General features: G+C 43.4%; 1 protein-coding gene across 5 annotated transcripts; it reads left to right on the top strand.

Moving 5' to 3' along the window:
- Window positions 1-18,875: 18,875 nt before the first annotated feature.
- Window positions 18,876-67,064, top strand: LUZP4 (leucine zipper protein 4). Of its 5 annotated transcripts, none has more exons than XR_008289816.1 (8): window positions 18,876-18,956; window positions 41,360-41,491; window positions 42,545-42,757; window positions 46,906-48,071; window positions 53,325-53,406; window positions 61,673-61,725; window positions 65,152-65,272; window positions 66,393-67,064. XR_008289816.1 is itself a non-coding variant. In XM_027054944.2 (8 exons), the coding sequence occupies exons 1-8, from the start codon at window positions 18,944-18,946 to the stop codon at window positions 66,489-66,491; spliced, it is 1,785 nt and encodes a 594-aa protein (XP_026910745.1). In that variant the 5' UTR covers window positions 18,876-18,943; the 3' UTR covers window positions 66,492-67,060. The 5 variants fall into 5 exon arrangements, 4 of the variants coding, with proteins under 4 accessions (XP_026910745.1, XP_053057557.1, XP_053057556.1 ...); XM_027054944.2 differs by having other exon boundaries at window positions 42,639-42,757; window positions 66,393-67,060; XM_053201582.1 differs by lacking the exon at window positions 65,152-65,272 and having other exon boundaries at window positions 42,639-42,757; window positions 66,393-67,062.
- The last annotated feature ends 77,115 nt before the right edge of the window (window positions 67,065-144,179 follow it).

A 144,179-nucleotide genomic window follows, 5' to 3' on the forward strand; every position in this document is an offset into this window, starting at 1 on the left:
TGTGTTGCAGTTTCCTCCTCGTTGGTCTAATGTGATCCCCTCCACATCCCTGGTCTAGCCACCTCTGGCCGAGAAATTTCCACTGGGAGCAGGCCAAAACCAGTACCTGATTGAATTAAAACTCAACTGGGGACCATTTCCTATGGAAGTTGGCTGTAAAGACTACGTGTGTTAGAATGTCACTTAGATCATGATGAATTTCTATCTTTACTGTTTTCTGTCAATGTCCTCTTCCTACTACTGAAACTACAGAATTGGGGAATACCCTTTATAAAATTTTTCTAGTGTTTTCCATGGGTAAAAATGGCACAGCCTTCAAGGAAACTAAGGCATGACCTTCATGGCATGCTCCTCAAGACAAGCTAAACTAAGGTATGGACTTTTACAGCACTTTTATGGCATGGCTTTCAAGGCATGGTATTTCGGACCACACGCCAGGCACCCATTTGTAGCCCAGGATGCAATGGGGAAGCGGCGGGTCTCTAGCACGCCTTCTCTGGGGCCCTCAGTGGCTGGTCAGTGATCATAGCAATTTTGTTTGGGGGACACCTCCAGTTGCTTTGACACCAGGAAGCTCTGACATATCATGTGCGGGTGCCACCCGGGAGTCAGGGGGATTTTTGATAATGAACCTTCTCTATGTTTCTAGGAACATAGGATCTTCTTCAGTCCCCAACGGCCTTCCCTGGGGATGCCTTTTAACCCACTGGAATCAATTTGGACTGCAAGATCTAAGAAAGAAAAAACTGATACTTTGTAATACTGCCTGGCCTCAATACTCCTTAGGAGATGACGAAAAATGGCCCGTTAAGGGGCCATTAAATCTTAATATAATCTATCAGATCTTTTCTGCAAGAAACAGGGCAAATGGACTGAAGTACCCTATGTCTAGGCTTTCATGGTCCTAAATCAGGGTCCAGAACCAGGGGCCTCTCGCAGAATGTGTTTGGCCACTAACCAGGCTGCTAAACTCCCTCCTGATATATTGGATGATTCTCTAAACAGGCCTCCTCCGAATAAACCCACGTTGCTGGAGCAAACACAGGCCCTGATGAAGGGGACTCCGACGCTCTCTCTCACCCTTCCTCCTTCCTAATAGACTCAGGTTCCTCTAGCTGTATGTGGGGGCTTCTCCCCCATTCATTCCCTGGGTTAATGACTATTAACATTGGAGCCTATTGCCTCTGGTTAGTCTACCTTGGGAAGGAGACTTTATGGAATATTCCCAAGCAGCTATCCCGAAACTCCTTGTGTCTGGGGGAAGTCCCCTGTCTTCTCTGGCCCCACACGGACTGCCCACTTCCGCTTGTGGGTGGGGAAAAAAAAAAACCTGCTCATCTGTCGAAGCTGGTGGGCTTTAGGACGGCGAGATTTCTTTCTCTGTCCTCTGGGCTTTTGTCCACCTCCAGCCTTCCTGGAGTTACCTCACCTCTTCCGTCTCCTCCTGCCCTCCTCCTGCGTCTGCACCGTCTTGGGAGCGGCCTACATCTTCCATGCCTCTGCCACCATCAGTCCCTCCTCCTGCCCCCACTGTCAAGGAGTGAAGAACACCCCCTTGGACTTACACCGCCCACTTCGGACCCCCCCCCCCAACTGGGGCCCCAGGTAAAAATTCGCGATGGTGAACAAAGTGATTGCCTTTTAAAGTGGACCCAAGTGGAACATATTTGGTATTTGAACTAATTTAAGTTTGTTGGTTTAATTAATGTAGACATATATTTAGAGCTATCGGCATTAAATATAAAACCTTGTCTACCTAGGTTTACTGATGATCAAATAAGCTCGTGAATATCTCTACTGCAATTCGGTAACAAAAAGATGACTTAAAATGATGGCTAATTCTGTCTCAAGAGTTTTTATGGGTCATTGTTAAGATAGCTTTCGAAGTCTTTGGTAACCTGAAACATGAACGTTTTGTTTGAATGATAAATTTAAATTAAATTCATTGGACATTTAGGTCTTTTCCAAATAGGATAAGACATTAAATTAATTACTAAAGCATTAATTACTAGACATAAGTTTGTACTTTTGACTTATTGTAGAGAAAGTAAGGATATTTGGGTCGGTTGGAAAACCTGCTTTGTGCTTAGTTGATCCATAAATTTGCCATCTAAAAAATTCTGGTGTCACAGCTCACAATTGGTTACTACTGGGTTTTCACTGGAGACTAAGGTTTCTAAGAGTTGAAATTCTGCTAAATGTAATTAAGACTGATGAAAATAAGGAAAGGAATACTGTATGTAGAAAAGTAAAAAGTAGGAGATATGTAAGAAAGATATAAGGAATGGAAATACATTTTCATTGAAGGTAAAAGAAAGTAATTTTGTCCTAAATGAGACTAGTTGTTTGGAGAGAAATGCCTTGGGATAAAATCTGAATGCAAAGGAAAGTTGTAGAAGGTTTGTGAAGGGAAATCTTTGGAAAGGAATTTTATGCGTGGTTAAGATGGACCAAGGTTGAAATGAGTGGATTTTAAAAATATACTGGTGGGGCCCCTGGGTGGCTCAGTTGGTTAAGCGTCTGACTTCAGCTCAGGTCATGATCTCACAGTTCATGGGTTTGAGCCCCACATTAGACTCTGTGCTGACAGCTTGGCGCCCGGATCCTGCTTCGGATTCTGTGTCTCCGTCTCTTTCTCTGCCCTTCCCCTGCTTCTGCTCTGTATCTCTCTGTCTCTCAAAAATGAATAAACCTTAAAAAAAATTGTTTCTAAATACACTGGTGTAAGATTGAAATTCTGCTTTTCTCTCTGTTCAAAAGACAAAGTTTTCTTGGATTGTTAATCTGCTCTTGATAAAAAAAAAAAAATGTAAACAAAGGTCTTTTCTTTTTTGTCTGTGGGAAAACCAAAGCTTTATGTTTTGTCTTTATCAGGCCTTTGATTGCTTAGTTAAAACTTCTCAATGTTAAAGGAGCTAGGTTTTGCTAACAACTACATAACCCTACATATTTGCCTTTAGAATCTCTTATTGCCACCTAGGTTAAATAAATAATTAAGATTTGTAATGATCTGTAATCCTATTTAGGATGTGCTTTATAACTTTCTAAGGTTTTAACAAACTTCCCGGGATTTAAATTGTAGATGAAATCTTTTTGAACAATTGTGCCTTTTTATTTGGTATGTTACTTGGAAAGCCCTGTCAAACAAATAATGGTAAACCTTAGGTTGTATTGCTTGGGTAAAGGCTATAACTATTCATATATATATATATATATATATATGTATATATATATGTGTATATATATATATATACACATATATATATATGTATATATATGTGTATATATATATATATACACATATATATATACATATATATATATATGGAATTCCTAACGTTTTAGTATAAAGTTAAAGTGTAACATTTTGGTATAAGGTCATTACTTAACCTTCTAATTATCGAAGGGTTATGTGTCACAGAAATAACTGAATTTCCTTGTCAATTGCATCATAAGAACTCTCATATCGGATTGTTAATCGTGTCCATTTTTGAGTCTTTTGTCATTTATAGTTATTGTCCTGATGCTCTTATAAAATGTGTTTCATCTTCAAGGAGATTTATAAAAAGGACTTTTGGGACAAATACAGGAATTTGACAACTTTAAGATCGTAAAACAAATGGGTAAAAAATTTCCTGAACTAAAAAGCTGCATTCAAACTGCACAAGAATTAGTAACATGGGACTAAGTAAATTAAGGAAGAAGATCATAGCTTTTGTGACTCTTGTTGGAAATATTGCTGGTTCTCTAATGTTTGTTGTTCCAGATTAAGGAAACGTTCTCTTCAAATATCCATGATACATAGAAATGTGACAGACAAAGTATTCATTTGTGAACAAACTGAAGCGTTTAACTTTTCTCTCTACCTGAACCCTCTGAAATTCAAACGCTCTCAGTGAGTATTCTTTCTTTCATGGCAATTGAAGTTATTTGCACAAGTTCAGTAAGAGTCCGTTCTTGAAACAGGACATCAATGGAAATACTAGTTATTTTCCCAAGGCTTTGGCTGGAACGTCCTATTTGAGAGAGACACATAGACTCAGATATGACCAGACATTTTTAAGAAACTAAGGTTGACTTTATGAAACCTGGAGCCTATAAGGCCCCTTGGAAATGTTGGCCTGATACCTTGTTTACAGGGTTCCCAGCAGCCTTACCAGGTGAGTAAAAAGTGTCACTTCCTGGCAGGTGCAGGAACCTCAGGATATCTCGTGGAAGGAATTCACCCAAATCTAAAGGTATTGCAGTCCTGTCTGATGGCAAGTACTTGACTTAGCTTCTGGCCTGGAGAAGCTACTAAAAAAGTTCAATCTAGAGATTCCTTCTGAAAAGTTACAGCAAAGCAAATTTTACAAGATCTGTATGACCGATCGCTGTTCTTGCCGAGCTTATGTCAATAATCAAGCTGAGTTTGTTAAAACTGGACTTGTTCTACAAACGAACTAGTCTTAATTTGGCTATCTCTGGAAATAGAGGGTTATTAAAGAGAAAGATTATGTTTCAACAATGCACCTTTATGGATGTTAAATTCTAGATCTGATTGTCATTAAATGTTTGCTGTTTGCCTACACTAGACAACTTGAGATAAACTTCAGAGAAATTGTCATGAATCTCATGTAAAGACAACCTTGGTGCCTGGTGCTCTAGGAGCCATTCCAAAGGATCGCCACAGACATTTGAGTTGCAAGCCAGAAAAACCCATCTGATTCCCGCTACCTGTTCCCACTCCCTCTGAGGATGCTTCAAGCCTGACATCTAGAAATCTTCTCACTTGAGAAGTGCTTGAGACTCAGACACTCAATTTATAATTTTGCTCTAACCGTTAGCCCATATTTTTCTTGTTTCTTTAAAGTGCCTCATATTAAGTACCTGATTGCTTACTAAGCAAAACAGAGTCTATATGATGGTTAACACCTCCTACCATGCAATCAAGGCCTTAAATGACTCTCAAAATAACATTATATTACTAAACACTAAAATAACTCAAATGCATAGAACAGTTCTACAACATAAAATGGCATTAGATGTTTTAGCTGCTGCACAAGGGGGAACTTGAGCTCTCATAAAAACAGAATGCTGGGTATACATTCCAGATCATCATCAAAATATTTCTGGATTTCTGACAAATGCTCAAATTGGCGCTTTAAATGATCCCTCTTTTTCCTTTACTAATTGGTTAAATTCCTGGACCAAAGAAAGCTGTTTGTTGACTATCCAAGGACTCTTATTTGAGCTTCTTTTTGTTATTTTAATCATGTTTTGCTGTTTTCTCCCACATTTCTCTATCTGGTGCCAAGACTCTTTCAGGGCCCTAAATGCAAGTCAACAGATGATCCTTTGTTACTCGTTATCAACTCTAGATACAGCTGCCTCAGCCTTTCCTAACTCCTATTAAATTCTCAACTGACCAACCTTGGCCCATAGGTAGGAACATCCCTACGCCCCTTTTCAGCAAGAACAAGGTACAGAAGATGAGACTTTCCACCTTCAAAAACCTTAAAGACTTGGTCAGCGTTGTTCAGGGGGGGAAATGATGAGGGAAACAAAGGCAAGAGAAATGTAGCTGAAATTAAATCTCCGCACAGCTTGCAGCCCACTGATAGACACCTGAAACACGCAGTGTGTGACCTTCCTCAGGCATCTCATGTCTGCCTTACTGCATTAATGTTTTTGTTTTATTAAAGACTAAAAGTAACCTTAACAGTAGCTAGCCCTTCAAGGTCCTAAAAGCCTTGCTTTCAAATTCCTTAGAGTTTGAAATCCCTAACCCCCATTGAAATCCCTAATCCCTCGGGGCACCTGGGTGGCTCAGTCGGTTAAGCATCCAATCTCGGCTCAGGTCGCGATCCATCCAATTTCGGCCCGGATCGTGATCTCACAGTTCGTGGGTTCGAGCCCCACATTGGGCTCTGTGCTGACAGCTCAGGGCCTGGAGCCTGCTTCCGATTCTGTGTCTCCCTCTCTCACTGCCCCTTCCCCACTCACGCTCTGTCTCTCTCTCAAAAATAAATAAATATTAAAAAAAAATTTTTTTTAAAAGAAATCCCTAATCCCTAACCCCCATTAACTTGAAAGTATATAATCAGTCACGCCTCACAACCCCAGAGCAACTCTTTCTGCCCAGGGGTCCTGTCCCCGTGCTTTAATAAAATCACCTTTTTGTACCAAAGACATCTCAAGAATTCTTTCTTTAGCCGTTTGCTGAAGAACGCCATCAAAAGCAACCCGAGGTGTCCCTGGAACAAAATTGCTATGATTACTGCTTGCCATAAAGGAGGGAGGCCGGCCCTCCCCTGGCTTCCCTATTGCATTCCCGACTACAATGGGTGCCCACACATGGACCGAGTTTGCCTTGCTGAGAAGGCCGTGAAGAACCTGCCATTTTTAACCCATGGAAAATGCTGGAAAAGTTTTACAAGGTGAAATTACCCCATCTTGTAGTTGAAGTAGTTAGTAGAAGACATTAGCGGGAAACAGGAAATATAAAAATGCAGCATGGTCTAAGTGACGTTTCCAACACGTGTCGTCTTCACTTCCTAGGAAACGGTTCCCAGTTAGGTTTTCCTTCAGTCCGGTACTGGTTTCAACCAGCTCTGGACAGAGGTCTGGCAGCCGGAAGCAGCTAGACCAGAGATGTGGAGATCCCAATCGACCAATGAGTGGGATACCTCACAAGGGGGCCTTCGGTTTGGCTGCTCTCCTGGTGACTTAGTTGGCTGTCCCTTGCCCAAGACAGACAACTTTATATAAGGACAGAGATGAAGAGAGGGCCTCAAGTTTCTAGCTCTTATTACCATTCCAGACAGGGTGCTAACTGATGAGGTTTTTGGGGGTGATAGGGGGTTCATGAGGTCCAGAGCCGACGGCCCAGAAAGAATTCTTGAAGACGTCTTTGGTGCAAAAAGGTGATTTTAATGAAGCACCGGGACAGGACCCCGTGGGCAGGAAGAGCTGCCCGGGCACCATGAAGAGACACTGGTTGTATACTATGGAGTTGGGGGGACGTAAGGTCCAGGAGAAGTTTCCAGTGAGATTTTCATATGCTAAAGAAGACTCCCGGGATGGAGGAGGCCTAGCTATTGTCAAGGGAAGGTTGTTTTTCCCTCTAGCAAAGCATCAATTAGCATTAAGACAGTAAGTTCCGGGAGAAACGTTTTACTCGGCCAGCCTCAAGTATTTGCCAACGGGCTGCAGGTTATAAGGAAATTGAGTTCCATCCGCCATTTCCTTCTGCCTTTGTTTCCCACATCGCTGTGGAGGGGTGATGGAGACTTAGGTCCCGCAGGACTTTGATCCTTATCAGTTAACCCTTTGTTTTTTCCCCTTTCCTTTGTTCTTGGGCCACCAGGAGAGGAACATCACCCGGATCCCACCTGGGGCGGGGGCGGGTTGCAGCCTGTCACCTTGCCTTATGCTCCCTCATGACTAACTTCCAGCCAAAAGGCAAGCTTTCTCCTCCCCGTAGAATAGCCACTGGCTAGAGGATTGCAGCCTGAGCAATGGACACGAAAGTGTCCCAATTAAGACTGTACTCCTCGAAAAGCCCCTGAAATGAGAGTAGAGGGAGAGAGGAAGTACTCACCACGTTTGCATGAGGCTCAGGGTCCACACGAAAAGACTCAAAGCCCCACACAAGGACACTAAAAGGTTGTGGTTTGAAGTGTTGGGGTTCGGAGTCCAGATGAGAGAGCTTAACCTCATGTGAAGGTGCCAAACTCATGTGGCAAAATGGGGGGGAGGGGTTGGGAGCCGGTAGCCAAGAAAGAATTCTTGAGACATCTTTGGCACAAAAAGGTGGTTTTATTAAAACCCGGAACAGGACCCGTGGGCAGGAAGAGCTGCCCCAGGATTGTGAGGAGAGACTGGCTATATACTTGAGAGTTGGGGGAGGAAAAGGGGAAATTTCCGAAGGATTTTCATGTGTTAAAGAAGACTCCCAGGATCCCTGAGGCCTAGCTATTGTCAAGCTAAAGTGGTGTTTCCCTCTAGCAGAGCATTAAGACAGTAGGGAGTTCCTGGAGGAATGTTCTAGGCTGCCAGCCTCAAGTATTTGTCAGTGGGCTGCAGGTTACAAAGAAATTGTAACACTTGAGGCAGAATTGCTTTTTCTTTTTTATTATTATTATTTTTTTTAATGTTTATTCATTTTTGAGACAGAGAGAGACAGAGCATGAACGGGGGAGGGTCAGAGAGAGAGGGAGACACAGAATCCGAAGCAGGCTCCAGGCTCCGAGCTGTCAGCACAGAGCCCGACGCGGGGCTCGAACTCACGGACCGCGAGATCATGACCTGAGCCGAAGTCGGACGCCTAACCGACTGAGCCACCCAGGCGCCCCCAGAATTGCTTTTACATGTTCCTAGTGTCACCAGCTAGACCCCAAGACCTGGCCTTTACTGCCCCCCTACTTGTACTCCCCAACCTTGGTCCCACATTGTTTCCTGAAGTTCTGCTTTGACAAATTACCTCTTAACTCAGGCAAATGAAAACCCACCTCAAGCGATAGCAACTGCCCTGACAAGAACTCCAACAGGCCCTGACCAGTATGACTAAAAACCTCCCTCCACTCCCCCACTCCGCCCCCCTCCCCACCGTGACTTGCACCTGCTCAGATGGACCATGGGGTGACCTCTAGAACGAATGACAATTACCTTTACATCCTTACAATACTAAAATCTCCACCCAAGGAGGGGCACAAGCTTCATTTACATAACACACAATGTATGTATAGGCATCATGACCTTATGCCCATCTCTGCATATGATGACGAAGATCTCTCATTTTTTTTTTTTTTTTACGTAAGGGCTTGAACTCGTGACCCCAAGATCCAGAGTGGCATGCTTTACCAACTGAGCCAGCCAGGGACCCCCGAGAATCCCTTTTTTAAAATATCCACCCTGGGGGCCCCTGGGTGGCTCAGTCGGTTAGGCGGCCGACTCTTGATGTCGGGCCAGGTCATGGTCTCACGGTTGGTGAGTTCAAGCCCTATGATGTGCTCACAGAGTGGAACCTGCTTGTTATTCTCTCTCCCTCTGTCTCTCTGCCCCTCCCCTGCTTATGTGCTCCACGCATACACTCTCTCTCGAAATAAATCAGTAAGCATTAAAAAAAAATTTTTTTAATGTTTATTTATTTTTGACAGAGAGAGAGAGAGAGAGAGAGAGTGAGCATGAGCGGGGGAGGGGCAGAGAGAGAGAGAGGGAGACGCAGAATCCGAAGCAGGCTCCAGGCTCCCAGCTGTCAGCACAGAGCCCGACGCGGGGCTCGAACTCACAGACCGTGAGATCATGACCTGAGCCGAAGCTGGACGCTCAACCGACTGAACCACCCAGGCGCCCCAATAAATAAGAATTTTTAAATAAAATGAAAGTAGATGCTCCTTTGCCATTATGAAAACGGATAATGCCAAAAGGAATAAATTGAATAAATTATTTTTTCCAATATAAGATTGAAGTAATAAAACTAATACATCTGATTGAAATAATGGTAACTTAGTTAAATTGCCTGCACGATTTCAATGAATTTTTTTTAATATGAAATTTATTGTCAAATTGGTTTCCATACAACACCCAGTGTTCATCCCAACAGGTGCCCTCCTCAGTACCCATCACCCACCCTCCCCTCCCTCCCACCCCCCATCAACCCTCAGTTTGTTCTCAGTTTTTAAGAGTCTCTTATGCTTTGCCTCCCTCCCTCTCTAACCTCTTTTTTTTTTTCTTTCCCTCCCCCCATGGACTTCTGTTAAGTTTCTCGGGATCCACATAAGAGTGAAAACATATGGTATCTGTCTTTCTCTGTATGGCTTATTTCACTTAGCATCACACTCTCCAGTTCCATCCACGTTGCTACAAAAGGCCATAGTTCATTCTTTCTCTCAATGAATTTTTTAAATAAAGAAAAACAACTTGTAAGTATATCCCTGGGGAGTGTCATTTTCTAAAAATTAAATTTTTTATAAATAAATAAGTAAATATTAGACTTTAAAATTCTTTTTAATTTTTATGAAATATTAAAAAAAATTTTTTTACATTTATTTATTTTTGAGAGACAGAGAGAGACAGTGCGTGAGCAAGGGAGGGGCAGAGAGAGAGAGAGACACAGAATCACGAGCAGGCTCCAGGCTCCCAGCTGTCAGCACAGAGCCCGACGTGGGGCTGGAACCCACGAACCGTGAGATCATGACCTGAGCCGAAGTGGGACGCTTAACCGACCAAGCCACCCAGGCGCCCCGAAATTCTTTTTAATTTTTAATTGAAGTATACTTGACATATTTCATTTCCAGTGTCCAAATAGTGATTTGACAATTATGTACATTATGATATGCTTATCATAAGTATACTTACCATCTATCACCGCACAGTTATTAAAATATTATTGACTATATTCCTTATGCTGTACTTTTCTTTCCTGTGACTTATTTAGTTTATAACTGTAAGTTTGTACCTCTTAATCCCCTTCACCTATTTCACCCATCTCCATACCGCATTCTCCTCTGGCAACTACTAGTTTGTTCTCCATATTTATGAGGTTGTTTCCTCTTGTTGCTGGGTGTTCATTTGTTTTTTGGATTCCACATATAAGTGAAATCGTATTATATTTGCCTTTCTCTGTCTGACTTATCTTACTTAGCATAATACCCTCTAGGTCCACACCCATGTTGTCACAAATGGCAAGATTCCATTCTTTTTTATATGCATTTTTCCAAAGACATATAAATGGTCAACAGACATATGAAAAGATGCTCAACATCACTAATCATCAGAGAAATGCAAATCAGAACCACAATGAGATATCACCTCACACTTGTCAGAACAACTAATATCAAAAAGACAGAAGTGGCTCCTGGGTGGCTCAGTCAATTAAGCATCTGACTTCAGCTCAGGTCATGATTTCGAGATTCGTGAGTTTGTGCCCCACTTCGGGCTCTGTGCTGACAGTGCGGAGCCTGCTTGGGATTTTCTCTCTCTCCCTGCCTCTCTCTCCCTCTCTCTCTCAAAATAAACAAATGGACTTAAAAAAAATAAGACAAGAAACCTGGGTGGCTCAGTTGGTTGAACATCTGACTCTTGGTTTTGACTCGGGTCATGATCTCTCAGTTTGTGGGTTTGGGCCCCACGTCAGGCTCTGCAATGACAGTGCAGAACCTGCTTGGGACTATAGAAAGCAGTACAGAGGCTCCTCACAAAAATTGAAAATTGAAGTACCATGAAATCCAGTAATTCAACTTGTAGGTATCTGCCCAAGACAAATGAAAACACGAATTTGAAAAGATATATTCATTCCTATGTTTATTGCAGCATTATTTACAATTGCCAAGATATGGAAGCAACCTAAGTGTCCATCAGTAGATGAATGGACAAAGGAGATGTGCTGAAAATTAATGTTTAAAATCTGTAGTGTTCTTTTTTTCCGAGATTTTATTTTTCAGTAATCTCTGCACCCAACATGGGGCTTGAACTTACAACCCTGAGATCAAGATTCGCGTGTTCTACGGACCAAGCCACTCAGGAACCCCTAAAATCTGTAGTTTGCAATACAAATTGGATCAAATAAAATGAAATATAACATAACTTATGAAACCTTATTTTTGCTATTCTGCACCCAGGATATTCCATTACGTTAATTATGCAAAAAAAAAAAAATAGCATGAGACATGTTGGCAAAGAAAAGTATATTTTATTTTATTTTATTTTATTTTATTTCAATATATGAAATTTATTGTCAAATTGGTTTCTATACAACACCCAGTGCTCATCCCAAAAGGTGCCCTCCTCAGTACCCATCACCCACCCTCCCCTCCCAGAAAAGTATATTTTAAAAACAGTACTGGCTTAAAACGTGTTATATGTTCTAACTAGTTTACAAAGATGTTATTTTGAAAACTTGTATTGGTAAATGAATATTCCTAACTGATGGGATTCTGAAAAGTTACCCCAAAATGTGGAATCTTGACAAATGGAATATTTTCAGCTGAAGGAGTTTGAAAACAGAAGCAGGAAGCTCACTCTGGACTCACCCTGCCTCCGCCCCAAACAGGGCATAAAACCCTCCCGTGAGATATGCCTTGTCTACACCCAGTGGAAAGGACCATCCTTGTCTTAGAAGACAGGTGGGTCTACCGCTTGCCCCGTGTACCTAAGCAAACCACAATCTAAGCCTTTAACTGCCTCGAGGTTATGAAATCAAAATGCTAAGGGCAACCAATCGCAAACAGCCAAGTAGGCTTTCGGCTAGAGACCATCAAATGATTTCCTTTTTTTTTCCCTTCCGTGATTTCTCTGTATGTATTTCCCCTGGTCTCAGTCAGCAGAACACTCTTTTTTTTTTTTTTTTTTAATTTTTTTAACGTTCATTCATTTTTTTTTTTTAACGTTTATTTATTTTTGAGACAGAGAGAGACAGAGCATGAACGGGGAAGGGGCAGAGAGAGAGGGAGACACAGAATCCAAAGCAGGCTCCAGGCTCTGAGCTGTCAGCACAGAGCCCGACGCGGGGCTCGAACTCACGGACCGCGAGATCATGACCTGAGCTGAAGTTGGCCGCCCAACTGACTGAGCCACCCAGGTGCCCGCAGCAGAACACTCTTAACCACTCCTGGTTTGGTGCTGCCTGATTCAAAAAGACAAATGCTCAAATAAACTTTTCAAATTTTAATATGCCTCAATGTACCTTTTCATACTACCTATTCGTTAACCTAACATATTCTTCCATGACTGTCCACTTCTCATCAAATGTAGCATAAAATAGGGGCATCTGGGTGGCTGGGTGGGTGGAGCATCCAACTTCAGCTCAGTCATGATCTCAGGGTCCGAGGGTTCGAGCCCCGCATCGGGCTCTGTGCTGACAGCTCAGAGCCTGGAGCCTGCTTCCGATTCTGTGTCTCCATCTGTCTCTCTGCCCCTTCCCAGCTCATGTTCTGTCTCTTTCCGCCTCTCAAAAATAAAAAAAATGTAATAAAAAATAATGTAAAATGCTTCCATATTAAAAAAAAATTGTAGCATAAAATACGCGTCTAACTGCTTCTTTGGGTCTTCATTTCCTTACGAAGACTCCTGTATAATGTGAGATTTATGTTAAATAAATTTGTATGCTTTTCTCCTGTTAACCTGCAGTCTAACTTTCAGACCCAGCCGAGGACCCTTTTCCTACTTTATTTTTTATAATTTTCTTATTGTTTACTTTTGAGAAATTTTGGGAATGGCGAAATCGTGACCTAAGCCAAAGTCAGACGCTTAACCGACTGAGCCTTCCAGGTGCCCCTACCTCTGTCATTTAAAAAATGTGTGTGAAGGGCACCTAGATGGCTCAGGTGGTTAAGGGTCCAACTCTGGGTTTTGGCTTAGGTCATGATCTCACAGTTTGTGGGTTGGAGCCCCGGGTTGGGCTCTGCCCTGACAGCAGGGAGCCTGCTTGGGATTTTTCTCTCTCCCTCTCTCTCCCTGCTACCCCCTGCTCCCACTCTCTGTCTCTCTCAATATAAAAAAAATTTTTTTTAGGTGTGTGATAATATTCTTTTAGAAAATCAGAAATGCTGAGTTATTTTTAGATGCTCATTTGCCCTATGAAGTCTTTCCTACCAAAGCCCTTCCACATCTTTATTTTCTTTTTTTTTTAATTTTATTTATTTATTTTTTTAAAATTTTTTTTAATGTTTATTTATTTTTGAGACAGAGAGAGACAGAGCATGAACAGGGGAGGGGCAGAGAGAGAGGGAGACACAGAATCGGAAGCAGGTTCCAGGCTCTGAGCCATCAGCCCAGAGCCCGACGTGGGGCTCGAACTCACGGACCGCGAGATCATGACCTGAGCCGAAGTCGGCCGCTCAACCGACTGAGCCACCCAGGCGCCCCTCCACATCTTTATTTTCTTTAATATTTATTTATTTTGAGAAAGAGAGAGGGAAAGAGAGAGAGCACACACACACGAAAGAGAGAGTGGGGGAAGGGCAGGAAGAGAAGGAGAGAGAATCCCAACCAGGTTCCATGCTGTCAGCACAGAGCCCAACACAGGGCTACGTTCCGTGAACCATGAGATCATTACCTGAGCAGAAAGCAAGAGTCGGACAGTTGGACATTTAACCAATGGAGCCACCCAGGAGCCCTAGCCCTTCCACATCTTAAAAAAAATAGATGTGTTGAGATATGATTCACATGCCATAGAATTCATTCATTTAAATTGTACATTATATCAATTACTGAAAGTGTGGTGTTGAAACCTCCAATTGTTACTGTTGAATTGTCTATTTCTCCCTTGAGTTTCATCAGTTTCTGTTTCAACTATTTGGGGGCTCTGTTGTTAAATGCATATGTGTTTCTTTCTGGTTTTTAATGTTCATTTATTTATTTATTTTGAGACAGAGAGAGACAGAGCATGAGCAGGGGAGGGGCACAGGGAGGGAGAACGAGAATCTCAAGCAGGCTCCATGCTGTCAGCACAGAACCCAACGTGGGGCCTGAACTCACCAACTGTGAGATCATGACCTGAGCCCGAATCAAGAGTCCGACGCTTAACAGACTGAGCCACCCAGGCGCGCAATGCATATGTGTTTCTAATTGTGATGACATAGCACAATGCTCGTTAGTCTATTATATCATTTGTCACAATTCACCATCACTAGTATGATGTGGTACCTGTCTCTCTCCCTGCTATGTTTCAGCTTCCTTTGCACGATATAATCTAATCAAGTACATGGGAGATAATAGTAGTCAGCAAATGTTAAATGAGCGAATGAATAAATCCTTTGTTTTGTATTTAGCCTCAAAGACATTCCTGCCATGCTTAAATTTTGAGTTCAAGATAGTGATACACAACATTCTGAAAGGCAATTTCAAAAAAGTGCAACTGACATTTGAAAATGTCAAGTGGAATTTGGATGAAATCCACCCCCCACCAATTTCCTTTGCAAATTTCAGTATATGTTACATTCAATTCAGTTGTGTGAAAAAAATTAGCACAGCTGCAGAGGTTGAGTTCTCTTCCTTTGCAACTTCTGCTTGTATAAATTTATAACATTTTTACAGAAATTATTTCATTTCTCTTGTATTTTAGAGTTTAAATTCCCCTACCACTAATGCCCTCATGCCCTCAGTGGAATGTCAGAAAAAGTAAGAAACTGGAACGGGGAAAAAAAAAAAACCCTCTAGGTATTAAATGTTTTCCTCATTTATGTCTATTGTATTTGCTATCTACCATTAACCAGGCTCGCAATCTAGAATTGCAACATAACAGGAAATAACAGATTATTTACTCTCCAGGAAAATACTCTCTGTACAATTTTGATAAATATGAACACAAGCTCTGGTAAAATTTCAGAGTGCAGTGTAAAAATTCTATTATTTTCTTTAAAAGTTAAGTGACCCTCTCCTTACATGATTGTATATTCATACTGCTAAATATTTGGGAATATATTTGGCTATACTGCAAAAAAGAGTACTTAGAAGAAAGTGTTTTTTAAAATAATCTAACAGTATAATTAGTAATCGTGTTAGAAATATTAACTTTTAGAGGTCATGGGTGGCTCAGTTGGTTGATTGTCCCACTCTTAATTTCGACTTGGGTCATGATTCCCAGGTTGTGGGATCCAGCCCTACATCAGGCTTGGTGCTGAGTGTGGAGCCTGCTTGGGATTCTCTCTCTCTCTCTCTCTCTCTCTCTCTCTCTCTCTCTCCTTTTGCCCCTCTCCTCCCATTCTAAAAAATAATAATAATAAAATAAAAAGAAATAAGAAAAAGAAAAGAAATATTAACCTCTAATGAAAGTCTCTGCAGGGGGGCGCCTGGCTGACTAAGTAGGTACAGCATGTGACTCTTGAGCTCGGGGTTGTGAGTTCAAGCCCCACCTTAAGTGTAGAGCTTTCTTAAAAGAATGAATAAATGATAATAATTTAAAAGGGGCACCTGGGTGGCTCATTCCATTAGGCATCTGACTCTTGGTTTCAGCCCAGGTCTTGATCTCACAGTTTGTGGGATGGAGCCCTGTGTCGGGCTCTGTGCTGACATCACAGAGACTGCTTGGGATTCCCTCTCTCCCCCTTTTTCTGCCCCTCCCCTGCTCATGCTCTCTCTCTCCATCTCAAAATAAATAAATAAACAATAAAAAATTTAAAAAAAGAAAGTCTTGTTAGAAAACTTACACTGGAAACATATTTACATGACAAAATATGCTAAATGTATAATGCAATAATTTTATATATAACAAACATGAGTGTATAACTATATATATATATAACTATATATAATAATCTTATGTACCTAATAATTATATTATTATGGAAACTGGTCTGGATCAGCCGGCAGAAGAACCAAGAGGCACTTGGAGATCTTGGAAGGCAGGAGGTTTGTTTTACACTGGTGGGCTCAAAAGAGATCATTCTCCAGAGGTCTGAGCCCAGAGCATAAGCAGAGGGGACAATTTATAGTCTGTTACTTCCGCATTCCTCATTAGTCGTAATTTGGAGCCAGTGGCAAGCAAGGAAGAAGAACCCAGAAGGGGAATCTTCAGGCAGGACTGGAATTACCTTATCAATCCTGTCGGCCATCTTATAACAGATTTTTCCCTATCAATATACGTAACTATATAACTATAACTATATATATAAACATGTATATAAACATATATATGCATAAACATATATATGTATATATATATAGTCCTTGTAACTGGACTAAGAATTAAATTGACATGAGACGGATTAACAGGAGAAAATAAAATTTAGTTTTGTATGGGGGCTCCTGGGTGGCGCAGTCGGTTAAGCGTCCGACTTCAGCCAGGTCACGATCTCGCGGTCCGTGAGTTCGAGCCCCGCGTCAGGCTCTGGGCTGATGGCTCAGAGCCTGGAGCCTGTTTCCGATTCTGTGTCTCCCTCTCTCTCTGCCCCTCCCCCGTTCATGCTCTGTCTCTCTCTGTCCCAAAAATAAATAAACGTTGAAAAAAAAAATTAAAAAAAAATTTAGTTTTGTATGTACAGGAAATCCATAGAAACATGAATTGCCAAAGACAAGTCAGGCAACAGGAGACTTATACTATGACATCCTGAGCTAAAGTGAGGCTTAAGGGTCTGGGGATAAACAGGGGAAGAAGACAGGAAGAAGGTGAGTGGAGAGGTTTGGAAAACAAAGGGTGTTCTCTTATGCAAATAAGTTTCTTAGGTAAAGAGGAATCTCTTTTAATAGCTCTCTTTCTGGTGGGCTCTCCTTTTCAATGTAAATTTAGGCAGTTGAGGGGGTGGTAAAGAGCTTTTCCTGAATCTGCTGGGTTTTGATTGCTTCTAACTCAAAATAATCTTCATTTCAAAGTAGCCCTTCTTGGGGCAGCCTGTACTTGGCCCCTATAATATATATATTCATGTATATGTATATGTATATGTATATGTATATGTATACACACACATATATTTTTTTAACCATGTAACTTTTAACTACACAAAAGTTTTTACACAGAAAGTATAGCTAGGGGCGCGTGGATGGCTAAGTCAGTTAAGCCTCTTGATTTTGGCTCATGGTCCTGAGCCTGCTTGAGATTCTCTCTCTTCCTCTCTCTCTCTCTGCCCCTTCCCCACTTGCACACGGGCACACACGAGCTCTCCCTCTCTTTCTCAAAATAAATAGATAAGCATTTAAAAAAAGAAAGTATAGCTAGAAGGAAATATACAAAATGTTTAGAGTAATTTCGAAAATTTGGTTATTCTTCTTCTCTTTTCTTTCCTTTTTCTTTCCTTTTTTTGTGTCTACAAATATGTGAATGAAACTGATAATTTAAGTAAACAATATTTTTAAGATTTTATTTTTTAATTAATCTCTAAATCCAACATGGGGCTCGAACTCACAACCTTGATATCAAGAGTCGCATTGCTCTACCAACTGCGCCAGCCAGGTGCCCCAAATGAATTTTTAAACTTTGTCTTTTTAAGAAGAAGAAACTTAAGCTTGCCTTAAATATTGCTGAAACATATTTTTAGTTACTCAAGGATCAACTAATTACCTACCAAACAATAAATTACACTGTGTTCAAAAAGACATAACCTGGTGGTAAAAAAGGAATTGACAGAGGATTACCTCCATTATGTCCTCAAACTTTCTAATTGATTAAGTTCTTCCTTCCAGCTAGTCTCTAACACAGGCGAAAGACCCTGTGGGCATAGCATCACCTGATGGGAACCAAAACTACCCCCTCCAGCTCTGAAGACTGCCCTAAGTCAGCAAGACCCCACTCATGATTGCCCCCAAGACAATGATTGACCTGACCTTTACTGCCCACCTGCCTGTACCCACCAACCTTTGTCCCACATTTTCTTTATATAAATCTAGAGGTATTTTCAGCCCTTGGGAGACAGTTTTGAGAGGTTAGTCCACCGTCTTCCCAGTGTTGGTCTCACTGAAACAAAATCCTTTCTGGTTTCACCACCGCTCGTTTTTCTGCCTTTGGATTTTGTCAGTGGCGAGTGGCCAACGTCAGTCTGTGTAGGGTCCCCCAAACTAGGTGCTTTTGCATCCCTATACCCTGGCTACAAGATAACCAATCCAAAATGGAGTCACTGATGCTAAGCCTCCTGTCAGCAAACCAAGACTTACTACCCAATCTAATTGCAGTTTCAGCCTCTCCTGGGAATGTAACCTTTAACCAATCAATCTGGAATTCCCTGGTCAGCACTAGTGAATAAATTTGCCTGATACAAACCTCCCATCCCTCTTTGGAAGGCGACCTTGCCTGAAACAATGCACTCTTTGCTAATAAACTGCCATTTATCCCCCCCTTTCTCCCCTTAAAAAACTTTTCTTTTTCTACAGTCCTTCAGACCTCCTTTCTATTTGCTACATGGGATACTGCCTGATTCGTGTATTGTTGAATAAACCAATTTTATCTTTAAATTTACTTAGTTGAGTTTTGTTGTTTAACAGGTTTCGTGGCAGCCAGGGCTGAAGGAGACTTCCAACAACTTCAGAGACAATGAGAGTCAAAGGTATGATACCTGAAAACCCTTTTGAGTTTCCTTTCTTGCTATTTCTGAGGGCCATGGGTAAGTTCTTCTTAGTTCTGAGCTCTGTTCTCTTTGCATGGAGCTCCCGATCTAAGTGACTTTCCACAGTTCCCCCATGTGAATGGAATCCCTGAACGCTCTCCCTACTCTCCCAAACTTCAGGCTGGGAACTGATTGTGGTTACCAGATTGGGTGTTGAGTTGAGCCAAGCCCAACTTGAAATCTGGATTTGGTCCAGGATCAGACTGGGCCCAACTTACAAACCAGACTGGGTTTGGAACCAGACTGAGCTCAATTTACACTGGACAGGGTACAGTGAGAGGCCTTGTTTTAAGTAAGGGCTATTGCTAATGGGAATCTTGGAGGCCAAAAAAAGGAGCTACAAAATTAGACAGCATGGGTCAAGCACTTAGAAGCTGACAGAATGCCTGGCACCTAACTCAAAGACTCCCATGTTAGATAAGTCGGTTACAAAACAGGTTAGATGGGCACTAGGTCACCCGCCAACTTTACGAGAATTTCCGGGCAACAAAGTACATTGTAAAATTCCACATAATTCCCGATCCAGGGGCACATCCCTCTTAGGTATTAGGTTGGCTCCAAGAGACCCAAAAACTTAGCCAAAAAAAAAAAAAAAAAAGATTATTAAAATCAGAAGAATTAAGGACACCACCTTCCAGCATACCTCCCCAAGACTAGGTATATCTAAGAACTACGGTTCCAGAAGCATAGATAGCTACAAAGATGGCAAAATCTTGCTAAGTTTTTGTGTCCTGAGAACTGGGCTTGGTAACTGCGAGGCTGAGGGTTCCAAAATATGGCTAGACAGAAATGTGAGTTGTACCCTATTTGTGGCTAGATATGACTGGACCAAAATGTGGGCTAAATTCTCCTTGTGGCTGGGTTCCTACCTAACCACTTCCAGCCATTAGGGGGAATTACAGCAACCATTTTGAGGAATGTTCAAATTAGGTACGCCCACTATTTTTTTTTTTTTTTTTTAGAAAATATTTATTCATTTTGGGGAGAGTACAAGCAGGGGAGGGGCAAAGACAGGCGGACAGAGGATCTGAAGCGGGCTCTGTGCTGACAGGCTGACAGCAGTAAGCCCGATGTGGGGCTCTAACTGTACCCTCAAAGAAGGGACTTCATATGGGCCCCTTCTAGAGTGGATGAGACTCAGGAATTTGATGGTAAAATGCGACATTATTCTCTTAAACTACGAAAGGAAAACTAAAAATTAATGGGAAACCTTGGTGAATTCTAGTGCTACTGGAGCTATACTCTAAACCCCACTTGGCCTATAGATGGGATCCTGGGGAAGCTAGTGAAAACTGGCTAAGGGTGAGAATGCTTACCAGACTTGGTGGTCCCAGATCTTTATTAGTAGAACCCAGTAGAGAAAGGAAAACAAAATATCTTTTGCATCCTCTCTCTAAATATCTGAGTCCAAGGGATTGTTAAATACTGCCAGAAATATTTACTGTTCGTCCCAGCTGGAAACTGATGAGATATTGAAAGAGATTTTATTTTATTTTATTTTATTTTATTTCATTTTTAGCAGTTGGCTAAATTGGACGCTGATATTCAGAACCTGATGGGAATTTTTTTTATTAGGCCCTCTCCCCTCAACGAAAACAAAACTATGTAACCAGAGGAAAAATAAAGCTTTCTAAAGCCTTTGTGGAAAGATTCCTAGAGCTCTTAAAAATAGGAAAACTAGGGGTGCCTGAGGGGCTCAGTTGGTTAAGCGCCAGCTTCGGCTCAGGTCATGATCTCACAGTTTGTAGGTTTGGGCCCCATGTTGGGCTCTGTGCCGACAGCTCGGAGCCTGGATCCTGCTTCGGATTCTGTGTCTCCCTCTCTCTCTGCCCCTCCCTCACTTGCCCTCTGTCTCTGTCTCTCTCTATCTCTCTGTCTCTCCCTCAAAAATGAGTAAACATTACAAAAAGTTTTTAAAACTAGGAAAACTGGGCCAAAGGTTTTGGGTTTCTTTTCAAGTTCACATGGCCTAAGACAATCTTCAGTGAATAAAAGTTACTTTAAGTTGGTGTTTTAAACAAAATGGACTGTCCATAGAGTTATCAACATTAAGTGAATGTAATACAGACATACAACTTTTATTACACCTGGCTTTCCTAACCTCATAAGTAGATGTTTCCTCTGTTACAAAATTTGTCAGTCAGAAAAACAGCGCGGAATATTGAATGACTTTGTCTAACGTGTAATAACGCTTTCATTAATCTAAACATAATTATCAAGAACAAATGCTTTAAATGGACATAAATGCATAAGAGTTTCTAGGTGAACTTTCCAGCAAATAGTCCCCAAAATCTTTTGGTTACCCAAAAAGTTAAAGTTTGGGCAAGTTAGGTTAAATGATGAGTTAGAACAAATATATTGAATCTCTAGGTCATCTCCAAATAAAATAAAATACTGAAACATTACTAAAAATAGATTTATCCACTTTTGGCTTCCTTTACAGAGGAACTAGTGATACTTGGGTGCATTAGTAAACATGTTTTGTGCCATACTGAAAAATGTACTATGAGAAAGCATGTGTTTCTACAAATTACAAAAAGTATTTCTATATTTGTCAAGCCACAGAATGCTAGTGTAAGAGATAGTCCAGAATTGTTCACATCTTAATTTTCAGTAGAAAATAAGGCTTTTAAGGATTAAAAATTTTAATATATGTAATTTAAAGTATTTCATTTAATTTCAATGCAGGTAAAATATATTTACATATAAATATATGTAAATTAAAGCTACTAGAAATTATAGGGGAAGCATCTCTGTGTTCAAGGAAAGTAGAATCTGTATTTTCAGTAAGAAAAGGAATGAGATGCATTTTGTTGAAGAAAAAGAAATTTAATTTGTCCTAAAGTGAAGCTGGCTATTTCAGAATGGGAAAGAGTAAAAACAGGACAAAATCTGAATGTAAAAAAGAAATTCATAGAGGGGCATCTGGCTGGCTCAGTGGGTAAAACATCTAACTCTTGATCTCAGGGTCATGAGTTTGATTCCCATGTTGGGTGTAGAGATGACTAAAAATATGTGTGTGTGTGTATATATATATATATATAATAAAAATCTTTGCATAGCAACAGAAACCATTAACAAAAAAAAAAAAGGCAACCTACTGAATGGGAGAAGATATTTGCAAATGATATACTCAATAAGCACTTAATATCCAAAATATATAAAGAATTCACACAACTGAACACCAAGAAAACAAATAATCTGTTTAAACAAAACGTGAATCAAAATCACAATGGGATATCACCTCACACCAGTCAAATGGGTAAAATCAAAAACACAAGAAACAAGTGTTGACAAAGACGTGGAGAAAAGGGAACACTCATATACTATTGGTAGGAATGTAAATTGGTGCAACCACTGTGGAAAACACCATTTAAAAAATTAAAGACAGTAATTCCACTTCTGGGTATTTACCCAAAGAAAACAAAAACACACTAATTTGAAAAGATGTATATACCCTTATGTTTCTTGCATCAATATTTATATCGCTAAGATACAGAAGCAGCTCAAGTGTCCATCGATAGATGAATGGATAAGGAAGTGGTGTATATACATACATGCCATGGAATATTACTCAGCCATGAAAAGGAATTAGATCTTGCCATTTGCAACAACATGGGTGGCACTAGAGGGCATCATGTTAAATAAAATAAGTCAGAAACAAAAAGCCAAATACCATATGATTTCACTCATATATGGAATTTAAGAAACAAAAAAAAAAATCAAAGAATAGAAAAGAGATGAACCAAAAACCAGACTCTTAACTACAGAGAACAGATGGTTACCAGAGGGCAGAAGGGTGGGGGGATGGGGGAAATAGGTGATGGGGATTAAGAGTACACTTACCATGATGAGCACTGAGTAATGTGCAGAATTGTTGAATCATTATATTGTACACCTGAAACTAACATAACACTGCATGTTAACTATACTGAAATTAAAACAAATATTTTCTTTATGTTGTATTTGTATAGGTATGTAAGTATTCCAGAAATAAAAGTAGACCTTTGTAAACAATGATGACACATGTCCTTTTTCTCTTACATGATTCCTCCAAAATCCAGAGATTCCTGGGTCTTTTTATGGCAAAAATAGTCATTTACATAAGTTCAATAAGAATCTGTTTTCCTTGTAACAAGACACAATTAGAAACATTGGTTATATTACCGAGGCGTTGACTGAAATGTCATATTTTTTTGAAATGCCATATTGGACAGAGATATGTGCAGACTCAAAAATGACCAGAGAGTTAAAAAAAACTAAGGTTAACTTTATGAAACCAATATGCCCTTTGAAAAAATCGGCTTGGTACCTTGCCTATGAGGTTTCAGCAAAGCCGTCTTAAAAAGAGCTTACGTGGTCGATCACTATTCTTGCCGCACTTGTGTAAATAATCATAGCATATTTAGTGCAAACAAATTATCTTTGGTGAAAAAAAGGGGGGTAATTGTATTAAGAAGAATTATGCTAGCACCTTTTTAATATTAGATTCTAATCCTATTAATTGCCTTAGGGTTTTGTTATAGACCTATAACAGAACTGGGTCCTGAATTCTTCTGGTTTCCTCAAATATCTGGCTATAAATTTTCAGACTAACATTTCCCATTTTCTCCCATCCTGCGAGTTTGGAATCGCTCAGAACAAAGACTGCCCTTTAATCTCCTTGGAAAAGACTAGACCAGGTCTTCCCCACTGACCGGATGGGAGCTGAATTTCAGGGACTTGAACCCCGGATATGTATTTCGCAGCTAAAGGAGTCTTCACCTGATAGCTGGTCCTCCACACAGCCGGAGACTTCGAAATCAAATTGGCTAACAGAAGAAGTAGCTGACCTCAAGGCAGGCTGCTCCCTCCCAAGACCCTAGATCAAGACTGCATACTTTAACTAAACATGAAACTGTTCTTTTTCTCTCATTCTTTCCTTTAGAGTGTCGTTGGCCTGAAAAGATAATGCCATCATCTGTAGCTCCCAGGCAGTTGCTAAAAAGGGTAATCCAACCTCCGAACAACCTTTGTTGGGCTTGCACGATGCCCCTGCTTCAGTTTCTCTAGAACAAACTCCGCCCTTTCACTCTTGTGTCACACTTTCTAACCTGGGGATCCATTCCCCCATCTCTAGTTAACAACTCCAAATGCAGGGAACCTTGGGTCTGGGCTCTATACAGAGAAAAGAACACAAGCAAAGGTAATCAGAAGGAAACCACCTGGAGGTGCCTGGGTGGCTCAGTCCGTTAAGCAGTTAAGTGTCTCTTGACCTCGGCTCAGGTCATGATCTCAGCGTTCATGAGTTTGAAGCCTGAATCAGGCTCTCTGCTGTCAGCACAGAGCTCGTTTTGGATCATCTGTCCTTGTCTCCCTCTGCCACTCCCCAACTCATACTCTTTCTCTCTCTCTCTCAAAAATAAACATTAAAAAAAAAAGAGAGAGAGAATAAAACCACTTGTGTCGTCTATAGACCCTTACATTTTACTTACCCCCACGTCTGTACCAGAGGCAGATTGAAAATTAGCTCCCTTTGGTGGGTCCCAACTTCCCTGTTTAGGAATAAATGTACATAAGGCTGTGATCAGGAACCTCTCCTTAATTCTTGAAAATATTACAGAATCTGTTGCTAACGCAACAGCTGTCTGACAAAAATCCTCAGACCCTCTGGCCAAAATTGTTCTTGTGGGTAGGGATAACCCTTGATTATGTTTTAGCTGCACAAGGAGGTGTCTGTGCTGTGGCCAATACTACCTCTTGTACCTGGATTAACACTTCTGGGGAAGTTGGAACTCAGTTACATAAGCTCACTGAGCAAGCCACTTGGCTTTAAAAGGTGACTCCTTCAATGTGGTCTTTCTTTGACTTATTTGATTTTAATTGGTTTGGGGCTTGGAGACCATGGCTTGAAGGGAACTCCAGACATCGGTAATTATCTCACTTGTAATAATCATAGTAATCTCCTTGGTGTGCTATACTCTCTCAAACATTTAAATGCATGTTTGCAGCCGCTAACTACCCCCAAAAAATGACGTCCCTAAAACTGGAATGCCAGGAAAAGAATAAAGAAAATCACCCACTAAAAAATTGTGAGCCTGATGTTGTGACCTGTGAATATCACAGAGTCAGCAAAATCGTCATGACCTGTGAGTACCGCACAAAGAATCAACAAAAACTGGGAGAACTTGAGAGGCGGCTGGAAGTGGCACTAAAACCTTAAAATTTGGTCACATCTCTCAGCTTAGCTAAGAGTTTGATCAAAGGGGCTGAAGATGGTTAAAAAAGAGACAACCTGCCCAAAATGGAGTCACTGATGCTAAGTCCCACATCACCAAACGGAGACTTAATACTTAATCTAATTGGAGTTTCAGCCTTTTCCAAGAATATAGTCTTTTTAAAAATTTTATTTATTTATTTTGAGAGAGAGCAAGCGAGCAAGGGAGGGACAGAGAAAGAGGGAGAGAGAGAATCCCAAGCAGTCTCTGCTCTGTTAGCACAGAGCCCGGCTCAATCTCATGAGCCATGAGATCGTGACCTGCACTGAGATCAAGAGTTGGACACTTAACTGACTGAGCCACCCAGGTGCCCCATGCCAGGAATGTAACTTGTTTAACACAAGTAATAGGAATCATTGCATTCTCAAAATTATCTGTTAAGAACAATATAACAGGGGTGTCTGGCTGACTCAGTTGGAAGAGCATGCAACTCTCGATCTCAGGGTTGTGAGTTCAAGCCTTACATTGGGTGTAGAGATTACTTGATAATAAAGTCTTAAAAAGAAAACATTATAACAGAACTCTTTCCATAAAGCACTTAACTTTTAAATCAAAATAATTTGTGGGGCGCCGGGGTGGCTTAGTCGGTTTAACATCAGAATCTTGATCTCCACTCAGGTCATGATCTCACGATTTGTGAGTTCAACGCCACTTCGGGATTTGCCCTGACATCTTGGAGCCTGCTTGAGATTCTCTGTCTCCCTCTCTCTCTGCCTGCACCACCACCCCCCCCCCCCCCCGCTCAAATAAATAAATACATTTTAAAAATAAATAAATTAATTGTTATGGTACTCTGCCAGAGAAATTTGCCTAAGAAAGAATAGTTAAGTATATGTAAATTAATACCTAATTTTGTTCTAAAGTATAGTGCTTAATCTCCATTCTAGGTACATAAAACCTATGTTGCTCTCACTTCTCTAGGTGGGAATGATTACCTATTTTTTCTTCTATTATCATCTCTACCTGTTATTTTTTTTTTAACGTTTATTTCTTTTTGAGACAGAGAGAGACAGAGCATGAACGGGGGAGGGTCAGAGAGAGGGAGACACAGAATCGGAAACAGGCTCCAGGCTCCGAGCCGTCAGCACAGAGCCGGACGCGGGGCTTGAACCCATGAACCGTGAGATCATGACCTGAGCCGAAGTCGGACGCTTAACCGACTGAGCCACCCAGGCGCCCCTCTACCTATTATTTAAAAAATCTGAGGGACTGATCAATGGTCTCTAAATCATATGACTGCAATAATTGGCCAGAGGTCACCATGTGTTTGTTTTTCCAATAGCCTCAGACTTAGAAGGAACCTCAGAGATCACTGATTGCAACACATTGAACACATTAATTAATGTAACACATTAGCTTCCGCTTCAATGCTTCCAGTGTCAATACCTCAATTCAAGGCGGTTTATCTTATTGTTGTAGTTTTGTCCCACTGCTGTGGTTTACTTATTGGAGTGTCTCTGTATAGTACGCGGAAATCAATTTTCCTGTAACTTGGGCTAGTACTGCCCTCTAGTGCTGCACAAAGTGATAACTTTCCTCCCTCTTCCTAGGATTATTTGAAAACAGTTATGGTCCCCTGATATTTCTACGGACAAAACGTGTACAATCTCTTCAATCATGCTTCACAGGACATGATTTAAATCTCCCCGCAAATTTAGTTGAGTTCCTTTGTTTCATTCTAGTTTGTCAGTTAATATATGGTGGCCAATACTGAAGCAAAATTCAATGTATTATTTCTCTTATACTGGATGTTCAACTGATGCCAGCAGGAACAGCGTTCTTAGTCGAATGGGACTGACTCTGGTTGTCTTCAGACTGGAAGGAATTTACTGAAAGTCAGTTGGGTAGCTCAAGAAAGCTAAAGACTCTAGAGAACCAGGTTCAAGAAAAAAGACAGGAACCAAGAATAGTTAGAAATTCAGAATTGCTGGGGCGCCTGGGTGGCTCAGTCGGTTAAGCGTCCGACTTCGGCTCCAGTCATGATCTCACGGTCTGTGAGTTCGAGACTCATGTCAGGCTCTGTGCTGAAAGTTCAGAGCCTGCAGCCTGCTTCAGATTCTGTGTCTCCCTCTCACTCTATCCCTTCCCCTCTGCTGCTCATGTTCTGTCTCTCTGTTGCTCTCAAAAATAAACATTAAAAAGAAATTTAATAAAAAAAAGAAACTCAGAGTTGTAAGTAAAATCTTACCTCAGAATTAATCTGATGAGGCCACCAGTGCCACACACTGCTGCTGGAAACACAGCACTGCCACTGATGCCCCTAGAGATTGACTTATTGTGGCCAGAATGAATTCGACACTGTCCCTGCTTCTGTGTTGTACTAATACCAGCTTCCATGCAGGCCAAGTCTAGGTCATATGTTTCCACTCAGTTTCTCGGAAATTTTCTTGGTTTGTAATTGGAGACAGGCTCTGCCTTCCAATAAGATCCTAATGCTGAACGATCCCTATCAAAATAACACCGGCATTCTTCACAGAGCTAGAGCAAACAATCCTAGAATTTGTATGAAACCAGAAAAGACCCCAAATAGCCAAAGCAATCCTGAAAAAGAAAATTTCAAAGCTGGAGGCATCACAATCCCGGACTTCAAGCTGTATTACAAAGCTGTAATCATCAAGGCAGTATGGTACTGGCACAAAAACAGACACTCAGATTAATGGAACGGAACAGAGAACCCAGAAATGGACCCACAAACGTATGGCCAACTAATCTTTGACAAAGCAGCAAAGAATATCCAGTGGGAGGAGAAAAACAGTTTCTTCAGCAAAAGGTGCTGGGAAAACAGGACAGGAACACGCAGAAAAATGAACCTGGACCACTTTCTTACACCGTACACAAAAATAAACTCAAAACGGATGAAAGACCTAAACGTAAGACAGGAAGCCATCAAAATCCTCGAGGAGAAAGCAGGCAAAAACCTCTTTGACCTCTGTGGGGGATAAGCTTAGGAATCCCCTGGGGCTTACACCAATGGGTTCACAAGGCATAAAGACTTACAAAGTCATAAAATACAACCAAGTTTGGATAAACCAGATTGGCACCCCAAGAATATGGGGGTGAAAAGCACCCCAAGAATAGCGAGGTACAAAGGTGCCAGGAATAGGGAGGTGCGACGGCACCCCAAAATAGAGAGGGGGTGCAGAATAGAGAGGAAGAGGCAAAGGCCCAGAAAAGGAACAGGCACAAAGGTGCCCAACACATAGGAATATGAAATAAACAAGATTAGATGTTCAGGGTGGAAGCATCCCCAATTTAGTACTATAGCAGAAAAGCTGCTTGCACAGGAGGATAGGGCCAGGTTAGGTAAACTGGTGAATTGGACTATGGACCACTGAGCTGCAGGCGAAGCAGCCCAAAGAGAAGAGATGGTTAACAAAAGAAAAGGTGCCTTATTAACCCTGAGGTTATTCCCCCTATCTGTCTCATCCCCTAGGCTAGCTAAGATAAACAGAGGTGCTGCCTCATGTCTGCCATTAACAGCTATCTGCCCATTTGCCCGGCTCCAGGATTTTGTTTTATATTGACCCAAACCCCAGACACCGTATATCTTCAAAACCCCCCTTTCCTTCACGTCCACAAGTTAATGTTCACTGTTTCTTTGTCTCTTTGTGCACACCCATCCCATCAAATTTGTAAGCCTTCTGATCTGAATAAATATGGGACAAGGACCCTTATACGGGGCTCTTGTCTTTTCCTGGACATTAGCCATCTCTTGCTTTAATCCTGTGTCCGCTCTTTTGCTGGCCAAAAGAGAACTTTAGACTTAGAGTCTATGACAAACCTCAGCTGCAGCAACTTCTTACTCAAGAGTCAAGGGAAACAAAAGCAAAAATGAATTTTTGGGACCTCATCAAGATAAAAAGCTTCTGCACACCAAAGGAAACAATCAGCAAAACTAAAAGGTAACCAACGGAATGGGAGAAGATATTTGCAAATGACATATCAGATAAAGGGTTAGTATCCAAAATCTATAAAGAACTTATCAAACTCAACACCCAAAAAACAAATAATCCAGTCAAGGAATGGGCAAAAGACATGAATAGACACTTCTCCAGAGAAGACATCCAGATGGCCAACCAACACATGAAAAAATGCTCCACATCACTCATCATCAGGGAAATACAAATCAAAATCACAATGAGATACCACCTCACACCTGTCAGAATGGCTAACATTAACAACTCAGGCAACAACAGATGTTGGCGAGGATGCAGAGAAAGAGGTTCTCTTTCTGGAAAACAGTATGGAGGTTCCTCAAAAAATTAACTATGACCCAGCAATTGCACTATCCAAGGGTTACAGGTGTGCTGTTTCTTTTTTAAAAAAATTTTTTAATGTTGATTTATTTTTGAGACAGAGAAAGACAGAGCATGAATGGGGGGAGGGTCAGAGAGAGAGGGAGACACAGAATCTGAAACAGGCTCTAGACTCTGAGCTGTCAGCACAGAGCCCGATGTGGGGCTCGAACTCACGGACCGCAAGATCATGACCTGAGCCGAAGTTGGACGTTTAACCAACTGAGCCGCCCAGGCGCCCCCAGGTGTGCTGTTTCAAAGGGGCACAAGCACCCCAATGTTTATAGCAGACCTATCGACAATAGCCAAAGTATTGAAAGAGCCCAAATGTCCATCAGTGGATGAATGGATAAAGAAGATGTGGTATCTATATACAATGGAGTATATTACTCAGCAATCAAAAAGAATGAAATCTTGCCATTTGCAACTATGTGGATGGAACTAGAGGGTATTATGCTAAGTGAAATTAGTCATTCATAGAAAGACGAATATCATATGACTTCACTCGTATGAGGAATTTAAGATACAAAACAGATGAACATAAGGGAAGGGAAGCAAAAATAAAATAAAGACAGGGAGGGGGACAGAACATAAGAGACTGTTAAATATAGAGAACAAACAGAGGGTTGCTGGAGGGGTTGTGGGAGGGGAGATGGGCTAAAAGGGTAAGGGGCATTAAGGAATCTACTCCTGAAATCATTGTTGCATTATATACTAACTTGGATATAAATGAAAAAATCAATAAATTATTAAAAAAAGATTCTAATGCTGAGAGTTTCGCAAAAAAAATAGGAAGGGACTTCATTTGCTGAGCAGCTGACTAATGTTTTAAAAGACTCATTTTAGCTTCTGTGTGGGGAATGAACATAAGAACCATGACAGAAGTATGAAGATTAGTTAGGAAGCTATTTCAATAATGGAGGCAAGAAATGATGATGGCTTGAATCAAGATGGTCATGGTCGATGTGGTGAGAGATGATGAGATTCTGGATATATTTTGAAGGTAGAACTCACAGAATTTGCAGATGGATTGGATATAGGGCGTGATAGGAGAAAAGAAGTCAAGAATGACTTCAAATCCTTTGTCCCGAGCAAATAGAAGAATAGAATTGCCATTCAAACCATGAAACAGACTCTTAACTGTAGAGACCAAACAGAGGGTTGCTGGGGGGGGGGGGGGGATGGATGAAATGGGTGATGGGGATTAAGTAGGGCACTTATTGTGATGAGCACCAGGTGTAACATGTAAGTGATGAGTCACTTCATTCTACACCTGAAGCTAATATTACACTGTACGTTAACTAACTGGAATTTAAATAAAAACTTGGAAAAAAGAAAAAGAATGATGGAGTTGCCATTTACCGAAATGAGACAGAACATAGGAAGAGCAGGTTTTGTGAGGGAAGATTTGATTTTGGTCCTGGGGTGCCTGGCTGGCTCAGTCAGTTCAGCGTCTGAGTCGTGATTTCAACTCAGGTCATGATCTCACTGTTCATGAGATCAAGCCTCACACTGGGTTCTGTAAGCTGACAGCACAGAGCCTGCTTGGGAATCTCTCTCTCCCTCTCTCTCTCTCTGCCCCTCCCCTGCTCTAGTACACGTGCCTGTTCTCTCTCTCTCAAAATAAATACACTTTTTTTTTTTTTTAAAGCATCTGGTCTTGAAAACTTAGGATCATGATGACCATTGTATATCTGAGTAGATATGTTGAGTAGGTATATCAGTTACACAAACTTTCAATGGAGAGGTCTGAGCTAGAGATTCGCATTTAGGAGACATCTCTGTACAGCTGCTTTTGAAAGTCGGGAGACTGGATGCGATCATTGAGGCAGTATATACGTAAATACAGAAACTCTCTAAGGACTGGGCTTTGGCTCCTGTGTTTAAAGCATTGCTTCTCAAAGCATGGTCCCTACACCAGCAACATCAGCATCACATGGGAACTTGCTAGAAATACACATTTTTCTTCCCAATTCCTGACCTACTGAAATCAGCATCTCTGGGGGTAGAGCCCAGCAAGCTGTGTTTTAGTAAGGTGATTCAAATGTATGCTAAAGTTTGAGCACCAATGGTTTAGAGGTCAGGATGAGGAGGAGCCAGAAAAGAAAACATAAATGGTGCAGCCGGTAAGGTAGAAGGAAACCCAGGAGGGAATGGTATCTTAGGAGTCAAGTGAACAAAGCATTTCAAGGATGAAAAAGTAGTCAACTACATCAAATCCTGCTGGTGTATCAAATAAATTAACCAGTTCTGCTCTTTTGGGAGGATAAACTAAAGTTCACACTGTTGACCTTCCCTGGATTCTTCTAATAAATCTTCCTTTTTGTTCAACCTAGTTGGAGTAGACTTCTGTTGTTCCCCATCAAAAGATCCTTGACTAAAAGATACCCAAATGTTCTACAATTGATTTAAAGAAACATTTTTTTATGTTTATTTTTGAGAGAGAGAGAGAGAGAGAGAACAGAGTGTGAGTGGCTGAGAGAGAGGCAGAGAGAGAGGGACACACAGAATCCGAAGCAGGCTCCAGGCTCCCAGCTGTCAGCACAGAGCCCCATGCGGGGCTCCAACTCATGAGCCACGAGATCATGACCTGAGCCGAAGTCGGACACTTAACTGAGCCACTCAGGTGCTTCTCTCTCTCTCTCTCTTTTTTTTTTATTCTAAGTTCATTCATTTATTTTTGAGAGAGAACATGCATGTGTGCACATGCAAGCAGGGGAGGGGCAGAGAGAGACGGAGAGATAGAATCCCAAGCAGGCTCAGCACTGTCAGCCCAGAGCCCAATGCAGGGCTCACAAACCATGAGTTCCTGACCTGAGCTGATCCCAAGAGTTAGATGCTTAACTGACTGAGCCACCCAGGTGCCCAGAGGTTTAAACAAATGAATATTTGCAAAGCTCTTAGAACAGTGCCTGGCAGATAGCAAATGTTATAAGTGTTCATTAAATAAAAAATAATTAATTGATCAGTCTTCAACTTGTGGCCTGTTAAAAGTCTGCTGAAGGTTAGGAAAACAACCAACCAGCTCTTAATTACTAAATTTAATGACTTCTCCGGTTCTTAGCTAACTTGATCATTCAGCAATCCTTGACTTGGTGGACCACTAGGTCCCTCTTAGAATTTTCCCTTTATTTCCTGGATGCTTCTTTGCTAGTTCTTCCCATAGCTCTCTGACACTTTCTACTCAATTTCCTTTGTAATTTCCTTGGGAGCCTGTCTTTGGTCCTCCTCCCTTCTTATTCTATAATGCAATAAATCTGATATTAAAAAATGCTCCAGGGGCACCTGGGTGGCTCAGCTGAGCAACCGACTTCGGCTCAGGTCATGGGCTCACAGTTCGTGGGTTCCAGCCCTGCGTCCAGCCCTGCGCTGACAGCTCAGAGCCTGGAGCCTGCTTTGAATTCTGTGTCTCCCTCTCTCTCTGTTCCTCCCCTGCTCGCAATCTCTCTCTCTCTGTCTCTCAAAAATAAGTATTTTTCAGAAAAAATTTAAAAAATGCTCCAAACCGTTTGCATACAAATCTCTCCATAATCTATTTTCTGCTGATCTCTTCAGATTCGTCTTTCAGTACCTCACCACATGAAGTGACTTGACCTTTTCAGAGTGTTGGGAGCACAGTGTCCCCTGTCAGGAAATACCCTTTCCACCCTTAGAATTATTCCCTATCTTTTCAAGTCTTAAATGAATTTTTCTGGATACCTTAGGTGATTTTCTCCTGTAGGTCTCACATATATTTTATAGATACCTGTATCCTCAGAGACTAATATAGTAAGGAACCCAGATATTTATATTGTGATTTCTGTGACAGCTTGAGCACGTTTTCAGCTCTCAAAATGTATTAATTTTATTTTTATTTCCTCTGAAGAACCAGTGACACCCCGGATTCTTCCCACACTTAAAAATAGTGTATACCGAGCAGTATTGAGGTGATAAGAAGAATAGTTACATTTTTTTTTTTTCTTAAGACATGTCACGGCCACATCTTTAGGGAAGTCATCAAAAGGTATGTGGTTGGGGCGCCTGGGTGGCGCAGTCGGTTGAGCGTCCGACTTCAGCCAGGTCGCGCTCTCGCGGTCCGTGAGTTCGAGCCCCGAGTCGGGCTCTGGGCTGATGGCTCGGAGCCTGGAGCCTGTTTCCGATTCTGTGTCTCCCTCTCTCTCTGCCCCTCCCCCGTTCATGCTCTGTCTCTCTCTGTCGCAAAAATAAATAAAAAACGTTGAAAAAAAATTAAAAAAAAAAAGGTATGTGGTACTGAAAGCCTGTGGATGGATCCTAACTGCTAAATTTGTGGTAGCTCTTCAGATTTGAGGGAAGTGGCGAACCTATCACGTCAAGAACATAACGTTTTCTTCACCAAGAATGCCAACAGCAAAGAGGACAAATGGGTTTTTCTGAGTTCTGAAAAGCGAAGGTCAAGGTGTCACAGAAGAAAAAGAGTTGTTCCTGACAGGACCGTGGACGCACAAGACAAGAGACGGTTCTTAGAAAGATCGGTAAAAAAAATGCGAGGGTCTTTGTTGTTGTTGTTATGAGCCAAGATCCCGTCCAGAGATCTGTGGGGGAAGGCGTGGTAATTGCTAAGCTCCACCCCCTGAGCCTTAGCAACAGTGACGGAAAGGACTGTGATTGGGTGACAAGTTTCGCCAGAACCCTACGGAGCAGGGAGGGGGCGCACTCACTACGTAAGCCTAGCTGAGAGCCGTGTGCAGTTACGCCGTGAGGATGGCTTCGATTTTCAGCCCAACGCTTTCTGGAATTGTGCTGGAAGAACCTGACAATGGGGGAAAGATGGCTTTTCTTGATATGTCTTTAGGTATGTAGACCCCAGCCCCCAGCCCCAACTAGTCAGGGCTCACTGGTTTTGGACAGAAGACCTCGAGTGGCGGGCGCCATGAGGCACACGCCGCTGGGCGAGACGAGGCTAGTGCTCTGTGCGCCATTCCGGGCCCCCAAGTGGGTAAAGCCCCATTCCGGGTCCCCAGTTGGGTAAAGCTCTGTTCCAGGCCCCCAAGTAAAGTACGTTGGGTCAAGCCCAGACCTTTCTGCTCCCATTTTATACAGAGCCAATAGGTGGGAAGTTGGCGGAAGCTGACAGAAATTGTGTGTGGCAAGATTGCTGCAGAGATTCAGGCTGAGGGAAATAAAAAAGCCAGCCGTCTCCATATATTTTGTTCTCTTAAGGGTGGATAGCTAGCCACCTGCCCACTTCGTATGTGGGGCCACATGCTCCTGGAAGTCTGAGAGCCTGTCGCAAATTACTGGATTCTAGGGACTAGTTTTCGAAGAGTGATAAAGGGCAGCAAGAAAAGGGGTGGTGTATTCGCTTGCTTGTTTCTTGCTTGTTTTTTGTTTCTTCGCTTGCACCTTTCCTCTCTATTGGCACCCTCGAACCTCCTAACCTCAGAACTCTTCACGATTAATACCTGCTTTGGAAATGGGGAAGGGGAGGGGGAGATGGGCGGACTTCGTAAATGAAGTTGGGAGAGCTGCGAAGGCACCGCTAAACTTAAAAATGGCGGCAGGTCCGGTGCGGTATGGGGAGCGGGGGGGGGGGGGGGGGGAGGGATTAGGAGGGGAAAGGGTGGGGAGGGGAGAGGAGGGGGAGGGGGAGTGGGGGAAGGGGTGAGGTATGGGGGGAGTGGTGGGGTGGGGGAAGGGGGAGGGTAGATGCAGCGCAGGGGTTGCAGCGGGGGGTGGGGGGGCGGGAGAAGCAGGGGAGGAGAGCGTGCCAAAAAAACGAGGTGGGTAAGGATAGGGAGGGCATGCCTTATTAGTAGAGGGGACAGCCATGCGCGTGGAGAAGAGCAGGAGAGGCGAATGTTAGACGTGGGAGGAGCAGAACACGTCGTGGGGGGGATTTAGAGATGAGTGGGGTAGAGGAGGAGAAAAGGGACCCAGGCTTCCAGAAAAAGAGAGGAAAGCGGAGCAAGGAAGGTGGGGGGGACCTTAGTGGGGTGGGAGGAGTAAGAAAAGCCCACGTTAGAAGTGGGGTTGGAGCGAAGCAAAAGACCTTAGAAACGGAAGAAGTAGAGCAGGGATGGAAGATCCTAGAAGTGGGGGGCTGGGGCGCAGTGAGGGTGAAACTTTGAAATGGAAAGGCACGGCGCGGGGGAGAGGTGACCTTATTATAAGTGGGGAGGTAGGGGGGACTTCAGAAATGAGGAAGGAGCAGGGGTTCAGATCTAAAATCTGAGACAGGGAGCAGCTGTGAGGGCAATTGTTAGAAATGCCGAGAACGACAAACGATCAGTCAGGGAGGATCTTGTAAGTGGCAGGGAGCCGGCGGAGTAGACTTCTGAAATGAAAGAGGATTGTTTGCCTTTTTATTGTCGTAATAGTTTTTTTTTTTTTTTTTTTTTTTTTAACATATTGTGGCCACTAGACCCCTCTCAGGTATACAATTCGTAAATATCTTCTGCTGTATTCTGGGTTGGTTTTTTACTTTCTTGACGGTGTCCTTTGAAGCACAAGAATTTTTACTTTGAATGAAGTCCAGTTTGTTTTTTTCTTTTGTGGTTCATGATTTGGTATCATAGATAAGAAATTATGACGATTTACCTTTAGGTTTTCCTCTAAGAGTTTTCCAGGTTGGTCTTTTACATTTACATCTTTGACCCATTTTGAGTTGCTTTTTTGCAAATGGTTGAGCTAAGATCCAACTTCATTCTTTTGCATGTGGGTATCCAGGTCCTCTAACATCATTTGGTAAAAAAAAAAAAAAAAAAAAAAGACTATTGTTTCCTCTATTGGGTGGTCTTGGTAGAATTGCTTTCTTTTTTTTTTTTTTTAAATTTTTTTTAATGTTTATTTATTTTTGAGACTGAGACAGCATGTGAGCAGGGGAGGGGCAGAGAGAGACACAGAACCTGAAACAGGCTCCAGGCTCTGAGTTGTCCAAACAGAACCCGATGCGGGGCTAGAACCAATGAACTGTAAGATCATGACCTGAGCTGTAGTCAGCTTAACTGACTGAGCCACCCAGGAGCCCCTAGAATTGCTTTCTTGATTTCATATTTGGAAAAAAAATTTCATATTTGAATAGTTCATTGCTGGTGTATAGAAATAGGATTTACTTTTGTGTATGGATCTTGTGTTCCACACTTTTGCCAAGCTTGTTTATTGCCTCTAATTTGTGTGTGTGTGTGTGTGTGTGTATCTTTAAGATTTTCTTTATGTAAGATAATGACATCTGAGAATATAGATATTTCCACTTCTTCCCTTCAAATCTGGTTGCCTTTGATTTCTTTTTCTGGACTAATTCTCCTGGCTAGAATTGCCAATGAAATGTTAAATAGATGTCGTAAGAGTGGACATCCTTGACTTGTTTCTGATCTTAGGGGGAAGGTTTTCAGTCTTTCACCGTTAATCATCATTTTAGCTGTGGGTTTTTCCTGGATGCTTTTTATAAGGTTCAGGAAATTTCCTATTCCCTGCCATCCCCCCTTTACCCCTGAGGGGGAATGGCCCAGAATAGTACCTAAGACATTTTCTTGCTTTTTCTCCTTTAAAGTGTTTTTAACAATCTGTTTAATGATGGGTATCAGTAAGCTTTACTCTTCTAAGACGTAATCCGTGTGGATTCCAGACTGCAGATTCTGGCTTCTTGCCCTCTGCCACAGGCTCCACTGTGAGTTCTGAAATATTTTGTGGCGTTAAAGTAACTTATTTATTTTATTTTTTGATGTGAGAGAGAGAGAGAGAGAGAGAGAGAGAGAATCTTTAGCAGGCTCCACACTGAGTGTGGAGTCTGATGTGGGGCTCGATCCCACCATGCTGGGACTGGGGCCTGAGCCGAAATCAAGAGTTGGATGCTCAAGTGACTGAGCCACCCAGACATCCCTAAAATGACTTTTAAAAAAGAATATTGGGTCACTGGGCAGGGCTGGGACTATGGTGAGACAAGTGAGGCCCTTGCCAAAGGTGCAAAATTTAGGGAGGCAATACAGATTTGACGATTGAGATGATATGTTTAATGAAATATTTAAAAAAATCAAATGGACAGACTTCAGCCCTCTGGCTGGTCGTGTATTTCTGTAAGGAGAGGAAATGGAATGAAGTAAGTGGGGCAAGGTTGCACCCACACGGTCTGATCTGGTTTCTGTTGTTGATATTTTATTCATCAGGGATTGTTCTTGTGTTGATTTTTTAAAAAAAACATTTTTAAGATTTTATTTTTAAGTAATCTCTACACCCAGTGTGGGGCTCAAACTCACAACCCCGAGATCGAGAGTCGAATGTTTTACCAACTGAGCTCTCCCACCCCCGCCCGCGTTAATTTTTATTTTTAAAAATATTGTGTTATAAATACTGAAGGTTTTTTTTTTTTTTTGGAGCGTCCTAAAAATTATGCGTGAGGTGAGTGCTTCATTTGCCTTAGTCTAGGCTCTGCCCTGTCACCCGGAGCCTGAATGGGGGGGAAATTCCAGAGCCAAGGAGAATCTATAGCACTGAAATCAAACCTAATGCTTCCTGTGCTTTTTTTCGCTGTTGATTTCACTCTTATACTCTTAAACGTTGGTTCCCCAGATCCATATTTATACCATTTCAGACAGACGGGGAACAGGCAAAACTGGTTAGTCATGAAAGGCCCTTTCAGTTCAAAGCCAAGAAAAATACATCATGAGGGAGCAAATACATGTTGCTTCTATGAGTTGACGAGAAATCCATACTTTTCTAGTACATTTCCCCATGATTTTATTAAGGTGAAAATATTACTCTTAACAATGCATACTTGTCTTTGGATAGCTGCACATGTATATTAGAAAAGCAGTTTGGGGGCACCTGAGTGGCTCACTCGGTTAAGCTGCGGACCCTCGTGTTCAGCTCAGGTCACGGGCTCATGGTTCGTGAGATCGAGCCCCACACAGGGCTCCCAGCTGACAGTGCACAGAAACTGCTACTGATTGTCTCTCTCGTTCACTCTCTGTCCCTCCCCTGCTCGCCCTTACTGTCTCTCAAAATAAATAAATTAAAAAAAGAAAAACTTTGTTATTTATATGATTCACATATTACATATAATTTTATATTATCTGTATCATGTATACTGAATGCAAGATTACTACTTTCATTGTAAGACGATGTGATAAAATAGGAAAAGGCTGTACAAATTTATTTTTGTCCTTGTCCCAGTAAACATTTTCAGAACGTATTATAGTGTTTTCTTAGAAATAAAAGGCAGGGCGCCTGGGTATCTCAGTCGGTTGGGCGTCCATCTTCAGCTCAGGTCATGGTCTCACGGTCTGTGAGTTCGAGCCCCGCATCGGTCCCTGTGCTGACAGCCCGGAGCCCGGAGCCTGCTTCGGATTCTGTGTCCCCCTCTCTCTCTGCCCCTCCCCTGCGTGTGCTGTGTCTCCCTCTGTCTTTCGAAAATGAATAAACATTTAAAAAAAATTAAGAAATAAAAGGCAAAAAATATGGGGCGCCTGGCTGGCTCAGGTCACGCAAAAATATGACCAGAATTGGAACTGGCCACAGCGCTGCTCGGTCTACAGGAGACTAAGGCAAAAGTACTGTAGTGTCAGAGAAAAACGACTACTTTCTGCTTGCTAGATGCATTGGGTCCCAGATCCATAAACGTTTATAAAGCATCCACTCTGTATTGAGCCCTGGACTGGGCACTGGGTACCCTGACAAACAGTGGCCTCCTCTCGAGTGGCCCATGATTCAGTTGCAGCGACAGCTAAGTACAGGTGTGCAGTTCTGTGTTGTGTTCAGTGTTCTGGAAGCATATACAAAGTCCGTCAGAAATGGAGGGGAACCTAAGTCATGCATTTTGAGGTTTCTAGTATTTTAAGTATTTAAAAAATGACAGGACAGTGTCTACAAAAACCAGAGTACATTTTAAATGTTCACAAAGAGTAAAATAGTGATTTCAACACGTTCTAAAATACAAAAGAATATAATTATGCTTTTTAGGGGCACCCGGTTGTAGGACCTGACATACATGAGACACTCAACAAATGCTTGTTCAGTTTTTAAGATATTAAAATTTTTTTTTATTCATTATTTTTGAGAGAGAGAGAGAGAGAGAGAGAGTGTCAAGGCACAGGAGCGGGGAGAGGGAGACACAGAATCTGAAACAGGCTCCAGGCTCCAAGCTGTCAGCACAGAGTCAGACGCAGGGCTCGAACCCACAGACCACGACCCGAGCCGAAGTCAGATGCTCAACTGACTGAGCCACCCAGGTGCCCCAAGACATTTTCTGCCTTGTTTAATCCTTCTGTGACTCTAAGACCGAGCTTGCCATTAGTTTTGGTGACTGGGAGGTCAGGAAAAATTAAGTCACTGAGAATTGTCCAGGAAAAATTAAGTCACTGAGAATTGTCCAGGAGTGCCACTAGGCAGACTGGCCCCGGAGCACTCTCTCGTGTCATTGTGAAACGTACCTCTGACTCAGGAAGGAGCTTGCTCTTCCCTTTCTCCTCTCTGAAGTTTTGCTCTCCTGTTTAGGAAGTCACCCATTGCACTGGGTCCCTGAGAGCTGGGTGGCAGCCATTTTAGGGCTGATGAGGGCGAGAGGTTGGAGATGAAAAACTCTTCCTGCGGTGTCCTCTAAGATGTTTTGATTCGTGCACTCGCTTACTCTGTAATGAGAAAAAAGCTCTGCCCAGAGATCTGTACAGACTTTAAATGTAGAATACAGGGGAAAGAACGGAGGGGAAAAAAAAGAGAAGGTAAGAGAATGCAGAAGGAATACAAGGAACCGAAAATTAAAGGCTATGTCTTTGCGAGACGTTAACAACCATTGGCTCCTGACAGGCAGACAGAACCAGGGCTTAAAACCCGTTTGTCAAGAAATGATACTCGATTGTTGAGGTTTTTTTTTTAATGTTTATTCATTTTTGAAAGACAGACAGAGACAGAGCACAAGCAGGGGTGGGGTGGAGAGAGGGGCAGGGGGGACACAGAATCTAAAGCAGGTTCCAGGCTCTGAGCTGTCAGCACAGAGCCTGACATGGGGCTCGAACCCAGGACCGCGAGATCATGACCTGAGCCGAAGTCAGACGCTCAATCAGCTGAGCCACCCAGGCGCCCCAAGAGTCAGACATTTAACCGACTGAGGCACCCAGGTGCCCCAGCTTGTGCCCATTTCCAAAGATAACTTGACCTAAGTAAGCTTGCATCCATTGATAGAACATCCAACTTTTAAATCTTCCCATCGCAGATATCAGGAGAGAGATTTTAAGGCAGGTTGTATGTGTCTCTCATCCTTCAAATCGTGCCATGTAAGTGCTGTCTATCTGAGAGCGTTAAGAACATGCCTGACTACAAGGTAAAGTCTGACTGCTCCCTGCTATTTATGCTAATCTTGGTTCCTTGCCTCTTTGGTGTTTCCTGTGAACGTCCATCACTATTATTTCCTTTCTTACAATTCACAAAAATGAATGTAACTAATTGTCTAGCACTGACATTTAATCAAGAATGACTCTACTGCTCTGTGTTTCTCTCAAGCTAAAACAACACTTAGTAAAATCATTCATTTAAATGATTTCCTCTTTAGGCTACGTCACTGTGAAGGAATTTTATTTTTGCATAAATGATGTTACTGTAAATCCGTTTAACGGGAATCTTTCTCTTTGTTGTTTCAGGAAACTGACTCTAAAATATCTGCATTGTTTGATCTTTGTTATGGTTTTACAAGTTCCTTATTATACAGGTGTCATGTTTTAGGGCTTCCAGTTTTTACAGTGTTCTAACGTATGATGAGGTAGAATATAGATTATTCACTTGAGACACGTTGTAATTCGGCTTTTTCTATTGTCTTCATTTTTTTTTGTATTTTCTAACACAGATGACACTATAACGCTTAATAAGGTAGAAGATGTAAACAGTGAATCAAGCAAGAAAGGGAAAGAGAGCGATGAGAAAAGGAGCCCAACTTCAAGACAGCCATCAAATGCTCGTAGATGTCCCCAGCAGAAAGGTAAAAGTTTACTAAAAATCAAACATTGTAAAGAGTCTGAAATATTTGTGAATAACTAGGTAAGCAAATTCACAAACTTGGAATGTATTCTAAAATTGCCTTATGCTGCTAGTTTGATTTTTCTTGAAAATATAGGCATGTTGGTTCGGTAAGAATGTATGCCATGACAAATGAAAACAAATTTTTAATTTCTATGTGTTACTTCCTTAAGGGACAGCACGATGAGAATAAGAAATATTTTGCGCCAGTTCACAAGCCTGGCTTGTTGGTCCCATTCTACTTTTGGGAGGTAACACAGGAGGCATAAAGGCATGGTTAGTAACCTGAGCACCATGGCATCCACATTTTGAAAAAAATGAACGCTCGTACAGCAGAGTACAGAAGAGCATGAAAAAAGTCTTCTTTTTGTATTGCCAATCCCATTGGTTAGTGCAGTGTGCATATTTTAATAAGAACGTGCTGCAGATTGCCATTGTAGAGAAGTCTGTTCAACGGTTAAGGATCTCCATGGTTTAGTCAGCAGCCTGGAACCATCCTGACAGTGTGCATGCTCTAAGCCCCCACCAGTTCCTACCCAGCATCATTACAGTCCTTGTCTGAAACTTTCAGTGGCTTAATGGGTTCTGAGAAAAGGAGAGATGGTGGTTATTACAGGAATCAATCTGCTAAGAATGGGGAGGTAGCCCATTCTCCTGTTTCTAACTAAATGTAAAATTGATCTTTGTGAGCCTTTTGGAGATCCATATTCTTTCTGCAACTATCTTTACACCCAAAGCACAGCAGACAACTGAGGCGAATATTTGTATGGTTAATACAAAGCAGATAGTTTTTTTTCCATCTCTCCTTCTTCTAGTAGGGTATTCTTGCAGTTAATTTCAGATACCATGCCCCAACTTTGTTGTCATATGAAAACAAATTTGAGGTATTGCATGCAAAGAAGACTACTATATTAAGATACGCAAATAGGAACAGTAGGGCAAAGACTGTTCGAGAATTCAGTGAGACTCTCAGATGATATCACACTAATGAAATGTCACGTTTTGCGAAACCCAGGGCATAGCCTTGAAACAGTGAGATTGCAGATAATACTTCTGAACAATATGTTGAATTTACTGACTGAAAATACAGAAAATAATCATTTTTCAAGGACTCTCACAATTCACAAACAACGTTGACGAAGGAAATCAAGATGAAAAACCTTGCCAAGAATCTTCTGAGTTCAAGTCTGAACAAAGCACTTCAAACGAGCAGCCTGTAGATAATCAGGTAAATGTAAATGCTGAGAATTAACCAATATAAACCGTCCTAAATTTAATATAATTCTTAATATTAAAGATTATTTTCAGTTCCATTGAGAGCAGAGATTGTTTCATAGTACTCCCTCATGGCGCCTTGAACATAATTGAAACCCAATATTTGTTCATTGATTTTTGTCCTCCGTAACTGTTTTAATAAACACTTAATTTTTGCTATTTTCAATCATTGTGAGAAATTTTGAATTTACAAAATGCCAAAGTAGATGATTGGTTTTGTGACTTGTCTTGCATAATCATTCTCATTTTTGCCCTCATCTAGAGTCTTTGATCTTTGGATATAGTATAAAACAGCTTTAGTAGACTTGTGAATGAATCATAAAAACTAGAAGTCGGGCACCTGGCCTGGGTGGTTCAGTAGGTTAAGCGTCCGACTTCGGCTGAGTTTGTGAGTTTGAGCCCCACATCAAGCTCTCTCTTGCCAGCGCAGAACCCCATTCGGATCCTGTCTCCCTCTGTCTCTTCCCCTCCCCAGCTCATGCATGCTCTCTCTCTCTCTCTTTGTCGAAAATAAATAAAAACCTGAAAAAAAATGAAAAACTCTACTTACAAAAAAAAAAAAAAAAAAAAAAAACCCGAGAAGTCAGATGATACAGGATATGAAATACACTCTGGGTCCAACTGGTGGGGCATACTATAGTTGTACAAATTCGTCACCTCTGAACTTGTGTAAGTGAGCCAGTCACTGGACAAGAGTTTGCGAGATCCTCATATCCAGATTCATAAGCTAACGTTCATGCCACTCTTTCGGCTGGGCCTCTAAGCGGATTCTTCTTAAGGCATTATGTGGCCATTTAGTAAAAAGCATGGTGGTTCTGAGAAATTAAACCATTTTGGGTCAGATTACATAAACGCCAGTCTCTTTCTTTTTTGGAGGGCATCACGTTGCATTTTCAAATAAAGGGTTAATTTAAATTGATATAGCATGGGGCGCCTGGGTGGCGCAGTCGGTTAAGCGTCCGACTTCAGCCAGGTCATGATCTCGCACTCCGTGAGTTTGAGCCCCGCGTCAGGCTCTGGGCTGATGGCTCAGAGCCTGGAGCTTGTTTCCGATTCTGTGTCTCCCTCTCTCTCTGCCCCTCCCCCGTTCATGCTCTGTCTCTCTCTGTCCCAAAAATAAACGTTGAAAAAAAAAAATTTAAATTGATTTAGCAAATACTGATTAAATGTCTACCCTGTGCAGGTGCTATGCAAGATATTAGAGCAATCCTGCTTCAAATATTATATGTGGGGATAGGAGAAAAAGATAAAAGAATTTAGTGCCAGGCAAGTTGCCATATATGTTCTAATGTGTACGTTGTATATTGTGATCATTCTAATTGGGAGGACTTGAGAAAGTTTGGTTTAACAAGTGACCTGTAAATCTGTAGGGTGAGGAGTTTTTTCATAACATTTGGAAAGAAGGATATGAGTTTATATCTGCTAATGTCTGAGGTGCATAAATGAACTGAGAATTATTGTAAAACAGTATTTACTTCTTTTTTTAATGTTTATTTATTTTTGAGAGAGAAAGAGACTGAGTGTGAGCAGGGGCGGGGGAGGGGCAGAGAGAGAGAGGGAGCCAGAACTTGAAGCAGGCTCCAGGCTCCGAGCTGTCAGCACCGAGCCCGACTTGGGGCTCAAATTCATGAACCATGAGATCATGACCTGAGCCGAAGCCGAACGCTTAACCGACTGAGCCACGAAGGCGCCCCCCACCCCGCCTTTTTTTTTTTTTTTAATTTTAATACCAGTATAGTTAACAACGGTGTTATATTAATTTCAGGTGCAGAATATAGTGATCCAAAAATTCTCAGTATTTTCAAATTTAAAGCCTGTTTTTTAATGCTTATTTATTTACTTTTGAAAGAGAGAGAGAGAGACAGAGAGGCAGAGAGAGAGGGAGACAGAGAATCCCAAGCAGGTTCCGCACTGTCAGCACAGAGCCAGATGAGGGGCTCGGACTCACAAACCGTGAAATCATGACTTGAGCTGAAATCAAGAGTCTGACGCCCAACCGAGTCCCCCAAGTGCCCCTAAAGCACCTTTCTATCTCTCATACTTTTGAGACTTTTGAGACCGTCATTATAGCAGAACTCACCAGAAAAAAAAAAAAGTACTCTGAGGTCAAGAAATGTATTAAAAGTTAAGCACGATTATTTCACCGATTAATTGAATAACAATTATAGTTTTCAATCATGTGTTGAAATTCTAATAACCTGGTTTTATACCGCACAAGATTTAGTCTCGATACCAGTGGACTACAATTGTATGTATTCTGCAGAATTTTTTTTGATAGTACCTGTTGTTTATAAGAAAACGAACGTGCGTTTCATTTTTGAAGGGGGGAAATTTGTCATAGCCAAGTGGATGAAAACATTTCTAAAAATCGTGCAGGCTCCTTTGGAGGTATTTGCTGCATGTGGGTCTTTAGGAGATGGGTCTCAATCCTTCCTGCCATCTCTATGCTGCCAACACTAATCGCTTAGAAAAAGGAAGAGGTACCTGTGCATTTTACCCAGTCTCCTTCTGTTTTATGGTAGAAAGGCTGGAGAGTAAGTATGGTTTTGTGCTTCCGCGGAGTAACAAATTTGTCTTTTTTTTTTTTCCTTTTTTAAGTGAGAGTGAGGAGCTGTTTTTTAAAATTGTTATGTTGATTTAGTTTTTAAGGGAGGGAGAGCAAGCCAGGTAGAGGCAGAGAAAGAGAAATTCCAAGCAAGCTCCGCACCGTCAGCGCACAGCCCGATATGGGGCTCGAACTCAAGAACCGTGAGCTCGTGATCTGAGCTGAAACCCAAGAGTCAGACACTTCACCGACTGGAGCCACCTGGGGTCCCCTGTCATATTTTTCATTTTACTTAAGTTTTATGTGAATAATATTCTTTATATCAGTACTTTCCTGTCTTTTAACAGTTGCTCTCAGCTTCCGCTAGTGTTCTGTTAGAAAGTCATAATGGCGCACCTAGGGCATGTTTTGTTTGCCAGGCAATATTTCCTAGTGGAAAGCTTGATTTCTCAGCACTGTCCATATGGTTTCATCCTCTTGCATTTATATAACATCGTAGAGATTTGTGAAAGTTTTCATTATTTCCACGTGGCTGGTTCGTTCTACTGCCCTTTTGTTTTAAAAATGGAAAAGGCAGAAAGGCTGACTTGTTGCCAGGCCGATTTATTTATGGAACGGTATTAAGTCAACCTTCTGCTTTCTTTGTTGCTACCTTTCCCCTCACGTATTTGTCTTTCTCTCTAGAAGTAAGTATTAATTTATGTTGAAGAAATAGTTTCTTTTTAATGAGCCCAAGCAAGTGAGGAATAAATAGTACGATTTTGAATACTTTCCTTTGGTTCGAGGGATTTGTACTACAAAATATTAAATATTCTGTCTCTCTTAAGCTGTAAAGTCACAGAATCTGTTTCTTTACATAAAACACCTTGGAATATATCCAGATTTGCAAAGTAGCAAATTTTCTATATGTAAAACTTTTTTTTTTTTTTTTTTGAGAGAGAGCAAGCGAGCGAGCACGGGAGAGGGGCAGAGGGAGAGGCAGAGAGAGAATCCCAAGCAGGCTCCACGTTCAGTGCAGAGCCTGATGCAGGGCTCGATCTCACGATAGTGAGAGCATGACCTGAGCTGAAATCAAGAGTTGGACACTTAACTGACTGAACCACCCAGGCGCCCCTATATTTAAAACATTTTATTCGACTTTTATATTTTTATTAAAAATATTTATTTATTTTTGAGAGACAGTGAGAGAGACAAAGTGTGAGCGGCAGAGGGGCAGAGAGAGAAGGAGACGCAGAATCCGAAGCAGGCCCCAGGCTCTGAGCTGTCAGCACGGAGCCTCACATGGGGCTCGAACTCCCAAACCATGAGATTGTAACCTGAAGTTAGATGCTTAACCAACTGAGCTACCCAGGTGTCCCTAATTCTATTAAACTTTTATATGCGTGATGTTCTTTGGGCCAGTGACATGGGCTCTGAGTTTTCTCTGCAAATTAGTTCTGAAAACTGTTTATAAAAGTAGGAGCAATGAAATTCTTAAAAAAAAAAAAATTGTCCGTAGAAATGGCTTTGACAAAGCAGTATTATATTTGTCTTGCAAAATTGTGATTTTTTTGCAGGAGAAGTGCAGTGACAATTCCAACTCCCAAACAGAGAGGAGTGGGAGCCTGTCGGAAGAGAGTCCGCAACAATTGGAAACATCTCCAGGCCAATCGTCAGAAAACCAAGATCATTCAGAAAGATCTCAAAGCCGGTCGGAGAGTTCTTGCGATCGGTCAGAGAGTTCTCCTGGCCAGTCGGAGAGATCTCGTGGCCAGTCAGAGAGTTCTAATGGGCAATCTGAGACATCGTGTGACCAGTCAGAGAGATCTTGGGCCCAAACAGAAAGATCTCGTGGCCAATTAGAGAAAGCTCGTGATCAGCCAGAGACATCTCGTGCCCGATTAGAGAGAGCTCATGACCAGCCAGAGAGATCTCATGCCCGATTAGAGAGAGCTCATGACAAGCCAGAAAGATCTCATGCCCAAATAAAAAGATCTCGTGGCTACCCAGAAAGATCTCGTAGCCGATCAAAGAGATCTCGTGGCCACACTGAGAGATATCACGGTCACTCAGAGAGGTCTCGTGATCATTCAAAGAGATCTCCTATCCCATCAGGAAGATCTCATTTCCCATCAGGGAGATCTCCTGTCCCATCCAGGAGATATCCTGTCTCATCAGGGAGATATGTCCCATCAAGGAGATATCCTGTCCCATCAGGGAGATCTCCTGTCCCGTCAGGGAGAGATCATTTCCCATCAGGAAGATCTCCTTTCCCATCAGAGAGATCCTATTTCCCGTCAAGGAGATCTCCTGTCCCGTCAGGGAGATCTCATTTCCCGTCAAGGAGATCTCCTGTCCCGTCAGGGAGATCTCATTTCCCATCAAGGAGATCTCCTTTCCTGTCAGGGAGATCTTATTTCCCATCAGAAAGATCTCCTGTCTCATCAGGGAGATATTTCCCATCAGGGAGATCTCCTGTTTGGTCAGGGAGATCTGTCTCATCAGGGAGATCTCCTTTCCTGTCAGGGAGATCTTATTTCCCGTCAAGGAGATCTCCTGTCCCGTCAGGGAGATTTCATTCCCCATCAGGGAGATCTCCTGTCCCATCAGAGAGATCTTATTTCTCCTCAGAGAGATCTCATCTCCTATCAGGGAGATACCATGGCCAATCAGAGAGATACCGAAGATACTCACCAGTAGAAAGATTCAAAACATCACCCAAATTTGAGTCTGAATTTGACAGGTAAAGACATAATAAATATTTAATCGTTAGTATAATGTGTAGAGTAATATGGAAACGTACTTTATATATCTATATTTTAATGGGGGAATATGTTTTTGTAATAGATGTTGCATTGGGACTAAGGTATTAATAGAATGGAGGTAACATATACATGGCATCAATATTCTTTCAACTTGCTCATCTCTAGTATCATCCAGGTTCCCAATGTGCCCTCATTAACTTGTTTCATCTAGGTGGGCTTTCCCTGGCAGAGCCCCATGTACTCAGCCTTTCCTACTGAGCCTTCCCGACAATCAAAATACATTGACTTGGTGTCCCATTCCCTTTGAAACTGTCCGGTTTCTAGGCTAGCTAATCTAACAGCAGACTATGCTAGATTGATAATATAATCTCTGATAATGAATTTCTATCTTTCCTTCTCTGTCTCCTTCTCGAAAAGTCTTCAGAGAGTCCTCGGCATACAAATGATAGGCGTGTCTTTGGGTAGCTGAAGTTTTCTGCTTTTCTTGAATCAGACCATAGGAGAGGATGCTATTCTATGCATAGATGCAACACTCACCTTCTGAATACATTTAGAATAGATCATGTGCATTGACTTGCCTCATACAACGGATAGGTTAGGTCTGTCTGCCCTAGCAAAAAAAAAAAAAAAAAAAAGAAAGAGAGGGAGAGAGAAATTTAATAGTATTGCAAATTATTTGAGTTTTAAAAACGACAAGACGCTTGTAGTGTGATTAGGTAATTGAGTAAAAGTTTATTTTCAGTTCAAACTTCTCAGTGATTGCCTTCAGCTTTCATTGCCCATAAATGTCTAGTCAGATATTTTAGCACATATTAACAACTGCACAGAATTGCTAGTTTCAGCTACATTTTTCCCCCAAAATGTAGGGGTAGGTTATTGTGTATATAGACAATGACTGATGTAGGCACTATTTTAATGCTAACGGCCTCATCCTACTTACATTAACAGTACACAAATAATTTGCTATAAAAATTAAAATATGCTTAACATTGATGATAGGCAATTAATATTTCCGCATTTCTTCAAGATTTTTATGTTTTACTTTATTTTATATGGTAATTTTTGTCTGTCCAGTGGCATAATACTTCCACCGAGGTGCTGCAATTCCTTTTACGATGACATTATTTCTGTCATTGTCCATTTTAAAATTTAATGCACAATTCTGTTCAGTTGTTTCTCCTTTATTTTCTATTATTACAATTTCTTGTATTCTCAGCACAAATAAGAGTATTTGCTTGGTTAACATTAAAGTTATCAAATGCAGAACTATTACAAAAGAACATATAAAGTACAGAAAATTCGTGTACTCTTATAATTGATCCCTTGGAGATTAATTCTTCAACTCCATCATTTTCCATTCTAATACTATACATGAGTTGACCAGTTAGGTGTAATAATACTCTTCAGACCTGGAGTTGGCTTCTGCACCAAGTATAAAATGAAGACTTTAGTAATTTCATACCCTCACGTGAAATCTTTCCCTCAGGCCAACTTCACCAGAAGATAAAGACAAACCAGAAGTGTTTAGTACACTTCTGCCTTAAATACGTCACCAACGTACAAGCCCAGTGTGGTTTGGATAAAAAGTAGTTGTGCAAATCTCTGGAATAAAGAATGAGAGCCTATCCAGAATATTATTTATTTATGGAGACTCGCAATAACGAGTTTCAATTCTGAAAAAACCAATATGATTCTCAAAAACTCTAAACAGAATTTATCGTAAGCAGGATGTGGGTTTGGATTTGTGACACTCCAAAAATACCAGATTTCAGCTTTCAATACTTTTCTGATACGGTTAATTATATCCATAGACAGATGCCTTCCTTCTTGGCTGAAGTGATACGTAAATAGAGAGGCGTGCAGAACAAAAACTGTCTTTTGTACCCTCCACTAAGTAATTTCCATGAAGCGAATGGCAAAGTGCACCTATCTTTACATGAGCTGGGCTGTCCACCTGATGAAAGCTTTCCTAAATACAGATAACAGCTTCAGAGGAAATGAGCCTTTTAGTTTCAGAGTGCTTGCCATTTAAACTCCAACTACAGAGTGACAACCGACATCTTATTACCACTCCACCATTCCAAGTCATTCTTGAAACAGATTCAAACCTGATGATGATTGACAGATCAGATCTTTGAGTCTAAAATCCCTAATTTACTATGCATCACTCTGAAAAACAGAAGTCTTTTCAGACTAATGACTTGATTTCCCGATTTTTGTTCCCAGATTCTTCACTATTCCCTAGCCTCATTTGTTACTCAATTGTTAGTGTTTTTCTTACTTCTTGGAAGATGATGCCAGTGAGAATCTGGTCCGTGAGTTTTAAGGAAACGGCCCTTCTTGGAGTGAGTAGAGACAACATAAGAATATGAAAACATGGCTTTATGTCCCAATTCTGTCACTAAGGGCATTGGGCAAATTACTTAATATTTCTGGATCTCAGTTCCCTAATCAGTGCAAGGAGAAATTTGGGCTACGTGACTCAAGGTCTAGACCAACTGGAAACATCTTACAAGTTTATGAATTTTGGGTTTTTTATTTAAAAAAATTGTAAAAAGCCACATAAAATGACCATCTTCATCATTTTCAGGTTTACGCTTCAGTGATGTTAAGTATATTCACAGTGTTGTGAAACAGACCTATAGAACTTCTTCGTCTCGCAAAACTGAAACTCTATACCTGTTAATAACTTCCCATTTTCCTTTCACCCCAACCCCTGATAGCTCCCATTTTCCTTTCTGTTTCTGTGAATTTAACTACTCTAGATACTTCCTGTAAGTGGAATCATGTAGTGTTCCTTTTTGTTTTTGTTTTTGTTTTTGTGAGTGGCTTATTTCACTTAGCATAATATTCTCAAGGTTCATCTATGTTTGTAGCCTGTGACAGGATTTCCTTCCTTTCGAAGGCTGAACGATATTCCATTGTGTGTATATACTTTATTTATCTATTGATGGACATTTGGGTTGCTTCCACTTCTTCAAATACCCTCTCTGCTCCTCCGTCCCCTTCGGAGATTCCCATAATGCATGTATTGGCCTGCTTGATAATATACCATAAATCCCTTAGGCTCTCTTCATTTTTCTTTGTTCATTTTTATTCTGGCTTCTCCAACTCAGTGATTCCAAATGACCTTGAAATGATTTCAAATGACCTCTTCAAGTTTGCTGGTTCTTTTTGCTGCCTAATCCAATCTTCTGTCGAACCCCTCTAATGGATTTTTCGTTTCAGCTATTGTATTTTTCAGCTCCAGAATTTGTTTCGTTCTTTTTTATAGTTTCTATCTCCTTGCTGATAATCCTATTTTGTTCACGCATCATCTTCCTGATTTCCTCTGGTTGTGTATCTGTGTTCTCTTTTAGCTCGTTGAGCATCTTTATGATCATTATTTTAAATTCTTTGTCAGGTAGCTCATAGATCTGCATTCCTTTAAGGTTGATTTCTGTAGCTGTATTTTGGTTGATTGGACCAAGTCTCTGATTCTTTGTGCGTCTTATAATTTTTGCCGGGATTTGCGCATTTGAAAAAACAAGCACTTTTCCCAGTCTTTACGTTCTGGCTTCGCGCAGGGGAAATCTACTGTCTGGGGAGTTCTAGCACCTCTCAAACCTTTTATAACCTCTTGTTCCCCTTGGCAGCTGCCTGCAGAACTGCAGCTCTGATATGCTGCTTGCCTCTGTTTTCAGTAGCTTCCAAACTCTGGCCTTGGTCTCATTAATGCTCTGAGTCTGGTGAAACAAAAAAACTAGCCCCTCAGGCAGCCCCCAGAGAAACCAGAACATTGGATACATGGTCTCCTCTTTAGTTTCCATCCCAAGGGTGGAGCCCTAGTCCAGGGGTTTCCTCGCGGTTGCTCTATGCTCATTGCATAGGGGGAGGGACAAAAATAGGTGCACTAAACGCGGGGAACATTCCTCCCCCATTCACTGGAATCCCTTCTTGGTTTTACAATAGCCAGAGTGCTGTAGTTTCTCAGCTGGTCCCTGGAGTTCTTACAGAGGTAGTCTAGTCTATATGTTGGTTTTATTTATTGATTTTTTACTAAAAAAATTTTTTTGTTAATGTTTATTTTTGAGAGGGAGAGAGACAGAGTGTGAGTGGGGGAGGGACAGAGAGAGAGGGAGACACAGAATCCGAAGCAGGCTCCAGGCTCCACTCCGAGCTGTCAGCGTAGAGCCTGACGCAGGGCTTGAACTCATGAATTTTGAGATCATGACCTGAGCTGAAGTCGGATGCTTAACCGACTGCACCACCCAGGCGCCCCTATATGTTATTTTTAATGGAGTGTGTCTCTTAGGCAAAAAAGGGCCTATAGCTTCCTAGTCTGCTGTTGTCTTCCTCAGCTTGGGCTGCCATGTCAAAATACCACAGATTGGGTACTCTAAACAACAGAAATCTATTTCTCACAGTTCTGGAGCCTGGAAGTCTGACATCAGGGGGCCAGCATGGTCGGGTTCTGGTGAGAGCTCTCTTCCTGTCTAGCCACCTTGTCTCTGTGTTCTAACATGGTGGAGGGAGAGCAAACTCTGGGCTCTTCCTCTTTTTTTTTTTTTTTTTAATTTTTTTTTCAACGTTTATTTATTTTTGAGACAGAGAGAGACAGAGCATGAACAGGGGAGGGGCAGAGAGAGAGGGAGACACAGAATCTGAAGCAGGGTGAAGGCTCTGAGCGGTCAGCAGAGAGCCCGACGCGGGGCTCGAACTCACGGGCCGTGAGATCATGACCTGAGCCGAAGTCGGACGTGTAACCGACCAAGCCACCCAGGCGCCCCTGGGCTCTTCCTCTTCTTATAAGGACACAAAATCCCATCATGGGGACCCCATCCTCATGACCTCACCTGAGCCTAATTACTTCCCAAAAGACCCCTCCTCCAGGTACTATCGCATTGGGGGTTAGGTCTTTAGCATATGAATTTCGAGGAAACAAAACACTGAGTCTGTAAATGCTGTCTTGCTGACGTTACTCTGAAATAAAAATTTAAATAGAAATATTCAATTGCCTGGTTAACTTCTGATCTTTGCTATGCATGCGGTGAATAAAAATGCACCGCTAAGCTGAAAATCACTTAGCGAAACACTATTCTGTATTCTGATCGCATCTAGCATTCAGTCTTCAATCAGATGTTTAAATATGTATAATAAAACAATATTGCTTGAAGACATACATTTTACATAATTTCACTCAGTATAAAAGGTTGTTGCTTTAAAATATCACCATTTATGATTTGTGTCAGGTTTTTAACAATGAAAAGAAGGCGTGAACACTTCCAGAAACAGGTGTATCGAAGACATGATCAAATGAACAGGAATCGAAGGGTAAGTATCAGCCTTTGCGATTTTATAGCACAGATTCTATGTAGATTTTTTTATGTCGTTTTCATTTGAACCGGCTTTCTTTTTTGTAGCCATTTTTCTTCTAGTACTACGTTTTGGCATCTGCTTATATTGATGATTACTTTAGTTAGTTAGTATTTATTTATTTTACTCTTTATTAATTTTATTTTTTTAACTTATATCCAAATTAGTTAGCATACAGTGCAACAGTGATTTCAGGAGTAGATTCCTTAATGCCCCTTCCCCATTTAGCCCATCCCCCCTCCCACCACCCCTCCAGGAACCCTCAGTTTGTTCTCCATATTTAGGAGTCTCTTCTGTTTTGTCCCCCTCCCTGTTTTTGTATTGTTTTTGTTTCCCTTCCCTTATGTTCATCTGTTCTCTGTCTTAAAGTCCTCATATGAGTGAAGTCCTACGATATTTTTCTTTCCCTGACTGACTAGATGATTACTGTAATATGTGGTAAAACCTGTCTACCAACATCAGTGTAGGAAGAAACCTTGTATGTCAACCGTGTCTGCATGTTTCCAGCCTTGCAGTATAGGTGCTTGCAAAAGGTTCCCCCTTCCCTTCCGTTACCCGCATTTCTACCTTATATTATTTAATTTAGCTTCGAAGTGGGCATTAGACAAAAATGAGTTGGGTTACAAATAAAACTTACTCGTAGTATTGATTTATTTATTTTGAGATAGGCTCCACACCCAACGTGGGACTTGAATTCATGACCCTGAGATCAAGAGTCACACGCTCCACTGAACTGAGCTACCCAGACACCCCAGTAGCACATGTTACCTTAAACATTCTTTTACAGTCCTTGAATCCCCAGGGCATTGTCTTTATTTTATTACTTACTTACTTATTGGAGTGCTGTGAGTAACAGTTGCAAGAAATGCTGTATATTGACTGAGCCAATTAAACCTATTTTGCTGGAAACGTCCAACTTTATTACAGAGCTCACGTGTTTGACCTAAGTATGTATGTATTTATTTATTTATTTATTTTCAACATTTATTTATTTTTGGGACAGAGAGAGACAGAGCATGCACGGGGGAGGGGCAGAGAGAGAGAGAGGGAGACACAGAATCGGAAACAGGCTCCAGGCTCCGAGCCGTCAGCCCAGAGCCCGACGCGGGGCTCGAACTCCCGGACCGCGAGATCGCGACCTGGCTGAAGTCGGACGCTTAACCGACTGCGCCACCCGGGCGCCCCTGACCTAAGTATTTAGATGAAAAGCTCTATTAAGTAGGTGTAGCTCTTACATGAGACACCTAATACTTGCTTACTCCTACACATGCCACTCTGGTATTTTTCCCGATACCTCTTCACCTGTAGGAAAAGACAGGGTGGCTTAGATGGCAATGTGATACAGGGTAAACCGTTCTGGTTTGGGTCTGAGAGACGTGACTTCCCTTCCTGGCTAATCTCCTTACGAGCTGTGTGTATGACCTTGTACAAGTCACTTTCCCTGCTCTCGGTGTCCGTTTTCTTTCCCTGTAAATAAGGTTAACATGAAAGACATCTATAAGATATCCAAAGAGATCTAAGTGGTGTGGTGTGGTGACTAATGACAGGGGCTTTGGACTCACACTTGGATGGAATCGTATTTCTACCACTTAATACCAGTCTAATCAATTTCAGGATACCCACGCTGTTTTCAGTGTTTATGTCTCTGAAAGCAGGAAGTGCCTTACATTTGCTATGGTATACCATAGTTAAGTTGGAAAGTTTAAACACTTTTTCCGGGGCATCCGGGTGGCTCAGTCAGTTGAGCATGTGACTCTGGATTTCAGCTCAGGTCATGATCCCAGGGTCACGGGGTCGGGCATGCGTCAGGCTCTGCGCTGAGCTCAAGGTTCTCTCTCTCTGTCTGCCCTGCTCTCCCTCTCTTTCTCTCAAATAAATAAATAAATAAATAAATAAAATAAAAGCTCTTTCAGCGATATGTAAAATAACAGTGCATTTTATAATCATTGGTATGTTAGATTCGATGAAACATGGTAGCAGAGGTACCCTGGGCCCGTCCCTTTGAGCCTGCTTCCTCAGCTATAAAATGGCGATAATATTGACCTCATAGGTTGTTGTGATGATTAATTGAAATACGTGTAAACATTTTAGGATAGAGACTTATGGTAAGTGTTCTATAATTGGAGTTCTTAGTATTTTATTATTGCTCTGATGATGATTATATCGAATTATACATTATAATTACCAAATGTTCATGATGGCCATATAGACATGATTACTTTAAAAATCCATGGCTTTTTAAAAGTTCTTACATTCTGGGGCAACTGAGTGGCTCAGTTGGTTAAGAGTCTGACTCTTGATTTCGGCTCAGATCATGACCTCACAGTCATGAGATTGAGCCCTCCATCAGGCTCTGTGCTGGGCATGGAGCCTGCTTGAGATTCTCTCTCTCCCTTTCCCTCTGCCCCTCCCCTGCTCTCTCTCCCTCTCAAAATAAAGTCCTTGCAGGGGGGCCCGGGTGGCTCAGTCGGTTAAGCGTCCAACTTCAACTCAGGTCACAATCTCACGGTCCGTGAGTTCGAGCCCCGCGTTGGGCTCTGGGCTGATGGCTCAGAGCCTGGAGCCTGCTTCGGACTCTGTCTCTCCCTCTCTCTCTCTGCCCCTCCCCCATTCATGCTCTGTCTCTCTCTGTCTCAAAAATAAATAAACATTACAAAAAAAAGAGTCCTTGCATTCTAATTCATTTTATGTAATAGATAGATAGTCGAGATTTTCAATGTGAAGTAAAAATTCCCCTTGAGAACATAGGGCCAAATATGAATATTTTTAAAATAGGAACAAAATCTCTAATAGGCTTCCACATGGATACAGTTACAACCTCGTAAGTGTTTCTGTGTGCCCATTCATTTCTTGAATCTGACCTGAGTTCCTACCTTTCTAACGAATTTTGCTGTCAAAAGATTTTTAGTACTTCTTTGTTGTCAAATTCAATGTCCTTTTCTTGGTCCTTTCTTTCTCTTTGTAGTATTTCATTTCTTTATTTGACACTTTTGAGCTCTCATTACATTTCAGAAATGTGCTATGTACTTGAGAAAGAAAGAAAGAAAACGAAGGAAAGAAAGGGAGAAAAGAGAGAAGGAAGGAGGGAAGAGAGAGAAGGAAAGAGTGAGGGAGGGAGAGAGACAGACAGACACACAGAGACAGAGAGAGAGAAGCATAGCAAAAATACTTAGAGGTGGGCACAAGGTACAAACCAGCTAAGGAAATTATAGGAAGGGAGAGAGTGTTTGAGTTGAATCCTAAAGGCTGAGTAAAAGTAAGCAAAGCAGAAATGATGGGAAAGGCATTCTGATCAGAGGAAACAACATGATTAAAGTTACAGAAGTGGGGCACCTGGGTGGCTCAGTCGGTTGATTGTCTGACTCTTGATTTCGGCTCAGGTCATGATCCCATTGTGGGGCTCAGGTTGTGGGACTGAGCCCCACATCTGGCTCTACGCTGAGCATGGAACCTAGTTGGGATTCTCTCTCTGCCTCTCTCCCCAACCCCCTAGAAAAAAAATTAAAGGTACAGAAGTGAAAGAAAGCATGGCATGTTTGGTAAACTGCAATTAGCTTGGTTTGACCAGACTGCAGTAGTTTTCCAACTCTGTACTTGCAGAGGTCTAGGGGTTTTGAAGAAGTGCCTTAGGGGCCAACGAAGGCACTTTTGCTTTTCAGGATTTTGCATATTGGGATACCAAATTAAGATTTTGTTAGAACTAGGTTTTCTACCACTTTATTTTTTTTGTTTTTAAAGATTATTTTTTAATCGCTATTGACTTTTGAGAGCGAGCGAGAGCGGGGGAGGGGCAGAGAGAGAGAGAGAGAGGGAGACACAGAATCTGAAGCAGGCTCCAGGCTCTGAGCCGTCAGCGCAGAGCCCGACGCGGGGCTCGAACTCACGGACCGTGAGATCATGACCTGAGCCGAAGTCGGCCGCTTAAGTGACACAGCCACCCAGGCGCCCCGGTTTTCTACCACTTTAAAAAATTAGTTTGAAAAATCACTGAGCTGAAGTGGAAAGTGTGTGGGCAGAGCTGTTGAGAGGTGAGCATGAAGAGGTAGGGTGTCAGGAGCCAGATCACCGAGGGCCTGCGTGCCACGCTGGAGTATGGATTTTATATCGAGGGCAGTGTAGAAGTATGTATGGAAAGACCTTAAGGAAGGAACTGGCATTGATCAATTTATTTTCAGAAATAATCACATTTGGCTCAAATCCCTTTTTTACAATAGTTTCAAGTTCTAATTCCTGTTCCTTTCCCCCCATTTCCTCCTATTCTTCTGTCTTCTACTTTGGCTTCTCTATACCTAGTTAAGCTCCGGACTAATCTGCTGTGATTGCGACTGGTTTGCATATAAACCATAGCTTCATTCTCGAGGCATCCTTAGCCTTCTTTAGTTCTTGGCAAAGACCCCATTAACTGGCGTTGCTGATGGAACATGGGTGAGCCTATGTGAGACTCTGTTTAACTCCTGGAGTCATTGCCATTAGACACGCATCCGTATCGAATTCAGGGCTGTCTTCCATGGCATATTTACGTGTAAACACTAATATGTGCTTCCAACCTAAACACGAACTTTCTGATAAGAGGATATTTGATCTGTACCCATTAACTTTGAAGAATAACTACATGTGTGATGGTGCTTTAAAAAAAAAAAAGTTTTTCTTTTTGAGAGAGAAAGAGAGCAAGCAAGGGAAGGGCAGAGAGACAGGGGGACCGAGGATCTGAAGCGGGCTCTGCGCTGACAGCAGAGATCCTGATGTGTGGCTCGAACTCACGAACCATGAGATCACGACCCAAGCCAAAGTCAGATGCTTAACTGACTGAACCATGCAGGAGCCCCTGTTATGGTGCTTTTATAGTCTCCTGGCTCGATGGGCTTTTTGGCTGCTATTATGTTGTTTGTAAGGCTGTTAGTACCAAATCTGCTTGCAAACTGTAATTGTGGTTACAATTTGATATAAAAACAGTTGGATCACGAAACACCGGTTACATATAAGCGGCTGCACTGAAACCAGTTCAGTTATGGAGTGATCTGGACCAATTCATGTTTGAATGGAATGTTTTCATCATGCTTTGGTTTGTTTCATTGACCGCATGTAGGTGTAAACTATGTTGTCACTTACAAAGTAATTACACGGATAAGGGATTTAAGGTAACTATTGGAAAAAATCCTAACTTACACATGAAATGTCTGACCGGGATACAGGTAAGACTTTCTAAAATTATTAGGATGATACAATTCTCCATCTCAGCTGTTTTTTGTTCTTTGGTTTGTTTCAGAAGTAGAACTTCGCGATTCATCACTTACATATAACATCGAGTGCTCATCCCAACAAGTGCCCTCCTTAAATGCCCACCACCCATTTAGCCCATCCCCCCACCCACCTTCCCTCCAGCAACCCTCAGTTCTCTGTATTTAAGAGCCTTTTATGGTTTGCCTCCCTCTGTGTTTCATCTTATTTTTCCTTCCCTTCCTCTATGTTCATCTGTTGTGTTTCTCAAATTCCACATAAGAGTGAAATCATATGATATTTGTCTTTCTTTGACTGACTTATTTCACTTGGAACACTCCTGTTAATTCCACGTTGTTGCAGATGGCAAGATTTCATTCTTTTTCATCGCCAAGTAGTATTCCATTATATGTATGTATGTATGTATATATACGTACACCTATATGTGTGTGTGTATATATGTATATTTTTTTCTTTAGCCATTCATCAGTCGATGGACATTTGGGCTCTTTCCACAATTTGGATATTGTTGATAGTGCTGCTATATACGGGATATATATGCCCCTTCAAATCGGCATTTTTATATCCTTTGGATAGATACCTAGTAGTGCAATTGCTGGGTCATAGGGAAGTTCTATTTTTAATTTTTTAAGGAGCCCCCATATTGTTTTTCAGAGTGGCTGCACCACTTTGCATTCCCACCAGCAGGGCAAAAGAGTTCCTCTTTCTCTGCATCCTTGCCAACATCTGTTGTTTCCTGAGTCGTTAGTTCGCCATTCTGACAGGTGTGAGGTGGTATCTCATTGTGGTTTTGATTTATATTTCCCTGATGATGAGTGATGTTGAGCATCTTTTCCTGTCTGTTAGCCATCTGGATGTCTTCTTTGGAGAAGTGTCTGTCTGTGTCTTTTGCCCATTTCTTCACTGGATTATTTGTTTTTTGGGTGTTGAGTTTGGTAAGTTCTTTATAGATTTTGGATACAAACCCTTTATCTGATATGTCATTTGCAAACGTCTTCTCCTATTCCATTGGTCGCCTTTTAGTTTTGTTGATTGTTTCCTTCATTGTGCAGAAGTTTTTATCTTGATGCGGTCCCAGTAGCTCATTTTTGCTTTCACTTCCCTTGCCTCCAGAGACATGTCAAGTAAGAAGTTGCTGTGGCCAAGGTCAGAGAGGTTGCTGCCTGTTTTCTCCTGTAGGTTTTAGGTCTTACATCTGTATTGAGTTTATTTTTGTGTATGGTTTAAGAAAGTGGTACCTGTTCATTCTTCTGCATCTCACTATCCAGTGTTCCCAGCACCATTTGCTGAAGAGACGGGGTTTTTTTCTGTTGGATACTCTTTCCTGCTTTGTGGAAGATTAGTTGGCCATATATTTGTGGGTCCATTTCTGGGTTCTCTCTTCTACTCCAGTGATCTATGTGTCTGTCTTTGTGCCAGTTCCATACTATCTTGATGATTACAACTTTGTAATACAGCTTGAAGTCCGGAATTGTGATGCCTCCAGCTTTGGTTTTCTTTTTTGGGATTGCTTTGGCTATTCGGGGTCTTTTCTGGTTCCATACAAATTTTAGGACTGTTCTAGCTCTGTGAAGAATGCTGTTGGTATTTTGATTGGGATTGCATTGAATGTGTAGATTGCTTTGGGTAGTATCGACATTTTAACAATATTTATTCTTCCAATCCATGAGCATGGGATGTTTTTCCATGTCTTTGTGTCTCCTTCCATTTCTTTCATAAGCTTTCTATAGTTTTCAGTGTACAGATATTTTACCTCTTTGGTTAGGTTTACTCCTAAGTATCTTTTGGTTTTGGGTGCAATTGTAAATGGAATCGATTCCTTGGTGTCTCTTTCTGCTGCTTCATTATCGGTGTATAGGAATGCAGCTGATCTCTGTACATTGATTTTATATCCTGTGACTTTGCTGAATTCATGGATCAGTTCTACCAGTTTTTTGGTGGAGTCTTTCGGGTTTTCCATGTGAGAGTATCATGTCATCTGTGAAGAGTGAAAGTTCGATTTCTTTCTTCCCGATTTGGATGTCTTTTATTTCTTTTTGTTGTCTGATTGCTGAGGCTAGGACTTCCAACACTATGTTGAATAACAGTGGTGAGAGTGGACATTCCTGTCATGTTCCTGATCTTACAGGGAAAGTTCTCAGTTTTTCCCCATTGGGGATGATGTTAGTTGTGGGCCTTTCATATATGACTTTGGTGATGTTGAGGCATGTTCCTTCTATCCCTACTTCCTTGAGGGTTTTTATCAAGAAAGGATGCCTTATTTTGTCAAATGCTTCTTTCCACACCTATTAAAAGGATCATATGGCTATCTTTTCTTTTATTAATGTGGTATATTGGGTTGATTGATTTGCAAATATTGGACCAGCCCTGCAGCCCAGGAATAAATCCCACTTGACCATAGTGAATCATTCTTTTAATGTGCTGTTGAATTCGATTTGCTAGCATATTGCTGAGAATTTTTGCATCCAGCTTCATCAGGGATATGGGCCTGTAATTCTCCTTTTTAGTGGGGCCTTTGTCTGGTTTTAGCTGTCTTTCAAAAAAATTTTTTTAACTAATCTCTACGCCCAACATGGGGCTTGAACTCACAACCCCAAGATCAAGACTTGCACGTTCTATTGACTGAGCCAGCCAGGCACCCCCTATCTTAAATACAATCAATATTACAGGCTTATTCTGTAAAGGTTATAAGGACACGCTTTGTGGATTTTATCTACAATTATTATCTTTCCCCTAGATCCAGACCAGTACTGTGGCATTTGACTTTTCCAAATCCCCATTTCCTAATTTGTTATGTAAGGACCCACTGGCTTTGACATTCTTGCATCTGTGCATAGGGGAGAAAAATCTGAAATTGAATGTTAGATGGAGGATCAAGCAACAAGAATATTGTCACTGAAAATGTCAATTTAAAATAAAGAAAATAAGCATCTGGTGCTGAGTAAGGATGGCTTTTGCATGATTTGTCTCCACTTTCCCCATTTAGATATCACCAGAAAATGGCCGCAGATCCCACGAAAGCGATCGAAGACGTGAAAGGTAATTGCAGATAGACATCGGTACAGTAAATTTAACTCTTCTTAGGGGAAAAAATGAAACAAAGATAAATACAGGTAGCTTACAGGGAGAGGCTTCTAGAATGATCCTGAACAATCCGTACCAATCTGTTTGATAATCCCAATATCGAACCAGAAAATTCGTGATTAAAACGGCCAGGCTTGATTTTACGGTTATGTCTGAGATGTCCTGGCTTCGTTTTCCTATGGCGGATATACATGTCTTGGTGTTCTATCCTTTCTACTTAACGTGTGCAGGAATTGCCACCTGAAGACTGAAGAATTCAGTACCATGAAGAATTTTCATTATTTAATCTGAAAATTAAAACCCCCTGCCCTTTATAATATATACCAGACATGCTAAGTAAATTTCAGTGTTCCAGATGATCTTGGTTTCAAGCATGCAGGGCTCTGCCAGGTGAAATTGTCAGGAGCGTTTGTGTAACCCTTCAGAACTACAGCCATGAAAGAAGGAGTCCTGTTATATACCTTTAAAATGGGCCTAACCAAGAGCATCTGCGGAAGGGCTCAAAGAGCTGTGGACGTAGGAGCAGATTCATGATAATAGCATTTACTGAGTGCCGATTATGTGCTAGGCCCTGTGCTAAGCACTTTTACGTTTGTGATATAATTTACTCCCCAGCAATCCTGTGAGGTAGGTACGAACATGTCCATGTTACAGATGAATAAAATAAGCTCCAGACAGTCTATTAACTTCCTTGAAGCAATACGACTAATAACGTAATTCAGATTTTGAGTAATTTATTCAAATTTGGTTTGCGTGGCTACAAAGCCGTGGGCCTTCTACTCTTGTATGTTGTGTCTCCACAAGTGCAAGTAAAGACGAGGTTAAATTCTTTAAAAGCCTAGCTTATTAGTTTTCTGTTGTTGCTTAACCAAATGACCACAAACCGTTGAAAACCACACTCATTTGTGATCTCAGAATTCTGTAGCTCAGACGTCCAGGGGTGCTGGGCTGGTTTTCCACCTAGGGCCTTATGGGGCTGAAATCAAGTTGCTGGCCCTGGGATGTACTCCTATCTGGAGGCTCTGGGGAAGAATCTGCTTCCAACCTCCTTCTAGTTGTTCCTTGAGGTTGTGGGAATGCGGTTTTCTGTTTCCTTCCTGGCTGTCAGTCAGGGGTCACTCTGCTTCTAGAGGGAGCCTGAATTCCCTTGCATGCGGCCCCTCCATCTACCAACCAGCAACAGCATGTCATGTCATGTCTGTCTTTCTTTCTTTCTTTCTTTCTTTCTTTCTTTCTTTCAAGATTTTTATTTTTAAGTGATTTCTATACCCAACGTGGGGCTTGAACTCACAACCCCAAGATCCAGAGTCACATGCTCTACCGAGTGAGCCAGCCAAGTGCCCCTCCTTCTTACTCTTTGCCCCCTCTTTTGCTTTTATCATGTGATTAGATTAGGCCAACCCAGATAAACCAGGATAATCTCCTTATTTTAAAAGTCCATTGAGTTAACTAAAAAATAAATGAATAAAGTAAAAAAAGAAAGTCCATTGACTTGTAACTTGAATTACATCTACAAGGTCTCTTTTGCCAGATAAAGTAATATATTCATGGATGTGCTGTCTCATCACAGTCGCAGTTCTGGTGCAATTCTTTGGGGATTATTTTTGGAATTCTGCCTGCCGCATTTAGAATGTTACACTTACGTGCTTTTAAAATTAGCAATGGGATATATTGTGTTCAGTAAATAAAAAAAACATTTACACGTTCTGTGGAATGTTAAGGAAAAGGAAAGAGAACATGTGACTAAAAGTTAATTAGGAAACTAATATCTATTTAATTACTCAGAGCACTCTCTCTTCTTTCTTTTTTTTTTTTTGAATTTTTTTTAACGTTTATTTATTTTTGAGACAGAGACAGAGCATGAACGGGGGAGAGCCAGAGAGAGAGGGAGACACAGAATCTGAAACAGGCTCCAGGCTCTGAGCCGTCAGCCCAGAGCCCGACGCGGGGCTCGAACTCACGGACCACGAGATCGTGACCTGGCTGAAGTCGGACGCTTAACCGACTGAGCCACCCAGGCACCCCGCACTCTCTCTTTTTTCCAAGTCAAACACTGTTTTTGGTCCCGTTGGGTCCCAGCAGGAACAATATCTATAACCAGGAAAAAAGAGCAACAGTGAAAGAAATCACCTGACTTATTTTAAAACCACTGGCTACCCCACCTTAACTGATAATATCAAGATAACCCCTTAGCAGTTAGGCTTTAGTTATTCTCTGCTTCTTACAGAGGGTGGCTACTCTTGAGATAGCCAGGCTGCTGCTTCTATTAATTTCTGTGTATCCACATGTTCCAGCTACTTAAAACAGAATTGGTTTTTAAAGTTTATTTTAATTTTGAGAGACAGAGAGAGCACACACAGGCAGGAGAGGGGCAGAGTGGGGGAGAGAGAGAGAATCCCAGGCAGGCTCAGTGCTGTCAGCAGAGAGCCCGATGGGGGACTGTAACTCACGGACTGAACCGTGAGATCATGACCTGAGCCAAAACCGGGAGCTGGACGCTTAACCGACTGAGCCACCCAGGCACTCCCAGCTACTTTTTAAATAACAACTTTATTGAGGTATAATTTTCATACCATAAAGCTCACCCACTTAAAGTATACAACTCAGTGGCTTGTGGTATATTAACAGAGTATGTCACCATCACAATAATCTAATTATAGAACATTTTCATTAGCCCCTAAAGAAACTCCTTGTACCCATTAGTAGTCACTCCCTCTTTTTAAAAAAAAAAAATTTTTTTTTTAACGTTTATTTATTTTTGAGACAGAGAGAGACAGAGCATGAACAGGGGAGGGTCAGAGAGAGGGAGACACAGAATCGGAAACAGGCTCCAGGCTCTGAGCTGCCAGCACACAGCCCGACGCGGGGCTGGAACTCAAGGAGCACGAGATCATGACCTGAGGTGAAGTCGGCCGCTTAACCGACTGAGCCACCCAGGCGCCCCTAGTCACTCCCTCTTAACTCCCTTACCTCCCTCCCCACTCCAGCCCAAGGCACCTACTAATCCATTTTCTTTATATATAGAGGCTGTGGCTACTTTTGTTCCAAAATGCTTCTAGGTATGACCATACTGAAATAATAGCAAAGCTGCTTTGGCATTTGAGGAGTAGAAAAACTCGTCTTGTGGTTTTGAAGAAACAATATAAAAAAAGGCTAGATTCATGCATACAAGTGATCTTCTTGGATGCTATGCAAAGATTCCTCAATTCAATACTTGGAACCTTAATGCTAAAAGGAACTTTGAAGATTCTTGAGTAAAACGTCTTCATTATGCAGCTGGTGGAAATGAGACCTAGAGAGGTTAAGTTAAATAGCCCAAAGTTGCTCATCTAATTGTGCCCGTCAAATACATTTTTATTAAATATTATACTTAATTGACAGATACACGAGATGTGATGCTAAAGCTTTACACCTAAGAAATAAAAATACTTCAACCAATAGTTCTCTGCAGGAGCCCAAAGAAATAAGCCCGAAATTCAACTTTCAAGCAACTGGTCATCAGGTAAATGTAATAGAATAGCACCATAAGCTTCGCCCATGAGATGTTAAAGAATCCATGCGTAGTTTAAATATATATAAGGATTATCTGTTATGTATAGGGAAAAAAATAGTTAAACAAAGCCTGTCCGGAGCCCTTTGATACACAAGAAGTTTCTTCCCTGTATTTCACTTCTTTTGCTAAGGACACAAAGGTCAAGAAAACAAGCTGACCTCAATTATTCATTCTCAAGGTGAACTTCAAGTCAGATACGGATTTAGTTCAGTCCACTGTGTGTTCACATCTGTAGTGGCCTTAAGGCTCAAGATGGTCGAGGCACCTTTCCAAGGAGATAATGTGTTTACCAAACTATATACTACAGCAAAAACAAAAACAAAAATGCTAATGTATAATGTTAGCAACAGGTGAAATTAACCAGAGGACCCTGTTCCACTCATATTCTGATTGTGTTCTGCATAAAAGCATATATGACTCAGAATTAGAAAATGGGCAATATATAGTAATGGCTAGACTGCCTATGCCTCAGAGCAGTATCAGTCTGGCTTCTGATTTAGGTTTCGGGGTGGTATTAAAAGGGTATTGCTTGAAAATGGAGAAAGAAACGTAGGCTCAGTGACCGTCTATACAAGGAAGAAACTGGAAGTTAAGTCTTGGGAGATCTTTGAGGTATTCCAGCTGGTTATAGACTAATAATACCACTTGGAAGTCACTTAGCCCCCGGGGTGTCTTCACAAGGCAGATTACCAAATTCCTGGGCACAGTTAAGGCATTCAGTCTCCACTGCATCGAAGCAAGCCTGACCCTCATCCTGTGGAAGCTTACCCACTTACTCTATGAGTAATTGCTTTCTTCACTACCTCTTCAATTAAAGCCGTTTGATGACACTGTTTAGCCTGTAAGAATCCAAGAGGTGGCCTTGGTGGTCTACCTCAGAGCAGGCAAAGTCTCTCATGCTTTTAGGGTCGCAGAGCAGAGTGCTGTATAGTTTCTTCAAACTCACAATCTTGTCTCTGGTCGCTCGCAGTCTCCTTCAACCACCCCGTCTACTTTAACAATCAAGTTTCGTTGAGTATTTTTAAATATTGCTAAACCACTAAAGCCATAGCTTTTCTTTCCTTCACAGACTAAGCTTTCACTAAATGAAAGATTCTCTAAGCTGACAACGAAGAAAACGCCAGAATCAGTTGTCAATTCTGAAGACCAAAAAGTCCTTTCCTCTTAAAGTGTTGCTGTTAACAAGGATATTGTAGCGAGTTTATGCTAGACGATAGACATATGCTTTCAGTATTTACCTTTTTGCTTCTCTTGTTAATGTATCTTTTCTTAAGTACGCTTTGATGCAAGTAACCTGTCAACAATGTTTACATAAGAGAAAAAAAATGTTTACTTTGTGTGCATAAAAGAACGGAGAAATGAGTAAGAAGTAGGAAAGATGATTTAGAATGAGACATGTTAGGAAGACAGCTAGGTTTTCAGAATGACTTGTCTTCAATGGTAGAGAATATATTTCTTTTCTTTTTTTATTTTTTGTTGCTTTGATTTTAAGTTGTTCTTTGAGCTCAAGAACCCACATGGGAATCTTAAATAGATTGTATTTCAACAGTAGAGCAAGATTATTGTTGAGCATCTTCGATGATAAAATATTCTCTGCCTCAAAAGTTAGTAAGATTGAACTGTACTCTTCATGAAAAAGATAAATTGGTATCCAAGCCTTTTCACTTTTTCTGGGAAATTATGCTTTTGCTTTTGATATGAACTTATAAGAATTTCAAATTGTTCTACTGTAATTTGCTGTGAATGTATTAAGGTAATAAAGTTTAAATACAAATGTGGCTTTTTGTCTTTCCATTGATATTTGGGGTCCAAAGTACCGATGGTCCTGAATAATGATACACACAGACTATCGAAGTGTAATTTGGATGTCAACTGTGTCCAGCTAAGCCTGTTGTTATAATACACTAAAAATAGTGGTTTATTAGTATTTCCTACTTCCATAAGACTTTCAGCCTCATTTAATAAATCTTGCCCTCACATTTATTTGTGCAAAGAACATGAAATGCAATATAGAAATATAAGAATAGTTGGATTCTAGTCTGACTCATTTATACCATTGTTTTCTGAACCAAATTAACAAATGGTTGAACCATTGAGTTGAAAAGCAAAGCCATGATCAGTTTGACCCAAGGTCTCTACATTTTGTGGTAGCTTTGCTCCGAGGGTCTCACCTTGAATATGGAGAATGACGACGTGCATGAAGCTTCATACTGTAATTTGCAGCAAGTGATTTGGGAGAGAATGTTTCTTCAGATCACAAAACCAATACACGTTCCTTGAAGAAATTTTAGAAAACACAAAATACCGTAAAAACCCACATGCATAACAACTGTGATCTCTACCTCCATATGTATTTCATTGACACAAAGATTGCTTCCATAGCAAAGCTTTCTTTCCGCGGTAGGTATCCAGTTTCCCATTGCTAGACATTCGGGCTGCATCTAGTTTGAGTTTTTGTAAATGAATTGCTGGATTAAAGAGTACTTATTTAGAATGTGACACATATTAATAAATCGCTGTACAGAATATGAAAAGCCTTGTTTTCCCATACTCTCATCAACAGAGAATGTGGGATAGATGTACTGTTTTCAGTGTCTTGCTTGCTGATGGATAATACTGGGTGAAAAGAAACGGCATAAGTCAACGAACTTCGTAATACCTTCCCAGCTCCAAAATGGTCTCTTTTCTGTATGGAACAGCAGCCATATAATTCACACATCTCTCCCTCTCTACCTTGAATAACGTTAGGAGTACAGGAGCATAAACAACCGGTTTGGTCCCTGCCAAGAGGTAAACGCTCTGGGTATTTGTCAGTACATGAACCAAGAGACAGGCTGAACTTCCCATGTTTGCCTCATTTGGCAACAATCATAGCACTGATTTTTTAATGTTGTTTGTTTATTTAGTTATTTATTTTGAGAGACAGACAGAGTATGAGTAGAGGAGGGGCAGAGAGGGAGGGAAAGACAATGCCAAGCAGGACACGGGGCTGGATCACATGAACCCTGGGATCCTGTCTTGAGCTGAAATCAAGAGTTGGACGCTTAACGGACGGAGCCGCCCAGGTGCCCCCATAGCATTAATTTTTGAAGTGAGATCTTCAGACCAGCGTGGTCAGCATCACTTAGGAAGTTGCAAACTCTCCAGCCTCACCCCCAGACCTACTGAATCTGAAACTCCGGGCGTGGGCCCCAGCAATCTGTGTGATGCATGCTCAATTGTGAGATTGTACAATACGCTGCTCCTTAGTGGTAACTAAAATTCCTACCCGCAACCAGGTAGAAATTGTAGAGCCTACCCCATCTCCCTCTCTTCTGTTTTGATCTTTCTGCTTACTACTTTTTTTTTAAGTTTAGTTATTTATTTTGAGAGAGAGAGAGAGCGAGGTGGGGAGGGGCAGAGTAAGAGAGGGAGAATCCCAAGCAGACTCCACGCTGTCAGCGCAGAGCCCAACGCGGGGCTCGAACTCATGAACTGTGAGATCACGACCTGAGCCGAGATGGATAGATGCTTAATGGACTGAGCCACCCAGGCGCCCCTCTGCTTATTACTTCCTACATATGTCTGTACCTGCACTCTCTCCCCTCCTCTCCACTTCCGCTCTGAAACGCTATCCAGTGGATACGAGTGCAGGTTGGAGGACTCTTTCTGGGAGGTTCTTGGGCTTCCTTGTTGGATCCTGCCCATCCTTCAAGCTACAGCTCTGCTATGTTCAATGGGTTTAAGCGGGGTACAGAGTTATCTGTATGTGACTTGGCCCCTTTGTGATTTGATCCCTGGCTTTGCCCTCTAATCTTTTTTCCTTCCAGTTTTCCTCCCCCACGTACCTTTCCAGCCACACCAGCTTCCTTCTTACGCCTCGAACACAGTAGGCTGCTCCCTGCCTCAGACTATTTGCACTTGTGTTTCCATCAGCCTAGGACACTTTTCGCCCTACAAGACTCTTCTTCCAGACATTGGCATGGCTCCCTCCCTCTGATCATTTGAGAAGCTCAAATACCCCTTTCCCACCACCTCAGAGGGACCTTCCATGACCACCCTATCTAAAACAGCACTGCAATCACTCTGCCCCCTCATCATGCTTTCTTTTTCTTTTTCTTTTTTTTAATGGGTACCTATTTTTGAGAGAGACAGAGGCAGAATGCGAGTGGGTTAGGGGCAGGGGGAGAGGGAGACACAGAATCGGAAGCAGGCTCCAGGCTCTGAGCTGTCAGCACAGAGCCCGACGCGGGGCTCGAACTCACAAGCTGTGAGATCGTGACCTGAGCTGAAGTCGGGGACGCTTAACTGACTGAGCTACCCAGGTGCCTCTTTTCTTCACTGTTTTAATCTCCAGTGCCTAACAAAGTGCCTAGTATATAGAAGGTGCTAATAAACCTTTGTTGACTGAAAGAGTATTGCAAAAAAAAAAAAAATGTATTAAACAAAGATTGGGAAGAAAATGCACCATCATCTTTTAGAATTTGGGAACTACAGGAAGTTGGTGTTACTACTTTTCCAGATTTTACAAATTTTCAGAAATAATCACATTTCACTCATGTCAGAAATAATACATTGTGAGTAAACTAATGAGCCATAAAAGTATTAAGTTGCTTTTTGGGTTTTGCGTCTGGTGCCTTCAGTTGTGTGGGTTTCCTGTTGTTTGCTGTGTGAGTCTGGCAGAAAGATTTCCTTGCTCCAGCTGAGTGCTACCTCCTCACCCAGCAGATGGCAGCATAAAACTTCTAAAATACAGCCTTCCACAAAACTGCAAACCTCCATAAACAAAAAGGAAGGAGGGAGAGGAGGGGGAGGGGAGGAGAGGAGAGGGGAGGAGGGGGAGGGGAGGAGAGGAGAGGGGAGGAGAGGGGAAGGGAAGGGAAGGGAGGGGAAGGGAGGGAAGGGAAGGGAAGAAGAAAGAGACTTTATGGTTAAACAAGCTGTGGAGTGTTCGGATACTTCAGAAAATGGATATTTCTAAAAAACAGCCTAACACAGATTTCTCAGTTTGATTCAGACAGATGATCTTCACGTTGTTTATTTATCTCTTTGGTTTTTTTTTTTTTAAGGATTTTATTCTTAAGTAATCTCTACACCCAACGTAGGGCTTGAATTTACAACCCCCCGATCAAGAGTCTCAAGCTCTACTGACTGAGCCACCAGGCACCCCGTCTGGTTTTTTTTTTTTTTTTTTAATGTTTATTTGTTTGGGGAGGGGGAGAGGTAGAGAGAGGGGGGAACAGAGGATCCGTGAAGCAGGCTCTGTGCTGACAGGAGAGAGCCCGATGTGGGGCTCGAACTCACAAGCCATGAGATCACGACCTGAGCTGAAACCGAGAGTTGGAGGCTTAGCCGACTGAGCCACCCAGGCACCCGTTCTTTCTTTTTTTGAATATTTATTTATTTATGAGAGAGAGAGAGAAAGAGAGAGAGAGAGAGAGAGAGCAAGAGCGCTCAAGAGAGAAGCAGAGAGGGAGACAGAGGATCCGAAGCAGGCTCTGTGCTAACACCAGAGAGCCCGATGTGGGGCTCAAACTCACAAACGGCAACATCATGACCTGAGCCCAAGTCGGATGCTGAACCGCCTGAGCCACCCAGGTGCCCCTGTTGTTTTTTCTTTCTTAGGGAAAGAGGTCTGAGACTAAGGGCTTAAACAAGTTGGCTATTGAGAGCTAAACAAGGCGTAGGCCTCCTACCTTCAGCCCAGTGTAGCTTTATGTTTATTTGTGTTTTGCTATACCATTCTGCTTTTCTTTAAGAATATATACCTTTGCTGTCTAGGACTGGCTTTAAGATACCCGAGCAATAGTGGCGGCTGGGTGACTCAGTTGGTTAAGCATTCGACTCTTGATTTCGGCTCAGGTCATAATCTTGAGGTTTGTTGCGTTGGGCTCTGTGCTGAGAACGCAGAGCCTGCTTGGGGTTCTCTCTCTCTCCCTCTCTCTCTCTGCTCCTCCCATTTGCGCGCTCTCTCTCTGAAAATAAACATTAAATATATATATATATATATATATTTTAAAAATTAACAAATAAAATATTCCAGCAATAAATAACAAGTTGGTAAAATATCATTATAGGTAATTTGTAAATAAGGAATATACCAGAAAGCAAAGAGTGGGAAACGGAGAGGCTGAGGATGAGGAGAAACTTCTCCCAGTTACTTCGTCACCTAGTCTTGGTTCTTGACTTCACCAACTGTGTGATCTTAGGCAAGTCGCTTCTCTTGTGGAAGTTTCAATTATCTGGTGAGGTCTTTAGAAAAGATGGCCTTTCAGGTCCCTGAAAGCAATACATATTTCAGCTCCCTACAGAACCCTGAAATATTTAAGTTCCTCTTTGCATTTTCTGAAAATGAGGCCAAAGGAAGCCTCGGGTCAGAAGTCCCATGGTCTTGGCCGTATCATTATTTATTTATTTATTGTTTAAAGTTTATGTATTTACTATGAGAGAGAGAAAGACAGCAAGCTGGGGAGGGGCAGAGAAAGGGAGACAGAAAGAATCCCAAGCAGGCTCCACACGGCCAGCACAGAGTCCAATGCAAGGCTCAAACTCACAAACCATGGGATCATGACCTGAGCCAAAATCTCGAGTTGGAGGCTTAAGTGATTGAGCCACCCAGGTGCCCCCATATCATTCTTTAAAAAGTATGTTTATTATTTATTTTGAGAGAGGGAGAGAGAGAGAGCATGCCCTCGCAGGGGAGGGGCAAAGGGAGAGAGAGAGAGAGAGAGAGAGAGAGAGAGAGAGAGAGAATCCCAAGCAGGCTCTGAGCTAACAGCCTCAGAGCCCAATGTGGGGCTCGATCTCATGAACCGTGAGATCAAGACCTGAGCCTAAATCAAGTGTTGGACACTTACCTGACCGAGCCACCCAGGTGCCCCTGGCCATATTATTTCTTACAGCTAAGCAACCCTACAGCCCTATAGTTTCTCAGAAGGACTAAGGCCACTAGCAAGCAGACATACTCACCATTGAGGTCTCCCCTGGGACTGGGGGTGCCCAAGGCAAATGGCTATGTACCACTCCCATGGCTATCCTCAGCTTCCATTTGAGTACAAGAGCACGGGCTGTGGTAGACCAAAGTTGAAATCCCATCTCTGCCACTTCTTGGCTGTGTGTGATCTTGGCTATTATTCCCAGTTCTCAATTTCCCCATATATAAAAGGAGCACGATAAGAATGAATATGGGGGCGCTTGGGTGGGTCAGGTGGTTAAGCGTCCAACTCTTGATTTTGGCTCGGGTCATGATCCGTGGTTCGTGGGTTCGAGCCCCGCATCAGGCTCCACACTGACGGCACAGAACCTGCTTGAGATGTTCTTTCTCCCCGCCCCTCTCTGTCTCTCTCTCTCTTTCTCAAAACTAAATAAATAAACTTAAAAAAATTTAAAGAATTAATGTGAGTAGGAAGGTGGACAGAGAGGTGATATAGAAGAATACACTTGAGATACTGTTGAACTTCGATCTTTTAGGGTTCTCGCCCTTTCCTTTCAAGTTGCCAGTCATTGCCTCGGTGGTGGCGGTGGGATCTTCCGGACTTTGGAGGAACAAAGTATTCAGGCAGTGGTGTGCTTAAGCCAGCTTCCCGCGGGTCTTTATCTTCTGCCTTGAGGTGAAATTAATATGAAATTAACCGTTTTAAAGTGAACGATCCAGTGGCATACATCTAAGCGCCAAAACGTTTCCATCACTCCGAAATGAAACCCCACATCCATCAAGCAGTTACTCCCCATTCACCCTCCCCTCGGCCCCTGGCAAACAGCAATCTGCTTTCTGTTTCTATGGATTTACCTATTCTGGATATTTCGTATAAATGGAATCCTGTGACCTTTGTGTCTGGCGTCTGTCACTGAGCATAATGTTTTCAAGATCAATCCATCCCGGAGCAGATATCGGTACTTCACTCCTCTTTATGGCGGAATAGCATTCCCTGGTACAGGTGCACCGCATACCGCATTTTGTTTATCCGTTCATCAGCTGACGGGTATTTGAGTGGTTTCCACTTTTTGGTTATTATGAATAATGCTACCGTGAACATTCCTGTATAATTGTGTGTGTGCGAACATGTTTCGAATGCTCTTGTGCACGTACCCAGCAGTAGAACTGCTGGGCCATAGGGTAACTCTGTGTCACCAGGGTTTGAAACGGATGCCTGTAGTCAGCTTTCAAGAACCAGCTAGAAAGGTATGCCACATCATCGGCCGGCAGGGAAATGCAAAACTAAACCACAGTGAGACACTGCTTCACAGCCAGGAGGATGGGTATAATCAAAGAGATAGGGGCACCAGGGCGGCGCAGTCAGTCGAGCCTCCGACTCTTGATTTTGGCTCAGGTCATGATCTCATGGTTCACGAGTTCAAGCCCCGCATCAGGCTCTGTGCTCTCCCTCTCCCTCTGCCCTTCCCCCAAGTCTCGTGTGCGTGTGCACACATGCTCTCTCTCTCTCAAAATAAATAAATAAACTTAAAAAAAAAAAAAGATGATAGCACATGTTGATGGGGATGTGGACACATGGGAGCATCTCTTTGGTGTCACCTCACGTCATATCCTCCAGCCCGACGTCCGCCTCACTTCCTCAAATGGCAGCATTCTATTTTGCAATGGGAATTCTTCTCTCCTAACCAACTGGTATGGAGAAGGCGCACTTTATGTATTTTCCTGTTTCTGGATCTTTCCACCCCCCGCCCCCCCCCCCACGTTTTATTTATTTAAGTCACCTCTACACCCAACGTGGGGCTCGAACTCACAACCCCTAGATCAAGAGTCGCATCCTCCTCTGACTCACCCAGCCGGGTGCCCTGTCCTGCGTCTGGATCTTATTCGTGCTGTTCTACCCGTGCAAATGCGTCTCTCGTTTCTTTCAGCCTGTCTAAATCCTTCCCACCCTTTGAGAGCTGGGTCGGATCCCACCCCTGCCCCCCTTGTAAACACTTCGCTCAGTCAAACTCAGGATAGGAGCACCCAGTGACTCCGTGACATAACTCCTTGATATCATAGTACTCTTAACTAAACACACCACAAAATGCTGTTGTATTTTAACCTAGGGGAGTTAAATACATCATTTTTTGGTATATGTATTTCTGCCTGATGCTAGACAAACTGTGGCAGGCTCAAAAAGCTGAAGAAACAGTTAAGCTGGGTAAATTTAAGATGGAACCAATGTGAACGAAATTTGTTTTTCTTTTTTTTTTTATTTTACTTGGAATCATTCGATTTTACTTGGAACACTAGGGCTTTGTAGCCGTATTGTGTCACTTCTTTTGGGTGGCCAAGTAAGTGGGGTGAGAAATTGGCAGGTTTGGGTCCTGGTCACCGCTTTAGTAGCTAATTAGGTATGTAATCTTTTTTTTTTTTAAGTTTATTTATTTTTGAGAGAGAGAGAGTGCATGTGTGTGCGTGATCTCACAGTTTGTGTGTTCATGTGTGCATGTGTGCACAAGTCGGGGGGGGGCAGAGAGAGAGGGAGAGAATCCAAAGCAGGCTCTGCGCTGTCAGCACAGAGCCCGACACGGGGCTCGAACTCACGAACCGTGAGACCATGACCTGAACTGAAGTCGGACGCTCCACAGACTGAGCCAACCAGGCCCCCCAGGTATGTAATCTGAGCTACCTTAACCCTCCCTAAGGATCAATTGGAAAATGGGGATGGTACACCTAGGAATGAACAATTCCTGTGGATTCTGTCTTTTTTTTTTTTTTTTTTTTTTGCTGCTAGCTCTTTGCTCCACTTTAATTTCCCTAGTTCAGGGTCTCATCTTCCTTAGCCTAGGCCCTTGTCACTCAAAATATAGTCTGTGGCCATGCTGCAGCATGATAGAAATGCAGAATCCCAGGCTCCACTCCAAACCTACTAAAATACAATCTGCGCGTTAACAAGATCTTTTTTTTTTTTTTTTTTTAAGTTCATCTATTTATTCTCGAGAGAGAACACAAGCCGGGGAAGGGAAAGAGAGAGGGAGAAAGAATCTCAACCAGGCTCCACGCTCTCAGCGCGGAGCCCGACTTGGGGCTCGAACTCACAGACTGCGAGATCGTGACCCGAGCTGAAGCCGAGAGTCGGATGCCTAAACGACTGAACCACCCAGGCGCCGCTGTTAACAAGATCTTGAGGTGATTTCTATGCGCAATCAAAACCGGAGACGCAGTGGCCTACGTTCATTATAGTGTCTTGGCCAGTCTCTCCGTCTCCACTCTGGCCCCTTCCAATCGACCTTCTCCATTGTGACTAGGTAGATCTTTTCAGTGGGCCAAGCAGATTTTATTACTTCCTTATTTAAAATCCCTCAGGGGCTCCCTAGCATAGGATATTGTCTATGTCGCTTTCTCTTTTGGGGAGTATTCACCCATCTTTGTTTCCTTATAATCTTTCAACGCTCCTCTTAAGTGGAACCCCATCATGGAAACCTTTTCTGTTCCTCCTGTAGTTAGGTCCCTACTCTAAGCAGCTTTTTCCGAAGGCATCGGCACTAGATTATTGTGGTTATGTGTGTACTTGTCTATGTCCCTTTCCCAGCTGTGAACTCTACCCCCACTGTGCTATGTGTGAGGATTCAGTGGGGAAGAAGACAAAGTCTCAACTCTCTTTTTAAAAAAAAAAAAAAAGTTTATTCTTGAGAGAGAGAGAGAGAGACAGTCAGACAGAGCACAAGCAGAGGAGGGGCAGAGAGAGAGGGAGACACAGAATCTGAAACAGGTTCCAGGCTCTGAGCTGTCAGCACTGAGCCCGACGTTGGGCTTGAACCCACAAGCCGTGAGATCATGACCTTATAGCCGGTCAGACGCTTTACATACTGAGCCAGCCAGACGCCCCAAGTCTCAACCCTTTTGAAGCTTCCAGCGCAGGTAGGGAAATGAGACAAGATACAAGCAACTCTGTAATTAAACTGTGATAAGTCTTACAATGGATACAAAGCAGGATAGGCTAAGAGTGGGGTGGGGGGCAAAGTCCTCCCTGGAAAAGTGACGTTCGCGTTGAGGTTGAAAGGCTGGGTAGCCGTTAACCTTATTCATTTGCTTAAGCTGACACCCAGTATAAAACCTGGCACATAGTAGGATGCATAAATACTTACTGAATGTGCAGCCTAACTCCGTGTGGTAACATCTGCACAAGTTCTTTGGAAAGTATGAAGTGCGACAAAATGCAGCTTTATTACAGATTCTGTCTTGAGAGTTTAGGAAGCAGAATTCACTCCTCTCCTGGAGGGAGCCTTAGAAAACATCCACAGACCGGCAAGTTCTGTCCTAGCCAAGTATATTCAGGCATACGATCTTCTCCCCAAACATAATTTTCCCGTTCTGTTTGGATCATCAACATGGCCTTTAATAAGATACCGGAGGGAGTAGACACATGGCTTGTGTGGGTGTAGTTTTGGATGGAGTCCTATGGCAGAAGGCAGCCAGTTCTAGCGCATTGACTTGAAGATCAGACTGGATGGCCTTCAGGGGAGGAGGGGGGAAGCTAAGGGCAGTGGGAAGTGGGGACGGTGATTAAGAATGGTATTAATGTGGGGCGCCTGGGTGGCTCAGTCGGCGAGGCATCTGATTCTTGATTTCGGCTCAGGTCACGATGTCACGGTTCGTGAATTCGAGCCCTGCATTGGGCTCTCTGCTGTCAGCACAGAGCCCGCTTGGGATCCTCTGTCCTCCTCTATCTCTGCCTCTCCCCTGCTAGTGCTCTCTCTCTGTCTCTCTCAAAAATAAATAAATACACTTAAAAAACAGTATTAATGCTGTTTTGGCCCCTCAATATGATCGGATTCCGTATTTAAGTGTTTGAGTTCCTTTCCTTTACTTCCCTAACTTTCTTTCTCTGAATCTAGTATTCCCCATCAGCGATGGGGATAATCTATCATAGAGTTGTGAATAGGACTCAGATAAGTATTTGATATAACATTTATTGAGTACAGATACTCAATAAACGAGTGTCGTTAGGGCAGCTATTCCTTGTGGATTGATTCCCGGATTGAGCCATGGTCAGTGTCAGGACTTTCTTCCATGCACAGGTTTCTATGTCTTTCCTTACAGGCTGGTTGCTTAGGCCCACAGGGATAATAATAGATGAGTGCACTGCCTTGGTCACTCCCAGTGATCGCCAACAGTGCTGTTGTACTGGCTCCTTAGGAACCCTTGCTGGTTGACTAGTTAATTAAATCTTCAACAAACGTGGAAGTACCTACTGTGAGGTACTATTGAGTACTTGCTCTGTGCTAAGTCCTAGAATTAAAGAATAAATAAGATAGTCTGGGGTCCGGTTCAACTGTTGCTTCTCAAAGTTGAAGGTGGGGCTCTATTGGCAGCCTTACAGAGGACCATAGCCTTAACCTCAATCTTGGGGGACCAAAGAGAGGTAGAAACAGAAAGAACACTGTGATATATAGCCAGCAACTGTTGCTTGTAAGCCCTTGTACGCCAGCACATAACGAACATAGTGATCCAAGGTAGTTTGACACTGGCCTTGGCTCCATTCAGGAAGTACAAATAGAAACTGGGAAAATAAATTGCTTCTAAGGAGGGGGAATGGGAAGAGAGACTTGATTTGTTACTGTGCGCATATATTACTTTGACCTTACTTTGATAAAATTCATAACACAATTAGTAAAATATGAAACTGACTCCAAAAGACTAGAACCTAACCCTTCCTTCCCCATTTCCATTTTGACCAGCCATTTGATACAACGAGTGTTTGGGATGACGTAAGGCTTGGGAAAGGGGACGTAGAGTGGAAAAAAAAAAAACACATATTTATTGGGCCAGCTGCTTGACAATATTTTATTTAAGCTTGAAAGGTTGTTTCTTTGTTCTTATGGCCCAAATATTTTCACATCAAAACAGCAGAATCAGGACAACCTACTTAGTGTATTTACCCTAATTCAGACACTTTACATCTGATACAGTATCCTTACCTATCTCCAGTACAGGAGGGAAATATATTGCCTTGTATATTTGCCAATATACAAATACATTGTTGTATATGTGTTGTGTGCTTTCTAGTCCCAGCTCTCCCTCCTATGAGTTGGAGGACGTGAGGCAAATTCTTTTCCCTCTCTGGATCATCGGCCCATCTGAACATGAGAATGTGGATTATATAAGTTATTTTCATATTTTCAAACCGAATTTCTCTGGGAATCTAGGGTTATGATCAAGGGCCTCATAGAACTTTATGAGGGTAAAGAGGAGGAGAATTGTCAGGGAAATTAGAACATCCACCTTTGCTTCAACCAGAGCAGCTAAATCCTGCTCCCGTCTTTTATTTACTGCTTTTTCTAATAATATTACTACTGAAATAAGGGTTTGAAATATTTTAAATGTTTTTCTTTTTTTTATTTGAGAGAGAGAGAGAGAGAGAGGGAGAGAGAGGATCTCAAGCAGGCTCTATGCTCAGCACTCAGCTCACAGCCCGACACAGGGCTTGATCCCACAACCCTGGGATCACAACCCAAGCAGAAATCAAGAGTCAGATGTTCAACCAACTGAGCTACTCGGGAACCCCTAAGATATTTTTCTAATGGTCAAATATTTAAAGCAATAATGCATTTCTAAAGGAAAATAGCTTAAAAATCACTTTGACATCATTATCTCATTTGATACCCAAAATAACAATATGGGAGGTAAAGAAGGTGAGATCAAGAGAAGAGGAATTCTTGGGGCACCTGGCCGACTCAGTTAGTGGAATGTGGGGCTCTTGACCTCAGTGTTGTGAGTTTGAGTCCCATGTTGGATGTAGAGCTTAATTAAAAAAAGAAAAGGAAAAAAGAGAAGAAGAATTCATTTTTAAAATTTTTATTTTTAAGTCATCTCTGCATCCAACATGGGGCTTGAACACACAACCCCAAGATCGAGAGTCGCACACTCCACCCACTAAGCCAGCCAGGCGCCCCAGAGAAAAGGAACTCCTTACCTCAGCATGTGCAGCTAGAGAATGGAAGAGCCATGACTGGAACCCAGGTCTTCTGACGTTGAGGCTTATCCGGTCTCCACGGCACTATACTACAACACTTCTCAAGATTTGGTTCTAGCACAAAATAATGAAAAGTCCCTCAGAAGCAATGTTGGGCACCATGGACACTGAAGTCAGATAGGGAACTTCAGGATGCTCAGATCCTGCAGGCCACAATTATAAGTACCCAGCCAGAGTTGTTGAGCTGTTCCTCCTCTTTGTACAAGAGAGAACTGATCAAGGAAACTGAGGCGACCTATCATCTAAGGAGAGCGCTCTCCGTAGGAGAACGATTAGAGTTCACACAAATGCTGCGTTGAATCCTTCAACAAAGGCCTTGACTTACACTTTTACATAGATGGCTATGACTGGAAGGAAACTTCAAGATCACTGAGACCCAGGAACCCAGAACATTTTACCTATGGGCATAGAGCTGGCCCAGTGGCAATTTAGGACAAAGACCTTGGGAGGCAGCGTGGCATAATGCAAGAAATGGACCTCCAAGGCAGATAGATCTAAGCTTGAATTGGAGTTCTTGTTCTTCTATCTGCAGCCTGGGGACCATTCACTCCCTCTCTCTGAGCCTCAGCTTCCTCATCGGTAAAATCGGGACGATGCCTCTTAAGGGGCATTCAAAAAAGGCAAAGGAGATCATTTGCAGATAGCTCCACTGCGTGTAGGCTCACTTAATTGCTCTGAGACTTTCTTTGAAAAGTAGACAGAAATAACTACTTTGTAGGAATAATACCTATTTTGTAGGCTTGGTGCAGTTTTAAGTGACATTCCAAGTATTCGACGACTGGTAGAGCATGGGCACTGACCAATCCAAACAACACCTGCTGAAAATGATTTGGCTTGATCATACCGATGCATAATTGCCATATGGCCAAATATTAGCCTTCGTGTGGAAATTAAATTAAATGACATGGAACATAATGGATATGTAATGAATCATATTTATGTCTCCTTTCCTTCCTGCTCCTACTTTTAGTTCTCTTTCTATCACATCTGGCTACTTAAGCAGAAGAATCTAGCTTCTCCCTCGTGTGAATTACATAAACTATGTTTGTCTTTCTCGTTTAATAATTGTGTTTGAGCTCCTTATTTGATCACATTTTAAAGTCTCGACTTTTGAGGGGCGCCTGAGTGGCTCAGTCAGTTAGGTGTCCAACTCTTGATCTCAGCTCGTGTCTTGATCTCAGGGTCATAAGTTCAAGCCCCAATGCCAGGGGTGGAGCCTACTTAAAAATAAAATAAAGTCTTGACCTTTCAGTGTATTACGTTTTACACTCCAATGATTGGAAATTCACACTTCCATACCATTGAGGTGGCCATACTATTCTAAGGAACGTTGGGAGAGTAAGGTAGACATCTTGAGAAGCTCCCATAGACTACCAGTGAGTTCACTTGACTCATCTTTGAGGAAAAGGTCCCTTTGCCGTGTGAAAAGATTTATGTCACTCAGAAAAGAGCCCAGTTCAGACCTAGGCCTCGCTTTAAAAGATATAAACAGGGGCGCCTGGCTGGCTCCTTCAGAGGAGCTTGCGACTCTGGATCTTGGGGTTATGGGTTCAAACCCCACGTTGGGTGTAGAGATTACTAAAAAAATAAATGAATAAACTTAAAAAAAGATATAGGGACGCCTTTGTGGCTCAGTCAGTTAAGCATCCGATTCTTGATTTCAGCTCAGGTCATGATCTCACGGTTCGTGAGATCGAGCCCCGGGTCGGGCTCTGTGCTGACAGCACAGAGCCTGCTTGGGATTTTCTCTCTCTCTGCCCCTCCCCTGCTCTCTCTCTCTCTCTCTCTCTCTCTCAAATACATAAATAAACTTCTCAAGTTGAATCAGGCATATGTGCAAAAAAGGACCCTTGTTTGCTTGGTTATCATATATGCCTGTTTGCATTAAGTATCTCCAGCACTCGCCAGGGAAAGGATCTTGTGACTTGAGATACCTGGCCACAACTCTGGCAAGAAATACTGCCATGGTAGAGTTGTTCCATTAGGGAGATGACGAGACCACTTAGCACTACCTTAATTTCTTCTGATCTTCTATTATGAAACTATACTGTGATATAAAACCTACGCAGTGAGTTGTTTCTCTCAATGGATCTTCCATTGAGATACCCTACGCAGAAAATAGGTAGTTCGGGCTTAGGTTTTAGGGCAGCTCAGATTTGGAGTAGTATAAGGCAGTTACGTGCAGCTTAATCATACTCGAGTAAGTCGACTCTCACGGTTTTGGACCCACAGCGCTTTGAGGGCCCATCTCCTTTTCTTTTCCCACCCCACAGGGACAAGCTTAAATGTCTATAAAGCCTCCATCCAGATGCCTTACTCAGATGCCTTGCTCTTTAAAGCATTGCCAACAGGACCCGCTTATCCACAGTCCAGCAAGCTTTACTTTGCAGCCCAGACTGGTTTTTGGAACGGGCTCTTACAGAAATCTCTACACCAGAATAGTCTGTTCTGTATTCTGCTGTGCCCAATAAATGACTATTAAGAATTACAGACCAGTGGGCTGTCGTTTATAGACGCTATTCAAGTATTGTTCGCTGCTTTTGTGAAAATGCTGAGAACCCACTTTATAGTATTTTACTGTTCTTACATAATAATAGAAAATGGCTCCTGCGTATATTTGTATCTGTTTCCTTCTTGAAAAATTAAAAAAAAAAAAGTGGTTCTTAATGACTGCGCCTGTAGGAACCAAGTCTTCCAAAAAGGGTTCCAAAAGGGGTTAACTATCTGTGTATCTTCTTAGACCCAGTGAAGATGTTAACAATGAAGGGGGTGGGGGACCGAGCGTTGAGAAGGGCCTGAGGAGGTCAAAGTTATCAGACATCAGGAATTCTCTTGAAGCTGCTTTGAAACCCCAGTAGACATCAAGGAAGAGAAAGGAGAGAATTCCTTCAGATTTTTGCAGAACCACAGTCGCAAGCAAGGGTGTTCCACATCCAAGGGTGAGTTGGGTGTTCCAACTCGCAGGTGCCATTCTGTAGATTCAGGCAAAGCGTCCGGTTACATACTGTGTAGACAAGTTCTCCAGGGACACAATAAATCATCCTTTGAGAATCTGTCGATTTGGATCCAATTTGTTTTTATGCCCCAAGATGGAGCTACAGCAGTGCCGTCCTCCTGAAACTCAACGTATTTACTGAAGAACAGGGGCGATGAGGGGACCTTGTGTGTCTTCACACAGCAAGTGAAGAGAAGGGAGGCATCGCGTTTTTTTTTGTTGTTTTTTTTTTTTTTGTCTTCTAAAGCATGATGTTTCCCAGCTGAGGAACATGCTGGGGCATCAGAGAACACAGAATCATTGTAACTGTTTGGCCTGGCGTCTTTTCTCAGCAAGGTCTCACTCTTTTCTCTGGGAAGGCAAGCCCATTGTCAAGGTCAGGCCACAGGTGAGGTTTTCAGGGCTAAGGGTTTGGTTCTCTCCCTTATCCTTCCTGCCCAGGTTTTCATCATTCAAGGGGAATAAAGGGTAGACTGAGAGATACTGAGGGGGCCAAAAGTCTGACGACTAACCAGACATTTTCATTAAATGCAGGAGTTCGGTAATTGCCAATTTACAATTGGTTTTGCTTCCAGCTGCTTCCGTTTTCAGCTGACTGGCCCAAGGGACTATTGAGACCAATAAAGCATTTAAGGATTGAGGGGGGAGGAGTTAATTCCATTTTTGATTTCCTCTTGCTTGGGTAACTCTGCTTCCTCCCTGAGCAAGGAGCTAACAAAGACCTCATCGTCATTTTGTAATTTATTTTGTAGTTTATTTATTTTTTTAACGTTTATTCATTTTCAGAGAGAGACAGTGTGGACAGGGGAAGGGCAGGGAGAGAGGGAGACACAGAACTCAAAGCAGGCTCCAGGCTCCGAGCTGTCAGCACAGAGACCGACTCAGGGCTCAAACCCATGGACGGTGAGATCATGATCTGAGCCGCAGTTGGCTGCTTAACCGACTTAGCCACCCAGGCGCCCCTCCTCAGTACTTTTTAAAGTATTTATTTATTTATTTATTTATTTATTTTGAGAGAGAGAGAGAGCGCGCGCGTGAGTGGGGTAGGAGCGAGAGAGAGAGGGAGAGAGAAAGAGAAAGAGAGAGAGAGAGAGAGAGAATCTCAAGCAGGCTCTGCACTGTCAGCACAGAGCCCCATGTGGGGCTCGACCTCATAAACTATCATAGTACTTGAGAGGCGTTGGCAGGAATATCTCCCCAGCCTTAATAACATCAATGCTAACTCTATCATTGAGGGCTACTCATATGCGAGGCCATATTCTAAACACTATATGCATCAACTCATATATCCTGTACATCTCACAAGCCCATGAAGATGGTACTATTATTTTATAGATTAAATAAAGGGAGGTACGGAGAACAAAATTTCCTACGTTCACAGAGCTGGGAAATGGCACTGGGCTAACGCTGAGGCAGTCTGACTCCAAAGACCATCCGCTTAACCCTTAGCTGTATTGAAGGTAACACAGTGAAACCTTGGATTGCGAGGAACTTGTTCTGCGAGTGTTGCACAAGACGAGCAAACATTTCTCGTAAATTTTAACTTGATGAACGAGCGATGTCTTGCAATACGTATGGTACGCGAGGCCGACCGGCACAAGATCACAACTGAGCCAGTGGCTCTTGAAATTCGCTTTGATGTACGAGTGCTTTGGATCAGAAGCGTGTTTCCGGAACGACTTAGGCTCACACCCGAGGCGTATGTTCATTTCTGCACGAGCCAGCCTTGTCCGCCTTGAGCATCGGCTTCCTTGTGAGACCGTTGGGCCGGTAACTCAACTTCTCAGGAGCCAACAGTAGAGTTCAAGAGTCCAGCCTACAAGCTGAGTCTCTTGCTCGGTTCTTTCCCAAAATGCCCATCTCCACTACCCTTTACCTTGCATCGTTAAACCAACTGACGTGCAGGGAGTTCGGCAAGGGCGGGTCTCAGCTGTGCCTTTAATGTCTGATGAGTCCGCTAGCGCCCTATGTCTTTCGTTTGATCTAAGGGAGATCTAATGAGAGATCATTTCCTGATAACACGCTGTCGGCTTCCAACACCACTAGGAAAGCACGCCGCCGCAAACAATCCCTATTTTGGTATAAGTGCCTTTGAAAAGGGGGGCGCGAGAAGCAGCATACACTCCTCAGAGTTTGGGTCTGATTTCCTGAGGTGTTCCATTTCAGAAGAGGCCCCTGACAACAGGCAGAGAAGAAAAACAAGTGTGGTCTGGGGCAGACAGTGTTTTTCAAACAGTTGGCCAAATCTCTCCTGGCAGCCGGGAAGCAGCTGAATCATCAAACGCCAGGCCTCTAACGGGATGGAGTCTGGGCTGCATTGAAGCACATTCCAGACTGACTGTGAAGGCCAGGGCCGCTGCTGCTTTACCAACGCTGGCTCCCGTCCAGGGGGCTGGCCTGGCCCAACTGCTCGTCGAAGCCTGATTTCATCTCTTCTCCCTCTCTTTCTTTGCCTCCTCGTTGTGATTTCCCGGCCAGCATTTGCCTGCCTTTGCATGGAACGTTTGAATGACTTTTGGGGTCACCCCAGGCCCGGCCTCGGCTCTGCGAGCTGAAGTTAATGAAATCCATTTCCTGGTCGGAAAGTCAAAATAGCAGGGGAAGAAAGTCACTGTGATCGAGCACTCAGGGACCGGACAAGAATGGGCAGACACTCTTTTCCGAGAGGCAGGAATGACCTAGGCATTCAGAAATTGAAAGCCAGATGTTTGGACAAAACCCTAGACCCAATTTGAATCTTCAAAGTGTTGAAATCCCTTAGGAAATCCTTTGACTAAAGCTTCAGAGAGTGGAAGGTAAGGAAGGGGGCCTCAGGAAGGTACTGCTCCTTGAAAATAAATAGATCCCTCCCTTCGTAGGAGAAGCAAAACAAATGTTTGGACTCATTAAGCATGAAGAATGCACGATATTTTCTGCGTCTTTTAAGATGACTACCGCTGGCATCGCCATCCTGAGCCTAGTTATGAATGAGCACAAAAATATGTGTTTTGTTTCTCCATCTCTGCTAAAGCGCATGTAACTATTGCTTAATTACATTTGTCCCTAATAAGTAAGAGGAAAGAAAGTGAGCTGTACATATGTGGGTATAATAAGGACTAGGTAAGGGGAAGCATTCAGTGTCTTGCTTGCTCAGATAGGTTTTTCACCTGCAGGAACATTGTGGAAGACAGGAGCCTGCTTCTTCACTGTTAACAGTAAACTGTGCATGCATGGAGGTGGGCGGGGCTGGGCTGGGGGCGGGGGGTGGGGGGAGGTTGTGACTTGGAAAGAACCTTGAAATTCCACCAAACTATAATCCATTGTCTGGACTCTGATGGGAAAAAGAAAGGAACTGGATTCTCCTCCCTTCTGTCCTTGCCAACCACATTCCTCCTCTGCTCTGTTCTCCCTGACCCCACCCGTAATAATAATAATAATAATAATGTGTGTTATTTTTATGAAACTCTAAATAGCTTTCACACACGTCTGCATTTGATCGGTATAACTTTTCTACACCAAGCCATGTTAGTTTGGAGTTCTGCTTCTCAAACTTTCAAGTGCCTCAGAATCACCTGGGAAGCATTTCACAAATGCAGATTTATAGGCTCTACCCTCATAAACAAAGTAGGTCTGGGATAGGTCTCTGGCATCCACATTTTCATTTTCATTTACTTTACTTTAATTTTTTATTCTTAAATTAATTTTTTTTAACATTTGTTGCTTGTTGAGAGACAGGGAAATACAAAGCACGAGCAGGGGAGGGGCAGACGGGGTAGTGGGGAGAGAGAATCCCAAGTAGGCTCCATGCTGTCAGCACAGAGCCCGAAATAGGGCTCGAGGTAGCGAAGCAGGAGATCATGACCTGAGCCGAAATCAAGAGTCAAACACGTAACCAACTGAGCCACCCAGGTGCCCTGAGACTCCGGTCTTTTTTTTTTTTTTTTTTTTTTTTTTTATTAAACACAATTGGTAGGGTTTGAATAATACCTCTGCCAATTATTAGCTGTATAACCTTGGGCAAGTCACTTACATTTTCCATGCCTCAGTTTCCTTATCTGGATGACGGAGATAAAATTCCTATATATTTCCTAGGGTTGTTGTAGGGATTAAATGACCTAATGTATGTACTCCACTTAGAACAATGCTGACATCAGAGAGCCAAAACCTAAGAGACTCTTAACAACTGAGAACAAACTGAGGGTTGATGGGGGGTGGGAGGGAGGGAAGGGTTGGTGATGGGCATGGAGGAGGGCACCTGTTGGGAGGAGCACTGGGTGTTGTAGGGAAACCAAGCTGACGATAAGTTTCATATTTAAAAAAAAGAAAGAAAGAAAAAAATAACAAAAATAATTAAGAGAGAGAAAAAAAAGAACAATGCTGACATCTAGTAAGAGGCAATAGTATTATGTTAATTACACTTTCCCTGAGCCATTGCTGAGCTGCAATGAATAGAGGATGGCTTGTGCCTAGCATTAACCATTTCTGAGGTTTTCACGTCTGTGCCTCAGTAAGCATTATGGCCGTGCACTAAATCCCTTTTCCAGACTAACAGATGAATCCTGATGACCTGTGGGGCTTCAGGTGTTTTCTGTGGCAACACTACAGGGCAAAGAGATATTTGACCACCAAACACAATACTTTTTCTCTCCTCTTAAAACTTAATCAGTGGAGGGACGCCTGGGGGGCTCAGTCGGTTAAGCGCCCAACTCTTGATTTCAGCTCAGGTCATGATCTCACGGTGTGCGAGTTTCAGCCCCCCATCGGGCTCTGTGATGACAGTGTGGCGCCCGCTTGGAATCGTCTCTCTCTCCTAATCTCTCTCTCCCTCTCTCTCTGCCCCTCCCTGCTTGCATCATCTCTCTCAACATAAGTAAACACAGAAAAAAATTATTCCGTGAAATTTCATATAAATCTGGTCGGCGTTGGTATACAGCGAAACGTACAGTCAAAACACCGTAGTGCAGGGCTATTATTCCTCTTTTAACTTTTCCACCTCAAGGCTGCTCAGCACATGAGGAAGGATGACGATGGTAAAGATGCTGGTGACGATGATGATGATGGAGTTACCAGGGGACTGAGGCTCCTTTAAGAGTATTAGGAAGGGGGCGCCTAGGTGGCTCAGTCGGTTAAGCGTCCGACTTCGACTCAGGTCACGATCTCGCGGTCTGTGGGTTCGAGCCCCGCGTCGGGCTCTGGGCTGATGGCTCGGAGCCTGGAGCCTGCTTCCGATTCTGTGTCTCCCTCTCTCTCTGCCCCTCCCCTGCTTGTGCTCTGTCTCTCTCTGTCTCAAAAAATAAATAAACGTTAAAAAAAATTTTTAAAAGAGTATTAGGAAGGCCTATGGGGACACAGCCTCAATGCACTGCACAGAGTAGCCTGGTGGCTGGTTATAGAAGTTATACTCAGGGGCGTGCCTGGGTGGCTCAGTTAGTTAAGCGGCTGGCTCTTGATTTTAGGTCAGGTCATGATCTCAACGGTTGGTGAGAGGGAGCCCCTCATTGGGCTCTCTGCTGACAGCATGGAGCCTGCTTGGGATTCTCTCTCTCTCTCCCCTTCCCCTGCTCACACTTCTCTCTGTCTCCCTCTCAAAATAAGAAACATTAAAAAAAAAAAAAAAAAAGAGGTTACACTCAGGACTCGCTTCCCAGAATTTGCTGATGGGTAATACTTGGGGGTTTGGGGCAGGGTTTCGAAGTCGGTAGATTTATTGGAGGCCTATTAGTGTGTGGGGACACTCGGATATAGGTGTGTGTGAGGGGGGAGGGAAGAATAGAGAAACAGAGGGTAGAGGAAAGAGAAGGAGAGAAGTCAACAGAAACAGAGAGGAGTTTGAGGACAGAAAGCAAGAAAGGAGATTTTTTTTTTTTTTTTGCCAGGGAATGGTGGGAGACAGGGAGGGGTCTAGCAACTGTGTCCAGAACCTCCTAGAAGCTTCTGGAGCACGTCACGTCTCGCGGGGAAAGCAGAGTTTCGTTCCCGCCTGATTCAGCCCACCCACCAGCAGCTTTGCTCCCTGCTGTCTGGACCGTCACTCATGTACAGGGACCTCTGCTTCGGTGCCCCCGAGCCATGTCATAGTATAGTCCTCTTACCCTTGCTGCTCATGGGACCGCCGGCCAGCCAGCGAGGCGTCAGGGTAGCAACAAGCAGCCCAGGTTGGAGTGCAAAGGAGACACCGGCAAACATAAAACACCTCCATTCGTAAGTGTGTGGTACCAATTACAGCCAGTTAGCACTTAACACAGTTCAAGCAGCCGTTATCAATATGTAGGCCCAAAGGCTTGTGTCTCTGATTACATGCCTCTGTGCATCCAAAGCACCCGCTTGCACATGGAGATCTTTCAGTAGTGGGCAATTTGCGTGAGCATGATGCAGGAAGGGGTAAGCCCGCTCCTGGCTTTCTCTTTCAACAGGTTCAGTCACATAGTGCAGACTATTCACAGATCAGACCATCGATTCCCTGATGAGCGTCTGCTTGGCCTGGGCCCCAGGGCTACGGTGGCTGCAGCTTTGACTACTGCACTTTCTGTGCACGTGCAGCTCGCACATTATTTGCCCTTGGAACGGCAGAGTCCCTGGCAGAGTACTTTGAAACTGGAGGATTGTTTCCCGTGAGTTTTGCAGCCTCCCCAAACACCCATGGCTCTTCTTATCGTCACAGTTCAGCTGACAATTTTGCACCTAACTGGGAGACAGCCACCAAATCAGAAGGCTTGCAGGATTTTTTTTTTTTTTCTACTAGGCTACAACATCTCTTTAATTCTTCGACGGATGTACAGTTTGCATGAACCAAAGCCAGGGTTTATAGAAAGTCAGGAAAGAAGGCTAGAATTCATGGAAATGAACGGTTTTGCCTTTTGGAGACAACCCGAATCAGACAGAACTATTTATCCAGAGCCAGGTTCTTAAAAAATACCCCATGAAACAGAGAATAAAGGCATAGCCTTCCACACTTGGTTGTAAAAACAATTAACTAACTGGCCTTGGTGATCTACGCCATTGAGATCATTTTCAGCAAGTTGCAGGGGCCGGTGTGGTTTGCAAAAGTGAATCATCTATGTCCTGTGTTCAGGACGTACATTTTAGAAATCCTGACTGCATACCTTAGGGCAGTCATGATGGCACGCACTGGCCCTGGGTTACAGACCTGTAAAAAGGTTGGCGACGCTTGAGTCTGGGAATGCCTTCCCTGAACCACCTCCCAAGTTGGGTAAAATGTCTGTCAATAGATTTCTAAGAATTTACCTGTGTAGGTGCCTGTCATTCATAGTACACTGTGAAGCCCTTGAGGGCACAGACCGTATTCTACTCATATTTAAAACGCGGCCACCTACCTCCTGCATGATATGGAGTAGGTGCTAAATAAATACTTGTTAAGCTGTTGATAGAAGTCAGGCAATGGGACAAAGGAAACTTGGGCAAGGGAGTGGCCTAAAATGAACATTAAAAATATGGCCCACTGTCTACTCTGATTTCCATGATTTGCATGAAAATGTATACTCCTGGGACACCTGGGCGGCTCGGTCGGTGAAGCGTCCGACTTCAGCTCAGGTCATGATCTCACGGTCTGTGAGTTTGAGCCCTGCCTCGGGCTCTGTGCTGACCGCTCGGAGCCTGGTGCTGCTTCGGATTCTCTGTGTCTCCCCTTCTCTCGCTGCCCCTCCCCTGCTTGCGCTCTGTCTCTCTCTCTCTCAAAAATAAACATAAAAAAAAATTTTTTTTAATGAAAAAAAAATGCGTACTCCTGGATCTACATGACACGGCCAGGTTTCCATAAGATGATCAAGAAGCCCATTTTGCTAAGTCTCTCCTAAACTTCATTATTTTATTCTGGCATTTTGCCCAAAATCTCAGGATAGGATCCCGTTTGTATCGTTTGAGTTTCCTTGAGGACCTTCCACGTGATCAGTCTTTCATATCTTAGTATGAAATTGTTGCATCTACAACCTTTGACTTGCCTTCCGTGCTTTAAGCTTAAATTTGTCTTATCACTACTAATATACAATCCATTCTGCACAAGAATACTAGGAGGGAACAAATAACTCTCCCTTCTCTTTGTGCTTCGTGTTTGTTCTTTGTACTGGTTCCCACAGTAGGTATATTTCCAATGGTTCTGCAGGGAGTCAACAGGAGTTTAGCTGAAAGCAAATGATGGATTACGCTCACTCAGAGAAATTCCATACTCATTTGTAACAAGCCGGGAAACAAGATGTCATGGAAAAATCACTGGCTTAGCAATCAGAGTAACAGGGTTCTAGACTTTGTTTTTCCACTTTGTTTTTTAATCTTTATTTCTGAGAGACAGACAGAGTGCGAGCACGGGAGGAACAGAGAGGGAGGGAGACACAAAATCCAAAGCAGGCTCCAGGCTCTGAGCGGTCAGCACAGAGCCCGACGCGGGGCTCGAACTCATGGACCGTGAGATCGTGAGCTGAGCTGAAGTCGGATGCCTAACTGACAGAGCCACCCAGGTGCCCCTAGACTTGGTTTTGCCAGGAATTAACAATATAATCTTAGAGTCATATAAATACTTGCTGTGAATCTATTTCCACATCTGTCAAACAAAGGGGTGGTACATTTGATACATTCATTTTACACATCTTTGATGGTTACCGAATACATGACAGGCATGGTGTGAGACACTTTAAGGAACAGAAAGATGGACCAGACGTGAATTTCTGTCCTTGAGAAGATTATAAGTCTGGAAGGCAGAAGGTACGTACTCAAAGGACTGAAATACAAGGTAGACAGGCCTAAGAACCACAAAATAGGTACCGAGAAAGTAGGTCATTATCTCACAGTTCCCTTCAGTTTCAACATTGTATGGTTTATAATTAATTTTTCTTTCTTTTTTTAGGTTTATTTACTTTGAGAGAGAGAGAGAGCGGGAGAGGCAGAGAGAGGGAGAGAGAAGATCCAAAGCAGGCTCCACACTCAGCCTGACACAGGGCTCAATCCCAAGACTCTGGGATCATGACCTGAGCCAAAATCAGGAGTTGGACACCTAACCGACTGAGCCACTCAGGCACCCCTATAATTAATTTGTCATAGAGAAAAGTCTTGTCTTCCCAAAACAGAAATATGAGAATTATTTATTAAAGGGGTTTCTTCCTTAGCATTACCTCCTATATGAATGAGAAAGTTAGGAAAGTCCAACTGAATGATTCGGGGCCTCAATCACAGGGAAATAGAATAAGGACATTTTGCACAAAGAGTTCACACTCTTTAACAAATCAGCAAGAGAAAACAACAGGAACTTTTAAAAATTAGTTACATTGTTTTGGGGGCGCCTGGGTGGCTCAGCCGGTTGAGCGTCTGACTTCGGCTCAGGTCATGATCTCGCGGTCCGTGAGTTCGAGCCCCGCGTCGGGCTCTGTGCTGACCGCTGGGAGCCCGGAGCCTGCTTTGGATTCTGTGTCTCCCTCTCTCTCTGCCCCTCCCCCTGCTCGTGCTCTGTCTCCCTCTGTCTCTCTGCTTCTGTCTCTGTCTCTCTCAGAAATAAATACACGTTAAAAAAATTTTTTTAAATAATAAAATCTCTCAAATTGATCTGGAGTCAGGCAGCAATTTTAGGATTTAGTGACGCAAGCATCCTTAAATAGACTTGAAGCCTGAGCCACAACCAGGAAGTATGTCATGTTTCTGTGGGGAACAAGCACATTATTTCCTCCAAAAGGCTTTTACAGAAATTTTAAAAATAGTCAAGTGTGGTCTTGTAATAAAAATAATGGGGCACAGTCTGCATAAACAGGTAATAAGATACAGGCACACAAAAGATGTAATAAAATTGTAACGTCCTTCCAGGGTCTAACATTAATAGGCATTTTTCACAATTAAAGATCCGACGATGTTGTCTTTCCATGTGGAGATGGTTTTAGCATCAAACTATGGTAAATGAAATGGATAATTCAGGTTGCAAGCCTATGAATTTTATATTCCTTTCCAACTGAATGTTGTCTCCCTCCCAAGATACCGTCTCAGAGGTTTGCCAATTACAACAGTGTGACTATTTTGAAAGAATGTTCATTTGAGTTCCCAGCCAAAAGAATGTCAAGGAGACATTGCCACTCAAAACATTCGCAAATGAACTCCATACTTCATTACCTCAATTGCAGGCACAAATATGAAGGCAATACGGGGTTTTCATTCAAAACATGGTTTTGTTTTGGTGTTTTCACTGCAACAAACGAAAAACCGTGCTCTCTGTTAGGGAAAGATGCCCAAAGAAGGGAGAAAGATAGACTACCTCTCCTGCCGACGTGAACTTGACAGTTGTGTTCTGTTACTGACAATCACACACGCGTTTGGTTCCCAGTGGAGCCCGTTTTACTACCACTGACCGCTTTATGACTGTTGAGGATTGGAGGCTGCCTAATATCAGTGCCCATGGCAAACCACGGGAGATCAAATGTGCAGAGGCAAGAGAATGTGGTTTATTGGATGCTAAACTAAGCTGAAAGCCAGCAGACTTCAGTTCTATTTCTGGCCTCTCTTTGGACAGCCCATACCTTTCTTGACCTTGAGCAAGTCATTTACTATCACGCTACCCCAGGGGCTGCAATTAAGCCTCATTATGAGAAAACTCCAATGCCACATTTTTTCCATAGCATGATTTATCAAGTCGGGAATAAGCGTAAAATGCACTCCTTGAAGAGTCGCTCATTCACAATGCTTCAAAGCCCCACTGCCTAATGGCACCGTCAGAAGTATGGCTAAAAACAAACTCCAGAATAGCAGCGGGAATGTATGGCTCTTCTGCCCTCCGGTGAGGTCTGAGGGGGCAGTTATGGGGAAGAAGGAGAAAGGACAAAGATTTGTAGTTATCCCCCCTCCTTCCCTTCCTTTCTTCTAGTTCTCCCTTCCGCGGTTTTATTGGCAAAGGAATGGGAATTGCCAGCTGTTGCCTGCACTGGGGACATCCACGGTGATGACACTATTGACCAGAGGAAAGTTCTACCCGAATAAGGCAGGGAAACAATCATGGAGGATTTTTTAAAATGTTTATTTATTTATTTATTTATTTATTTATTTTGAGAGAGAGCAAGAGAGCGAGAACGCTAGCAGGGGAGGGCAGAGAGAGCGAGCCAGAGAGAGAATCCCAAACAGGCTCTACGCTGTCAGCATGGATCTCGACGTGGGGCTCGATCCCACGAACCATAAGGTCATGACCTGAGCCACGGTCAAGAGTCAGATGCTTAACCGACTGAGGACCCCGGAGCCCCAATAATTGAAGGTTTCATAGTGAGAGGAGGGGGAATGGTCTATCATTCTGCACGTCTGATAATGTAACCGAAGCTTCAGAAGGGGCAACCAATATGATTGTCAGAATATCTGGGGTTTTTAAGCAACCAGGCTATAAACCAGGCTACTTTTGGGGGCAACCTTTTTTTCAAGTCTGGGAATGTGACCTTTAAAAATGTGATGCCCAAGATATATACCTTCAGCTATAAGAAGACAGTAGTAAAGCAAAATTCCTTTTATTCAAGGTTGTTCTACCAGAAAAAAAAAATATCTAGGGATGCATTTATTTTGCATATTGTATACTGTTTGCATATTGTATAGAGTTGAATATATTGTATATATGTATAGTGAAGGATAGTTAGACCCAGTGATTATGATTTCTGTTCTATTTTATGGCATCAACTGAATTCTGTATAAGAATAGAATAGAGAGCTCTGGAGCCGGAAAGGGGTATTAGAACTAACCGAGGCAAGTAAACTGAGGCACAGAAAAAGAAAGTGAGCTGCCCAAGAGGGATACATAGTAAATACTGAGACTAGAAATCTCGTCTCCTGAGTCTTACTACAACAATGAATATTTCATCGCTTGGATTTCACATCATATGACATGACAAGTTCTTAGAAGTAGTACCATTTGAGTTTTCCTTCCTTCTCTAAGAGGTCCAACTACTAAATGTGAAATGAGTTACCGAAACCATAATTGACTCTAGTTGGAGGTTCCTTAGTTTTCATTTTGGCTTTAATTTTTCCACCAGTATGGCACAAGCTATTGATTTTTAGGCTTGTTATTATTAGTCCCAACAGAATGAAAGGAGGGGAAAAATATTAAAAGACTAAAATGTGTTGCCCAGCGAAGTCAGAGTATCTTCTACAGAAAAGTTTTAATAGGGAAAAAAATTACTGATTGTTTACTTTCTGGCCTAGAGATAGCAGGCAAAATTAATCTTTTCTCCCTTCCTTCCTTCCTTCCTTCCTTCCTTCCTTCCTTCCTTCCTTCCTTCCTCCCTTCCTCCCTTCCTCCCTTCCTCCCTTCCTTCCTTCCTTCCCTTTTTTAAAGTAATTTCTACACTCAGTGTGGGACTTGAACTCACAGCCTGGAGACCAAGAGTTTCATGTTGCACTGACTGAGCCATCCAGGCACCCGCAAATTAATCTTCTTTTTTTTGTTGTTGTTGTTTATTTATTTTGAGAGAGAGAGAGAGAGAGCAAGAGGGGGAGGGGCAGAGAGACAAAGGGAGAGAGAGAATCTCATGTAGGCTCCTTGCTGTCAGCACAGAGCCCCACAGGGGGCTCGATCCCACGAACCACGAGATCATGACCTGAGCTGAAATCAAGAGTTGGACGCTTGACGGACGGAGCCACCCAGGTGCCCCCACATTAATCTTTTCTAAAGCAATCTTCGACAGGCACATTACAAAATGGCACCTCCTGTAGGCGGATGAATTGAGGAAAAAGAAAAAGAGTCCCCTCTCAACACAAGCTTCTGGAAGTACCTGTGCCAGTGGGACTTCCCCCCTTCCCGCACAGCCACCCAAAACCCCTTTGTGCCGGGCGCAGACCGTATAACCTTAAGCAGTGACCTGGGGCGTTGTCCTCCTTATTGCAAATGCTGTCGCTCCTATCTGCGTCTTTTTCATTAGGAATAAGTTAAAATTCAGCTGCGGAAAACACGCAGTCTTGAGTTTCCTTGGCTTGACTCCGGTTTCAACAGGGACGGGAGCCCCAAGGCTCTGCAGTATCCGAGCCACAAACGTGGGCATTTACATTCGCGAATACATGGGCCCATTCCCACCCATTTGCAGACCGCCCTGCCCATCTCTTCTCTCCAGCCCAATCGCACTGATGCTTTAAGGCCTCCTCTTGTCTTTCAAGCCGTCTTTGCTGACTCATTCCAATCCTCACTGACGGGTCCTCCTGCCACCCCCTAAGACTCCTTGTCTGCTGAGGATTCGGCGTGGACTGGCATTTGGTGAGAGAACCCAGCAATGCTTAAATCACTGGGCTGCAGGCATATGACAGTGGCGTGCCTGCACGAGTGGCTTTGGGGCAAGGTGCAAGTCAAACTGGCCACTCTCTAGCAGCCCTTCTGTGGAGTAAGGTAAACTTGGAAGCAAACAAGCCCCCGGCCGCCCGGTGCACCCAGTGCCAGCACATATACCAGCGCTTCTGAAAACGGGACCGATCCGTCTCGATGGCAATTGTAAATAATAATCGACAGTGTGTCTCCGAAGTCAGGGAGGCGAAGCTTTTTAACATCGCCATTACCTTCAACGTGACAAACATCTGTAGCCTATTTAAAACTGGGAAGACAGCGAGAACGCTTCTAAATTAACTGTCACAGTAACGCAGAAATGTGTTCTGGGGCACCCGGGTGGCTCAGCCAGGAAAGCGTCTGATGCTTCCCTTCAGCTCGGGTCGCGATGTCGTGGTTTGTGGCATCAAGCCCCTCTGCGCTGACCCTGAGGAGCCTGCCTGGGATTCTCTCTCCCTCTCTCTCTGCCCCTCCCCCATGCTCTCTCTCGCTCGCTCTCGCTCTGTCTCAAGAATAAATAAACATTAAAGGAAGAAATGTACTTTAATAATATAGCTAATCCCCTAAAACAGTTGCCGGCGCATGCCCCCTTTCTCGAACCAGGTGCATGTTTGAGTTAAGCAGATACGAGCAATTTCAAGTCTCCGTTTTCATCTTCAAAAGCGCTGTGCAGGGCGTGGAAGGACTAACGGTAATTGACGTGACTCCTGCTGATAACTTATCAAATACGCATGCGCGGTTGTTCTTTTCTACTGGTTTGTATCGTGGTGCTCGTGACTGTTACTTTTGAGGTCGCTCTGAAGGAAAGCTTGCCTTTCTGGGAAATAACAAAACAATCAAAAAGTGGGTGGAGGGAGACCATTTTACTTCTCTCTCTATCCCCACACCCATTCCTAAGCTTAACACTTCAATTGAGGAAAGGCCAAACATGCCCATGAAATAACAGGAGAAAAACACATCCTCCTAAGATCCACTGCCTAGATAGGAGTGTGATGGGGGCATTGGGTTGGTGTACGATTCCTAGATGAGCATGCCTTGTGGCTCTTCCCTAGCCACCTGCCCCTGAACAGAACACGGAAGGAAAAGACCTCACTTCACTCAGTTCCTCTATTAACCAGCAGAAAGAGCAACCTCTAAAGGCCATAATTATTCAGGGAGCATTTGAGTATATTCTGTGTAATGCACATATTATAACCTAGGGTGGTCTCTTTTTGTTTTATAAGTGTTTGTCTTGCAATCCCCAGAAAGACTAGGAACTCACTGACTGGGAGCCAGGCCGATATCCACACCACTTCTATTTTCTAAAGGGCTTAACTGAGACACGTACTTAAGTGCTGGGTCAACAGGTACACGATTTAACGTAAAAATAAACCTTGGGTCTTCTGGCTGGCTCAGTCGGTAGAACACGCGACTCTCGATCTTGGGGTCGTGAGTTCAAGCCCCACACCGGGCATAGAGCTCACTTGAAAACACAAAAAGATCATAACAGAGTAAATCTTTATTTTTGAAACTCACCATAACCTGGTTTCATAGATACGAGGCTAACGGTGTGGCATCGTCCGTCTATTCAAAGAAGGTAGAAAAGAGTTAAGAACTGGCGAAAGAGTTTAAAACATCAAGAGTAGTTCCACTGGATGAGAAAAGCATACCCTCAAACCTCCTAATTATAGACGGGGCTCTGTGAGTTAATGACATTTCTTTATAAGACATGTGATTTTTTTTTCCCCCGGCTGGAAGCAACACACAGTCAGGAATTGAGACAAACATCAATAGAACAAAAGCTGTGGCTCAGCTGTTTGGAGGAAATCAATTCAAACAACTCATAATTTGCTGGGTGACACCATGAAACATTAAGCTAAGTGGCGGCACCTGGCTTCAGAAGCATGCTCTTTAGGACAGCTACCAATTTATTCATGCTGAAAAGGAGGGTCCCCCCCCTCCCCACCCCTTTCATGTAAAGCTTATAAACCAAAATAAGAAGGATATCAAAGGGCTCTAAAAAAAACCAAAACAAAACAAAACAGGCTTCCCGACAGACAGTTCTCTCTCTGTCAGTTTACTTCAGCCAACTTTCTCGAACAAAGTGAACAATGAGCTTTGCGAAGGAAATGCTTTGAGACCTACAAGCTGTGAACAGGACTTACGAGGGTTAGTCTGGAAAGGAGGCACGCAGGGTAGCGGAACATCGGTGTAACAGAAGTTCTGCTTCACGACCTGGCGAGGTGGTCAGGGAGGACAGTTTCATTAGTACCTGGGGTGGGAGGAAGGCGGCCCAGCACCTCTGTGCCTTACAAAATAGCAGGCAGAGAAACGGGCCCTGGTTCATCATGACCCGCTACCTAACTGTCTCAGAGAAGCCAATGAAAGTGGAGTTCACAGAAGGGAAAAAAGGGAGGGAAGGCCGATCTTGGGTAGACTGAGAAACATGGCCGATGGGAGCACAGTTTGTGGTGAAGCAAGGTGCTAAGCAACATGGGGAAACTTTGGGGAGTACTCACCACCACATCATCGGCCACAAGTACACACTGAATGAAGACTTACGATATGGCGAGTTTGAGCTAGTTGAGGTGGGGGATAGACAAGAAATGTAGCCGTTTTCCACAAAGAATACATCATCTAATGCAGACAAGATGAACGGTGAACACTGAGTACGTACTATGTGCCGAGTAGCGCTTCATACATGTTATCTTGCAACATAATCCTCACAAAGCCCCTCCCAGTGAAGTGGGTACTATTATTCCCTCCATTGTACAGACGAGGAGACCGAGTTCAAAAGAGGTTACACATTTCATACAGAATCACTCATCTGGTAAGTGACAGAGACAAGACGTAAATCATGGTTTCACTCTAGAATCTACACAATGGCTGGAGCCAACTGTAAGGCGGGAATAAAGATGTTGTCAACCACAGGGTTGTTAGGAGAACAAAGGAGTTCACACCTGAAAACAACAAGGAGAGTGACTGGCACGGAGCCAGTGTTCAAAAATGGTCAGTTATCATCGTCTTTAATGTCAGCAGTGTATCCCTACATCTTAATGCAATAATCTTTTTTACAATATCCTTGACAGGTAATTCCTAGTTCCCCACTCTACGTCTCCTCAGGGGCAGGAAGCTCAGAATGTGAGCAAGCTGTTTCGTTGTGCAATCACTCTTATTGTTTAAAGGGATTTCCTGGGGCGCCTGGGTGGCTCAGTCGGTTAAGCGGCCAACTTCGGCTCAGGTCATGATCTCGCGGTCCGTGAGTTCGAGCCCCGCGTCGGGCTCTGTGCTGACAGCTCAGAGCCTGGAGCCTGTTTCAGATTCTGTGTCCCCCTCTCTCTGACCCTCCTCCGTTCATGCTCTGTCTCTCTCTGTCTCAGAAATAAGTAAAGGTTAAAAAAAAAAAAATAAAGGGATTTCCTTTGATTGGCTGAAATGAACCTGCCTATAACTTTAGCCTACTGGCCCTAGTTCTGCCATTGAGAATAACACGGAATAAGCTGACATCCACTTCCATTTGACATGACAGATTCAAAATGAGAAGAAGTAAAGAATCATTTCAGACTTTTGAGCTGGAGACCAGCATGAGGAAAGGCGGGTCTAGGGAAGATGTGTCTGATGAGAATAAGTAGAGCTGGGTTGGACGGCAGTGAGAATGGAGACAGGGGGACCAGTGAGGCGGATGTGGAAGTGATCCAGATCATATGGACCAGGACAAGAGCCATGGCAGTGAGGACAGAGAAGCAGTACAGATAAAGGAAACCTTTCCTGGGGAAATTTGACAGGGCTTGGGGATTGGCCAGATATGGGGTTCGAGGGGCAGGGGGAGGATAAAGAAAGTCTCATTGACAATCTTAAGTTTTCCAACCTAGCTATTGTGAGAGGAGCCAAGTTTTGTTTGGTTTTGTGTGTTTATTTGATTGTTTGGGAGGTGGGATGCATTTGGAGGGTGGGAAGATGACGAGTTTGGGTTTGAGTTGACAATTAGATATGCCAAAAAGATTTCTAGTAAATAGAGATTGGTGGCTCGCAAGAGATGTCTAAGTAAGAGATAGTACTTTTACAGCCATCAGTCAGAAGGATTACCTGGGTTAAACAAAGTGCTGACTCAGGGCTTCTGATGCTACAGTGAGAATGTGAACGTGGTCCAGTAGGTAAAGTTGGCCCTGTGTGAACCCCTGAAGGACCTGGCATTCCAAAGCCTCTGGCTGCCCTCCCACTCATGGCTGTCCTTTTCTTTCCTTTGGATGGTGCCTGCTTCCATATCACTTGGGTCTCTGATACGCTTACCTCCTTCCACTTGCCTTCTTGTTAATATTGTGATGTAGGCAAAACTAATCTTAGTGGATCAAGGTGGTCACGTGGCAAGAACACAAAGTAGTAGTTGAGAAACCTGGATTCTCATCTCAACTCTATCACTCCTCCTGAATCCCAGAAGGGCCCCAAGGGTCCGGGTAGCTCAAAAAAATCAATGTGTGGGGCACCTGGGTGGCTCAGGGGGTGAAGCGTCTGACTCCTGACTTCGGCTTAGGTCACGATCTCGTGGTGCGTGAGTTCGAGCACCACAATGGGCTGTGCGCTGACAGCTCGGAGCCTGCTTCGGATTCTGTGTTTACTGGGCAATCCCGAAATAATAGTCTTTGGTCTTGAAATGCAGTCTGCTATAGATGTCCAAACACATGCCTTCTAGTACAACCACTCATTCACCTTCTCCTGAACTCAGCTAGATGGGTCACTGCTGGAGTTGGGGAAGGTACAGTGGGCAAAGTGAGACGTTTCATGGAATAGACTTCCCATGGGGAAAACCTAGAGTTATCTATTATATAGAGAGTATGTGAAAATATGCAGGTAAGTATAAAAAGGTCTGGAGGGTTGTAGATGGAATAATTAGCAGAAGTTCCCTCTGGGACCAGAGTAAGATCAGAATGAAAGGGTGAGATTAAAGGGAGGGAGATTTCACACTAGTTGCCCAGTGTGTGAACTTTTGCAATGAAAATGTATTCCTGCATTACTTGTATAATAGGCAAAGAAATAAAAGTGATATTCATTAAAAAAAAAAAAAAAAGACAGTCGTGGGGCGCCTGGGTGGCTCCTTCGGTTAAGCATCCAACTTCGGCTCAGATCATCGGTGCGCAGTTCCTGAGTTCGAGCCCCACGTCGGGCTCTCTGCTGTCAGCGTGGAGCCTGCCTCAGATCCTCTGTCTCCCTCTCTCTGCCACTCCTCTTTCTCTTTCAAAAATAAACATTAAAAAAAAAAGATAGTTGTTGGGGTGCCTGGGGTGCCTGGGTGGTCGGTTGAGCATCTGACTCTTGATTTTGGCTCAGGTCATGATCCCAGGGTTGTGGGATTGAGTTCTGTGTCAGGCTCCACGATGAGTGTGGAGCCTGCTTAAGATTCTCTCTCTCTCTCTCTCTCTCCCCTGCTCGTGCTCTCTCAAAATAAAAAATAAAAATAAAGGGGCGCCTGGGTGGCGCAGTCGGTCGAGCGTCCGACTTCAGCCAGGTCACGATCTCGCGGTCCGGGAGTTCGAGCCCCGCGTCGGGCTCTGGCTGACGGCTCGGAGCCTGGAGCCTGCTTCCGATTCTGTGTCTCCCTCTCTCTCTCTCTGCCCCTCCCCTGTGCATGCTCTGTCTCTCTCCGTCCCCAAAATAAATAAACGTTGAAAAAAAAAAATAAAAAAAATAAAAATAAATAAAAAAGACAATTGTTTATTAAATCTGAGAAGCTGAAAAGTTTAGGGTAGCAAAAGTTTCTGGTATCACCGATGATAGACGACGTCACGTCTTAGGGTGCTTGCAGTTTTTCTCCTCTGTCTTCCCAAGATCACCAGCCTCCCTGGGAAATAGAATCAAGAAAAAGCGTGTTTACGAAGAAGGCAAAGAAGAAATGGAATGCTTCAAGCGGCCTTGGGAAGGATAGCTGATGGGCTACAGTCCCCAAAGGCTAGCCGAGCCGTGTGTCAGCAGAAAACCGGAGGGGCCCCTTTTACCTCCTCCTACCATTTGACAAGCAAACAAGGGAAAATGTGGTGTGAGTCCGCTGCAGAGGCAGGGAGTTCTTTAGCACGGTAGTGACAATGCCCTGCTTCCCTAGATCTGGCACATTTCAGGAGGAGCTGACGTGTTGATGCCTGCTAAAACACGATGTGGGAAGAAGAATAAATGTGGGCAAGCTTGGCTAGCCACTCAGAGGGAAATGATCTCATTTCCCCTGCTGGGCAACCCCCAGTTGATGGTAAATGGAATAAGACAGGGTAGCATTTAAATTCCATCATTATGGCTTTTTTCTTGAAAGCCACAACTTTACAGATGATGGCTTCTATTGTCTCTTAAGCTCTCTATCATAGCTGTCGCCAGAAAAGGAGAAAGATCCAGAAACACTGTGTTGGCCAGAATTTTGTTCTCCTGCTTCTCTCCGAGGGATGTTTTCACTGTCCCCCCCCCCCCCCCGCAAATGTAAAGGGGCGGCCTTTGGCACTTGTTAGGGTCTTATGTGCTGGCTGGTTGGAAGTCGTGAATATTGGAGCCTTTAATCCATAATCTCTCCCAGTACAATTTGTCTATGAGATTCCTTTCCTGTCCTGCCAGAGGGTAGTGGAGTTATAATTCATGATCCTGTGATCTTCAACATGGCTTCTGGCATAGTGAGTAAGTTCTTTGTTCTTTTAGGACAGAACTGTCACTCATCACTAAACAGCCCTTCATTTTTTTCCTGAACACTGACTCATAGAATCATAGATTTCTCAGGGATGGAAGGAAGCCGAGAGGTCGTCCAATCCAACCCCTTATTAGTTGACTCCAGGCAGTGCCTAAGCACGGTGAATTACTTCATGCCCCAAATAAGTGCTAGTTAGTGATACAAAAAGGGTGACTTGGGAGGGTCAGCGATGGAACACCTCCAAAAGCACTCTAAAGAGATGTGAGCTACAAGGTCCGATGTAAGAAAAAGGCATATTTAATAACATCTTTGTTTCTGGGAGGATTAATGAGGTACAAACCCAAATTCAAAGCTGAGAACCTCCTAATTATGTAATAATAGTGATAATGAGGATGATGATGATAATAATTAGAGTGATTGAAATCAGTTAAGATTTTTCCGCACGCTTGCTACGGGTCTGTCACGGAGCGAAGTTACGCATGTGAATTACGTGCTCATCACATCACTCCATGGGCCTGCTGTTATTCCCCATTTCACAGATGAGCACACTACGGCTTTAGGAAGGATGGAGGGGTTTACCCAAGGTCAAACACCTATCAAGTAGCAGATCTAATACTGGAACCCCTCGAAAGAAGACAGCTACTGTAGAAAATAGTTATCTCCCGCATTAGTCCCCAGCTGCCTGGCTGCGAGGGGATATGTTTCATCATCTTTTCCCTAGACCCCCTTGAGATCCTTCTCAGTCTATAAGCCCTCATTTGAGCTGAAGCAGAAATAGTTCTTGCTTCTGTCCCTTCACACAAAGGATGTTTTGGTTTCAGCCAAGAGCAAGAGAAATGCTTTCCTGAGCTTTGGTTAACCCTAGTGCATTTGGAGCAGGTGATAGGTTTAAAGGGATAATAATAGCCTACAGTCCCGGACAGCTGGTTTGAGAGGAATTAAAACCCTACTCTCATCCAAAGAATAAGGATCTTTTATACAAACTCTCTGCCCAGCTAGTCAGAATCCAACAGTCCATCGAAGAGAGTGACGGTTTTGTCTTAAAATGTCTCAGGGAGAAGTTTTCCTGTTAAGTGCATCTCCCTTTGAATACTGCATTTTAAAAAGTTGGGTTCCTGTGCTGTGAGCTAAAGCAGGTAAGAATGCCACAGAAATAACCAGAATCACGGGTGACAAAGGACCCAAGCCTTTGTCGCACATTCATACTTTTCCAAATGCTCTTCCATACTTAATTTTATTTGATTGCCCCAATAGCCCTATGGAGTAGGCAAGACATATTTTCTTTTCTTTTTTTTTTTTATATTTATTTATTTATTTAGGGGCGCCTGGGTGGCTCAGTCGGTTAAGTGTCTGACTTTGGCTCAGGTCATGATCTCACGGTTCGTGAGTTTGAACCCCACGTCGGGCTCTGTGCTAACAGTTGGGAGCCTGGAGCCTGGAGCCTGCTTTGGATTCTCTGTTTCCCTCTCTCTCTCTCTCTCTGCCCCTCCCCTGCTCACGCTCTGTCTCTCTCTGTCTCAAAAATAAATAATAAAACGCGTTAACATTTTTTGTAATGTTTATTTATTTATTTTCAGCGGGGAGGGGCAGAGGGAGAGGGAGAGACAGAATCCCAAGCAGGCCTTATACCCAGCGCAGAGCCCAACATGCGGTAGGATCTTGTGACGGTGAGATCATGACCTGAGCCGAGATCAAGAGTCAGATTCTTAACTGACTGAGCCACCCAGGTGCCCCCAGGTTTACATTTCTTAATCATTATGAAATAGCCCTACAAATTTTATTATTCCCCTTTGGTCTTAGAGGTCTTGGTATTAACAATGTCCCTGTTCTTTGATCTTCATAGGAAATTAGTGCATGTCAAAGCATTCATATATTACGTTGGTGCTGGAATTTCCTGAATCTAATATTTGAAAATTCAGTATGTGGTCATTGTCCTCACCTAAGGTCAGCACAGCAATAATTTTTTTTAGCACAGCATTAATTTTAAGGAGTTTGTAAAAGGGATTGCTTGTACATTTAGAAAGAAGAGGGGAAAAGAACTAATTGAATACTAATTACACACTGGTTCCTTTATGTTCATTATCTCATTTAATGCTCTCAATACCAAAACACGAAAATAACACTATTGTCCCACTTTGCATTTAAGAAATTGACACTTAGAGATGTTAAATAACAGGACCAAGAGCCTGTAGATATCAAATGATGAAGCTGGGACTCAAAGTGACTCCAAAGTCTGGGTTTTTAACAACTGTGCTTTTTAGTAGCTGAAGCTAAATTAATACCAATAGTCATCTTTCTATTTCCTTTTTATTTTTTAAATGTTTATGTTATTATTATTATTATTTTGAGAGACAGAGAGAGCAGGGGAGGAGCAGAGAGAGAGAGGGAGACAGAAAATCCCAAGCAGGCTCCCGAGCTGTCAGTAGAGAGCCCAACGTGGGGCTCGAATCCACAAACTGTGAGATCATGACCTGAACCAAAATCAAGAGTTACATGCTTAACTGACTGAGCCACCCAGGCTCCCCACCAATAACCCATCTTGAGTGTTTATTACTTACCAACCAATGTGCTAATGACTTGGCTCTCCTTATCCCTTTAACTTTTAAAACCTATGAACTAGGTACTTATTATCTCCAATTTATAGGTAAGAAAACTGAGACTAATAATGTTAAGGAATTTAAGTCCTACAGCTAATAAGGGAAGGAACCAAAATGATCACTATACATCTTGGGTTTTCTGGGCAGTATTTAGACAATACAGCCCATGAGTAAGAGAACGGGAGTAAACGATCACTTTGCAGCAATAGTTTGAGTATATGCACAAAATCACATGTCAAAAACTCAAGGCCCATGAGAAACATAACTTCTGTGTTCTCAAGGTTGCTGACCAGTTGGGGCCGGCCGGGGGAGGGGGTGCGTTTTTGATATTGAGAAGCCCTCAGTGAAGACAGAAGCCATTCAATAAATCAGTAAGGTTAAGAACAGAAGTGTCAACTGGGACACAGTTTATCCATTTCTTGGCTGTGGTGATATTAGCCAGTTCATGAACTTGAGCCCTGACATATATAATCTTTTACCTTGTATTTGCTTCAGAAATTTTAGAGATGAAAAAATTAAAAGAATGATGTGATGAATTGCTATGTAATGACACACGAGCTATGTGGTCAAGGCATCTAAGAGATAAAGTATACACCGATAGAGGCATCAACTGGGATCCCAATTCTGCTGCTTCCTAGCCGTGTGATCCTGGCCAAGATACATAACTTCTCTGAGCCTCAGTCTACTGTCTTTAAAATGAGGCAATCAGGGGCGCCTGGGTGGCTCAGTCGGTTAAGCATCCAACTTCGGCTCAGGTCATGATCTCGCGGTCTGTGAGTTCGAGCCCCGCGTCGGGCTCTGTGCTGACAGCTCAGAGCCTGGAGCCTATTTCGGATTCTGTGTCTCCCTCTCTCTCTGACCCTCCCCTGTTCATGCTCCGTCTCTCTCTGTCTCAAAAATAAATAAACGTTAAAAAAATTAAAAAAAAATAAAATAAAATGAGGCAATCAGGGGCCCCTGCCTGGCTCAGTAGGAGGAGCTTGTGACTCTCGATCTCAGGGTCTTAAGTTTGAGTCCCACTTAGGGTGTAGAGATTACTAAAAAAAAATAAAATAAAATAAACTTAAAAAATAAATAAAATGAAGCAATTGTACCTACCCCACAGGATTGCTGTGGGTCTCTAATGAGTTTAAACATGCAAAACACTTTGTCCTTTATTTGGCACATAGCAAGAACTCAATATTTTATCACTGGCCTTTGTCTTTCCCTCGAGAATCATTACTTAAAATTAGTCACCATGTAGAAGCAACTGGGTGGCTCAGTCTGTTAAGCATCCGACTTTGGCTCAGGTCTGATCTCGGGGTTCCCTGAGTTCGAGCCCCGCATCGGGCTCTGTGCTGACAGCTCAGAGCCCGGAGCCTGCTTCGGATTCCGTGTCTCCCTCTCTCTCTGCCCCTCCCCTGCTCGCGCGCTGTCTCTGTCTCTCTCTCAAAAATAAATAAACTTTAAAAAATAAGATTAATCTCCATACAGCCAGGACTTTTTCAGATCTGAAAAATAGACACGTCTACATGCATTTATGAGTAGCAGTCGTTTTGTATTATCTCACCATTTCTACCTCGTTAGGCAGTTGTGGCTACCCCGGATCGTACGCTTCCTCACAGCACACGCAAAAACTGACTCGCACAAAAAAATGGATGAGTTTGTGGCTGACTTACTAAGATTTGCACAAAATTATTGCTGCGTTTTAATTTGTTTGTTCCTTCCCCCCCCCCCCCCTTATTGCTTGGCAGAACTGCCTAAGTAGCACTTAGCCAACCAGAAATACATGGGAAAGGAAAGTTATCCAAGCAGACACTCAGCATTGTTTGGCAGACTTGACAACCACTGGCAAATTAACCTTCACACACTCTGATAATACTGCAGAGTTACAGACGCCGCCCTATGTGCCTCCATGCAGCTGTCTGGTTTGCTGATGCTTGTTCCTAAAATAAAAATTAAAAAAAAAAAAAGAAAGAAACAAACACACACACACACACACACACATGCACGCGCGCGCGCGCTCCTTGTCTTTTTCCTCGCAACAATCCCACGACTCAGCCCTTCTCCCTGAAGCCATGAAAGCTTGAAGCTCATTTCCAGACACACCATGTGGACCAAGAAGCGTCCGGAGATGGGAGGATGGAGAAAGCTTGTATTGTTTATTGACTATCAGAGGACGTTTCCTCCGAGCGACCTCAGGCATGTGTGAGTGCTATCATAAGAGCCACATTTTAAAGGGGTGAAGTCATCGCACACGCTGCCTTAGAAGAGTATGCGAGTGCCGAAGACTGTCCTCAACAGCATTTCCAGATCTGCTGTTTTTAAAAACCCAGAGATTTCTTTCTTTCTTTCTTTTTTTTTTTTTTTTTAAACACATAAATCAAGAGCGAGCACGGCAAAGGTTCAGCAGTCCGCTTCCGCGCGTGGCTACCCTTAGGTCTTGGAACTCCATTTCTTAGCCAGGTGGCCTTTGGGGGCTGAAAGAAGGGAACGCAGAGATGGGGGGAGGGGAGGAGACAGACCGCGCCAAGAATCCAATAAAGGGACAAGCTGCAGAAACATAGAAGGATCCGTAACCCCAAGCAAGAGAAAGCAGCGGAGAAAGTGAAGGGGAAGAAAATCCGAGGAACTGAAGGGGGAAGAAAAGTTGGGTTAAGTTGAGATACAGCCAAAAAATTAAAAAAAAAATAAATAAATAAATAAAATAAAAATTAAAAAGTAACTTCCATTTTCCTGATGAATGCCCTTTTAGTCTAGAATCCGAATTCTATACAGTCAAAGAGCCACCATTAATTCCCTGGGAGGCTCCAATTTCAACCTGCTTTGGCCTTAACAATAAAAAAAAAAAAAATTGTGTGCCAATTTGGAAAGCAGCACTCAAAACAATCAAGGAATGTAAAAGCCTCTCCTGGGTGATGGGGTGGTCGTGCCTGAAGGGGAAGTGAAAATCTTTTCATGCAAATGCCTTTCCCTCCAAATTCTATTAATCCTGACGTTTTATGTTTTGAAAGACATTAAGTGTAGATTAAATAAAAATAAAATCATGGGGCCTTGGCTTTTGGAGAAAGGACAGGCCAATCAGGAATGCTTGTTATTGGTAAGAATTGTTCAGGTGAATTATGGCGCTTGGTAATTGTTTGGACAAGAGAGTGGGCATAAGCTTTCTCTCCTACCATGAGGCTGTGTGCACACTTTGTTCTCCAAGAACAAAAAAATCTCTACATATTAAATAAAGGAGATGTATTTACGTTGGACTTTAGTGGGAGTCTGGTCAAAAGAGATCTGTCCCTTTGTGGAAATATGAACAACTCCCAGCGTGGAAAGTACATAAACACACCCACAGACATCATGGCCCCTCACTCTCCTTTTGTCTCCAAACGTCAGAGACCATATGCCATCTTCCCTTCCCGAGTCCCTGTTTGATGCTCTGGAATTTCAGGTTTATCCTGGCAAATCCCATATTTATTTCTTTTAATATTTTTAAAAATACTTGTTTATTTTGAAAGAGAGAGCATGAGTGTATGCACGTGTGCACATGCATGAGCAGGGGAAGAGCAGAGAGGGAGAGAAAGAGAGAGAGAGAGAAAAAGAGAGAGAGAGAGAGAGAGAAAGAGAGAGAGAGAATCCCAAGTAGGCTCCACATTGTCAGCGTGGAGACCGATGCAGGACTTGAACCCATAAACTGTGGGACCATGACCTGAGCTGAAGTCAAGACTCAGACGCTCAACTGACTCAGCCACCCAGATGCCCCACAAAGTCCATATTTAATATTATAGATTAAAATCAGAGAAAGTTAGAGCTGAAAATTATCATATATATAATATACATATATATGTATATTATATATATATACACACACAAACATAGTTCAGCCAGTCAGCCATTTGCCTGAACCACTCATACCCTCCCGTCCTTTAGATGAGAGGCAATGTTGTCACAATTAAAATAGTTTAACTGGCAAATCAAATTTCCCCCTTATTTTCAGGAAAAAAAATCTACTATGTAAAATTTGGTCGGATTCTATACAGTATTTGTACCTTAGCTATAATCTAGCCAATTCATTTTAGTGATCTTTCATGGAAATGTGTCATTCCAAGTCCTGCTAGGCATTTGGAGACGAATTGAAAATATTTCTTTCTTTTCTTCTTTCTCTTTCTTTCTTTCTTTCTTTCTTTCTGTTTCTTCTTTCTTTCTTTCTTTCTTTCTTTCTTTCTGTTTCTTCTTTCTTTCTTTCTTTCTTTCTGTTTCTTCTTTCTTTCTTTCTTTCTTTCTTTCTGTTTCTTCTTTCTTTCTTTCTTTCTTTCTTTCTGTTTCTTCTTTCTTTCTTTCTTTCTTTCTTTCTTTCTGTTTCTTCTTTCTTTCTTTCTTTCTTTCTCTCTTTCTCTCTTTCTTTCTTCCTTTCTTTTGAGGGAGAATGAGAGAGCCCAAGCCATGTCAACACAGAGAGAGCACAAGAGAGAGCACGAGCTGTGACAGCATGGAACCCGATGCGGGGCCCGATCCCACGACCCCAGGGTCATGACCTGAGCTGAAATCAAGAGTCAGATGCTCAGCCGTCTGAGTCACTCAGGAGCCCCGAAAATACCTATTTTTTAATTTATTTCTCCTCTATTTCTTATGATTCTTTCTAGCTCCCATACACATATACCTGAGAACGTGAATGGGAAAATCGGAAAGCAAAGAAGGTGTTGCAGCTACAATCACACATTTCCCTTGGGGTCAATCTTCCTAGTGTCTGAATTTCCCCAGATTAAGAGTGAGAATTGGGATTGACCCGAACAATGATGCAGAATGCATAATACTCAGTGGAGTTCAAAGCTATTTCCAGGGATGAAAGAGTGCAAAAACCCACCCACACAATTAAGGGTAAAACAAAATACAGTAATGTCACACTTATCCAACCATTTAGCATACAGCCATGTACTGAAAGGCCCATAATTTCTCTCAGGAGTAAAAAGTGTGTTACCTTAAACACTCCATGGCTAGATGACTGTGTGCAGAGTAAAAAGATTACAAGGGGGGGGGGGGCGTCTGGGGGCACCTGGGTGGCTCGGTGGGTTGAGCGACCGACTTCGGTTCAGGTCATGATCTCACGGTTCATGGGTTCGAGCCCCGCGTCGGGCTCTGTGCTGACAGCTCGGAGCCTGGAGCCTGCTTCCGATTGTCTCCGGCACTCTCTGCCCCTCTTCCACTCATGCACTGTCTCTCTCTTTCTCTCAAATATACATAAACATTAATAAAAAAAAAAAAAAAGAAGGGGCATGTCTGGGTGGCTCAAACAGTGAAGCTACTGACTCTTGGTTTCAGCTCAGGTCCTGATCTCATGGCTCGTGGGTTTGAGCCCCACATGGGGCTGACGCTTCTGAAAGCAAGAAGCCTGCTTGGGATTCTCTCTCTCTCTGCCCCTCCCCTGCTTGCGCGCTCTCTCAAAATACATAAATAAATTAAAAAAAAAAAAAAAAGCTGATGAGAAGGGATGCATCCAGGCATGAAAGTGGATGCTAACAGTTTCAGAGGAAAATGCACAAATGCCAGGGTCCAAGCTTAGCATCCAACACTGAACTATGGAGAGAGCAGTGCTGGTTAGTCCTCAAGAGCCCCATGTAATGCACGATGTGATCATTACATTTAGAAACTGCTTCTGTCCTTTCAGGGATCATACTCGCTCCTGGCCAGTTACCCTCCTGCTGTTGCGTGCCCTCCCCTCCGCTGGCTCCAAGTTTCAAGGGAGCATATGAACTAAAATATCTTCCCTTCGCTAAGGCCCGTGTTCACTCTCAGGCAGGTTTCCGTGCCCAGCCGGCCCCTCAGAAACAGGTTAGGTTACAGGGTGCCAGGGTAGCTCGGGCAGTTGAGCGCCCAACTTCGGCTCAGGTTCATGAGTTCAAGCCCAGGGGTGGGGGGCCCCTGGGTGGCTCAGTCGGTTGAGCGTCCAACTTCGGCTCCGGCCATGATCTCATGGTTCGTAAGTTCAAGCCCCGCGTCGGGCTCTGTGCTGACAGCTCAGCGCCTGGAGCCTGCTTCGGATTCCGTGCCTCCGTCTCTCTGCCCCTCCCCAACTCATGTGCGAGCAAGCACTCTCTCTCTCTCCCTCTCTCAAAAATAAATAAACATTAAAAAAAGAAACAGGTTAGGTCCCTTCTTACATGTTCTCGTCACACCCTGCAGTTTCATCAAAACCGTAATTAGGTATTGGTGTCATTATTTCATTAGCCTATGGGTTCATTCCTTTGACACATATTTATTGCTCATCTACATGAGCCGTTCACTGCGCTCGGCACGGGGGCACCATAGTGGGCTGAACGTGGGCCTTGCTCTCTTGAAGCATCAAAGGAGACAGACTAATTGCACGTCTCATGTACGAATTCCTGACACCAACTGTCATGACTTTGGGCGCATTCACTAGTCCTTTGTGACACTATAAACACATAGAGGAAGAACGCTTTTTCGTCTCGCTCAGTCGTACAGTGTTCTCCGTGAGAAGCAGGTTAGAAAGCTTTTGCTTCAGTGTGAAGCATCCCTCGGGTTTCTGTAGTAGGCAGCAAGGCTCGCTGCTCCTATGGGTTCTCAGAAGGCAACGTGCCGGGCTCCCCTCTGGCCAAGGGAGTCAGCCTCCCGAGTTCTAGAGGTTCACTGTGTCGGGACCTCACATCAAGCTAGATCAGTGAGGGTTCTGGCAAGGGGAACTGTACTCAGAATTAGGAATTTACTGGCCCCCTGACTTTGCTGTACTGCTAAATCGTCAGGGTTGACCTAAGAGGTCCGGGGGATTTAACAGAAATGGTTTTGCAGGATTTCAGGGTCTCAGGAAAGGAGCACTCAACAGCCACACATACAGAGTTCAGAAAGAAGAAGTGTGGGTGTCCAAGAAAAGAAAAGGAACCTGGTATAAATCCCCAGGCGTGTTGAGGCTTGGATTCTGAGGTTCACCAGGAATGGCTTTCTTTTCTCGGCCATTCTTTCATTACCTAGCAGGTCAAGTGGGGAACTGTCATTGTTGATCATGCAAAAACAGTCCCTGCTTTGAATCGCAGGTAAGCTTAAATGTGTCACAAGAATATTACTAGCTGTGCCAGGATGCAGTGGAAAGTTCCAAGACCATGAACCGTCCATTTACATCCTAGCCACAGGTAGTTCTTGGGCTATATATGGTGTTTTTTTGTTTTTGTTTTTGTTTTTTTTTCAATTCAAGAAGAGTGGGGCACTTGGGTGGCTGAGTCGGTTAAGCATCTGACTCTTGGTTTCTGCTGCTCGGGTCAAAATCTCACGGTTCTGAGTTCCCGGTTCTGAGCCCCGCATCGGGCTTTGTGCTAACAGCACGGGGTCTGCTTGGAATTCTCTGTCTCCCTCACTCTCTGCCCCTCCCCTCCTCTCTCTCTCTCTCTCTCTCAAAATAAATAAACAAACTTTAACAAAAAAAGAATTTAAGGGGCGCCTGGGTGGCTCAGTCGGTTAGGCATTCAACCTCGGCTCAGGTCATGATCTCATGGTTCGTGAGTTCAAGCCCCCATGGGGCTCTGGGCTGACAACTTGGAGCCTGGAGCCCGCTTCGGATTCTGTGTCTCCCTCTCTCTCTCTGCCCCTCCCCCCTGCTCATGTCCCTCTCTCTCAAAATAAATAAACATTAAAAATTTTTTAAAAAGAAAGACTTCAAGAATATTTCTTATTATAAAGATAATACATGTGCCTCTAGAGTCTCTGTGAAATACATTAAAAAATTGTGAGAAAGAAAACAGAAGTCCTACCTCCCAGAGATAATCACTATTCACATCTCTGTATATATCCTTCCATTCTCCCTATGGATATAGCGCATAGCGCAACAGGGTCAGTAGGCTGTCAAAACCAAGGTGCCGGTAACTTTCCTGTTGCCAAGGAATGTGTGAAACCCTGAGAGAGACTTCCAACAAAAGACCTGAGCCAGAGAGATCATTCTAGGAGTCACCAGCCCAAGATGGCAGGAAAGGCATTTGGAAGTAATACTACCATTTACTACTGACAGCTTACTGTGTCAGGTGCTGTTCCAAAGTGACATTAAATACATTCTCTCCAATCCTCAGAAGAATCAGCCTCACCCCCTTTTACATACGAGGAAGCTGAACTCCAGAACAAACAACAGGTGACGTGTTACTTTTCTACTGCCGCCGCTAATAATCCCCACGCACTTAGTGGCCGCAAACGTGACCCACGTATCAGCTCTCTCCCTTTCTGGAGGCCGTGGGTGTGAATTTGCTTCGAAGCTCCTTCGCGACGTGGGCAGAATTCCATTCCTCCCGATTGCAGGGCTGAGGTCCCACTTTCTTTTCTTCGCTGGCCGTCAGCTGAGGGCTTTCCTCAATTTCTAGAGGCTGCTCTTCCTCGTGGAGCCCCTGTACAGCCAGACCGGGATTGGGGTTTGGTTAAATAACCAGGGGATGGGAAGGTGGAATTTTGCCAACCGCAGGTGATTTTTGCCAAGGTCACACAGCTAATTAAGCAGTAGACCTGGGATTAGAATGTAGGTTTTCTGCATCCAAAAGAGTTTGCTCTGTGTAAGTCCTAATTCTTTGTTGTTGTCGTTGTTGTTAATTAATAAAAGGGAAGCTGGGTGATATTTCAAGAAAGACTATATAAAGAGCAGAGGGCCAGGGCTATGACATTGGGAACACCAGGCAGGAGACTGTGGGAAGTAAGTCCAAAAATACTTATTTTATTCAGCTACACATCACGTGTGGGAGTCACTGCCTTCGGCAATCACCCTTCCGCGTTGCTTGTCTGTTGTTGTTGTTTTTTTTTTTTTTAAACCAGGCTAGTTCTGGAATCAAAAAAAAGCCAAGCATGGGGCGCCTAGGTGGCTCAGTCGGTTGAGCATCCATCCAACTCTTGATCTCAGCTCGGGTTGTGAGTTCAGGCCCCTGGTTGGCCTCCGCGCGGGGTGTGAAGTCTACTTAAAGCAAAAACAAAAACAAAAGCCCGCCGAAACCCTACAGACAGAGAGTAGAATGGTGGCTGAGGGTTGTGGGAAAGGAGGAAATGTTGGTCAAAGGATACAAACTTCTAAGTTGGAAAAGAAATAAGTTCTGGGGATCCAATATACAGCATGGTGATTAGAGTTAATACTAAAATTTGGAGCGCCTGGGTGGCTCATTGGGTTGAGCGTTTGGCTCTTGGTTTCGGCTCAGGTCATGACCTCACGGTTCATGGGTTCAAGTCCTGCGAGGGGCTCTGCACTGACAGCAAGGAGCTTGCTTGGGATTCTCTGTCTGTCTCTCTCTCTCTCTCTGCCTCTCCCTTGCTTGTGCTCTCTCTCTCTGTCTCAAAATAAACACTTTAAAAAATAATATTGCTAAAAGTTTCTAAGAGAGTAGTTATTAAGTATTCTCACCACACACACACACACACACACACACAAAGAACAGGTAATTATGCAACATGATGGAGGTATTAACTAATGTTATGGTGGTAATCAGTTTGGAGTATCTAAGGATATCAAATCAACACAGTTTACCTCAAACTTACACAACGGTAATAGGTCAATTACATCTCAATAAACCTGGGGGCGGGGGGAGAAAACAATTCTGAATATTCTTGGGTAGTTCACCTCCCAATAAAATTTGGAGTCTGTTTACCAGATCCTCTGTCTCCCTCTCTCTCTGCGCCTCCCCCACTTGCTCTCTCTCTCTCTTCCTCAAAAATAAATAAACGTGAAAAAATAACATTATTCTAAATGATCTGTACATGCCTACAGCTCTAGTCAGCCATGTTTCTGTGCTTACAGTCTCCTAAGCACGTGATTCTGTCAACACCTGGGACAGGCAAGGGGTCAGTGTCACATCTCCGTCTGACTTCTATGGTGGCGAGGGGCCCTCTCTGCCTCCATCTGGCTTTGGGGCAAAGCTTGTCACATTTGATCAGATTAAGATTTCATCACGTGCCTAGGTATTTCTGAGAAATGCCATGGGTTAGCCTTTTGACCTCTGATTTGGGATGGATTGGAATCTGTAAATGGGAGAGCCCAGGGCCAGGTGGACACGAGCGGACGGCACAGGATGAAAAAAAAGAGTTCGAGAACTGGAGGCGTAAAATCAGTATAGGCTCAGAGAGATTGGGCCATTTTTCTCTTACTTTGGAATAAAAATCAACTAAAACTCCTCTAATAAATTCAATCCCTTCCTTTGCCTCCTCTATACCACCACCTTCCCAAACCCCAGCCCTGCCCCCCAATGCATTCACATGTACATATATCCATATACTCACGCACACATAGGTGCACAGAGGACTGCAGGAATAAGCTTGTTGGGATGAAGCAAAGGGAGGAGTCCAGAATTCCAAAGGTGGTGAAGACCCTTTGAGAGACTCAGACGAACCCTTAAAGCCGTCTGGTAGGCAACGGAATCTTGACCGGTCCCCGTCATCCGGTAGAAATAACTGAGCTTCACAAGGTTCCTGGTTTTTTTATTTTCATTTTTTTAAACAACAACAACAACAAAATGTTTGTTTGTTTGTTTGTTTTGAGGGGGCGAGAGAGCGAAGGAGGGGCAGAGAGAGAGAATCCCAAGCAGGCTCCACGCTGCCAGTGCAGAGTCCGATGTGGGGCTCCAGCTCACAAACCGCGAGATCACGACCTGAGCCGAAAGCAAGAGTCGACACTCAACCGACCGGAGCCACCAAAGTTTCTGTTTTAAAGTCAAAGACTGTGCATGCCCTTAACTTTGCTGGGTTCAACATCACCGTTTACCCAGACCTATAAAGCCTTTATTTCCCTAAGAAATTCCGTCAGTTAAAAAACCAAATACTTGGCCCTTATTAGATCCAGACCTGCATCTATATTTTCAAGGACCTGTCTGCATGTTTGGATTTGGTTTGCTAAGACCTGGTCTGACTTCAGATGGGAATGAAAGGGCTATAAATACAGGAAACAGTCCATTTATTCATTTTCTGCCTCTGTTTATGGGGCAGATGGGGATAAGTCCACAGCACAATTCTTTAAAGCTAATGATTCTCTGAGGCAAGTGCCTCAGTGTCTCAAAAGCAGATGCTCAAATATTGTTTGAATCAAACTGCTGTCAGCTACTTTTATCAGTTAAGAAGACAGATGATTAGAAAATATCTTCATCTCTCTGGCTGGCATCTGCACAGTTGGAAAAGAATCACTCTTCATTCCCAGAAATGAATATATATCTGCTGATCAGGATTCTGGAGTGGAAAAAAAAAGTTGCAGCTCAGGCCAGATTAATAGGTGAAGTTTGTTTGACCTCCGTTGATTATTTAGTGTCCGCTTTATGCTGTCCCCTCCCTTTAGTGCATAAAGAGCAACATTAACGCACTCCTCTCTGCCAAGCTGGATGGGTGAGGCAATAGAAGTAAAAAAATAAACCTTGAAAATTGAAACTCAGTGGAATTGATTCATAATAGGTGACTCTGGCCTCCTTGGAAGGGGTTTTCTTAGGAAGAAACCCTGTAAAAGTGTCATAGATAGGAAAAGTGTCACTGGAATCTTGTCAGAAAGGCTTGAGTCTTTGAGGGGCACCTGGGTGGCTCAGTCAGTTAAGCATCCGACTTCTGCTCAGGTCGTGATCTCCCCGTTCGTGAGTTCGAGCCCTGCATCAGCCCTGTGCTGACAGCTTGGAGCCTGGAGCTTGCTTCGGATTCTGTGTCTCCCTCTCTTTCGGCCCCTCCCCTGCTCTCATTCTCTCTCTCTCTCTCTCTCTCTCAAAACTAAATAAAAATTTAAAAAATTTTAAGAAAGACTTGTGTCTTTGGGGTGCCTGGGTGGCTCAGTCGGTTGAGCGTTGGACTCTTGATTTTGGCTCAGGTTGTGACCTCACTGTCGTGAGACTGAGCCCCATGCCAAGCTCTGTGCTGGGCGTGGAACCTGCTTAAGATTCTCTCTCTCCCTCTCCCTCTGCCCCTCCCCCACTCGCTCCCACCCACTTGTGTGCTCGCTCTCAAAAAAATTTGTTTAAAAGTTAGAAAAAATAAAGGCGTCAGTCTTCTTCAAGCTCAGTGAAGAAACAGGACTGACTGGAATGAGAGTGCTGGAAAACACTGTGATCTTTTCAACTGCATTGGAACTTCCTTGGTATGGCATGAGATCAGGGTGAAAAATATAAAACGGGGATGGGAATAACAAACGAGGAATGAACGAAGTGGGAGGAAATGGAAGTTAAAATGTGGGGAGCACCTGGCTGGCTCAGTCGGTAAAACACATGACCTCTGATCTCAGGGTTCTGAGTCCAATCCCCGGGTTGGGCTTAGAGCTCACTTAAAAAAAAGGGGGGGCTGGGGCGCCTGGGTGGCTCAGTCGGTTAAGCGGCCGACTTCGGCTCAGGTCATGATCTCGCGGTCCGTGAGTTCGAGCCCCGCGTCGGGCTCTGTGCTGACAGCTCAGAGCCTGAAGCCTGTTTCAGATTCTTTGTCTCCCTCTCTCTGACCCTCCCCCGTTCATGCTTTGTCTCTCTCTATCTCAAAAATAAATAAAACGTTAAAAAAAAATTAAAAATAAATAAATAAATAAAGGGGGGGGGAATTAAAATGGGAATAATTTGCCAGTTTTCAGAGAAGAGTGGGCTCTCGCCCTTGCTATGAGTTACTGAGAGAAAATAGCCTTGTGGTAGAGAAGGATATTCATCTCGTTATGTTTATTGGAAGAAAATTAAACTATAGAACTCCAGACCAACCCCTTCCGTTTGTTCAAACCGTGCCCTCCGAGCAATCTTCCCATGTGTAATTTGGTTCTCCGAGTGACATGCCCATCCGGAGGGAATGCCCTGGGCAGATGACAAATGTGTATTATCCCACTAGATCCACCTGTAAATTAATAAATGACTCCCTGGTTTCTATGTCTGCCTTTTTCAAGTGCAGCTAGTGTAAAGCAGTCCCCACAGGGCCTGACCCCTAAATAAACTGCGTTTCTGGATCTGCAAAGCTGACGCCTGACCTCGAACCCATGAGGAATTTGCAAGCAGCCTGCCCATTAAACTTTGATAAAAGCGGCGCGTTAAGCATTTTCATTGTTATTCTACAGAAGAGCTACACTCTCACATGGCCTATAGATCTCGTGTACATTCTGCTGGAAATCAAATGCAAAAAGCCAAGATGGTGGGGGGATCGATGTGGGAGAAGAAGAAAGGGCTTTAACGTCTTAAGACCTGAATGTGGACACGATACCCATGTTCCTTCTCTCTATGTTCTCATTTGGAAATGGGGTTACTAATACTTACCTACGTCTGGAAGGTTTCTTGCGAGATTAAATGAGGAAACACACATATGTATAGATGGCAAATGGAGGGTGTTCCGTAAGAGGAGGTTTATTACTGCCATCGCTGCCTGAACTTACATCTTAAACATACGTTAGAGTTAACCCAAAAGGCATTAAGGTCTTGGGGAGTCATTTTGGACCCGAGCCAAGAAGTGGAGTGGCAAAAGAATTTGGCGGACGGAGGCCCATCAGGATCTTTGGAAATTACAGTCCAGTGGCCCCTAAAACGAGGTCTTCTAGTCCACTAAACACACGCAAGGAGGAAGTGATTATGGAACTGTTATTGACATACATTTTGAGTGACTGCGTGCTTTGTAGAGACATACTACTCCCCCCAAGATGCAAACAAGATACCTTCTACTCGCATCCAGGGAAACCTTGCTGAGCAGGCAATGAAGATAATAATTGCTAGCATTAGTTCATTAGCCCTGGCTTTTGTTAACACAACTTTTGTCAACGCAGTCGCAAGCACAAAGTCTTTCCAGAATTTTTTTTCATATGCGTTTGTTTATCTCAGTAAGTATCTCCTGTAGGTGATGCTGCTGAACGGGTAACATGTCCTGATTCGTTCCCAGGAGCCAGGCAATAAACGAAAGTGCTTGTCCATGCTTTATCTCATTCACTTCCGTTGATAAACTGATTCACTAGGTCTTAGTATTATCCCGATTTTACAGATGGAGGCCTTGGGGCTTAAACGTTAGGTCATTTGACTTAGGTCATACAGCTATAAATGGCTGAGTATAGAGTCAAGCCAGCTTGGTAATTCCAGAAGCCATTCTACTCCCATTCTCCTATCTCCAATTTGCCTTTACCATTTATTCCAGGCAAGCTATTTAATGTTTTTGTTTTGTTTTGTTTAGAAAGAGAGAGAGAGAGAGAGAGAGAGAGCGAGCGTGCACAGAAGCAGGGTAGAGGGGCAGAGGGAGACAGAAAGAGAATCTTAAACAGGCTCCCCATTCAGAGCAGAGCCTGATGCGGGGCTGGGGCTCGATCCCATGACCCTGGGATCATGACCTGAGCCAAAGTCAAGAGTCGGAGGTTCAACTGACTGAGCCACCCAGGCGCCCCACTATTCAAACTGAAAGAGCAATTTCCACTCTCACCCATTTGGAACATGGTGAATTTGTCATTTTGGCCCTGAGAATGACAAAGCCCATAATAAAGACCACTCCGTAGAGTAGTCCTGGAAGATCTAATTTCATAATTTCTCCTGGATTAAATAACAAATAGATATAAAACTTTCCTGTTTTACCCGTCATAATAACTATGACGGATTAAAAAAATCACAAAACGAAGCTGAAAAAGAGGGCGATGGCCCTATTTGATTAGAAACTTATTATAGATGAAAAACTAAGAATCACATCTTTTCGCTGAGAAAACTGCAAAAATTGACCTGAGGAATTAGCCTTGGTAGAAGTTATCACAACAAAGGAAACAAAATGGAAAATGGATGAAAACACACTCAGAAAAATACATCATTAACTGCAAACTGAATAGAGAATCTTGCAAAAATATAAATCTATAAAATGATCCAGGCGGGGCACCTGGGTGGCTCAGTCGGTTAAGCGTCCGACTTCGGCTTAGGTCATGATCTCAGAGTTTGTGAGTTCGAGCCCCGTGTTGGGCTCTGTGCTGACAGCTCGGAGCCTGGAGCCTGCTTCGGATTCTGTGTCTGTCCCTCTCTCAGCCCCTCTCATGTTCATGCTCTGTCTCTCTCTCTCTCTCTCTCTCTCTCAATAATAAACATTAAAAAAAATTAAAATGATCCAGGCAAATTGGACTATGTAAATGGTCACAAAAGTAAAACTATATATATACACATATTATATTAATATTATTATATTAATTGATAATATATTATATTAATATATTATTATAATATATAATACATATAATATTATATTTTTTATATAAAGTAAAACAATATATATGTATGTGTGTGTGCTTGTGTGTGTGTCTCATTATGACCTTTATAAAGACTGATTCCGATAAAATAATTTAAGGAAAATTCAAAGTGAAAGTGGAAAAATTTTGCATATTTCAACTTCCATGCATAGCAGAATTGATAAAAGAAATAGAAGGGCTGAATGCTGTTGTCTCCAGAAAATACTGAAATGAAGAAAATTCATCCATGTCATAATTAAGAATCACTATCTTGAAAAAAAAAAAAGAATAACTATAGCAAAATGTTTTTTTTTAATGTTTATTTATTTTTGAGACAGAAAGAGACAGAGCATGAATGGGGGAGGGTCAGAGAGAGAGGGAGACACAGAATCCGAAGCAGGCTCCAAGCTCTGAGCAGTCAGCACAGAGCCCGACGCGGGGCTTGAACTCATGGACGGTGAGATCATGACCTGAGCCAAAGTCGGATGCTTAACCGACTGAGCCACCCAGGCGCCCCTATAGCAAAATGTTTTTAAAAAGCATGGGCTCTGGAGCCAGACTACCTGGGTTCGAATTCCAGTGCTATCACTGAACTGTAATCCTCAGTTGGTGGCTTCACCCCTTGGCACCCCAATGACGTCATCTGTAACTCGGGGATTAAAATAGCAAGTACCTCATTAGGTTCTTGTGAGGAGTAAATAAGATGATATACATAACGCACTTAAAACAGTGCCTGGCCCGTTGTAAGTGCTACATAAACATTAGCTATGTATATAAATATGGAATATTTGTAATCATTGCATGACAAGGTACTAGAAAGTCATGATGATCTTCCCATCGTTGAAAGAACATGTGACCATTGATCAAAAGTGCCAGGCTTGATAAGCAAGTTTCAGGTTGCTTCAATCGCCACAACTTAAAGTTGCAATGATTACAGAAAGGAGGTTAGAAGTGTTTCAAGAGTCTCCTGCATTGCTCAAATGTACTATTTTGTTATCTATTGTTGGAGAGGTATGTGGAGAGTGTCTGTAGATAGAAATTGGTCTTCGTAAAAACAGATACGTGATTTAGACGCATACGTATTTGGGCTATAAAGTTGCCCTTTGGGGCGCCTGAGTGGCTCGGTCGGTTGAGCGTCTAACTCTTGATTTCCACTCAGGTCATAATCCCAGGGTCGTGCGATCGAGCCCTGTGCTGGGCTTGGCAGTGAGCGCCGAGCCTATTTAAGATTCTCTCTCACTCCCTGGGCCCCTCTGCCCCACAGGTGGTCTCTTTCTCTCTCTCTGAAAAACAGAAAAGAAAAGGAAAGGAAAGGAAAGAAAAGAAGAAAAGGAAAAAAAAAAGAAAAGAAAAAAGGTTGCCCTTTGATTCAAAGATGCCGAGGTCATATTTCTACTAGGTATTTCCATATTTTGTTCAAATTGATCTCTTTGTTAAGTATGCGTCTCCCTCATTGATGCATTCTGGTCCATTTTCCATCTCCTCCTCCTTTCACTAATCAAGACACTCTCTTCTCTGAATTCACATTGCATTCCCGATCAGGACCATGGAACTTCAGACCTCATTATTTGTAGTGGTCTCTGTGCCCCAGATGCTTTTAGTCCAGAGTTCTCGACCACAGCCGCCCAGTAGAATTACCTGGGGAGCTTTAAAAACACTGACACCCAGGCGGCCCGCTAGATGTTCTTATTAAGTCGGGTTTAGCTGCAGCCTGGAGATGGGGATTTTGAAAAGCTCCCCAGGAGATCTTAATGTGCAGCCAGGGTTGAGAACCGCCATTTCAGCCCTTTGCGAAGGTAAGCTCTTTTATAATAGAAAATGTTTTCCATTAGCAACCCTCGAATTTGTTCGGATGCTGGTATACCTGCATTTGATTGATTCATATAAATGAAGAACCATTTTAGCGACAAAGAAACTACTGCAGTTCGAGTGTAAAATATAAAGGCGCAGCCGTGAGCACCTTTAACCGAAACAGGCTTTTGAACTTGACATGAATGGCTGATTCCCAGTTTCCCCCTAATATTCTTTGGCTTCTTGTTCGGACATCTGTTAGCATTCACTAGCAGTCTGGCAGTAACAGGTATCAAAGTATTAAACAAAAATTACGAGCCCCCCAAAAGTGATTGAATTCCATCTTTTTGCTTTCTTTTTCTTGCAGAGTGAGACAAGCCTACTGTTATTCGATTTCTGCTCTTGGAATTCTTCCATTCAGGCAGCAGAACACCCAACACAATCACGATTGCCGACATTTATGAAACTCTTACTGCCTAGCAGATGCCCTGATTTAAATACATTCTTTGGAACGTCTGTACTTTATAAAGATGTAAATTATTTTGTAAGGATAGTTTTTGTCAAAAGGGCTGAAGGCTATGCAAAAAGTATCTTATTTAGAAGTAACTTGCTAGGGGCGCCTGGGTGGCTCGGTTGCTTGAGCGGTGGACTCTTGATTTCAGCTCAGGTTGATTGATTTCATGATCTCACGGTTCGTGTGTTCAAGCCCTATGTCGGGCTCTGTGCTACCAGCACGTGGGATTCTCTCCCTCTCTCTCTGTCCCTTCCCTGCTCGTGTGCTCTCTCTCTCTCTCAAAATAAATACATAAACATTTAAAAAGAGAAAAAGAAATAACTTGTCTGAAGAAGGCCCCTTAGATCTCATTATGAAATGATTTTCTGTTTTATTAGTAACAATGGCATGGGCACGAATTTGTAAACGGTACCAGTTATGCATGTAAGTTATTTTACTTAAATACAATCTCCGGAGGCCTCCACACTTGGTTAGTAGTCTGAGGCCTACGGGTCGTAAACTAAATGTTGAACTGCAAATTTGGAGTCTGTGGTCCGCTGCATAATGCCCACCCCCCCAAATTAACCAGGTCCTAATCTCTGGAACCTGTGAATGTTACCTTGTAGGGCATAAGAGACCGGGTGGGTGTCTAAATTAAGGCTCTTGAGATGGTAAGATTAATCTGGATTATCCACGTGGGCCCTAGATGCAGTCACACGTATCCTTATAAAAGGAAGCAAAAAGAAGGGCGCCTGGGTGATTCACTCGGATGAGGGTCCGCCTTCAGCTCGGGTCCTTATCTCAGTTTGTGAGTTCAAGCCCCGTGTCGGTCTCTGTGCTGACAGCTCAGAGCCTGGAACCTGCTTCGGATTCTGTGTCTCCCTCTCTCTCTTCCCCTCCCGTGCTCGTGCTCTGTCTCTCTCTCTCTCAAAAATTAACAAACATTAAAAATAAGTAAGTTAAATGAAGCAAAAGGAGATTTGACAGAGAAAGAAAAGGTTATGTGACAATCGGAGCAGAGAGTGGGGGTGGGGGAGAGGAGAGAGAGTGAGTGAGAGATGAAATGCTATGTTACAGTCATTATAGATGGAGGAAAGGGACACAAACCAAGGAATGCAGCTCTAGAAGCTGGAAAAGGCAAGAAAACATCGTCCCCCTAGAGCTTCCAGGGAACAAGGCCCCACTGATGTCTTGATTTCAGCCCAGTGAAACTGATTTTGGATTTCTGGCTTCCAAAACTGCAGAAGAATAAATGTGCATTGTTTTAAGCCACCAAGTTTGGGATAATTTGTTACAGCTGCCATAGGAAATTAATACAGGGTTGTTCCCCACTTAGATATTGTCAGCAAAAATGAAGGTCATGATTTTAGGCCTAGGTCATTACCACCCTTATTAACAAAATGGAGGGACACTTCAAAACCAAGGAAATATTGACTGAACCTATTGCTTTGTTTTTAAATTGATGTGGTATGCAATGGAAAACTGGGCTTATTGCTAATGTAGAAACTACTTTAATTGAACAGTCTTTGAAGAAATTTGGCTCTATTTTTGGCTTGGGTCCACCCAGCCTGAGATGTGCCAAACCAACGCCATCTGTGTGGTTTACATCAGGAAGTGTTCTTTTTTAAAAGGATGTTTTGGGGAAAAAATGAATCCTTACATGGTAGTTAAATTGCAACTTGAAATTCTTTTTTAAAAAATGTGTATTTATTTATTTTGGGGGGGGGGAGAGAGAGAGAGAGAGAGAGAGAATCCCAAGCAGGCTCCACACTGTCAGCCCAGAGCCCGATGGGGGGCTCGAGCTCACGAATGGTGAGGGCATGACCTGAGTGGAAATCAAGAGTCGGACGCTTAACCGACTGAGCCACCCTGGCGCCCCTCAACTTGAATTTCTTTATAAAAAAAAAAAGTGGAAAGCAACAAATGAGATACGGGTTATCAGTTGTATCGAATTAGTTAAAGAACAAGGCCATTAGACTGAGCTGGTTCTGATACCTTAGCAGCGGACATGAAACAAACCAAATCCTAAACCCTGTAAATGCCTCAGGATTAAGAAATCAAAACCTAAAGACAACCAGTTACAACCAGCCACCTAGGTTTTTCCAGCGAAGGCAAATGCTTAAGCTGTAGCCAATCAAATAATTTCCTTGCTTTGCTTCCGCTTTTTCTCTATCGAAGGCTTTCCCCTGGCTCCTATCTGTGGAGAGCTCCTAACCACTTCCAGCGTGGCACTGACTAATTTGAATCAGTTTTTGCTTACATAAACCTCCTAAAAAATTTTAATATGCTTCAGTTTATCTTCGGATAGTTCTTTGCTTATAAATGTGTTTATGGATCAGATAGGCTATCGATGCCTCCGTGACTCAGAATGTCATCAGATTAACCATTGCAACAGGAATTTGGGTTTTTTTCTCCCCCCGCTAAAGACACTATATAAACAAGCTAAAAGAGTACACTCACATCTTGGTAATAACAGGATCGCATCCTCCTCACATATTTGGCTTTACTTAAATTTTCTGGAAAGTCAACTCGCTTTATCTAGAAGTCAACATGGATGTTTGTGGGTTGTCAGTAATTAAAAAAGGGGGGAGTCCAAATAAAGAATACAAAATGAAACATCTTTTAATGAAACAGGTGTTCCCTGGGCAAGGGTTGTGGGGGTTGGGATGGGGAGTGAAACTATTTTTCGAAAAGGTTGGATAATCCACAAATGACTGGCCCCACGAAGGGTCAGTGTAATGGCCACTAGAGAAGGCTAATAAAAATAAACAACTATCCCTACAAGTACTAAGCCATAAATTCTTAGTCGGTGAGTCTGTTTTGCAAAAAAAGAAAAAAAAAATACCTGTGGATTTTTGGTTTTGAAGTCTTTTGGTTTTGTTTTATCAAACACAATAATATGCGCCCTGGAATCTAGTTCTCTGCCTTTCATTTCCTGGTCACAAATGACTTCTAAGCTTCATCTTTGTTTTAATATCCATTTTGTAGCCTATATTTCTTTCTTTTTAAGTCTATTTATTTATTTTGAGAGAGACAGAGAGAGAGTGGGGGAGGGGCATAGAGAGAGGGAGAGAGAGAGAATCCCAAGCTCTGTGCTGTCAGCGCAGAGCCCAATGCGGGGCTCAGTCCTACAAACCGGAAGATCCTGACCTGAGCGGAAATCAAGAGTGGTGGTACTGAGCCGCCCAGGCGCCCCTGCAGCCTATATTTCTATCTTTTAGCCATGGATACAGATATTAGGATAAGGACATATAAACATTCTATAAGCAGGAAGGATGTAAAGCAATTTGCAACGTATATACCCAATGTGTAAGTCATGTCAAGCATCTCATGCTTCTAAAAGCAAATTGTTTGCCTTTCCTAGGTCCACGAAAAAATCACTTGCACTGAAGTGATCTTAAGAGTAGCATGGCTACTGAATTAGATACTGCTGAATTGTAAGTTTATCCTCCCCCAAAGAGTATTTAGTAACTCAGCACATCTGCAATTTCTAAATTACTGCTCTTATAAACAAAGACAGAGATAACTGGAGGCTACAGTCTAATAGCTCTCTAGACACTTGCCTATTCCTGTTCATCACTGGGTGATATTCTTATGGGGATTCTTTATATCAGAAAATCTGGATCAGTGTTCATGGCTAGGAGTCCTATTCAAATTAATACTCATCAGATCTCTTGGGGATAAAACAGGAGATGACTTACACAAAGGAGTGGGACATTAGTTGCTCCGACCGTGGGGAATGTAGCGAGCAGTGGCCGAGAATAACCTGGGAACCCCAAAGTTGAATAGGGTGGAGGGGCCTTGTCACTGACATGGGTTTCGATTGCAGGAATGTTTTCCAGTAAAACGCAGGTGGCTATCACTCAGATGCTCATGCAGGGGTCGGCAAGTTGTTTCTGTAAATGGCCAGGGAGTGAACATTTAGAGCATTGGGTGCCAAGAGGTAAAATCTAGGATATTATGTAGGTGTTTCTGTAACAAATTTCCGCACGTTTAGTGCTCAATAACAGTGATGACAGGCGGACCTTCTCATTCAGAAAAAAATTCCAGTCTTCACGCTGGGCTCAAAAGATCTCAGCAAAACGTTAGCCACTGCAAAGCCATCAAACTTCAGGATCATAAGGCAAGTCAGGATATTCAGTTCCTATCCTTGAAAAACACAAAAATCCACAGAACCGTCAAGGGCTAAGTCCGGGAGAGTGTATGAAGTTCACCACCGACACTACTCATTCAATGCCACACGAGAGACTCAGATATTTTCGGCAAAGTACCTGCTGATGAATAATGCCATGAATAACCATAGGCTATAAACATCTTTCCTTCTCAAAAGGTTTGTAAATGTGTTCACCTGTGCCTTTTTCTGTTCCACACAGATTTTTACCATCAGTTGTAACATATCTTTGCATATTCTACTTCAAGTTGTACTGAATTACTATATTCTCAGCTTTGGGAAAATACTCTCGGGGCGCCTGGGTGACTCAGTTGGTGGAGCGTCCGGCTCTTGATCTCGGCTCGGGTCATGATCTCATGGTTCGTGGGTTCGAGCCCCGCACCAGCCTCTGCCCTGGCAGTGCAGAGCCTGCTTTGCATTCTGTCTCTCCCTCTCTCTGCCCCTCCCCTTCTTGTGTTTTCTCTCTCTCTCAAAATAAATAAATAAAAATTAAAAAAAAAAAAAACAGAAAATACACTATCGTGTAGCTGTTGCTCACAGACTAGTCATGAGACTAATTCCTCAATCACTTCAAACTTAGCATGGCCTCATCAAATAAACATTTAAGTGGCATTGATAAGCTCTGTCAACCCATCAAGACCCAAGCAAAACCACTCAAAATCATTTGCTTGTTTTTATTCGACTGCTGGTGTTGCACTCACTATCCTCAACTCTTTGAACAACTGTTATCCCCAAAAGGCTAATAGTTTTAAACAAATTTATTTTCTCTAGACACATTTATTTAACTGCTGCCATAAAACACGGTTTAATTAACCCACCCTCAGTAAACGGCTCTCTTTGCTTGGCTAAGAAATGAGCCACTTGGAAACTTCCTTTGGTGGCAGGCTCGTTTTGATTGTTTAGTTTTGTCAAGAAATTCTGCTGCGATGAGATATTCCATTTTAAATGTTCCAATTTTTCTGACCATTGCTTTCCTGTGGGTTGGGAATATTGTGATGAGTGCTCAGTCTGGTAATGTTGACGTTATGTTGTATTTTTTTTTTTTTTTAGTGTTTATTTAGTTTTGAGAGACAGAGACAGAACGGGGGTGGGGGGGGAGGAGCAGAGAGAGAGGGAGACACAGAATCATGAACAGGCTCCAGGCTCCGAGCTGTCAGCACAGAGCCCGATACAGGGCTCGAACCCGCAAACCAAGAGATTGTGACCCGAGCCGAAGTCGGACGCTTAACCAACTGAGCCACCCAGGTGCCCCAACATACATTGTATTCTTTTAACACAGCTCTAGTGTCAATGCACGAGGGACGCAATACTTTGCTATTTTCTATGGACTGTCACGTTGCTCCCAGACTCATATGTTGAAGCTCTACCCCTAATGTGATTGTATTTGGAGACGGGGCTTTTAGGACGCAATTAAGGTTAAATGAGGTCATAAAGGTGAGGTCCTAGTTCTATACGATTGGTGGCCGTATAAGGAGAGTGAGAGCTCTTTCTCCCCACATGCACACCCATAGGAAAGGCCATGTGAGGACAAAGGGAGAAGGCGACCAGAACTGTGAGAAATGAATTTCTGTTGTTTAAGTCACATAGCCTGTGGTATTTTGTTACGGCAGCCTGCACTGACTCATACACCATCTAATTTGATAACTAAATAATCCACACTCCAGTGCACCTTAAAAGCACGACAATCAAAATCCACTTTCCTTTTCTTGGTTTGACGTAATGGGTATGCACTGGTAATTAAAAAAAAAAAAAAAAGAGGTGCAGTATGGAGCTATGCATGACACTTTAAATGTGGCAGAGTTATAAATGTGCTGCTGTGATTTATAGTACACTAAGCAGTAATGTGAAGAAATGAGAGGATGATCTTTGGTCTCCGTTGCAACTACTCAACTCTGCTGTTACAGCTCAAAAGCAACCATAAATGATGTATAAATGAGTGAGTTTGGCTGTGTTCTAGTAAAACTTTGTTTATGGGCATTGAAATCTGAATTCCAGGGGCGCCTGGCTGGCTCAGTCGATTGAGTGTCCAACTTCAGCTCAGGTCATGATCTCGTGGGTTCGAGCCCCACACCGGGCTCTGTGCTGACAGCTCAGAGCCTGGAGCCTCCTTTGGATTCTGTCTGTCTCTCTCTCTCTCTCCCTCTCTCTTTCTCTCTGCCCCTCTCCCGCTTGTACTCTCTCTTGAAAACAAATAAACATTTAAAAAATTTGAATTCCAAATGATTTTCGCATGTCAGGAAATATTTCTCTTATTTTCATTTTTCCCGCAATCATTAAAAAATATTAAAAAACCTTACTAGAAGAAAATATAGGGGGAAAACTTCATGACATTGGAATTGATGGTGATTTCTTGGATATGAAACCAAAAGCACAGGCAACAAAAGAAAAAATGGACAAATGGGATTGCATCAAACTAAAAAAATTTCTGTACGGGGCACCTGGGTGGCTCAGTCAGTTAAGCATCTGACTCTTGGTTTCAGCTCAGGTCATGATCTCGAGATTCATGGGTTTGGACCCTGAGTCGGGATCTGCAGTGCAGACCCTGGTTGGGATTCTCTCTCTCCCTCTCTCTCTCCTCTCCCCTGCTTGCATGCACTCTCTGTCTCTCTCTCTCTCTCTCTCTCTAAAAATGAATAAATAAACTTAAAAAAAATAAAAAAATTTCTGTACATCACAGTGCACAATCAACAAAATGAAAAGGCAACCTATGAAATGGGAGGGAACATTTCTAAGTCACTATATCTGATAAGGGGTTAATAGCCAGACTATGTAAAGAGCTCCAACAATTAAACAACATCAAAAGCAAAATAGCCTCGTTTTAAAAATGGTCAAGGCACTTGAGCAGACATTTCTCCCGAGATGATGTACGAATGGCCAACAAGCAGATAAAAAGATGCGTAACATCACTAACCTTTAGATAAAAGCAAATCAAAAGCACAATGAGATGTCATCTCACGCCTATTAGGATGGACACTGTTAAAAAAAAAAAAACAACCAGAAAATAACAAATGTTCACGAGGACGTGGAGAAATTGGATCCCTCATGCACTGTGGATGAGATTGCAAAATGGTACAACCACTATGGAAAACAGTATGTGGTTCCTCCAAAATTTAAAAACAGAACTACCATATGAAGCAAGCCCAATGTCTGTGGATAGATGAATGGATAATTAACATGTGGTATGTACCCACAATGGAATATTATCCAGCCTTTGAAAGGAAGGAACTTTTGTCACGTGCTGCAGCATGGATGAAACTTGAAGACATTGACATTATGCTAGGTGAAATAAACGAGTCACAGAAAGGCAGTTTATGATTCCACGTATATGAGGTATGTAAAGTAGCCAAATTCATACGCAGAGACAGTAGAATGGGGCACCTGGTGGCTCAGTTGGTTAAGCATCCAACTCTTGATCTCAGCTCAGGTCTTGATCTCAGGGTCAGGAGTTCAAGCCCTGCGTTGGGTGTGGATCCTACTTTAAAAAAAAGAGAGAGAGAGAGAGAAAACAAAAGAAAAAAAGACACAAAGTAGAATGGTCGTTACCAGGAGCTAAAGGAACGGGGAAATGGAGAGTGGTTGTGTAATGGGTATAGAGTTCAGTTTTTCAAGATGAAAAAATTCTGGAGATCTGGAGCACAGCGGCATAAAATACTTAATACTATTGAACTGTACCCTTACAAATGGTTGGGATGGTAAATTTTAGGTCATGTGTTTTTACCACAAAAAAAAAGAAAATATTTTTAGATCATGCGCTGTACAAAAACAGACAGCAGGCCAGACTTGGCCCACAAGTTGTAGCTTGTCCACCCTTCCTCTTTGGCCCAGCCTCAGGAAAAGTTCTCCCAGGTGCCATGCCCGAGAGAGCTCTAAACTGGAAGAATCATGTGGCTTTGGAGAACGCGATAAAACACCCGCAACACCAGTGGGCAAAAGACCCCTTTTCTTCTTTGAAAACTTGACAGTGGATACAGTGGTGGAAAGACTAGCAGAGTTGGAATGTGAGCCACGGAGAAGAGACCGGCTAGTGGTGGAAGGAGAATGTGTGAATGGCGGGGAATATGAGAGCCTGCTTGGGGTAGAAGAGGGTATGTGGACGTTGACAATCCATGGCTCACTTTCTCCCCCACCCCTACCCCCCATCCCTGATGGTACCATTTACTTGAGCAAGAGTTCGTTCATTTATTCACTGTGTAAATTTAGAGGAGTCAATTCCCCTTGCCTTACCCTTAAAAGGGGGAGGGTTGGACAAGATCCCTCAAGACCCTCCTAGACTTAAAAACCATGAAACTCTAGTGACGCCTGGGTGGCTCAGTTGATTGAGCATTGGACTCTTGATTTTGGCTCAAGTCATGATCTCGAGTTACTTGGGATTGAGCCCCACGTTGGGCTCTGCGCTGACAGTGCAGAACCTGCTTGGGATTCTCTCCCTCTCTCTCTGCCCATCCCCCAGTCTTGCTCAGGGACTGTCTCTCTCAAAATAAATAAATACACTTAAAAAAAAAAAACCTATGAAACTCTACCTGACAAAGCTGATGAGGTGCCAATGTCTTTATCCCTTCATTTGAACAGCTTTAAAGACAGGAGGCCTTCCATGCCTTCTATGGGGTTGATATGTTTTTGTTGACTCTAGTAAGTAGAGATAAAAAAAACTACGGCCCATGGGGTCCTGACTAACTCTATTTCCCCAGCTGGACCTTCTCTTGATTCCTCAAGCTCTTCTTCCCCTGGGACACTGAAGAAATAGGGTAGACAAGGAAGGGAATTGGGAGCCATTGTTAATTCATCTCTCCATCACACATAAGAAATCTCCTTCTGTTAAAAATCTCTGATGTCTCGGGACACCTGGGCGGCTCAGTCAGTTGAGCGTCTCTTGATTTCGGCTCCAGTCATGATCTCAGGATCATGGGATTGAGCCCTGAGTTGGGCTCTGAACTGTGCATGGAGCCTGCTTAGGTCTCTCTCTCTCTCTCTCTCTCTCTCTCTCTTTCTCTCTCTCTCTCCCCCTCTGCCCCTCCCCACCACTGGGGTGCTCTCTCTCTCTCTCAAATAAAAAAAAAACTTTTTAAAATCTCTGATGTCTCTTCCGGTTCTTAAACAAGAATGGCTGGGGAATGGGTCTTGTTTATGAGAAGAACGCAAATCTCAGTGTTCGTTTTGAAAAACTACCATTCTGGGTGACGGGCTTGTCAACAACAAGCAGCAGCCACATTCCTTTAGGTTTTGCAAAGCCTCCTCTCCTCCTCCACCAGTGGCTACGAGGGGAAAAGCAGGCATTCAAAGGGACTCACGGAGCCTCCTCCTTCCTGTTGTTCACCAGGCACCGTCTTCCAAGAAGGAGGGCGCTTCCTCACTCCTGGCCTCCAGGGCGCTCGAGGAGAGGGCCCCTTAGGAGTCGGGTGATTTCAGGAGCTGCCTCTTTCGCTTTCCGGTTTGCAGCTGTCCCGTGATATATGTTTATTTGAATCTCCGGCTCCGAACCGACTTGCCTTTGGGTCTGGCCCAAGGAAGCTGTCATCAGAACAGGAAAGTTCAGCCACCCTGTTCAAGTTACACACGCTGAAGAGGGGAAAACAGGAGCGAGTGGCAAGACGGTGGGACCAGGTCAGGCTTTTCAAAGTAAATGCCTTTTCCGCCCCCCGTGGTGTGCTTTTGTTTACTTCTGGGGCTGGTTGTCGTGTGAACCTCATGTCTGCTCAGAAACTTTCCGGGGGTGATTTCATTGCCATGATGTTTTGTCCAAGAAAGAGGCAACTAAACATTCATTGGCTCTCTCTGTGTATTTGTTGACATGTTATACTCATTGGGGCTTTAATCATAAAAATAAAGAAATAAATGATTAATAATACATTAGTAATGCTTGAAGATCCAAGGGTTGGCTAAACAACACTTGCACATCCGTGCTTTTTTTAAAAAAAAATGTTTATTTATTTTTGAAGGAGAGAGAGACCGAGTGTGAGTGGGGGACAGGCAGAGAGAGAGGGAGACACAGAATCCGAAGCGGGCTCCAGGTTCCAAGCTGTCACACAGAGCCCGAGGCGGGGCTTGAACCCACGAGCTGTGAGATCACGACCTGAGCCAAAGTCAGACACTTAACCGACTGTGCCACTCAGGCACCCCAGCACATCTGGGCTTTTGTTTCACACCAGTTCTGTAAGGTAGACAGAGTATGAGTTGTATCCCCACTTTACCAATAATGGAAGTGAACCCGAAAGAAGTTAAATAATCTGCCCAAGGTAGTGGTTAAGCCAAGACTTAACAGACATTGCAGAACATCGCACTGCCAACCTCTTTTCAGAAAAGCAGAGATGTTGGGGCGCCCGGGTGGCTCACTTGGTGAAGAGTCCGACTTTGGCTCAGGTCATGAACTCACGGTTTATGGGTTCGAGCCCCGCGTCGGGCTCTGTGCTGACAGCTCGGAACCTGGAGCCCGCTTTGGATCCTGTGTCTCCCTCTCTCTCTCTTTCTCTCTCTGCCCCTCCTCGGCTCATGCTCTGTCTCCCTGTCTCTCAAAAATAAGCATTAAAAACATTAAAAACCAAAATCAGAGATGTTGCCTACGTTGGAGCTTAATGTTCAGCCTGGAGGCAAGAGGAGTCATTCAAAGCGTGAACTATTTACGCACAGGTTGTTAAAAAGCTGCTGCTTTGAGCCCTTTGGGTGGCTGCCTGGTCCAGAGTTGAGATAACATCAGCTGGACGGGAAATGGCACCCCTAGCGGGAGCTCTGGCTCCTTCCAGGGCACCTGAGCCCTTGCCGTCTGAGCCGGCCCCACCAGCCAGCCCGGGTGCCCATGGCATGCCAGCCTGCCCCCACCTTGAGTGCCTCCATCTAGCCAGTGATGAGAAAGTCAGCCTCCAGGACATGGCCCACCACTTCTGAAATACTCTTAATATCATTCAGACTTAGAGTCAGGAGGAACCCACAGCAGAACTACGAAGTAGATCCCTATCGCTTGTCTTTTCCCCACGGTGGGCGCCCTCCATTCACTTCGGGGTCATATACGGGCTGGATGTTCTCAGGTTTTTCCTCTCTTCCTTACATCACACCGACCTGGCTAAGCTGTCAGAGCCTGACTTTTGAGAGTGTACGTGACTGGGGAGGGTTACGTATAATGTCTTTTAAAGACACCAGGTGTGGGCGGTGGGACAGGAGTTCCTTTTTTTTTTTCTTTAATGTTTATTTATTTTTGAGAGAGAGAGAGAGCACGCGCAGGAGACGGGCAGAGAGAGAGGAAGACAGAGAATCTGAAGCGGGGGCTCTGTGCTGACAGCAGAGAGCCTGACGCGGGGCTCGAACTCACAAACCATGAGATCATGACCTGAGCCGAAGTCACACACTTAACCCACTGAGCCTCCCAGGCGCCCCAGGAGTTACCTTTTAAGAGTTGGGTTTTTTTTTTCTGCCCTCAAGCCACATAACTTAATAAACATGTACGAAACAAAGCGGTTTTTTGATTGTGCAGTGTTTTCCAATGAATATTGAAACACTTCTAAGACCCGCTGTTAATGTTTGATTACCTCCTATTCTACAGGAAAATAGGGAGTCATATTTAAATACAAGAAATATGTTTGGGAGGAAGGCATTCCCTCCCCAGGCATAACTTTTAAAATGGAAATAAGATGCTATCTTATGTGGTTAAGAGCACAGGCTTTCAATTTCTTTTTACAAGTGGCAAGAAAAAAAAAAAGAGAGGAGAAATCCATAGATGAAAAGAGACTTCAGAGACCTATTAACGAAATGCTATTCTATGATCTGGATCTTGTTTGAATCATTAAACTGCAAAAAAAAAAAAAAAAAGAAAAAGAAAAAGAAAAAGAAAAGAAAAGAAAAGAAAAGAAAAGAAAAAGAAAGAAAGAAAGCAAAAGAAAAACAACCATGAGACAATCGGGGAAATATGAACATCAACTGGATGGTTGATGATATTAAGAAATGATTAATTATTATAGGTGTTGTTATATGTTTTAAAAGAGTCTTGGGGCGGGGTGCCTGGGTGGCTCGGTCGGTTAAGCGTTGGTCTTCGGCTCAGGTCATGATCTCGAGGTCCGTGAGTTCGAGCTCCGAGTCGGGCTCTGTGCTGACAGCTCAGAGCCTGAAACCTGTTTCAGACTCTGTGTCTCCCTCTCTCTGACCCTCCCCCCGTTCATGCTCTGTCTCTCTCTGTCTCAAAAAAAAATAAATAAACATTAAAAAAAAAAAGAGTCTTGGGGCGCCTGGGTGGTTCAGTCGGTTGAGCATCTGACTCTTGATTTTGGCTCAGGTCATGATCCCAGGGTCATGGGATCGAGCCCCGCATCAGGCTCTGCACCGAGCATGGACCCTGTTTAATACTCTCTCTCTCCCTCTCCCTTTGCCCTTCCCTGACTCATGCACATGCACATGTCCACGCACACACTTTCTCTCTCTGAAATAAAAAAATATTTTTAAATATTAAAAAAATAAGAGTCCGATTCTTTTGAAGACATACATCGAAATATTTACAAATGAAAATACAAAATTCCGTGTGTGTGTGTGTGTGTGTGTGTGTGTGTGTGTGTGTGTTGGATGGGGGCTGGATGGGGTATGGATGAAACAAGGCTGTCCATGAACTGCTAAATGTTGAGGCTGGCTGATGCACACATGGGATTCATTATGCTATCTTATCGACTTTTGTTTCTGTCTCAACATTTTACTAATAACAAAGACTGCAAAAATAAAGCGTGGGGTTGAGGTCAGACCTCCGTGAACGTGAACCTTGGCTCCACCTCCTAGCCATGGGATGTCCTCAGAGAAGTCCCCTCTCCGAGCCTAACTGTCTTCATCTGTAAAGTGGTGATAATGTGGAGATTGGATGAAATAATATATATAAAATATTTAGCATGGGGCCTGGCACATAGTGAGCAGTGAGACATAGTAGATTTTATTATAGTCAGTTATTTTGTCTGGTTTTCTGAACTTATAATTGCGGACACTGAGAGAATTTATGCCCTAAGAAGTTCTTGCCACTAAGGTAGAAAAGTTTAGTAATACACAAGATGTTTACTGCAGCGCAAGTGGAAATAATGGCAAAGAATCAGACAACTGATCCTAAGAAATCAGAAAGTCCTGCTTGGCAGCTCTAAGCCTTTAAAAGCATCTTCCAGGGGCGCCTGGGCGGCTCAGTCAGTTGAGCGGCTCACCCCTGACTTTGGCTCACTCAGGTCATGATCTCACGGTTTGTGAGATCGAGCCCCACGCCAGGCTCCTCACTGACAGCGTGGAGCCGGCTTGGGATTCTCTCTCTCCCCCTCCATCTCTGCCCTCCCCCCCCCCACTAGTGCTCGCTTTCTCTCACTTAAAATAAATAAAGAAATAAACTCACAAAATAAATAAATAAAAGCGTCTTTAAGAACACACAGCCCCTCTTTTTGTATCGGCTTCCTCCTCTCCTTCCCACCCTCACGCTGCCCCGAAGTGAATGTTGCCTGACTAGTCAGTTCTTCTCAGAGCTGTTCAGGAATCACATGGGAGAAAGCCTGGTGGCCCCCAAAGCAGCCTAGGAGTCCGTTCTGCACATGGGCCTTGGGCTTCTTCACATACGACTAGAGAAGTCTGTAATGGTACGTTAATTCTATTAACCAAAACTTACCAAATGCTTCCTGTGTGCTGTGAGACACTTTTCACATATAATATCTCAGTATCCACCCCAACCCCACAGTAGACATGAGCAGACTGAGGTTTGGAGAGAAGAAGTGACCTGCCTAGAGATATACAGCTAGTGAGCGACAAAGCTGTCATTCTTTTTGTTTTTTTAATGTTTTATTTATTTTTGAGAGAGAGAGAAAGCATGAACAGGGCAGGAGCAGAGAAAGAGGGGGACAGAGGATCCGCAGCGGGCTCTACCCTGACAGGAGCGATCCCAATGAGGGGCTCGAACGCACAAACCGTGAGATCATGACCTGAGCCAAAGCTGGACACTGAAGCGACTTAGCCACCCAGGCGCTCCTGATATTCTGAATGGAGAGCTATTGGACTCAGAAACCATGTTCCCTTAATTAGCTTGACTATAGTAATCACTTCCCTATGTATACGTGTACCAAAACATCATGCCACAGACCTTAAATATACACAACTTTTTTTGAGAGAGAGAGAGTGGGAGAGAAGGTGCAAGTGAGAGAAGGGCAGAGAGAGCGAGCCCGAGAGAGAGACAGAGAAGCGGGGCGCACCCAAAGCAGGGCTCACGTGGAGTGGGGCTTGAGCTCACCCGATGCGGGACTCGAACTCATGAACCGTGAGATCATGACCTGAGCCAAAGTCGGCCGCTTAACCAACTGAGCCACCCAGGCGCCCTACAACTTTTGTTAAAATAATAATAAACTGGGGCACTTGGGTGGCTCAGCCGGTTAAGCGTCCGACTTTGGCTCAGGTCATGATCTCACAGTTCGGGGGTTCGAGCCTGGAGCCTGCTTTGGATTCTGCGGCTCCCTCTCTCTTTCCGCCCCTGCCCCCGCTCGTGCGTGCTCTGTCTCTCAAATATAAACAAACGTTAAAATAATAATAATAAAGAAACGACGTCGTTTACTTCTATATCTTTACTGGAACTTCATACCCATTACCAGAAAGGGGAGTAGGAACAGACGTGCTCACGATAATATTTTTTCTGTCTCTGAGCTTCATTAACATCTCAAGGATTTTCTGGCCAGTGGGGTTGATTTATGCAGTTAAAGCCGCGATATGCGAATAGAAAGGCAGTTTTAGACAGGCGGGGTGCTGCATTGGTTTCCACGAACTTTAAAGAGACACAGAACCAAAGCCTTGTTTTGCTGTCGGGGCATCACTGCTTCCTAAGGCCACGTGGCCTACGTAGCAGAGAAAGTTGGAGAACAAAGAGGCCCTTCATGCGTAGGCTCAATACTGAGCCCGCCGCTGTACATGACGGTCCGGGGTGAGGGAGCGACACGGAATCCATTGAGCTCGGCTGTAAGGGAGAGGTGGGCCGCCAGACAGGCCCCTTGCCAGCTCTGAGTCATTGCAGGCTTCCTGAGCCCGGCCAATTTACCTGCTTTTCAATAAGATCTTTATTTGTCCTTCCATTCTCGTCAAAAGCTGTTGTCATTTCCTTTTCTGTCTGGACACACTGGGAGCTGCCTCCAGGCAGTGGGACCACGCGGGCCCCTGGTGCGACCCCCAACTCGCCCAGATGAAACGTATCTTAGAAATTCCTCCCCTTGTTTGGTCCTTTCTTCCTTCTTGGGCAGAAAGCATCCTGTTTCTCAGATTTCCAGGACTTTGGCTATTCCGATTCTTTATGGGATCAGCAACCCCTCGAATGTTGGGGTAAATGAAAAGTGCTGTCCCGGGGGGGCTCTGGAGTCATTAAGTGGTTGCTTTGGGAGACCTGTGGATTTGTAGGATCAAAACCTCATAGCCTGCACGGCCCTGAGACACTGCAGAACTGGGGGCCAGACTGGACCGATCGCAACTCAGTTGTGAAAGCTTTCTTTGGTTCATTCAATCCTTCCTTTATTCTTTTATTCCAGAAACCCTTCTTTGTAAACATTTTTAAAAATGCTTATTTATTTTCGACACAGAGAGAGACAGAGCATGAGCGGGGGAGGGGCAGAGAGAGAGAGGGAGACACAGGATCCGAAGCAGGCTCCAGGCTCTGAGCTGTTAGCACAGAGCCTGACATGGGACTTGAACCCATGAACTGTGAGATCACAACCTGAGCCAACGTTGGATGCTTAACCAACTGAGCCACCCAGGCGCCCCTATTCCAGAGGCACTTCTTAAATGCCTATTAGATACCAATGCCTTGACCCCACCCTCAGGAAACTCTCATCCTGAGGGAGGGGGGTCGACAGATGAGTAAACAGACAGTCATAATACAGTGTGGCCAGTTCTGTGAAGGAGGGGCAGTGTCAGCAGTTTAGAAAGTACATTTTCTTTAAGTTTATTTATTTATTTTGAGACAGTCAGAGACAGTGCAGGTGGGGTAAGGCAGAGAGAGAGACAGAGAGAGGGAGAGAGAGGATCCCAAGCAGGCTTTGAGCTACAAGCACAGAGCCTGACGCAGGGCTTGAACCTACAAAGCCGTGAGATGGTGACCAGAGCCGAAACCAAGAGTCGGACGCTTAACCGACTGAGCCACCCAAGCGCCCCTAGCAAGTACATTTTAAAACCAACAATCCTGGCTTAAACCCCAGCCTTGCCACTTATTTCTTGTGTTGAGTTGTGAAACTTCCTAAGTTGCCTCTAGAGCATGGGGTAATGGATGTATGTAGGTGTATAACATGATAGCCGCACAAATGGCCAGCAGAAAATCTCTGTCTGACCGCTGGGGTTCCAGAAAGCCAAGATGTGATAAGCTAGCAAGATAGAATCTTATCCTTAAGCTATCCACTGGTGGGGCGCCAGGGTGGCTCAGTCGGTCGAGGGCCGGACTTCAGCTCAGGTCGTGATCTCACGGTCCGTAGGTTCGAGCCCCGCGTCGGGCTCTGTGCTGCCAGCTCGGAGCCTGGAGCCTGCTTCGGATTCTGTGTCTCCCTCTCTCTCTGCCCCTCCCCCAGTCTCTCTCTCTCTCTGTCTCTCTCTCTCCCTCTCTCTCTCAAAACTAAATAAATATTAAAAAGAATTTAAAAAAGAAGTGTCCTCTGGTGAGGGCAGGCAACAAGCAGGTGGACGGCTGGGGTTGCCCCTTGGGATTGAGGAGCTAGCCATGAGGGCACCGGTTCGGGGTCAGATACCCAATCCATAAAAGGACCTGGAGAGCAAAGGAGACCTCAGTCCCAGAGGAAATACGTGGCTGAGTTTGCAAGGAAGGGCATAAAGTAAGACTGGGAGAAAAGGGATGGAGTGAAAACAACATATGGGTATACCACCTATACTCAAGATAGTGACTGGAATACGGGGAAGACACAAAGCAGGACCGGAACCTTCCTGACATACCTGGGCGGGCAGATATGGCCGCCGTCGGAATGCGCTTCTCAGATCTCTGACGACTGGGAGGCTGACCGAGCTGTTGCTGTGCTCTGAAATCATCACCGCACGTGCATGGAGGCCACCCTTCCTACGGGCTGCTCCTGGGCCGGGTATGAGCACAGCAGGGATAGTAGACAGACCTGTTTGGGGGAGACACTGGGCTCCTTTGACTGCTGACTTTGTCTCAAAGATGCCATGATGGCCACGCTAACCTTTTCTTAGAGCAGCATGCAGGCTAAAACACTTTGCTCTGACCTTCCTACGTTCCTTCCTCCCTCCCTCCCTTCCTTCTTTCTCTCCTTCCTTCCTCCTTCCTTCCATCCTCCTGCCTTCCCTCCTCCCTTCCTCCCCTCCTCCCTTCCTTTCCTCCTCCCCTCCTTCCTTCCTCCCTTCCTTCCCCCCTCCCTCCTTCCTTCCCTCCCTCCTTCCTTCCTTCCTTCCCTCCTCCCTTCCTTCCCTCCTCCTTTCCTTCCCTCCCTCCCTCCTTCCCTCCCTCCTTCCCTCCCTCCTTCCCTCCTTCCTTCCTTCCTTCCTTCCTTCCTTCCTTCCTTCCTTCCTTCTCTCCTTCACTCAGGGTCACACTTGCTTTGCATTGCACTACATATTGGTAGCTCTCCCAGACTCTCCCCCTGCCCTCCATTTTCTATCACGGGGGTTGCCCCTAATAAATTTCTTATGCTTTTAATTCTATCTTTTCGCCAGCTTCTTGAAGCACCTGGACCAACATATGTGTGGTTTAGGCGACCTCAACTGAAAGGAGGGTTGCACTAAGATTTCATTGGACCGTTAGCCTAATGGTTTTCACATTTCATTCCATGAGGGATGTAGATTCATCGGGCAGGCCTCAGGAGCCAGGCACAGTGCCAGGCTCTAGGAAGACGGTAATGAACAAGATCAACAAGATGCCCTCACGAAATTGACGGGCAAAGACAGCAGAGGTTCACTAAGCAATCAAGAGAACATTCGTGTTGCTTTTTAAGTTTTAAATCTGGTGATATAGCCCAACCCCCTGACCATGGCTTGCAGGTGTTCGTGATCTGGCTCCTGCCTATCTCTCCGTCCTCTGTTCTCACCACGTCCATACAGCACTCTGTGCCAGCTAGAGGGATATGACTGTGTTTCCCGGAGCTCTCCTTCTCTCACCTCTAGGCTTTTGCCCAAGATAGCCTTCACCCACCAGCCTGAGACCAAGTCCATCCACCAAGCTTAGGGCCATCTTCCCCGAGCGACCAAACGTGTGCCTTGTACGCCCCTAGCATCCTGCTCCCTTATCACTGATTTCATTACAGGCGAGTAAGTGGAAAACGACAGAAAAGAAAACATGATGCCAGGCACAAGAAGTACGGAATCCTTCTTTCCCGATCAGTTGGCTCATATTTCAGAAAGGGTATCTCCACCCTTCATGCTCAAGCCAAACTCGATTTCTGTTCTGTTGCAGAAACTGCTAACTGCCTACCCGATATCCGCTCTTCCCTACTCCTTCCCTATAACACTTGCCCAGCTAAAGACGCCTGTGCTTCTCAGTCTCTTGCAAATCGAGGTGGACGATGAGATACGAGCAGAAGTCATGGGGTGGGGCTTCTGGGAAGCCCTTTTTGCCTTTGACCGTCCCTTCTACCCACTGCCTGGTATTTGAATGTGATGCTTAAGGTTCCAGCAGACCTCTTGGGACCATGAGGGAAAGGTCAAGAGAATTACAAACAGCCCCGACATTCTTGAGCTGCTAAACAAACACCAGCAACCGCCTACCTTTGGACTTCTCATTACATGAGACAAATAAACCCTCATGTGTTTCAGCCACTGCGATCCAAAAAAAAAATTTTTTTTTTCTCACAGATTAATGCAATGCTGAACTGACCCACCTCAATAAGTTCTGTCCCCTTCTCCTTAGCTGTGCTCATGCTTGGATTGTCTCCCTTCCTGTCATCCTTTCCCCTAAATCCCGGCCACCAAATCTTCTCCACCACTGAAGACTCAATTCAAAAGACTTTATTGTATTTTGTTAAATGTTTCTTTATTTTTCAGAGAGAGAGGGAGACAGACAGAATGCCAGCGGGGGAGGGGCAGAGAGAAAGGGAGACACCGAATCCGAAGCAGGCTCCAGGCTCCGAGCTGCGAACTGCCAGCACAGAGCCTGACCGGGGGCTCGATCTCACGAGCTGGGAGATCATGACCTGAGCCGAAGTCGGCCGCTTAACCCACTGAGCCACCCAGCTTCCCCAATCCAGGGGTGCTTCTTAAATACCTATTAGATATCAGTGCCTTGGCCCCACCCTCAGGAAACTCTCATCTTGCGGGAGGGGGTGGACAGAAGAGTAAACCCGGTCATAATACAGTGTGGTCAGTTCTGTGAAGGAGGGGGCAGTGTCAGTGGTTTAGAAAGTACCTCTTGTTTATTTTCTTAAGTTTATTTATTTATTTTGAGAGAGACAGACACAGCGCAAGTGGGAGAGGGGCAGAAAGAGAGGGAGAGAGAGAATCCCCAAGCAGGCTCCGAGATGCCAGTGCAGAGCCAGATGTGGGGCTTGAACCCATGAAGCGGTGAGATCGTGACCAGAGGGGAAACCAAGAGTGAGATGCTTAACGGACTGAGCCACCCAGGCGTCCCTATAGGATTTTATTTTGTCCTCTCCCAATCTAGAGGTGCTATTTCCCTCTTTTGACTCATTCCTATCATACGTTATCTGGACCTCTTTTGTGGAATAAATATATGTATAATTCTGCCTGTACTTGTATTGTATATTTCTTTGTATTTTTTCCCAACAAATAGCAGAGACACATAGTAGAGATTTAGTAAATCTTTGTTAAATTACACATAAACTTGCAGTAAGAGCACAACTTCTCTTTATTTTTTATTTATTTCTTTTTTGAGAGAGAGAGAAAGAGAGAGTGACCGGGAGAAAGAGAGAGAGAGAGAGAATCTAACACAGCCTTTGTACTTAGCATGGAGCCCAACATGGGGCTTGATCTCCCAACCCTGAGATTGTGACCTGAGCCAAAATCACGAGTCAGATGCTGAACCGACGGAGCCACCCAGGCGCCCCCATAATTTCTCTTTAAATACACACATTTAACCATCGACCACAGTGTTTCTTGGCAGCAACGAGATGGATAAAATATGCCTTCAAGTGATACATTCTTTCATTGATTTGGAAAATGGAGTTATTCACATGATAATGTGGGATATACTTCTGTTTAAGTTTGTACTGAGCATTCTTTCACTTCAACTCTTATTTATTGAATGTCTCCACTATAAAGCCATAGCAAATGAGGGTTTATTTTTTTTTTCCTTTATTTTAAAAAAAAATTTTTTTTTCAACGTTTATTTATTTGTGGGACAGAGAGAGACAGAGCGTGCACGGGGGAGGGGCAGAGAGAGAGGGAGACACAGAATCGGAAACAGCCTCCAGGCTCCGAGCCGTCCGCCCAGAGCCCGACGGCGGGGCTCGAATTCCCGGACCGCGAGAGCGTGACCTGGCTGAAGTCGGACGCTTAACCGACTGCGCCACCCAGGCGCCCCAGCAAACGAGGGTTTAAACAGGCAACATCGTGATCAGAGCGGAAATACGGTGATTGCAAAAAGCCGAGGTGAATGCGGTTAAGACCGTGAACTAAGGTGAGGGCAGGGAGAATAGAAAGGAGAAACAAACCTGTGCTATTTGACCCAGACTCTCAGGTAAGTACATGTTCTTTGAGGAACTGCCATTCATGCTCACACCAGATAGTGGAATGTTCTTGAAAATGACATGCCCCCAAATGATGTAGACCAATAAGGAGAAAGAGCTGACAATATGTGTTTAAGGGAATATTCTGACGAATGTCCCTCTTTGCTTTCCTGACACGGGATGCAGTTCGTTCTTCTTTTCGCTTTTCTTGGCTGATTCCTCTGCCTTCCAACTGCCCTTCCAGTTCTTTGGGATAGTGATATCCACCCCCCCCTTTTCGTTTTTATTAAATATCAAAAACTTATTACCACGTTTTCTCCTTGAGTAGATCATTCTTTTTAGCATTCTTTCTAATCTTGCCTTCTGAAACTTCATTAAGATGGAGTTCAGATGTTTTGCCATCTTCGAGGACTCTTAACCTCTTTCAGATATCTTTCCTATCTTCGTCTCCATGTGATTTAGACTACGTAATATCCTCTGACCTGTTTTCCAATCCGCACATTCTTTTTGGCTCTGGTTAATCCATCAAGGGAGGTTCTGTTGTGCACTTAAATGATCCTATTTTTTGTTTCTCGGAGTTCTATTTAGTTCATTTTTTCAAGACTGTTGCCCGGTTTTCACAGTTTATTTCTTTTTTTAAAAACGGTTTCATTTTAATTCCAGTTGGTTAACATACAGCGTCAGGTGTCAGCAGCGCCATCCATCACCCAGGGTTCATCAGGACGAGTGCCCTCCTTGATCCCCATCTCCCAAGTCACCCATCACCCCGCCCCCCACCTCACCTCTGGTAACCATCGGTTTGCTCTCTATATTTAACAGTCTGTGTCTTTCGATTTTTTTTTTATTTCAGCTGGTTAACATACAGTTTCAGGTGTACAATATACTGATTGAACAATTCCGTACAATTCCAGCTCATCTCAACAAGTGCCCTCCTTAATCCCCATCACCTCTTTCACCCCATCGGTTCTGTATAGTTAAGGGTCTGTTGCTTGGTTTGTCTTAGTCTCTCTTTCTTCCCCCTTTGCTCATTTGTTTCATTTCTTGAATTCCACATGAGTGCAATCGTATGGTATTTGTCTTTCCTCTGACTGACTTATTTCGCTTAGCATTATACGCTCTAGCTCCATCCATGTCCTTGCAAATGGCAAGATTTCATTCTTTCTTTATGGCCAAATAATATTCTATTATGTACACATATCACCTCTTCTTTACCCATTCATCAATCTCATCGATCGATGGACACTTGAGCTGCTTCCATACCTTGGCTATTGAAAACAATGCTG

The sequence above is a fragment of the Acinonyx jubatus genome, chromosome X (assembly GCF_027475565.1).
Source record: "Acinonyx jubatus isolate Ajub_Pintada_27869175 chromosome X, VMU_Ajub_asm_v1.0, whole genome shotgun sequence".
Taxonomy (NCBI): domain Eukaryota; kingdom Metazoa; phylum Chordata; class Mammalia; order Carnivora; family Felidae; genus Acinonyx; species Acinonyx jubatus.

What these genes read in the sequence shown, in the direction of transcription:
- LUZP4 (XM_027054944.2), top strand. An exon ending in TTTGAGTCTGAATTTGACAG is followed by an intron (nt 48,072 to 53,324) that starts GTAAAGACATAA and finishes GATTTGTGTCAG; the next exon opens with GTTTTTAACAATGAAAAGAA. An exon ending in AGCGATCGAAGACGTGAAAG is followed by an intron (nt 61,726 to 65,151) that starts GTAATTGCAGAT and finishes CTTAATTGACAG; the next exon opens with ATACACGAGATGTGATGCTA.